Consider the following 144,179-nt stretch of genomic DNA (forward strand, 5'->3'; position numbering starts at 1 on the left):
TGGGAATCAAACCAGCAGCCCACAGCTGCCCCCGAGCCAGTGTTAGATGGGAAGTTAAATACCACACTCACATCTGTGCAGGAGACTAAATACGAAGCAGGTATCACTTAAGATAATAATAAGAAGAATAAGAAATTAAACTGACTCTGTTCAATAGTAAATCCACAGCTAAACCTTACAAAGTGGCACCTTATGTCTCCCTTATTTAATCTTCACAAACACTGACTTGTAAAATATGACAAGTGGATATTTAAAATTCTGTTTTTAATGAATATTTGACTCTTTAACATCAAGAAGAGAGAAAACAGCCAGTCATCAGTATGCAACTGAAAAAGCCACATGGTAATCAGTGAACGTGCTTTAGTATATTCCTAAAAAATGAATGCTCAACAAACCCAGCGTGTGCAGACACTACAAAATGTAAGATATTGAAAGACATCACTATCCTTTCAACAGCTGTTTACTGTGCTTTAGTCTGGGCCCCCACCTCCCAGCATCTCGTCCAGTGGCAGAGTCGATGTTTCATTTTAGATAAGAGACAATTATTGTACCACATCACTATCACTATCAGCAGAAATCTCAAACTGCACCACAGAATGCAATCTAGATACCATGTCCCTGTGCCCTTGGTGTTTAATGACATTTCTTTCTGTCCAGGAAAATAGAGGAAATCCATCAGAGTGAACGTTTGGAAATGTTTGACTGTTTTATTTCTTTTTGAACAGGGCCTAGGCTGGAAAATCGGGCCAGTGGTTGCTCAAGCAAAAACACTTCGACAGTACTAAAAGCTAATCCAAAAATTGTTGTTGTTATGACAACCAGACCTTTTCCCAAACTGGGTTTTGGGCACATTACCTGTTTCATATACACACATATAAGAGACAATGCAATGTGAAGGTGTAAACGGTTTGTGACTGAATTTATTTTCAGGGCACATTTCCTGTATTGTGCATATCTGCACCTCTAAACACAGTGGATATGAAACCAGCTCCCACACCATTATTATTCACAGAGGCCAAGTATGAAATTAGTTTCTTTTTTGACATCTTGACTGACAGCTCGACAAATGAGAAATCATTTACTGTGAACAGTGCAGTCGCCTGCTTTTGGCAGAGATGCCGTCTGTCTCGAATGGATGTGTGTGAGAGTGTGTGTGTGTGTGTGTGTGCCTGTGTGTTGAAATGGTTTTAAAAAACACATTTAATGTAAGTCAGAGGCATCAAAACCACAAAGCAGGTCTGTCAGCCTCAAAGACAACATTTCCAATGTGAAAAATGTTCACATGGTTATAGTTTTTTAATCTGTCAGTCGGGTGTGACAGTAGAAATAACTGACATTCAACTCAACATGAACATACAAACTTGTTATCCAATAAAAGATTTTACTTATTACAATAGTCTGAAATGCTGAGACACAGTGCAGCCATAGCATTGTTAGCCATCTGCCTATTTTTATACTCATACAATCTCTGTTATAGTCATAACACTTACCGATATCATAAGTAGTGAGCTTCATGCAGCCAACAGCTTAATATGTTGAAAGATAATGAAGCATGTGTTTAATTTCAACTTGCTACTGACATGTCATGTCAGGCTGAAACATTAAAGCTGCTATAACTCTGTCTTAAAATGAACTATCTCATGGTTGCCAGTGGATAAAAACATCGATCTTAGTATTGTGTGTAGATTTTCTGTACAAATTCAGATCACTTGTACAGATTTCTGTAGTAGCAGTCTGAGCATTTTATCATGTGTATATTCACATTCACCACAACTTTTAAACAAATATCCAGAAAATCTGCACTCTTTTTGTTTGCTTAAAAAACTTAAATTAATAAAATACCGTATTTGCAGATACATTGTATATCAACTAATGCATTAATTTATTTGAATGCATTTTTTACTCTAACCTTTACAAATTACTGACCACTTTGACATTAAGATGCATTTATAGTGTGATGCTGCCATCTACTGGCTGCAAATGTTTAAAGATGTTTCTGCTGTCTGATCGTTTCCTACTTGTCAGTAATTGGGTGTGTACAAAGCATTTCTCCAATCGGATCTGTAACCAACAGACGAATATGGAATTTAAAAAGCTAAAAGCAAAATAGCGTATTATTAGAGTAGCTAAGGATAACTATACCGTTTGGAATCAGAACTGAAGAGGTCATTTAAGTGAGGTATTACACCATGTGGCCATTTTTAGGATACACAAAGCGATTTTTCTCTTTTACAAATACCTTCTAATCAGGGAACAACAAGGCAAAAATTAAATATTCAACATGTTTCTTCTTTCAACAAAATCCTAACTATTTCTCATAGCTTTATGCACACTCTGTGTCACATACAACCATTGTCCATTCTGACACTTGCATGCCATCAGTGTCATATGAAGAATTTGGACAAGTAAGATAAAGGCACATATAGTATGGCTGGCATATTTAAAAATACATTTTCACATCATCTAGTTAGAACTAAAATAGAATGAGGAAATATAGTAAGTAAGGAAACCCATGGCCTGAATCATGATCGACTTGTCACTCAGTCCAAGAAAGGCTGCAGAGCCTATATACTGTCAAAACAAATACCGTTTTACATCTAATCTAACAATAGACCAGAGGCCACAAACCATTGTTTGCAGTTCTTAGAGGCTGTAGTGGTTCATCAAACCAGGTCAGAGTGCTATGCACCAACCAGGCAGCCTAACAGGACTGCCAACAAATAATTGTGCACAAATTATTAAACCTTACTACTCACTGCAAAACAAATAAAAACAGATGAATCTTGCATGTTATTTATTACTTTTTAGATTTACAAGTTATTTCCACATCTTTTAAAAAAGGCTAACAACTCTGGTGTTACAGGAATTAATACACAATTAATGCAAACAGATGCATTTGTTGCACAGTTCAGAAACCTTTCAAATGTGCAGCCTACTGAATTTGTATCCAACTGTGTCACATCCAGGTCCCTAAAGAGAAGCACAAAATGCTGTGATCTAAACTGCAATAGGACAAAAAGATTAATTGCACTGCCAGCTGCAATTTCAGCGTGAATAATTGTGTAATTGTATCTTTTGTGATGATGAATGTAGAGGGAAATGACAGCAGTAGAAAAAGTTTGCTGTATGTACTCTATGTACAAACACACATTCATTCTCTCACACCCAAACATAACACAAAACACACTCAACAACTCAACAATCAGGGAAATGGCAAACAGCCTCCGTATCACCCTTGAAAAAGAATTATTTAAGACAGACTTCAATCAACTGGAGACAGAGGTTGAAGATGAACAGGGAGGTAGATAGATACATGGGGGATAGACAGAACAGAAGTAGTGAGAGATCTTCCCTCTAGCTTATGATTCTCGTTTAAAAAAAAATGCTCCTTAAATCATAGAGGATCCAGATAATCTCATCTGTAATCTCAGTTAAAGTGCAGGAGTGGCGAGTGGCTCTGCCCTCTCCTGCCTCTCTGGGTTTTAGCTAGGTGCTGTCCTTAAAATGATGTTCAGGGCCCGCTCACTAAGTTCATTGTTTTGTTCTTGCTAATTGCTGCCGCAGCACTGGCTGCTGCGGCTCTGAGGAGCGGCTTCTTGTAGATCAACTCCTGTCCTGGTTCGTCCCCCTTGTCCAGCTCCACCCTGAGGATCGCTCTTCGGTAGTTTTTTTGCTACAGGCAAAAAAAAAATAGATACATGAAGAGTTTTATAACAATTGCCTGACTTAAGATTTCTGATGGGAGCAGGTGGGGTTCGTCACTCACCAATAGCCATGAAGATTTCACTGACATTCATCGCAGTCTTGGCTGAGGTCTCCATGAAGAGTAGGCTGTTGTCATCAGCGTATGATTGTGCCTCCTGAGGACACGTAGGTGAAAATATGAAACATTTATTATTATGATATAATCAATAGAGTTTAATAAATGTAGAACTTGTATTTCTGAAAGCACTGTGGTGTAAAACATTCCTCCATATTTATGTCTTTTCGTACCTGAAGGTCGACAGCTCTCTTGTTCGCGATGTCTGCTTTGTTTCCAGCTAGAGCGATCACGATGTTAGGGCTGGCTTGTCTCTGCAGCTCCTTCACCCAGTTCTTTGCTCGCACAAATGTATCCTAATCCAGCAGCAAACCTCATTAATATTGCTCCCAAACAGATAGTTCACATGAGAGCTATAGTTAACCTTACTGTGAAATTTTTATGTTTCAACATGTACAAAAATACATTTAGAGGCTGACAAGTATCTAACATGAAGATATGACTTCACTAACACCCAGAGATCTATTTTTAAACTACATATAGTCAATTTCCAAACGTAGAACATGAGTAAGTAAGAAAAAGCTAACACACCTTCATATGCATTCAACTATTATATTAATAAAAATATAAAAATTAAACTCTCTTACTAACAAGAGAGTCAACAGTGAACTAATATTCATAACAACAACGCTGTTGCTGCCGACTGATGAGGTTCTGTCAGTGAAACTTACTGCGTTGGTGATGTCATAGACCACAATGGCTGCCTGTGCTCCTCTGTAGTACATTGGAGCCAGGCTGTGGTAGCGTTCTTGACCTGCTGTGTCCCAGATCTCAAACTTCACAGTGGTCTCGTCCAGACAGACCGTCTGTGTGAGGAATGCAGCTGAAGAGAGCAGGAAAAGCCACATTAACATATATATATATATATATATATATATATATATATATATATATATATATATATATATATATATATATATATATATATATATATTGGTATCTCACTGCATTGTTAATTCATTTTAAATTGGAAGGTTTTGGCCATGAATCCCACAACCATGAAAAAGTTTTGAAATTAAGCAAATTAATAAAAATAAAAAAACTTAAATTTCTTATTCACAGAAGCATCCAGGCCCCTTGATATAATACTGCCTTTAGGTCTCTCCACAGATGTTCTATGTGGTGGTTTAAATCTGGGCTTTGACTTTGGCTGGGCCACTCACGAGTCAGAGACTTATCCAAGGCCCCTCTTGTCTGGTTCCTCTGATTGAACTGACTGAATTGATTCCAACTCTAGGATGAGTCCTCGTGGTTCTAGGCTTCTTCCATTTCATAATTATCGGGGTTTCTGTGCTCTAGGGAAAACCCAAAGCTTTAGAAATGGTTTTATACCATTGTGGCGATCTAGGCCCCATCACACAATGTTAAAATGAAGGTCTACAGAGAGTTCCTGTGACCTCATGGCTTGGCTTGAATGCCCATGTAGTTTGAAACTGACAGTCAATTTCTGTTACGTCCAGAAAAATTAAAACCAAGAGAATGCACCCAAGCTCATACTGTATAACTTCAATTTGAACGTCCACACTTGGGTTAAAGTGTCAGAAAAGCTAGGGGGACCTTTAAATTGACATAACATTTTTTACACCCTACTTATTTGATTTCAAAATGTAACATATACTGTATTTCTGTGCTCCTTCCGAGCTTGATGCAAAATAAAACCTCTAACATGGAAAATATTAGTGTCTGTCTTCTTTTAGCGAACTAGCAAACACAGTATAAACAACAATCAGGTATCAATATACTTCAATATACATTTCTCTCCTACCTCCAATGGTACTCTCCTGGAACTCATGAAACTGGCCTTTGACGAACCGCAGCACTAAGCTGGACTTGCCAACTGCTGACTCCCCCAGTAATACCAGTTTGAACTGGCAGATTTTGTTGGCTGCTGTGGCACCATTTGGCCTAATCGATCCTCCACCGCGCCCAGCCATTGACAGAGACTGTTATAGATGAAAATGCAAGTTAAAAGGGCGTAATGACAAGGGCTGAGTCGGGACCCACAGGCACTGACGGTGAGTGTGGTTGGAGATAAAACTTCTGGTTTGAAGAACCGGATTGGAGGGACCCAGTTTACCTTGAAAAACAGAAACATGATTACACATTATTACAATTGTATTAACATTTTTTTTAATTAATGTTATTATTCCATTTTTAAATTACACACAGACGAGGTATACTGTTGGTGCTTTTCTTTATCATTTCAGAACTGCTAAATTTGGATGTGGTTGGATAAAACAGTAAGTCTGAAGTATCTGTAGAAGTAATTAATTAAATATCTTAGATATTTTGCTTTCCATCAACTCATCCATTAATCACTGAATTGATGCAACCCTACAGTAGCGAAATGATAAGCTTGAGGTCATTTAAAACGTTTTTATTGTATGTTTTAACACCAGAGAGCACCTACAGGTAAATCTGTAAAATATAGGACAACACATGTCCTATACTTTACAGGAAAAACACCAATTTCAGTATCAACCTTAAAAATCCCACATTAGTCGGCATGTAGAAAATTTAGTTAAAATAATTGAGCGTTTGAAGAACAACTCCTCTGTACAATATTGTAAAAAACACAGGAATCACAGTACAGTGTTTAGTTAAAAGTTGATCATATTATAAATCTACTTTAACACGCAGCTTACTGTGTAGCTGTAAAGTATCATATATCGTGGCAAACATCATAATCTAATAAACAAACTCTTAATTTTTATGTTACTTTGCAGCACAAACACAACAGCAAGGCCCAAACAGACTGATATTGACTTAAATCAAACAACCGCACAGAACAAAAGTAATAGCTTAAAATACCTTCGAGGCTCAAGCTAACAGCAATGCTAGCATCGACTAACAAGAACGATTATTGAAAGGAAACAAATAACACGCTGGATTTCTTACCACTGAAAAAAAAAACAATCTCCACTCAACCCTGTGAAGTATGAGCTATATATGTGTTTTCCCTTTTAACTGCGTTGTCTCCTTTTCTTCCCAAAAAACACTTTCAGATTCAGAAAATGTTTTGCTTCCGCCTTGTGTAAGTAAACCACTTCCTCGATCCGTGTGTCATGTGATGCACGTCACAACCAATCAAATGAGCGAACAGTCATACGTCATATGAAGCCAGCGCACTACTGCTGCCTGTTAATGAGTTGGTAGAAACACATAGACACAAGTTTTTTTATTATTTGCCTAATAAATAACAAGTAGAGGAACCATTTCACATTCTTTACTCAAGTTAGGATATGAAGGATATGATCAACAATTTACTGAGACTACTAAAAAACTATTTGTTTAAGATAATATAGATTTTGTTACTCTTAACATAAATGTATAGCTCTAGTCTGGACTTCAGTCATTTCACTATCCTAACTGTTTTAGGGTTTTAAACTCTAATCACAATGGTGCGCACTGGTAGTCGATTGGTTACAGTGCATGAAGCTGAGGTCTTCTAGGACTATTTTTATTTTATCTAAGAAATTACTAAGAGCATAGGTTGTAAATTAAATACAGGGAAGGGTATGCACCAGAACTAAAATCACAAACACTGGATAAGTTCAGAGCAATGCAACTGTGTCATTACTGGTTTTATTCTTTCTCTGTTTAGTGTTAAAAAGTAAGAATTAAATGTCCCCCATCAAAAAACAAAACAAAAGAATGTTTTGCATGATATTCATTTATTTGTTGCACAGGTCAAACCCGCAGCTACGGCAGGATGAAATGCCTGGTTTATTCAAAATGGAGCAGTCCATGGATGACATGCAACCTCTGGAGTGGGTGGGCCCTGAGAACATGTGAAAGAAAAAAGTCAGAATAGATTCTGTGATCATACATGCTAATTTTTTTTTACTGAACAAAAGACTGAAATGCAAATACTTACTGGATCCAACATAAATAATGAGGTTCCCGCAAACATTAGCTGAACCCCTGCAAATCTCAGTGGGGGCTGAACATTGGCGATCGCCTCCACAGTAGCACTTCAGACCTTCACCTGTATGAAGAAAAGGCTAATGTAAATGATCATATTATCATATTATCTAAAAATACACACAGTATAATATTTTATAATGTCATACAGGTCCATCAAACAGTTGAAGAGCCCACAAATTCGTGGGCGACAGATTAAGATTAGGTCAAACAGACTTGGAGGTTTACTCACTCTGGCTCACAACCAGCAGCGCCAAAAGAGCAAGAATCACAACCTTCATGTTTTCACCAGGCCACGTCTCCACGCACCAGTGTCTGTATGAAATGAAGGTGGATAAGTGTCAGAAGATCGAACTCAATTATCGCTGGGAAACACTCTCATAAATCAGAAACTTAAACACATCTTACCTTCAAATTGTCCTTCTGCTGAGAGTTGGCACCTCAGGTGTGTGCAGTCAGGTTGGTGGACTTTTTATCTAGTTTTGTTGCACAATCAATGCACTTATAGTATAACATTAACTCCTACAAACACGCAAATACGTATCCTGGGAAAATATAGTATGGTTCACATGTGCAAATATTTATCATATAGATACCATCATTATCTATACCACTTATCCTGCTTATGTTCATGGGTGGAGGAGGCTGGAACCAATCCTAGCTGTTACCGGGTAAGAGGTAGATGTAACCAGTGTGCTGAAATAGCTAAATTGAATTACTGTGCTACTGCCTCACAAAAGTGGGAAATTCTCACGGTTGAAATGGAAAGATCAAACATTATCAATTCATTCACAATACATTACATCTTCATGGTAATGACTTATTTTTGCTTCTGTGTTAAATCTATGCTGTTAATCTATGCGATATGATTTAGTTTAAGGCTTTCAATACATTCTAAATTGACTAGCCATGTCTCAATACGGTTTAAACAGTTACTGTTCCCTCCACACCTCAACACCTCAAATCTTTATCTGGAAAAAAAAGAAAATAAATTCCATATGACAGTATGGTATGAATTTTCAGGAGAAGGAGTTTAGCTTTGGCTGCTGATAGAAAAAACAAAAACACATCAGCAAAAAAAAGGGGACTGGCACCGCTGCAGTTCCCCTGTTAATCACTATCATTGCTGAATACTGTTCCTTTAACTAAAATAAAAAAGGATCGGAAATGAAAAAACAAACTAACAAACACACATTAATGATAATAATAACCGTCTTCTTGTTTTCACTGTTCGCTGTCTCCACACACCAGTCGCTGAACAAAATAAATAAGGTGCATAAGTGTGAGAGAGTCAAACTCTTCAAATTTTTGAATCTTCAATCTTGAATACCTGGTAAATTGTCCTTCTGTCAGATTATTCCAAGTATGTGCTGCCTGGTGGGTGGCTTCCTTTTTATCCAAATATCCCAGATGAGCATGAACTCCAAAATTGTCTCACAGTTGAATCAAGGCCACACGTGGACACACAATATGACGCCTCTGACTGACCTGCGAGAGCAACACAAATATTTATTTTATTTCTAAAAAACAAGTGCATCTGGGGAGAAAGTGTTTGCTGTAAGAAAAAGTTGAAGTTAAACCACCAGACATAAAAGCTTAATGAATACAATAAGGAGAGACATGGTCCACAAATGGGTCTAATATCATGCATCATGTTGTTTTTTGTTTTGTTTTGTATTTTGTTTTGTTTTTTGAGAAGGGAAGAGGAAATGAGACGTACGTTATTTAATTTGAATGTTTTGTTGTTTCGTTAGAATGACACTATGAGTTACTTGTAATATTAACATTGACCAGTTTGCAAGAAATCAAATGACCCACAGAGATTAAAATCACTTACTGCCTCGTCCAGGGACACTTCAGACATGTGGCCAGGAGGAACCACAAGTTAAAAAACCAATCCTAGGACAGCATGGCTCGGCTCTCCCACCAGAGGCACAGTTGCCCTTTAATTGTGTAACCTTTATATTGAATTACAAGTGTGCTCTGTTTGTTCCTAGAGCACCACATTTCTCTCAACCAGTAATAGTCAACATAATGCTGGGCTTCGTATTGGTACTATGGCCAAACTTACACAAACGCAACCAGCTCCTCATCCTTTATAGCTTATTATTTTCATATCTGATAAAATCAATATGGTCAGTATTGCAACAAATTTTTTTCTTTATTATGACAACACAGAACACACTATAAAAAAGTACATGATTCATTAATTTCAAGATGTGCTGTATGATATCTATTTAAATGTTGCACAGATCCGTTCCGCAGCCATAGCATTTTGAAATGCCTCGATAGGTCATAGCTGCACAGTCCGATGAAGACATACAACGTGTGTAGTGGGATGGCTCTGGGGTAACATAGAAAGAAAACAGAACTGAGTTACTCTAATTTCAAATAAAGTTTTTCTTTATTGTTTTTTTTAGCACCAGTACACTGAAGGAGACACTTATACTTACTAGGTCCAGCGTAAATAATGATGCTCCCACAGATATTAGCTGAGTCAGGACAGGTCTCAATGTGGTTTAAACAGATATTATTTCCTCCACAGTAACACCTCAAACCTTCATCTGGAAAAAACAAATCAATTCCATAAGACAGTGTGAATCTCAGCAATAGTCAGCATTTATTTTCAGGAGAACGAGATTAGCTTTGGCTGCTGATAAAAAAAACAAAAACACATCAGCAGTAAATCAGAATCAGTGCTGAATACTTTTACTTTAACTAAAAAAAAAAACGATCGGAAATGAAAAAACAAACTAACAAACACACATTAATGATAATATTAACCCACTTTAATGATCCCCTTGGGCAAATGGTTGTTAGACAGCTGCCACACAGTAGATGACAGTGCTACTACAGGGTTTTGGTGTCTCGTCCAAGGACACTTCTACATGTAACCAGGAGGAACCTGGGCACTGCCACCCCCCAAAAAGGTCATTTACAGGTATAAAACTGCTGCAGAGCCCCAGACGTTGCATCGGACAGATGGGATTCAATTTTAACATACACTTGCAGGTTTACTTACTCTGGTTGACAACCAACAACACCAGAAGAGCCAGAATAACCGTCTTCATGTTTTCAGTGTTCGCTTTCTCCACACACCAATCTCTGAACAAAATAAATAAGGTGCATAAGTGTGAGAGAGTCAAACGCTTCAAATTTTTGAATCTTCAATCTTGAATACCTGGTAAATTGTCCTTCTGTCAGATGATGGTATTCCAAATATGTGCTGCCAGGTGGGTGGCTTCCTTTTTATCCAAATATCCCAGATGAGCATGAACTCCAAAATTGTCACACAGTTGAACCAAGGCCACACGTGGACACACAATATGACGCCTCTGACTGACCTGTGAGAGCAACACAAATATTTCTTTCATTTCTAAAAAACAAGTGCATCTGGGGAAAAAGTGTTTGCTGTAAGAAAAAGTTGAGTTAAAACCACCAGACATAAAAGCTAAATAATTAAAATAAGGGGGAACATGGTCCATTAATGGGTCTAATATCATGCATCATGCTGTTTTTTTGTTTGTTTGTTTGTTTGTTTGAGAAGAAAAGACGAAATGGGACGTAGGTTATGACATTTGGTTTTATTTTTTTGTTGTTTGTTGGAATGACACTATGAGCTACTTGTAATATTAACATTGACCAGTTTGCAAGAGATCAAAAGACCCACAGAATGTGTCCAAATTATTCTAACTAAGTCTTTTGACTTTATTTTTTATTTGTTTTTCCTGGTCTTAGCATCTTCCCAATTCTACTTGACAACTTTCTCTTTGTTATATGAATTGAATGATTTTTATACTTCATTTACTTCCTGTCCTATCGCAACGCTGCTTTGTTTATTTTATCGTTTACATTCACATTTGTTTTGGCAGCAAATCAACTTTTTTGATTCTGACACATATTCAGCACAAATTTGTTGCCAAACTACAATTTTCAACCTGACTAGTGAGCCCTCAGGCAATTATTTTCTCACATCTGAAAATCTCTTATTAGTTTTTATCAACACAAGTTGCTGTTAGGATAAAATCAAGAGGCATAAAATAAATTACACTGCTTGAGATGACCTTCCACTTTGTCAAGCTGAGGCACAACACTTTGATGCCATTTCAACATGGTACACTGACCTCCAAATGCACATGTTTTTTAGAAATAAACTAAATATTTGCATGTTCACAGGTCAGTCAGGGGCATTGTAAAGTGTGTCCCCATGTGGCCTTGCTACAAGTATGTGAGGAAAAATCCAGGTGACAGTATTAGAGTTCATGCTACACTGGAAAAACATCAATTGCACAACAGAAGTGTTGTAAATAGATAAATATAAATGTAATTTCCAATACTAGTGTTACTCTCTAGTGTTTCATTAAAATGTCTCCATTAGCTAGAAATTGCTTTGTTTAGTGTAAAAGACATTCATACACTGATGAAGTATAATTATAGGTAACTTCAGTGTTATTGTACAGATTGCAAAGCAAATAATGTAAAGTAAATTATATTTGTAATCTATATAAATATAAACTGCCTTGCTTTAAATATGCCTGTCTTGAATGCTTGTTTTAACATTTGTTTGTACCAGTTGAAAAACCATTAGGAAAAAACTTTAAATCTAACAAATGAAAAAGACAAAAGTTGCTACAGTTTGATGTTTATTATGACAACACAGTGTACACAACATGACAGTAGACCAATTATTGATCTGAAGATGTGCTGCATGATCTGCATGATGCTCATTTATCAGTTGCACAGATCAAATCCGCAGCTATGGCAAGATGAAATGCCTGGATAGTTCATACGCATGCAGTCTCTGGATGACACACAACCCCTGGAGAAGCTGGGCACTGAGATAATACAGAAAAAAGACAGAACAGATGATTAGACAGTGAAACTAATGATTCTATATAATTATGATTTGAGCTGTACAACACATTAAAAGACACAAATACACTTACTAGATCCAGCAGTAATAATGATGCTACCACAGGCGTCAGCTAATCGGGTACAGGTCTCAATGGGGCTGGAACATATTTTCTTGCCTCCACAGCGACATCTCAAACCTTCACCTGAAAAAAAAAATGCTGTTCAGTCATGGTGTAGGTAAATGATCTCTGCATTGTTACTGCCTTCATCTCTGTACCTGTTTAATACCTGCATTAAGTTACAGGTATTAAACAGCTGCACAGCCTCAGACGTTGTGGTGGACAGATATGATTTACATTTTGGGGACATTTTGGCAGGTTTACTCACTCTGGTTGACGACCAACAGCACCAAAAGAGCCAGAATCACAGTCTTCATGTCTTCACAGTGTCACGTCTCCACACACCAGTCTCTAAAGGAAATAAATAAGGTGCATAAGTGTGAGAAGATCTAACTCTTTAGTTAGGAACACTCTCAGAAATCAGAAATTAGACATATCTCACCTGGTAAATTGTCCTTCTGTTGAGTGTTGCTGCCTCAAGTGTGTCCTGTCAGGTTGGTGGACTCCTTTTTATCTGGCTTTGCTGCGCAATAGATGTTTTTCCACTGTGTCTTCAGAGTGTCATCACTACCTGTACAGATGTCATCTGGATTTTCCTCACACACACATGGATCAAGGATACACATTGTGATTCACCTGAGAAAACACAAACATTTCAGTTATTTGTCATAAACAGGTGACTCACTACTGATATCAACACTGTGCTCAGTTGCATTTAAACCTAGAGCTTGTTCCCTAACAAATAATAATTTGCACGAATATAGTATTTTTCTACCTGGTTGGAATACGAAGCATTTTTTTGACATGAAATTGTTTGATTGAATTGAATCAAAAAACAATGCAGCAGGTCCACTAGACCCATGAACAGTCTGAACAACAAAAATATGGACATCACACACAAGAGGGCGCCAAATCAACATATTGTAGACATGTCTGCCTCTAATTAAAGCTTCCTACACTGTCCCTCCAAAAAAACAAGACACCACCTGGATTTTACTAAGCAAATAGGTGAGAGCGTCCGGTTGTATATTTACTGCATGGACGATTATGTTTCAGCTGCCAACAAGTTATCTGACCCAAACTGATGCAGTGAGCAGCTTCTCATTTCTTAAACAACCATCTCTGAAGACACATCCTGTGTCAAGGTCACCTGGGTCAAGTCACCACACCCACAGGCCACTCGTTACGAGCAACTCAACTGTTTTTTCAACCAGCAAAACATCAAGAGACGCACCAGTTGTGAAATTCTGTGCCAACATCTGCACAACTAAGTGTGATCAGTGTGTCATCTTTTTATTTCGCACTGCTTTGATGATTGTATGTTTGTCCTGTTCTATCTGTCCTGGAAGAGGGATTCCTTCTCCGTTGCATCATAGTTTTTTCCCCATTTTGCTATCATTGCCATAACAAAACTATTTTAAACATATTTTATTTCAGCACAAAATTATTATCTGTTTAAACAAGCACAGCTTAGTTAAAAAGAGAAATCACCTTATTGTTCCATTGTTTCATTTATTATGACAACACAGTAAACACTACATGACAGTAGAACATTCATTCATCTGAAGATGTGCTGCAGGATCTGCATGATGTTCATTTATCAGTTGCACAGATCAAATCCACAGGGGCAGCATTTTGAATGTCTTCTATAGTTCAGACTGAAGCACTCCCGTGTGTTCAGAAAACCCCTGGTGACGTAGGACGTAGTGTGTCATCACTACCATTAAAGATGTCGTGGATTTTCCTCACACACGGCCACATCAAGGCCACAGCTGTGAAATTTCACAGTTGTGAAGTTCTTGGCCAATATCTGCACAACTCATTACATTACAATACTGCAATGTGTGACTGTGTGTGTGCGATCTCCACTGAGAACCATGTTGCTCTTGTTGAAGTTTTTCTCCCATTAAAGTTGATATCTTTGCCAGAACAAAACAGTTTTCAGCACGTTTTATTTCAGAACTTTATCTGTTTGAATACACATACAAATTTTTCAAGCGACACTTGTTTGTACCAGTTGAAAAAACTTTAAATCTAACAAATGAAAAACACAGTGTACACTACATGACAGTAGACCAATTATTGATCTGAAGATGTGCTGCATGATCTGCATGATGCTCATTTATCAGTTGCACAGATCAAATCCGCAGCTATGGCAAGATGAAATGCCTGGATAGTTCATACGCATACAGTCTCTGGATGACACACAACCCCTGGAGAAGCTGGGCACTGAGATAATACAGAAAAAAGACAGAACAGATGATTAGACAGTGAAACTAATGATTCTGCCTTTGTACAGGAAACATACATGTTGTTATAATTATGATTTGAGCTGTACAACACATTAAAAGACACAAATACACTTACTAGATCCAGCAGTAATAATGATGCTACCACAGGCGTCAGCTAAAGGGGTACAGGTCTCAATGGGGCTGGAACATATTTTCTTGCCTCCACAGCGACATCTCAAACCTTCACCTGAAAAAAAAATGCTGTTCAGTCATGGTGTAGGTAAATGATCTCTGCATTGTTACTGCCTTCATCTCTGTACCTGTTTAATACCTGCATTAAGTTACAGGTATTAAACAGCTGCACAGCCTCAGACGTTGTGGTGGACAGATATGATTTACATTTTGGGGACATTTTGGCAGGTTTACTCACTCTGGTTGACGACCAACAGCACCAAAAGAGCCAGAATCACAGTCTTCATGTCTTCACAGTGTCACGTCTCCACACACCAGTCTCTGAAGGAAATAAATAAGGTGCATAAGTGTGAGAAGATCTAACTCTTTAGTTAGGAACACTCTCAGAAATCAGAAATTAGACATATCTCACCTGGTAAATTGTCCTTCTGTTGAGTGTTGCTGCCTCAAGTGTGTCCTGTCAGGTTGGTGGACTCCTTTTTATCTGGCTTTGCTGCGCAATAGATGTTTTTCCACTGTGTCTTCAGAGTGTCATCATTACCTGTACAGATGTCATCTGGATTTTCCTCACACACACATGGATCAAGGCCACACATGGACACACAGTGTGACGCCTCTGATTCACCTGAGAAAACACAAACATTAGGTTATTTGTCATAAACACTCACTACTGATATCAGCACTGTGCTCAGTTGCATTTTACTGCTGTTTCTATATTTTCTACCTTCGAATACGAAGCATTTTTATAATGCTGCTTCTCATTCACCCATTTACACACTAATGGCAGAGCTGCCATACCGTCCCAAACAGTGCAGTTTATTTTATGTCTCCTCATTTTATTATAACTAAAGCAAATGATCTAAAGCTAATAAAAGATTTTAATATATGAAGAATATTTAGCTTGGAGGTTCTAGACACAATTCTCTGTAATAAACTAAAACATTACTTCAGTCCAACCTGTAAAGAGCCTCTTTCATTTTTCAGCGTTTCTTCGTTTCATGTATCACAAACAGCTCGTTCCAAATAAACAATCAACAAAGGGTTCAACTCGCGTGTGCTGCTCCTACAAACAGTCCAATGAACTATATATAGACATCTTCTGGAAATTTAAAAATGAAAATAAAAGGTTCATTTTTTCTTCCTTTCTTGGTTCAACAATGTCAGAACGATGAAGTGATATTAGATAAATTCATGGACCATTATATTGGACTCATTTCATTACATCCATTCCTGCAACTTTATTAAACCTTTAATATAAGTTTGTATGACATTGTATTTCTGGGTTATGTTTTTGCTGTTTAGGGTTAGGGTTACTAACTACTATGTACTTTTTCTCTCTCCATGCTAACTATTAAATGAAGGCTAAGATCTTAAAACAATTAGTTTCATAATCCTCGGTTTGAGGCCATAAGATGTCTAGTTTTAAGGGACTTTACCAAATTGAAAATAGTAAGAGACAGTTTGACTTTACAAATACTCGCCCTGTCTCTTTCTAGGTGTACACCTTTACCATTGCTAGACAACATTCTTCACCTTCTATTAGCTCAATTGGACTGTTTGAATATTAATAATAATATATGTCATTTCAATTCACGCACCTCTTATTAAAGTTGGTTAGTTGGTTCAACATAATTAATGACAGTGGCACCGACGTTGTTGTGTCACAGTTACTTAACAAAACCTGGAAAGTAGAGTCCTGTGTACCCTCCTATTCATTTTAACATTTTTAAAACACACTGTGGGTTTGCAGGTGAATTTGTTCTGGCTGACAACCTGCGAGACAGTTTTCACAGCGAGTGTCTCTCTCTGTAGGAAAAAGGTAAAAGGGTGAGAATGTCAGCCACTGCATTGTCCTAATTAAATGTCAGAGCACTTTTATAATCCACATATTCCAAAACATAAAAAAGTCTCCCTGATGAATTGTTTCACTACAGCACTACACTATAGCTTCTTCCTCCCATATTATCGAACAATTGTAACACGGTAAACCTGAGTTTGTCATTTTGGTTTTCCTCACAGAGTGACTTATGTCAGGACAATCCACTCTTACACCACTGACTTATAGAAGATGCACTGCATGGTTTTGCAGATTATTAAACCAATATATAGTAACATCATAAAAAGTATTGTTTTTAAATGGGTCCTACTGTAATAATGTGAATTCAAAATCAAATGAACATAACCACACCCAGCTTATTTCTTGTATAATTAAATGTTGCATAAGTCCATTATATTGCAAAAGATGTACTTAATGTGCTTGTTTTTTTGGCACAGTGCAGACAAACTGTGCTGTTGACACCAGAGACTCGTTGAAATGTATCCAGTATTGAAACTCAATGAACAACATTGACACAAGATTACTCACTGCTGCTTCTCTTGATGCAGATTAACCTGCTGCTAAATGTCCTGCTGACTTTCCCTCTTGACAAAAACTGTACAATCAGATTGAGCGCCACACCGAATGAGCCCAAATAAAAAAGGATAAGCCCGCCCTCACCAAACACTTGCTGAATTCAGTGCCACTAATGAGAGAAACAACAGCTGCAAATCCTCTTTTTTTCTAAGGACGCAGACTGGAGACTTTCCATGCTCAATTTGGCAGCAGCTCTAAAGGCATGGAGCAAACTCATGTTTTCAGTGCCATTAAGCTGCTGTGCTTTTATCACATAGGGACACATCCTAAAAACAACAGGCAGGTACAGCGTGCAGGCTGATGGGATGCATACTGGCAAATGTTCCTTTAAAAGTTGACGATTTTTGTTTGTTTTGCAACTGTGCAGTATTAAACTGAATGCCTAACCAGCCCCACTGTGGCATGCTTTGTTTTTAAAGTAAAAGCAAAGTGAAACTGTAGAGGACACATCCATCATTTTCTGTACACTTTATTTTGTCAGTCAAGGAGAAATCATTCAAAAACATTCAGAGCTCTGTATGAATGTCATGAATTAATGTCAAAGAAGCATTCGTCTTTTGCAAATTAACAGTATTCATTTTCAATAGGACCACAGTTTTAGCTTTTCCTAAATTAGTACATTTATTTATGTTTATTATATCCTAGATATATCCAAAGATTCTTGAGAAAGAAATGTATTTTTTGTGGAGAACTATTTGTACTATACAGTCATATATTTAATACTGCATTAAGAAAAAAACAGGAAGTGTAGTAAAATCTCCTGAGGGTTTAGGAGGCATTCATATTTTGAAAATAAATAACAGGATAGATATTTACTGGGATTTCTAGTCTTTTCAGCCAAATATGTACATTTTCTTAATTTGATTCATCAGCAGCCATTTGATGTTTTTAGATTTGGACTGTAGATCCTTGAGGAAGCTTTTATGAATAACAACTGAATCTATTCCACAGCTATATAATTAATGCACTGGTACGGAAAAACAGGAAATGTATTAAAATCTCCCAAACCATCAGTAGGACAGAATAAAGAGTCAATGTTCCCTGGAATTATAACAGAAATCATAAATGATGTACTGTGTACTGCTTAGTGGGGTTTGGATATTGTAGATTCAGATATTTATATCCAAAAATAAAAAAAACAAACAAACAAAGAAAATTACTCATCTGGGAAAAACTTCAGCTTAAAACAATAAACAATCTATATTGTGTGATGCACATACTCTATTCTCCACATGCAAGATCAAGCATGTTCTTCTGTATATTAAAACATCCAAATCTCACCTGTCCTATAAATAAAGTATGTGTGTCCAAAGTCAACTGGTTATCATGTAGAATGCTTACACATTGATTTGGAAACATTTTCCTTAGGAAAAAGAATTAAAAGCTTTACCATGCAAGGAGGTAACAGGTATTATTTATATATATATATATGTATATATATGTAAAATGCTCTAAGGACTTTGGAAAAAATATACAGCATATACTTGAATTCAATCATCTGGAGCTTTAAAAAAACACTTCAGTAAAGCCAAAATAATGCACAAATGATATGACTTTGCATAGAAATGGTGTAAATTTAATTGATGTGATGTTGAGGTCAGCGAGTCTGCCCCTGACACAGTTTAATCTGTGAGGTCTTGACACCACGACTGCTCTGTGCTTGCAGTGTGGAAACCATTGCTGGACCTTTGTGATGATGCGCTTTCACTGTCTCTGCTCTCCGTAGAGCTCCCAGTCCCCAGAAGGCACTCCATACTGGGGTGCTCTATGGCAGATGGGTGGCCCAGTGGGAGACTGTGCTCAAGAGCATCGGACCAAACGGTCTCTGCATCCAGGGCAGATCCAGGAGGAGGGCAGGTTAATGTAGGTGGAGAGGCAGAAACAGGGTGCATAGAGGGGTGTGGGTCCTCGATTTGTAAGATGGAGGTGTCCTGGATGAGGTTTTGAGATGTTGGGGCAGACATCAGAACACCAATGTCCTCATGTGAACTTTGTGATAAGTTGACATGAGACTCCGAAGGCAAGTAGAGTTGGGAGTAAGAGCTTGGTGACGGATCCAGCAGGTTGTCAGTGGACGTTCCTGTAGGGTCATTCAATAAAAGGCAAGAGTATTCATCACTATCACTGGGAAGAGATGGAGTGGTCCACAGATGTGCAGTCAGGCTCTCACAGCTATGACTGGAGTCTAATGTGGATGTAGAGTTTAGTGTGTGAGATGAACTGGCGTCAGCAGTTGGACCAGAAGACTGAGGTTGTTGGTGGCTTTCTGTTAGGGTTTCATCAATTGCATTATAGCTGCAGTGACCAGCAGGCGAGACACTTTGGTGACTGTGGCCTTCATGGCTCCCAGGAACATTAAGGAGATGGTAAGCTGGAGCTGGGTTGAATGGCATGCCAGTGTTGGGGCCTGTGGGAGAGCTGGACACTGTTTGCATGCTGTAAGGACAGGGAACTTTGAAGTGATGCAAAGACAAGTGGGCTTGGAGGAGGTGCATCATATGGTGCAGGCCCTTGCTAAGTTCAGATACTTCCTGGTTTAATGTGCCCATCTGTGTAGAGAGTGTACAGAGTTTAGTGATGACACTAAGAAGCATATTGTATCCTACCTTGCATTTTCTATTATTACACTGAACAAGCATTACAGAGGCAGTGGAAACAGCTGTAGAGAACAAACAACAGTTCTACTTAATTAATGCCCCAGCAGGGAGTGAGAAATTAATCAGGTTTAATCTTTAAGGTTTAATCTCAGACTCATGTGCAGATGTCATTTTCTAATGATGCCCCCCCCCCCCCCCAAAAAAAAGACAAACAAAAAATGTACATTATGATCCCCTCTGTGACTATGAACCAGCTTCTTATGCAGTGGCAAAATCCACAGTGATGCAAACCGAGGTGAATGACACAAAAAGGGAAGTAAGCAGACAGAAAACTGAGAACAAATGAGAGAGAAAGGGGCCAGAGAAGCGTCACAAGTAAAGCTGGTTAGAGCTGTGTTAAAAAAATTCTTCTCTTTACATCGCTGAGTCAGCATTTCTGATGATCCCCTGCACTGCAGAAGTGTCCTGCTGATTAATGAATTTCAACTTCATACAGCACCTACCTCGCCCCCATCTGGATGCTCTCGCAGCACCTGCTTTTGCTCTATTTACATTCAGATTAAGAGAGCAAGGACAGGCGGTAATACAAGGCAGAATTGAGTCTACTTGATCTCAGGGTACAGTATGATTCCCTCTGTAAATATACCACCAGATATTGGATGAAATGTGTTGATTTCATTGGTTTGCTCCAAAGACAGGCAGTGTTTCCTTATTGCAAACTCAATAAAGCTCCATGTGTTCTATGCTCAGTCTGTCTAAAATAGGAGTTATGAGCGCGATACCGAACAAATTTGATTTGGATCTGATTCTTTGGTCCAATCAATTGTAATTTGTGTTAGAAATTCAATCTTACCTTCTGGTTGAGCTGACTGATGCTCTGTCTGACATCCTCTGTCTCCAGCAGCAAAGCAGCATTAGTTTGTGCGGAGTCTGAAGAAATCAGGAGGAGGAAACTATATTAATAAAACAGAACTCAACACACTATGTTATTTATTTGTCAATATTAATATGAAATAAAAGTAATTCTCAAAATGACACACAATCTTTGACACCATCTCGTAAATGAAAGAAGAAAGAAAAGAAGAAAAAGATTCTGTGAGCTATTGCAGAACTAGATCTATCCTTATATCTATACTGTGTGTCTTTGTTTCTCAAGCTTTGTGGATAGAGTATTGACTACAGTAGGTGATGTAGCTCTGTTACAGTCAGAGGACGATCATTGTGAAGGCTTAAAATATGTCAAGCTTGACAGCAGACAGACCATGTTAGTAAAAAAGGAAAACTAAATGCAGTTAATCCTCCAGGAGGCACTGTTGGACAGCCAAACCAAAACATAAAAAAACTCTCGGAGCATCCTAAACCACAGTTTTTCAAAGCATTTTTAGAATGTAGCATTGCACAAGGACTGATTCTGTGCACTATTGTGAATCTACTGCCAAAGCCCTCATTAGACTGAAGTAAAGTAGTTAGTCTTGAACTAAACCAAGCCTGATAGTCATCCTAGGTATGGTAGGTAGTGATCATCAGTAGAAACTCAGGTGTGATGATCAGTACCCTGCTTTGACCTCATTTGTCCTTTAACATGTTCTCTGATTATGTGTACACTTTTCATTCCTCTCCGCTCTCATATTTCCTGAGAAGGAGTCAGGGCAGTGTTGCGGTATCCACTGTTTGACCCCTTGAGTTTACCTCTAGCCATCTGGCACCCAGGTGACCTTTCGCAGTTGGGGGTAATTTGGCTTACCTTGGGTGCTGCCTCCTGCACTGGCTGTAGGCCTGCTGTGTTCCACGTTGAAATGGAACGTGTGCCCATTGTCTTCGATGCCATCTACAACCCTGGTGGGAGGGGGTGAACAGCAGGGAAGCTGCAGTTAATGTAACAGTAGAGCTTTTTCAATTATCAGCAGAGGCTGTCGCGCAACACATGTGCCATGAGAGCTGCTGCTGGCAGAGGATCGTGTGGATTTGAACATGACGAGACAAACCCAGTCAGGATGGGGACACCTGAGCTCTGTGAACCAGCACTTACCCATATCTAGGACTTACTGGATGACTTAGGGATACATTATGAATACAGATGAATAACGTGATCTGGTAATGCAGTGATACCTGTTAAAATATGCAATACAAGCACACTTACACTATTTATATAACGTAGCTGATACAGGTTTCTGTAGCACGACTTTAGCTATCCATTACTGCAACACCTGATTTAGATCATCTCAGACATTCTTAGGCTATTGCAATTGGAGCACGTATACATGTATAGTAATAATGTGTACTACAACCTTCAGTGAGATGCTGACGGTAATAAGATCGACAGGTTAGATGTCAATCACGTTATAACAATTAATCTAGGAAACAAAACCAAGTTGTAACACTAACCCTAAAAAGACAGATAAGACCACAACAAACACACAGAAATATACAGAAAAATAGACCGAAAGGCCCAGAGAAGAGTTACTGAGGATGTGTGTGAACATAAAGGAAGGTAATGATAGTGTGAAGATTTGATTTGGTATCACTAACTGTCAAATATTGTGGTAAAGAAACTGGGAAATAAGTGAATTTAAAGAGTTTTTAAATTACCTGGGACTAAGATCTGGAGGCCCAAAGCAGGTGACAGTTGGGATAAGCAGCTTTGCCGGCTTTTGCTCTCCCCCTGACTCTCCCTGGGCTGAAGTTGAGGCTGTGACTGATGACGATGAACTATGCTCTTGTTTTTTTGGTTGAAGAGGGGACGAATTCCGCCCGTGGATGCCACGGCTGAGGTTTGGTGAACAGCAGCGTCGCAAGGCATTGAACTGCCGCAACTCATCACCGAGCAGGTTCCCAAGTGAGGTACGGCGAACAGGGTTCTTGAAGCTGGGCAAGAGTAGGTTGTGACGGAAGCGTGTAGCTGGCGAGTGATGGAAGGAGTCAGAGTTATCGCTCTTGGTCTCCACTATAGAGGGCCTGGTTTCCTACAACAGAGCATAAACATAATGAACAATGAACAAATCCTAAAAAGTTTCTGATTTGTGTTTTTCAAATACAATTCTTACAATTGCTGCCTGTGTGCTTGTGAGGAAAACAACTACTTTTACATTAAAATCAAATTAACACTGTAAAACACTATATTTTCCTATTAGGGGCATCATTGACCCAGTTAACAAACTAACTAAGGGCTTTCTCTATTCCAAATTAGTTTTAACCTTTAGGGGAAGTCCTTGCATAAAACACAGTTCTCACTAGAATTACAGTATGTCCCAGAAAAACAGGAGGGGGTTACCTTGAATAACCAGCCACGTGCCTGTTAAACCAGGAAATGAAATGCATGATATAAATCCGCTCACCACAATTGTATCATGGCCCTGTCTTCTGAAATTCAATCTAATTTAATTCAATTCAATTCCAGGCCTTGTGAGTTTATTATAAAGGAATAATGACACCTTCGAAGGAAGAAAACTGAATGAGCACCAAACTCACATGAGAGAGCCTGGGTGACCTTGAAAACCTGTTGAGCCCCTGCAGTGACAAAAAGAAAGCAACAGGAATTACAGAAGACACAGCTACAGGCAAAATGTGTTTTTTTTATTATTCAGGATTATATTGAACATTTCAAATTGTGTACTGTAAGCTAATACATTTTTGTTAGCTAACTGTTTTTTTCCAGTGGAACAGGTCCCCTTTTTGCTACTAATAAATGACCTTGGCCAATGATATATCCATCGCTACAAATGCTGAATCACATAATGATAACACATGATGCTCTCAGTTCTTAATTGTAGAGGAATACCAAAGATCGTTTGTCTTTCTGCTGCCATGTGCAAAAATTGCTAGTAATCTAACATAATCACCAGCTAGATGGCAAGTGAAACTGTGGTGGTGTGAAGCCTTCCCTTATGTGTGAAAACTGTGTTTCCAACAACATGGCTTAATGTGACAACACAAGTCACGGCCTGTCGTTCTCCTGGTCAAGTGCCAGTAATAGTCTTTGATGCAAGGAAGTCAATTCACTAAGGATACGCATTAAATTTAATCCTTCATTGAAGCACAAGACTCAATATAAAAATCCTCACTGCTGAACAGAAATTACAGCAAGATTAAAACTCTAGCTGTGGTGCCATGTGTTTCATGGTGGTGCAATGTGACAGGCAGAGCAGAAAGGAAAACCAACCCTGGAGCAACATGGAATGATTAACCAGCCAGTGGGGATCACTGTTGCCAATGATGTGATCTTAACTGAACATCAATATCAACTAATAGGGCACTGATACCATAACTGCCTTACTTATCAAAGTGTTTTTTGTTGGGGGCGGAGAGACTTTTTTCTGTCACTTACAGTCATTGTCTTGTGCCATCTCTGCCTTTTTAAAAGGCATCAGATGTTCTTTCAAAATTACATACAGAGACGTGTGTAGTGTAAAAGCTGACTGTCACACTGTGTAATTGGTCAATATTGTTAACTGAGGCATGAATGAGAAGTGTAATAGAGTAAACAAAGAACAGTATGTCAGGGGTTTGAACAATGTGCCACTTGTCTTTCTAATCCAAAATCAATTTTACTGCATTTGCTAAAGAAATTAAAAAAAAATCTACAAACACCAGTAAAATTCCACCCCAAATACAAATCGTCAAATTAGGGATGATTATAGCATAATGCGACTTGACCTCAAAAAACTAGTAACAAGTAAAATGTGTTACAAACATCTAAGAGCAGGTGTTAAAGTCTGAAAAAAAAAACCCTAATATAATAATAAACTGATTGATTTTATGCTTCCACAACTGTTAAAAAACGAGAGGCACAGACCATGGATAGCCAGTGAGTGTAAATTCATCCAATCAAATGTGTGAGTTCATCTGGACAGAGAGGTAGACATCTATTATCTACAGTATTTGGAATGACATTCATGGCGGTCTGAGGCTACGGTCACCTGGAACAGCAGTTGTAACATATTTTTTGTCATCTTCTCTTTGTACTCCTTCAGCAAACTCCCAGTTGGTATTTTTATCCCATCCAACATGTCAACAACAGTGCACTCATCTTGTCTCTAGCTGTCAAAAAAACCTGATGATTTTTCACTGCACACCAGTGGCTGGCTTTGCCAACTGTTGTTGTCATGTGAGGCTCAAAGGAGAGCAACATCCCCAATGATGACAACTTAACTCTTATAGTCCACCAAATTCTGACTTGGTGATAGCTCCATGGTGGAGTGGTGACCTTCCCTCTTGGCCTACGGCACCACATTCACCACCATATTACTCAAAACTCACCTCCCTTAAGAAATGAAATATGCCCCCCAGGTCTAACAAAATCATTCAACCTGACCTTCCAAAGTTGAGTTCAATCATTAACACAGATCAACATGATCAGTAGTTTGGAGTTGTGTTTCCTATAGTCCAGTGATCAACCTCTGTTGCTCTGTTTTTTGTTTTTTTCCTGGCGGAAATATCAAGTTCTTCAATTGCTAAATGATCCATTATGTATACCAGCTGGCCACTGAATATGTTTGTCATGTGGTGCTGGCAGGTAGTTGACACTGTGTATTTTGAGCATTTTCACTTGAAAGAGCTGTCTACTGTGGCTGAAAATGATGCTTTGTGAGAGAAATTCTTCCTCTGGCAAATCTAAAATTAAAACAACTGAAAACAGTCTAATTGACACAACTGTAATGAAAGTTTAAATTAAATAACAGAGTTGAATAAAAAACAACCAAACTAGTTTTCCATCTGGCAGTCTGTAATTTTCCTTTTTAGACTAGATAAAGTCTTCTCTTTTGGTTACCTTATACTATATTAGGCATTCCTACCATCTGGTTCTTTGGCATTATTTCTCTACAACTGGCTAACTGACTGGTACAGTCAGCATATAATATGATATAAAGTATCTCTTGAGTATAAAACACCCACAGTGGGAATATGAATGAGTCCAGTACCACTGTATACTGTATGGTTGCGTGTGTTTTGTATATGTGAGTGTGTGGGACCTCAGGGAGATAGCTAAGAATTAAATAAGAATTAAAGGCTGTAATAACTCTTCGTAATGTATGTATATGAAAACTATACCCCAAACAGACATCTTACCCTTACTTGTTAACATTTCTCCAATAATTAGCTTTTCTGCTGTACACTGTATGCAGAGATTATGTAAAGTAATTTATCTGTCATGTTGCATTGTGAAATCCTCAATTTTGTGTACTCTTCAAACATAACCACACTGTCTCCCCCCCTGATTAATACAGTTAGAGCTGTTTTGGCACACTCTGTGTGACAAAAAGGCTTCCGCTAATTAACATGGGCAGCACAGATGTCCTGTCCTGCACATCCCACACTAAATGATTAAAGAAAATACAAACAAAACAAAAAAACTAATGAGCAACAAGAGCTTCAAACAATGGTAAGACCTGTGGGAACCAAGAGGAATGTTTGAAACACGTACAAAATGCTTAATACTGACAATAAAGATGAGATTGGGAGAGTCCTTAGAGAGCATTGTCAGTTTTGTCAGTCACACATCACAGGCATCATGGCATTAATTTGTTTTTGATCATGCAGTTCAACAAGACGCCATGCAAAACAGCTGTTGAACTTTGTTGCACTGTTTTTTAATTAATTAAATAATTCAGTTTTGGGGGCTCAGAATGCATGTTTAATGCAAATTATATATTAATGCCTGAAAACATAACTATATATATGCTAGATGAGGAATCATCTTGCCTTATTGGATTCCTTCTTAAATAACAGTTAGAGGTAACAGGCATTACCCAGAGGAGGTCAGTGTCTGGGCGTAATGTAATATGGCTGTGCTTTGGGGTGCTAACAGTGAAGTGATACAGTTGCCTGACAGTAGCACCCACGCATGGTAATTGGTGTGACAATCAACTGCATATCAACAGCCCTTTGATCGCTGTGGCAGAACAAGTGTCACAGAGAGAGAAAAAGGCACCTCAGGGGGCACAAATGTGTCACTTGTGCTTTGATGTACCCTCTATTCTACTGTCAGATGGATGACAGAGGAGATGGTGAGATTGTAAAGTCTGTTGGATTACAGTTGACATCAACGAATGAATGCATTTTATGACACACCATTTTCACTAATATTCAACACAGATGAAATCCTGTTTAGAATGCAATGCAAGTCACTACCAGACACTATAATAATACAAGATTAAGTTGTTGGGTTATGGCTTGTAGCCATAAGGGACCTTAAATGACACATTTAATTAACACCTATTTCTTGTGTCTGAGCATGTGTTTACTACCTCGTCCTGGCTGCCCTCACACCGGTTGTAGGTATGATTGTTGTCTTCATTTTGGCTGCCCTCATGCTGGCTGTAGGTAAAGTTGTTGTTCTCAATCTGACTGCCCTCACGCAGATTGTAGGTGAGGTTGTTGTTGATGACAGAGGCATACACACTGCCGTATTCAGGGTAGAGTTCCAGCACCTCTCTCAGGCCATGCAGACTGATATACTGCAGGTCACAGTAGGTCAGGGCCTTCACATCAGCATTGGTCTTGATCACCTGGTCTGTTCCTGGCAGGTCGGAACCAATCAGGTCTCCTTTTCCTAAAATCAAAACAAAGAATATTAACTCCATTAGTTCCATTTTTATACTACATAAACATGATCCTAAAAACATCACTTGGCAATAGTACAAACCTAATATGGCCAGCACCATGCTGTCCTTCAGCACCTCCAGAGACCCAGAGCAGACATAATAGTTGGCTTGCAGTGCATCACCCTGACGAATCAGGTACTCTCCAGGGACACAGAAGGAGGTTTTTATATTAAGGGAAAGAGATCGCAGGCACCCACGACTGGCTCCATTAAAGACAGGCAGCTGGAGAATCTCTTTATGTAGATGCATGGCAATGTCGGCCCGCAGCTCATCAGGAAAGTCGTGTAGAAGCTGAGGATGTGTGACGCATGTAATGAGGAGTGACACTAATTATAGGATTGGACTGTGTTGCCAACATTTACCCTCTATCTGTAAATTATGTTCAGGTATTGTAAAAGATCACAAACAATTACAGTGGCCAACAGTAGTAAATAACTGTATAACAGATTTACGTGCTCAACTTATGAAAACGGAGCAGCCAGTACCTAAGCACTGCTTAACAACCACTGTGAAAGAAACGCCTACCTCGTTGGTGTCTATACCATTGTTGACCGACCATGTCGTCTGGTAGTACTCCAGCATGCGTTGTTTGAGCTGCTGGGGTAGACAGTGGACACGAGTGAACTCCTTCAGGTCCTTCATACGTGTGTGGTAGAAAGAACGGCGTGAGTACATACGCTGGATGATGGCTGTCACATTACCAAAGACCAAGCCATGCATCAGTGCTATGTAAGAAACAACAAAAAACAGGATTAAAACTAGTAAATAATAATATAAAGGCTGAATAATAGTATCTGCTCATCCATCCATTATCTTTATCACTTATCATGTCAAGGGCTGCAGGGGGCTTGAGCTGATCCCAAATTTCAATGAGCAAGACGCAAGGACCACCCTGGACAGATCTGGGCCACTTTATTGGATGAATTTACTCTGGGTGTCCAATTTTAGACAATTTTAGCTTATTACAATATGAATTGATTTGAATGAAACAAAGAAGATTCACTTCTTAAGTTGAATATTCGTTTTCACTCCTACTTTAAAATAAAAGATATAATTTTCTGACGATCACTATCTAATCGCCTACATTTTGTACAATTTATTAGCATATTGATTCACATAGTAATTTACAGTTTTGTTTATATCGCAATTCAATGACAAGAAGTCTAAATGATAAATAAACACAGTAATTATCTTTTGGCTTGTTGCACCAATAATTGCCAAATCAGCTAAAATAATCAGTTTAGTTGTATATAAAGATTGCTACAAGCTGTGTTTTAAAGGCCAGCCAAACCATCCAACCCACTTCCTTCTGATTTTCTTGGACTGGCATGCCAAACAGACGCATAGTTCTGTCATGATGCCAAAGGAAGAATGTACCCTGGTGTCAGACCTACCGCCAATGAGCATAGTGCAGATGGAGAAGATCTTCTCAGCATCAGTGTTGGCACAGACATTGCCAAAGCCCACACTGGTTAGACTGGTGAGGGTAAAGTAGAGGGCAGTGATGTAGGTACTGTGCAGTGTCGGGCCGCCTGACGTGCTGTTGATAAATGGTGTGTCCAGACGTTTGCCCAGCTCATGAAGCCAACCTTAAAAGAAGAGGTACAGTAGAGCATGAGGCAAAAACAATTGCCAAATGACAAGACAGGACAAAACAAGAACAATGGTCATGTTGTCTTTCTGTTTGTGTGTCTTCTTCTAAGTGGTATCAATAGGATGGTTTTATATGGTGTAGCTATTTAAAGGGAAACAAGTAGTGTGTTTAGGGCTGTGTCTGTCAAAAAGATAATGTCAGTAGTTTCAGGAAGCTGGCAGAATTGGTGTAAATTAGCAGAAATAACCCAACCTCCCTATGGACAAAGTATACGGCATTCACAGAATCACATCAATGACAATCATATACAGACAAATGCAACACGAGACACAGCAAGTCAACCAGATATTAAATTTTTCTTCACTCTACAGTACGTCACAGTATGTGTGTAATTGTTTGTAGGAATGAAAAAAAAATAGTTGGATCTGTTTTAGACAACTGTGTAAAAAAAGACACATTAGATACAGTAGATGATTTATAGAATATAAAAACATTGTCCGTTTCTGACTATTGGTCTCCATGTAGAACTATTTTCAAACAGAGACAGAAACAAGACATTATTATGTGGCTGCTACCAGTGATCTGTCATATCAGCTTTTGATCTGGTTTCACAGCCCTCATTAGAGTGCCACAGCATGGTGTCTGCCACTATCTCAACACTGAGCAGAGCTAGATACCACAATGAAGACGAAGCTCATGCCAAAATGTATTCTCTAGTATATATAGTATTAAACATTTTATTTTCTGACAGACGTCACAGTAAATCGGGAGCTTGCACTTCAACAAGGCCTCAATCTGACTCACCAATGTTCCAGATGTCCTTGGACTCCATGTCACTGCGCCCAATCATGTACCAGATACAGGCCATCCAGTGTGCCAGCAGGGCAAACACAGACATTAGTAAGGTTAGTACTATGGCAGTATACTGGGAGTAGCGGTCCAATTTCTGAAGCAGCCGCAGGAGGCGCAGCAGTCGTATTGTCTTAAGCAGGTGGACATAGGAGGTCTGTGGTGGAGAGAGGTAAAGAGTGGAATAGGGCAGGGTAAAGAGAAAAGAAAAAGAAGGGAGAAAGAAAGGAAGAGAGTGGGGTTGGAGAAAGACATGGTGTTTAGATTCTGGAAACATACTATAAACACTACACTATACAACACGCTATACTGCATACACACAGCTGAATGTAACATCTTGGGCAAGCTTAGTTTCCTTGCTCAAATAAATGTGCTTATCTTATACACTGTACATGTATCACCACCAACGAAGTATCACAGAATGGAGCCTGAAGCAAGAACAGTCCTGAAAATATGAACATACTTTGTTCCACACGCAACATACTCTAGGGGAAACTGGCATGTATTGTGATAAATCATCACTTTCCTGCTTATGTCAGCAATTATGACAACAGCACCCAAAGGAAAATTGTGTTGCTCCCAATTGTCTTCTGAGAAGTAAATCATGTTCTTATTATGACTTTACTAAGCATGAACTTTGTCTCCTAAACCTGCTTTAGGAGAAATACTAATAAACAGCTAAGATTAGACAAGATGAAGAACTATGGGGGATCTTACAGAGTACTCATGGTTTCTCTTGGATCATTGCTTTGCAATATAGAAAACAGTCAAAACTGACTGCTTTTAGGGGACAAAGTGTTTTAGGTGCTGATCTGCCAGGTGGATCAAAATCTTTATCAAGTACATGTCATGGAGATCTTTCCCACACACTTAACTATAGGAATATGAGGAGGAGCTGGGAATTAAACCACTGACCCTGTTATCAATTGAAAGTTATCTAAAAAAAAACTTTATAATTGGTTCTATTTTCATTCTCTCAACAGATGCATGTTTTGTCCCTATAAGAGAGAATCAGACACGATAAACAAGTTCTTCTCTGATTAGTTCATTCTGAGAGTAGACTGATTTCCAATCAAGCAGATCATAACCACATGAGCAATGTGTGTGCTTGTGTGTTTATATTGCCTGTTTTAGTTTGTGGTGCTCAGTAGCTAATATTAAATATAGGTCTCTCTTGCTCAAACATTTGTAATTAAACATCCTAATTTTAGAAAGAACTATCTATGTGTCAGACTCAACACTGAGAACGGTAAAAAAAAATGAAACTTAAGCGTAAGCCTAGATCTTAATTTGGATATTTGTGGTATCTCAAGATCTAAAAAATAAAAAATCCAAAGAATTTTCAGAGATTAGAATAGACTTATTTTCAGAACTATGAGGAACTGACCAACATGTTGGAATACAATGTCTAGTAGAACCAAGCTTGGCAAAGATATGTTTGTGTTTAGTATTTTCCTTTCCTCTTGGTAGTACTCACCACTGGAATCTCTAAGGCATACAGCAGGTCAAAGGGCATGATAGCCACCAGGTCCACAAAGAACCAGGTGGTGGTGTAATGAATACAAATGCTGCGTGCCTCATATACCACCTGGCCTGATTTGCTCACATAGGTTGTGCGGAAGTTCAGAATAATATCTGCAAATACACAGAGGTTAAATGTAATTTCATATTTTCCAGTGACTAAAGGACAGTATATTTATACTTATTGTATAATATATAATGTGTATAGTAATACCGGAAGAGGGACATTTTTAGTCTTTGACTAATAACATTTAACAAATCATATATTGTGATTATAAAAGGTTGGCTCAGATTTAATGCAAATGGTTCGCCTGTGCACCAATTATACACTCCATTATGCCTTTTATACACACTGAATAGGTCAATGCTGAAAATGTTAGTTTGCCAGATTTAGTTGTATCAATGTCAAATTAATAGAAATGTTAATAAAAACAAATATAAATTAAAACAAAAAAAAAAAACCTAAAGCTTAAACTAAGATCTATATATACTATGCAAGCTTGAACTAAGATCTATAGTGATCAGAAACCTTGCTAGATTATCTAAATCATAATATGGCAAGCATACAACAAGCAGACTGGTTTGTCAAGTTCTGAATAATTCAACATTTCAATATTCAATATTTTTAGAGATGATGGCTCATTACTCAGGAAGGCATGTCTTCCTTGGTTGCCTTTCTCCATCACTCACCTACAATAAAGAGCATTTCCACTACAACATCGCTGATGACAGTGAAGTGTCCAGTTGCAACAGTATGATCATACGGCATGAAGCTGACGCTGTAGGGCACGGTAACAGCCACATAGAAGGTGGCCAGTAGAATAAGCCAGTCCCACAGGGCTTTGGACGTACTGTAGTGAAGAAGAATGAAACGCGACTTCTCCACTGCAGTCACCTTGTACTCCGGCATAGAAGGCTTCTCAGCAATACTCTGTATGACAACAAGTAGAAAAAGTGTAGAAGTAAAAGGTAAAACCCTCCTTAAATATTTCTTTTGAAATGAACAGCAACAGCACATACACAGTCACGCACACAAAGACACAGAGGGAACGATTTGCCTGTTAGGAGTGAAAGTCCAATAATAACAGCCTCTCGAAGCTTTCAAGCTCAATTTGATAAATATTCAAAACACACAGGGACACTAGAAAGCTGCATAAATTAATGACTTAATAACCAGATGGTCACAAGGTGGAGTGCTGTGAAAATAAATGATAATCAGATGGACATTACAGTGCCAAGAATTTGCAGAAACAGACAACGTATGTGTCAAGACCCTCTCTTGTGCTCTGATTGCTGATGATTCAGTACTGGAGGCTATTCTTCATTTAGACAGTGATAAACCTTTTAAATGTCCATGCAGGAACAATTCAAAAGGACAGACATAATACTGTGGTCAGTGAGAGGAAAATTTATTACCAACATTGATCCCTTGTAATTTCATACATGGTTTAACCTTGACTTGACTTCATCCTTCATCCATTAGTGCTTTAATTCTCAGGTGATACAGTGCAATAACAGCTGTGCTACTATAGGGAAATAATAGGAACTAGGACATTGATGATAGACTGCTGGTATTTTAGAAAGCTATACTTGATTCCATTCATTCTACTCATTTCATTTTTATATAAATAAAAAAAAAAAAAACAATTGGGGAAAGTGTGAATTGCTATTGCTGATGAGGGGGGAACTCCATTCAACACATAATGAGACTGCAGTTCTCCTAATCGAGCCGTGCACTGTTTAGGAGACAGGAGGGGAAGATATTACCTCAGGTATTGGTGAGAGGGAAACAGAAAAGAGAGATATATGAGCAGTAATTCATCCAAGAACAATGTGGCCACTTAAACAGGTGAAACCAGGATCACTGAGGCTGGCTGATGACGTCTTCACCTGAGAGTTCATTGTATAGGCTCTGAAGTCACCTGGTTCAGTTAGAGGGAATGGAGAGTCTGTCTTTGAAAGTTACTCGGACAGAATTAGAAGAGAGTACATTTTCTTGTACTTCAAGAAGAGAGAAGAATGACACATTAAAATTGTTCAAATTGTTGTTCAAATTGGAATAACTGTAAATTTAATTTGTTTCCAGTGAAGCTGCTTTTTATTTTCTTTAAAAAATATTTTCATGATGTCCAGATGTTTGAAAGTGGAGAGTTAAAAAATAACAAAAAAATATGCTGACCACCAATTGCTGAGGCAATAACAGTTCAGGCAAGGTCAGCTAAAGCGGCACAGTTTTTTTTTTTTTTTTTTTTGCCTTACATCACAGAGGTCAGGACGCCCACGTGACCTTTATCACTCGAGGCGGTCAACTGAGCACATCCCGATGATTAGAAAAGTTAAACCCAGCACTGAGGGGACACTTGGGACTGCATGTCACAGAGCTACAGCTGGTCTTCGCACTTCATTAACTCATGCGCATAGCCCAAAGCTTCAACTACATCTCCCACCATGCTTTGGGGTTTGGTACTGATAAAAAGCCTTATGGGAAAGGAGATGCACATGGCTTAACTAACTATGTGACTCAGCATAACAACTGACTATTTGTGGAATTACAAGAAATCCTTTTTAACTGACTTTGAATGGCCCACCTCTTATTTTGCCATTTTAGATGAAAGACATGACAGCACAGGACAGTGGCACGAAATATTAGGACTAAATTTACTCTTTCATTGCCTTTTGACATGTGTATTAAAGTGAAAAGAGGCAGTAGTGACTTTTGCATTAGAAATGGAGCACCTTGAAATCCAATCTGAGCTACTTGTCAGTGTGCCTTGCATTGGTTACTGTAGCTGATGCTCTCAGGGGTTGACAGCATCATCGTCAGCAGAACAGACATAAATAACAACTCAGTTGTGTTTTTGTACAGCAACAGGAATTTTTCAGAGATAGAAAAATGCTGTAGCTCATCTACAAGTATGCAAGATATAGACTGACCAGTTGCTTCTCTGCTCATGTTTTATCACTGCACTCTTATTTAAAGATCTAGCTGTGTTTCTATTTGCTTTGCAGCATAAGAAATCCTCAAGAGCTCCTCACTTTGCTTCTGTGCCTGGCAGGCCGATGGACTGCAAATAGAGATCTATTCAGCATCTATGTGGCCGGCAGTGGTGTGGAGGCAGAGGACCACATTGTTAGCTAACAATACAGACAGAAAGACAAAGTGAAAGAAAGATGGAGGTGGCAACAGACATAGAAGAAAACAGAATGAGAAATATATAGTAATAGTTGGAGTGGGAGTATGGCAGTGGTGGGAAAAGTATTTTGATCCTTTAACGTTACTTACACAAGAAGAAATGTAAAAAATACACTACTAAGTATCAGAAGAACACATAATACAGAAAAATGGTGAGTCTGTTTTGTATTATAATTTGACTCATTACTGATACATGTGTAAACAACATTTTAATCTTATAGCTAACAGTTTTACTTCTTCATACTGTATATTACAGGTAATAGATATAGGTACAGACCTGATCTGTCATTGCTCTATGGTATTAACACAGTACAAGAACAGCACGTCTCCCTCAACCCTGTGTACACTGTTGCAGAAAATGTAAGTAACGTTATCTGAGTAAAGTACAATTACTTTAACACGGTGAGAGAAAGAAAAAGAAAGAAAGGAAGAGATGATTTGAAAATAGTAGAAAATGGGGGATAAAGAGTGATAGATAGACACTACCGGGAGAGACAGCGGGATCCAGAGGGATGAAGGCGAAATGAGATGAGGTTAGAGTGACAGATGGCGAGGGAGAGAAATGTGTTTAAAAAAAAAGAAGAGTGGTTAAAGACAAAAAACACAGTGGATACCAAAGGCACTGAAAGGAAGCAGATTAGAAACAGAGAGAGTGTAGATGTAAATAAAACGTTATAACGCTAATGTCTGATGCTAACGTTAGCGTTAATTTCCTAACTAGCATTGACAGTTGACGTGATTGCTGTCCAGCTAGGTTAAGTCAACGATTTGACGTGAAGAAACTCTAGAAAGTAACTTACATGAGACAGTGCTTTCACACGGACGTCCATTTGTCTGTTATTTTTCTTTTGTAGTGAGTTAAAGTTTGCCTTAATGTTAAGCTAACGTTAGCTAGGCTACTTTTGGCTAGGAGAGTTAAGCCGGCTAACTGGCAATGTAAACAATGTTGCTATGGTTACACGTGATTTAATATAAAGACCGCATTGACTTAATTATAACATAATGTTTTAGTTTGTTTTTAAAGTGAACAATTTTAATTCACCTTTTTTGTGCCCATTTTTGTTTAGTATATTAGCAGTATAAGTGCTTGAGTGTAAAGCTACTGTGTGTGTGTGGGTTAGGATAACAATATTATCATTAAACAAGTTGTGAATATTAGTTTCTAATTAATAATCACTGATCTGTATTATGCAGCGTGTTATGGATGGAAGGAGTTTCAAATACAAAATGCAGACACAATGCAGAGGCTAAGATGTGGGGGAAGCCCATGCATATAAACAAACAAACATTGGTGTTGCACGGCGTTATTGCTGTAAACCTCATTCTTATGCAAACAGCATGGTGTCTGTTTAATACCAGTGACAGGTCTGCAAGATAAAGGTTTTCCCCGAGTCATTGATAGAATCACACGACACAGCCCAGTGAGCTGTCCAAGACCCAGAGAAATAAACAATAGCTCGCAGGAATACATTCGATTTAAATTCTAGCCCTGTGGTGCTCAACCTTTTTGGTTTACGACCCCTTTCAAAAGAATAGTGTGTACAAGGGCCCTGGTGATGTTTCTTGTTAGCAGTTTTACCTTAGATTATCAGATGGGTTTCATATAAATAACGCTTTTAGCCCCAAAAAGGTTATGAAGTATTTCACAAAAGCAAAAACTAGATACAACTCAAAACATAAATACATTTGCTTTGTGTGCCTGTGTTTTCTTTTCTCCACCATTAATCATCTCACAACTCTGCAGATTTACTTGACCCTTTGGAAAGATCAGATCCCAAATGTACTGTAGGTTGGGAACTAATTATAAAACATGCTGATTGCCTTAATATGCAACATCCTCACAGGTTTATTTTGAATACATAGTGCTGGTAGAAATGAGCATTTGTAGTTGTACTATAGCATCAGTCCCTAAAATGTGGGATGACCTCTTTCCTACAATCTGTTTTATTGTAAAATTGTGAGCTAAGGCTTGTTGTTCCAAGTGTTTTGCTCCTTTTGAAGATGCTCTTGGCGCAGTCTACCTTGGAAAAAGGTCTCAATGGAAATGAAACACTTTAAAATGGTAATTCTCCCAGTGGCAGAGATAGAATGGGAGTGTGTGGGGGTTATGGAAACGTCTCATTTGCATCTGCAAAAATTTGTACGTCTGAAAAAGACAAACATTTTAACTTGCTCTGTCGAGTTTCATATTCCTACACATCTATTGTGAGAGAGAAAAAGCGAGAACGTGTTCGTGTGAAAATAGTCTCATGCTGATAGTTCTGGCATAACATTTGAAAGATAAATAGCATGCATCTAATTTAGAGTGTGTTGATGTTTTACCATATGCTTTCCTCACTATCCTCAGAGGGCAAGCCATCATTTACATTCTGTCCTGATGCATGTGTGAATGTTTTTGTGAAAGTGCACGTGCATGCGCTACTAAAACAGGTGTGCATGACTGCATGGTGACAGTGAATGCTGCCATCTGTAAGTAGGTGGGATTGTGAAACAGTGGAGCAGGAGGTTTGGCAGACAGGGAGGAGGTGTAGCACATTGATTCCCATGAAGGCACCTGCAAGTCGGGTCTGAAAGCAACAGTAGACCATTCATTTCTGGAGGTGTTAAGTCAGCTGCATGCAATTATTATTTTGTAACATAGTGTGCTTGTTTTAATATAAATAACTTATGGACAGCAGCAATTGTGTTTATTATTGATTAATGCACTGCTTTTTAAATAACATTTGGTCTATAAAATGTCATAAAACTGAAAAATGGAGTTTCCCACTGGAAGCTTTTCATGTTGTTCGATTTTTCTGTCAATTTTAGAATGATAAAAAATAAAACTGTGACACTGTTGAACTTCTGAATCATAGTGTGTTTGAATGATAAAATCTAAGTGAGCAAAAGGCAATTTTCATGTCAGGTGCTTGTCATGTTTTTTTGCACTGGATGTATTAGCACAGAAGGGAGGAAGGGAAGCACAAAACGCAGAGTCAGATAAGGACATACCATTAAAAGGGTAGAGTTACTTTGAAAAAACGTGATGGTAAATTTTTTTTGGATGAAGTTTTAGTGGTAAAAATATCCTTTTATTTTTATGCCCTTTGAAAGGTAAATTAAATGCTATAAAAACATCATTTTCAAATGATAATATCAGCATCCTGCATCAGCAACCACATGTCTCAAAGGTTTTAATTCACTCCTGGAACATTCTCAATTGCTTTTTTTGCCCCCTGGGATCAAATGCCACATAGTGAAGGACAGGTTTGAGTACAGACCCAGTTGGTAACTGAGCCTCTGCAGGGAAGGAGTGGGATTATGTCAAAATGGTGTTCTGCTAAAAAAAAAAAAAACGTTCCCATTTGTATCTGAGAGCAAAACAGGACCTAAAGGAGTGTAGCACGACGATTAATTCCCAGCAACTACCAGCACCTCAGTGACACTGGTATTGGTCCCTGTAAAGCAAAAGAAAACTACAACTTGCATGAAAAAAAATGCAACAGAAGCCAGATTAAAATCATTCAGTGGACTTAATATAACAAAGCCATTTGATTAATTTTCCACTGAGATAAGCCCACACTCTCAGAATCTGAGTCCCTCATACTGACTTCCTAAAACTCATCTTTTAGATATAAACGTTAATAATTCAAGCTCAAGAATGAGGGCGCCACTTGTCTGAGTAACTCCTGACTGTTTATTTTCTTAGAGGGTATGCCTGAGCACGCATTAAAATACTATCACGACCAATCAGCCAAACAGGAAGTGCGTGAGAAAATTACTCACATCGCCCAGGTTGACCTCTCCTTTGCCTCCCCTGGAGAACTGGTTGGTCAGCTGGTATAGCATGGTGCGTCCACGCTTCCTAGCCTCACTGAAGTGAGAGCTGCTCTTCCTCATGTGCCTCTTGTCATCTGAAACTGTCACACAGTAACTCAGATCAGTGCATTTCAAATAGATCACAAGGTTGTGTCACAAGAAATTTGACGGGAGGTGGAGAAAATGAATACTCTGTCATGTAATGCAAAATCTGAACTGTCAGGTTTTCAGACTTATAAATGTTCCCTTATAAATGGTAGGAGGGAAAAACACAATAGTACAAATATTAATTTGTACTAGATTTTCTTTGCGTTGCATTTTACCAAAATGTCAGTCCATTTCCCCCCCCGGCATAATGCTTTTTATTTGCAACAGACTGTGTCCAGGTTCCACTTGAAGACACACCTCTGCCCAAATCACACTCCCCATTGGAAAACATTGCCTGTGTTCAGTGAACGAATGCCAGCTCAAACAAACCTGCCGGCTAGAACGTGACAGTGATGAACAAGAGTGCATGGAGAAAATGAAAGCCGGGGCCAGAGGATGGTCCGCTCGTAAATCATGCTCAAAGTAAGCAAATAAAGGGTGTTTTTGTGAACACAACGTGAAGCCTACCCTCCTTCTTGCTGTTGTAGTAGCCTTTTCCGTAGGTGTCGGTGATGTCCTTGAATGAGAAGAGGAAGAGAACCATTTCGCCCTTCTCATTCTTGATGGGCACAATGTCTAGCAGGCACCAGAAGGCTGCACCTGGAACAAAATCAGATATGTTCATTTAGTACAGTACAGATTTTGCTCTGCTTGGGAGGGCATGCTGTGGGGGTTACCAGTCAGATTTCAGCAACACCTATCCTAGCTGCATCCCTGTAAATCAGTCTCCTTTAATGACTTCTGCACCGAGGATACTTATTAGGTATTGCACAGCCTTTCTAAAAATACACCACAAATTAGACATGTAATGTGTTCTGGAGGATTGTCCACAAAGAGATAGAGCAAGTATGGGGGCTGGTTATAGCAAGTGAGGCAAGGAAGCAGCACCGTAGATCCAAGACCTCACCATAACCCAGTAGGCTCATTAACAACACGGCGGAAACTGTACTCTGACACCAAACAGACTTTTTATATCTCCTATAGTGTCCCTAGTGATTGTGTGTGTGTGTATCTGAATGTGTGTGTGTGTGTGCTTCTGTGACATGTAACAAGGATGGAAAATACAGTGTGGTTGCCGGTGTTTTAGCACAAGGTTGTGGTTGTAAAAACAACATGAGCGAAGCTATTTGTGTGTGTTTCGAGCTTATGAGCAGCAGGCACAAGAGGACTGTGTATGTCTGTGTGAATATCTGCTGAATTCCTTCATCACTAAATATTAAATAAATGCGATTAAGAGTCTATTTTTACATTTTTATTGCTTCACTTTCACTTTCTTTGTTTTTTTTTCACATCTGCATTTAAATTAAAATAATTTTACGTATATTACAGACCGTTGTGTGTTTCCCCTCATTAGATGTAATGGCATCACCTTACTTTTACTAACTAACTGGAGAAATATAAGGAGATTAGAATAAAAAGATTTGTTCAACTGCAGTGCAGATTTAATGATCCATCAGTGTAATAAGTGGTTCACCCCAGAATCTGCAGTAGGTTTAGGTCTCTGTTGAAGAAACATAATCCTGTGTGCCAGTCAGAGAGGCTTAAACTGTGTTGCATGTTCTCCTTTTATGCCTGACATCTTATTTTCAGCCTGAGATTTTGTCAGAGGGATTAGCTAGAAGTCAAAAGGAATGAGTTAAATTTACACAGTCAATTGTAGAAAAAGTTGAGGTACTTTTTCCTGCATTAAGCACGTATGATTAGCTTTGGAAATGTATTAGAAAATGGGCTGACGCTTGTTATTTCGCCACTTTTCCTCCTTGTAGCACCTTTTGCACTTATGCTGAATGTCTCATCATGATGAATCAAGGGCTTATTCTTTAACAAACAGATTCTTGGTTTTATATTAATAATAATGAGCGCTGAAGAGAACCAAATCTACAAAACACCACGTATTGCACTGCTAAACTGCTGTCTTTAAAACTCTGCTCCTCTGTGAAGATTAAGTCAAGCAAAAGCTCTCATCTAAAAACAAATGAGCAAAATCTCACAACTTAAATGTCGTCTGAAAAATCCTGATCAAACCAGAACAATGTGATAAAAAAAGTACTTTTTCCAGTTAATAAGCAGGTTTGATCAAATGAACTAAAGATGACAGTTCTGTTAATTGCTCTATAACCCTGAAGTTAAATAAGTAAATCTACATGCTGACATCTACAGGCTGTGTATGAACACTCTCTTTTTCCTCTTTGCTATGCACCCACCGGTCTTCTTGTAGAAGTGGACCTCGGCCTGATACTCCTCTCTGCCCTCCAGTGCCTTCTCCATCTGCTGGGCCACATGCTCGCTGGTGTCTGCCCCGTACAGGAAACGGCAGGTGCAGTTCTTCTGCATCACCTCCGTTCTTGTGAAGCCTGTCAGTTCACAGAAACCATCTGAGCAGTAGACGATGGGGTAACCGCGGTGACCCTGGGCGTTACCCAACAGGAAATTACTGTCTGTGAGGGCGACATAAGAATGCAAAGAATCGCTGTGTCACTACTGTGTGCATCATGTTAAAGTCATTATAATATAGAATTATGTCTAAATGTAAGATTAAAGTGGAGAAACATTAACTGTGGTGGGCATATTTTAATCAATGAGAATCATACCATATGATGTAGACATGTGAGATTCACTCAGCACAACAACACACTGCCTCCTCATTATTTTCTTGACATGCTTTCAGCACCATGGACAGTTCTCCTGCAGCGGGCCTGTAGCCTTATGTCTGCAGGACTTGAACACTCGGTACCAGACCTCTGTTCTGAGATCTCATCGTCACCTAACTTACAAGCTGTCCTATTAAAATGAATCTTCTTATTGTCTTATTGTCTTATTGTCTTACTGTTTTGCTTGTTTAAAGTGAGGTTAACTAATTCAAATTTAAAGCACAATTACATTCCAGCTGCACTCACAGACTGTACATACATTTTGTTAACCTGTATTTTTAAAGTTGTTGATTAATAACACACTATACATTTTCTCTTCATTGTTTGAAGCATGTGACCTTGATGAAGTAAAGCAGGTTCTTGCTGCAGTGTGGCTTCTTTGTTAAACAAACAGTGTGGCTCTGCTTCTCCACTGTCTGCCAGAAGTACGAGTGGAAGGTGCTTTGAAAAACACCACATTATAAACAGCGCCTGTTTAGTTCTTGTCTTTAACATATCAAAACAGAATACACAGCAGTATGCTGAGTGGACAGAGGGACTCCCACTGACTGCCACTTTGTTATTTTTCAGTTTTGATAGATGAAACCACACTAAGCTGTCCAGAAAAAATAACAGCCTGCAGCTCAAAATATAACCAGATAATAAAACGTCTGAACTAAGCCTTTTTTTTTTTTTTTTTTTACTTTGGATTGCGTTATTGTCCTTCTACCTAATCTTTGTGCACTTTCAATTACAGCATTTATTATAGTGCATTGGCTGGGAGGCTACATGTTATTGTGACAAATACAACAAATTAACATTAATTGATGATTAGGTGTTAATTATCCTCCTCTAAACAGAAATAATAACATGCTATTTTATGAAATCATATTTTTCTGCCTATGTTTTGTATTAGGTTACATTAATAGTTTATATTTATGCATATTTGGTAAGCAATCCTGTGCAAAATCCGTATTGAGACATAAAATGTCACTCCACAGACTTTCTTCTGCCTAACTGAAGACATCAGAGTCCAGATTTTCTGACTGCCAAGCAGGGAGGTAGCGCATAGGCAGAAAGACAGTGCAGTTTGAATTCAACCGATTCCACAGTAAGTGAGCCTGAGAAAGAGGAGTATTAAGCAGCGGCTGTGCTTTTCCCACAATCTAGCACTTTAATTGGACAGACTGTACAGAAAGCAATCCATAGGGGATGACTTTTTTTGAGTGGTGACAACCTTTCTTGGGTGTGCAATGAGCAGCAAGTAAACTGTCACTGTGGAATTATGGAGAGAGACAGGCATTAGTCGGATCCATCAACAAGCAGAGGAGGTTTTATGCCTACGCTACAGTATGGCTTGCTACTATTTCTGTTCCCTAGATTTCAACTTGGAAAAACTATAATTTTTCTGTTCTATAGGCTCCTTCAGATCTTTACAGAAGGTTCATTCTTTGAAATGAGACTTTTTTGCATGTATAGGACAAGATGCTGTGACAGGCTATTTTTTTTTTTCACACCAGGGTGAACACAATGCAATGAAAATGAAAATGACACGACCTCTGCATTGTGTTCTATAAATTCCTAATACCCCCAAATCAGTGAGCCAGCAAGTGTTGGAAAGCAACTGCATTCATTTGTGGTTTATGTAATGTCTACCTAAGAATAGGTACATCTCTACTCAGCACACCTAAACTTGTTCTTTAAATAGGTCGCGGTCAGGTGTAGTAATAAATCACCTGAGGATGTATTAAAACAGATGAGTCATGTAGAAAAAAAAACTTTCATGTTGTGTTTGGAAATATGCAAACTGTGCTGCTTCATACTTTGGATTAAATTAGTCATTGGTATAATATGATTTACTTAAGCCACGCAGACGTAAAATCTCTATTCCATTAGAAAAACCTAAACTCCAGTTTGTAATCATTGGCTGTGTAATGGAAAACTGGTCCACTGTTTTTTGCATGATGCGGAGAACGTTTGTTCGAGTTTCAATGTTCGAAATGCAAAGATTTACTTCAAATTAGTTAAATCAAGAGGCAGATTTTAGCTTGAGTAAAGTGCATTTAAAGTAACATTTGAGGAAACGTGTTTAATTGCTTTCTTGCCGGGATTTAGATAAGAAGGTTGATGGTGCTGTCATGACTGCTTGTTGAATATGAAGCTGGAGCCAGAAACTGCTGCAGTAGCATAAGACTAGAAACACAGGGCGACAGCTGGACTGGGTGAGTCCAAAAGGTGCAAACAGCAAACCAGCACCTATAAATGTCCTTAATGAACACATTATATAATTTGTTTAATCCGTACAAAAGTGTAAAGTGTAAGTGTCAACAACCAGCTGCAGGATTCAGCTTTAAGCATCACATTGGTTTCAACCTTCTCATCCAACTTGTGGCAAAAAAAAAAACAAGTAAGTGCATTTTCTAAAACTATTTATTTAAGACACTGACGCTGTTTCAGAGCAGATAGTCTTATATCCTGGAGACCAGACTTTACTCAGATTGAAAAATCAGCACTCAAGGATTTAACTTCATTCAAATTGCGTACTTATTTCTCCTGTGGTAACTTTGTAAACAAGCAATTCAGCGCCCACATTTGACAGAAAGTCTGTGTATACGTGTGTGTGTATGTTTGTGTGTGTGTGTGTGTCAGAGAGAGAGAGAGAAAGAGAGAGATTGTGACAATGCCTCAATTCTTAGGCTGTAATCCTCTCGGGGATATTGCTTCGAGTGGCCGCTCTGCTGCACCAGCTTCCTTAATTACACATCTGTGCTGACTCACTACAACTGTAATCTAACATGATTGTGCTACATGCTACTGCTAACAAAAAGCAGCCTGCATCATGTCCATGTTGAACACATTCCCCCGATGTATAAAAGACAGATCAAGCCCGTGACGCTTGGCCTCTGTCTCAGGAGCTAATTACCATTGAGCAGCATGTAATTACTTACTGGAGCAGATGGGTGAGATCAAAAGGAGAAGTGGAGTTGCAGGGGAAAAGGTCACTGATGTGACAAAGAAGCTCAAGGAGTTATCATTTATTTTGATATAAATGATTAATAAGACTCTTTTGTCTGAAAGTATCTATGCTGTTGATGTAAATCTTGTAAATGGTGAAATGACAGCAGTTAGGTAGCACGGATGGTGCAAAGTGCTTTACAAAGCCTCACACCCACTCACACCTACATTCACACAGAGATGGAGGGGGAGCTGGCATGGAAGGTGCAGACCGGTACATCAGAGGTAGATTTCAGTGTTTTACTCAAGAAACACATATTTAGGAAGAGCCTGGGGATCAAACCACCCCTACTGCTATTGCTGTAAAATCTCAGTACCAAGTAAAGACTTGACAAAGCCAAATCGATGCCTAAATCCAACTTGTGACTTTCACCTGTAAACCTAAATACAAGAAGCTTCAAAGAACAATGGAGCTACACAGCAGCTTCAGGTATCCACTGGCTTCTACCTGCAGTGTTGTGGTCTTTGCAGCTGTCTATTAAGACCCTGTTTATCGGCTGTGTAACAATAAGCTCCACAAGGTTCCACCTGACAGTCCCCTCTGTCTCCCTTTTAGGTCTTTGGACGCCTTTAAACAGTGTTTAGGGGGAAAATAAATCCCGTTCTTATCTCAGCCTGCAGCTGCCCCCTTTGGTTACGCAGCCCCGCAAGAAGATCACTGCTGTCAATGAGGAAATGTCACCTGTGAAGGTGGCGGGGGAGGAGGGGATGGGTGTAAAGGATGCCTGGTGATGTGCCTTGACGCAAAATACCGCTGCTGAGTTGTCGTTGTACAGCTTGACCCTGATTTTTGATCCCTGAAGATTTTCTTCCACAATCACATAAAAACATATAACATGAAATCAGCATAAGGTGCACACACCCAGTTCATTTGGGGAACAGGAACACTGACATTGCCACAAGCCAAATACTGCTGTGCCAAAGGTTACATACTTGTGCCAAGCTGACATAACTTGTTCTGACATTTCGTTTATAGCATTGGACGTTTATATGCTACAGACTAGTAACTACCTCGGTCCAAGAACTTTTAAACTAAAATCACTTTATTAAAATTGCTTTCCGTTTTATATAAGTCATTATTGTTGAGAATGGTCCGGCCATTATTTTTAAACATGAACAACCCTCCGTCTGAGGAGGAAGCTGGAGAAATGACACTGAAACCCCATAATAGCATGAAAATATGAAATATGAAGCTGCATAATACATAATGACTTAGACAATGATTTTGTGCTTCACTCTATTATGTGTGGACTATAAATAGTTCTGCTTTGCACATACATAAAAATGTGGGCTTCTTTTTCCTAATGGAAGCTACCTGCGTACTTACATGGGCATGCAGGGAAACCAATGTAAGAAGATAATTATGTTTGCATAAATAATTGCCTGAAACCAACTGCAATTATTGAAAGCGTTGGACGTGTTGGAGAGACACATTAGATAAACATTTTTGGACGATGTTGGACTGTTTGGCTGCTCAGTCAGCAGTGGGATTTTCTTCTGTTTTGCTGATCTGAAGCAATTTCACTCACACTGACAGCCCAAACCATCTACTGTAAATTATTCTGAAGGTACGTGGCCAGCATCATGTTTTATATTTTTAAGACTATGTGGAATACAATAGATTTGTTATTGGTTTTATATTAAATTATATGTGAATACTGTTTTAATATCTATGCAGAAAGCTTATCATAATGAATTGATGATTGTTTATTCTTGTACTGGATCATGGACAGAAATCATCACAGTAGTCATAATGCCATTCTCAACATTCGAAGTGGACTAAAACTATTAACAGTTGTAATATAAAAGTTTCCAACTCTATTATAGAGTCGAATAGTTTTTAGGCAAAAAAACAAAAACAAAAACAAACCTTTAGCTGCAGCAGGATGAAGGCTGTTTGAGGTAGAACTGAACAAAGCAGCCACACAACCCACATCGCCACTTGTTATAAGAAACAAGAGACCAGCTGCATTCTGAAAGCCCTCGATCGCAAAGCGAGTTCAAGTGTTTTCTCTTTAGCGGGCCGTCTTTTCCTCAAAGACCTAAGTGTTCAAGCATCATCCCTGTCAAATGGCGGGACCCTGTCGCCCTGGCAACAGGAAGGAAGCTATTTTGAGCTGTGGGCACTTTGCCACACCTCTAGGAGCCACAGCTTTATGGTGGCTCGGAAGTGGCAAAACTGGCATGTGGCTGCAGAGACGAGTATCCTGCTGCAACCAGCACGTTTTAACCAGCCCGGTTAATTTTTTATATCAGTCTGTTGCTCAAATTGGACATTATTTGGTTACATCTTCACAAGGATGCATGTGAAATGCACAGACAGAAAGCAGATATAAAGTGATCAGTGTAACTGTTGTTCAGCAGTAGGCTCCCGCAGGATTTAAACAGCGCAACCTGGTAAAGAAGCCTAAACCCTACTGTAAACTTTTCAGATCTGACTATTAATGATGTTTAAGTATAACAACAGAAGAGAAAATGACAGATTAGGAAGGCATTATTTATGCATTTAAGGGCTGTTGAATAGTCATTATGAATACAGCCTGAAAGGAAAGTGTTTAGTCCCTCTTGCTCCCCTCCACTGAAAGGTCAGAGAAGAGGTTCAACCCGAAAGCCGCCCTCAAAGTGTCATGTTTACTTCAAGAACTCTTCAGCTGGGCAGATGCAACATAGCTTATCATGTCAGGACGCTACCAATTTGTACTTGAAACCACTGTCTGTGTTCAGATGTGAGAACAATTCTTGACAAGCAACGTGTCTTAAGCATATCCTACACATCCATAACACTGTAAAGCCACTTATTTCACTGTGTTTATGTCCTCAACTTAAACCTAAACCCAGTTCGTATTACCACTGAGAATAATTCTGAGAATTCACAAGCAAGCACAGACATCCCCAGAGTATTTGTATACAATTAGCCGCAACCTCCCCTGAAGTAGCACAAGGTACAAAACAATAGGCAAATGTCAGTGTTGCCTAATGGGTGTAGCGGCTGGTCTGGAGGTAACTGTGTGAAACAAATGTGAACATGATTTTCTGCTCATGTCTTTACTGTAAAAGTCCAAACAAACTTTTCTCTACATCCCAGTGTGACCAGATTCACATATTGCTTTATTCAGGCAGTGTTGAGCTGTTTATGGTTCACATACAGAGCACGAGAGAATGACTTGAGATCAAATGTGTCTTGGTTACATTCAAACTGAAGCAGACGACAAAAACACCAACACCTGCCATCATTTAATTGCCTAAAGACATAATTTTGTTTTTACATATATTTTGCCTTCATTAAATAGGAGACAGCAGAAATCTGAGAGGCAATGAAGGAAGAGACACGGCGTGAAACAAATGTGCCTATATGGACTCAAACCGGGGATGTAGAAATTACATACTCAGCAAATTGAACCTCCAAGTCACAGGGTGCCACCATTTGTTCTTGTTTTGGCAGAATAAGAATAAGAAGTGTGAAAAACTACTCATCCTCAGATTGCTTCCATTGTACTTACGGGTGCCATCGAAGCGTGTGGCGATGGTGTCCAGAAATGTGTTCTGGGGGGCCAGGAGGCCCTTCATCACTGGCATCTTGACCCAGACTGGGGATGGCCAGCAACAGTCTGGAGGTCACACCATCCCAGACGCACAGCTGGTGGTTTCCAGGGGCTCCCAGCAGGTGGAGAATACTGTGAGGATGACAGTCCAGAGCTGGTCACAGGGACGAACATCCACAGTAAAAGCAGCCACCCTTCTCCAGGTGCTGCCTCTCCCAAAGACGATAGCGGCAGCCTGGGAAGACTAAAATAGCTCACTCCAACAATGTAGAGATTTGGGTGTGGGCAGCTTAGATACAGACAAAATTTGGAGTAACAATCATCAACAGCTGCTCAGTCAGCAAAGAGAGATCAAGTCCAGGTGATGCTGAGTCTAATGAGCTTCAGATCAGTCAGCACAGCTGTTGCTTGCCTGTACTTTTTAACAGGAGAGTTCATTCCACCAGCAATGAAGAGAAAGTTCTCCTTTACTGTAGGTCGGTTCCACGGGAGACCCAGGAATCTACAAAACAAACAAAAAAGGAGAGAGCACGTGTGTCTACACCTCTTTCATCCCTCAGCTCAGCGATAAGTCAGGATGCTGTGGCTGAGTTGTTACATCTTCTTGGTGCCGTCTCCCCCCTCCTAGCTTCTCTCTCACTCTCGCTCCAGCTTTCGCTCCCTTTCAGCCAATGAGATGCAGGCACCGTCTGTGGGGACCTGTTTTCATCTCTGGTAGAGGTATAAAGAGAGAGAGAGAGAGAGAGGGAGGGAGAGAGGGAGGGACTGAAAGCGAGAAGGGAGAGGTGGGAGAAGGCGGGAGGGAGGGAGAATGTGTTTGGAGCAACTGACAGCACCATACACCCCATAGTACTACTACCAGCACATGGCTTTTGTATGTATATGTGCAAATAAAGGTCAATTCAGTTGTAAACTTTGTGCTACACTGATGTTTTGTCACAGATGAAGTTAAAACTCTGTAAAACTGTATTTTCATATCTGGTCATATATAAGTGAAGGGGCTACACGAGCTGTGAGCCCATAACCCTTAAATCACTTTCCTAGAGTAGTGTTGTTTCATCCAGGGACCTGGTCCCTGTTTCCCTCCCAGCCCTTACAGAGTCCTCATGAGAGAATTAAGGCTCTGGGATAAAAGCCGTTAAGAGCGGATTAAAAGGATAAGCCTGGAGATATTTTTCATGAGGACTTGATGCTAAACACACCCAAGTAACATTGTGTCTTAACTCACTTTGACCCAAGCAAACGGCACAGCTTGGCTGACGAGGGACATGCCCCCAGACAGAGACAGCGCCCAACAGAAACAATTGTTTATCTCCAATCGTATTTTGTGAAATTTTTATGAACAATAATCTTATTCGACTTCACAGTAATCAAGGAAAGATTATCCTACCATTAATTTATCACTGATATGAATTCAATGTTAATGACTGTAAAACTACATCAAGAAACCTGAGGATTTCTGAGGTGATGAGTGGACCAACATGGGTTTACACACAAATACACAATGTGTTAGATAAGAAACGTAGCATTTGTCCATTTTTACAACTGTGCAGCTTAGAAAATGGTGTAAAACCTGGCTGTTTACTTTAAAGTTGATTTGTATTAGAGGTTTTCTGCAGGAGTAAAGGTCTGGGCTTATTTTCCTGGATTGTGAAGCAGTTTCTTTTTTGTCACAGTGATTTATGTGAAGCTTGAGAATGAAACCAACAGTGGTGCTGAGGCTGCATAGATACAACAATATATATATATATATATATATATATATAATTTTATATCAACTCAACATTTAAATTAGTCCTGACCCAAATACTTACAGAGTAACCCATCTGGGACACAGTGGGTTTGAAACTGGAATGGTTTTGGTTTATATGTCTGTCAAACAGAGAATAAGTTAAATTGTCTTTATTTGCTACTTTTTGCAAAATGAATGTAGTAACAAAAAATTGATGAGAAAATAAAGAGAAATATACAAGTTTCTTGTGGGGGCGTTATAATATCAGAAAATGTTGAGCAGACTCTGCAGCTGTGTGGGCGTTTCCTCAAGCAATAAATGAAGTTTGTAATATTTGAAAAGAAAAAATAAGTTTAGTATTTACTGAAATTACTGACTGCAACTGTAGACCTCTAAAATGAGAATTAGCGAATGATAATAATGTAAAATAACGTTTTAAAGTGGAGAATCTGAAATTTCAGTGGCTAATTTAACAGAAATACAAACACAAAGGGAACGTTTTTTTGTTTGTTCCATATAAGCGGTGCTAGCATATGGTATAAGTGTTGATTCTCTTCATCATGGCAAGCAAAGTGGTTTAAAATGCACAATTAATGCATCTATCAGGCAGCACAGGTGAAAGGGAAAGTGAACCACAGTCTCACAGACTATAACTGGGTATTGGTCTCTCCCTCAGATCCTGTTCAAGCCCTGGCAGCCCTTCACTAGTATCTATTTTTAATGACCTCTCATTGTCCCTTCTTCTTGTAGTTCATCCATCTCTGCTTGTCACTTATGAAGGGGCTAATCCATTAAACATGCTCGATCTACTCTGCAGCCTAATATGACGGGGTGACGCACAGACAGCCAGGTGAAACATTATCCCAACTATACTTCCCATAGTTCGTAGTGTAGCTGTGTGAGGAGCATTTTTACCACTTTAAACCAGATCCCTAATCCTGACATAAACTGTAAGATAGATAAGCTCTACAGCTGGCATAATTCACTCAACACGCAACATCCTTTTCTCTCAATTAAACACACCCTCCTCCCTTAGCAAAATCCATTGAGAAATCAGGTCTGTCATTCTGACATCTCAGCTGTTTGCACTGAATAAACTCGTGAGTGAGCATTTTCACTGCTGCTTTGGTCGGAACACAGTGTGAAACCAAAATAAAGCCAGAACAGAGTCAAATCTCTGCTGAAATGGGACGTTACTAAAAATATTAGCCCACTTTGTGAACGGAGGGACCTGCAGGAGGGAAGCCTGACGTGCAACAACACACAGGAGTAAAAGACTTTCAGAGAGAGTTTGGTGGGATGCTGCACATTATTATTCATTTTAAATAACATGATAAAAATGTACATAAACACCCACTACTTTGCATTTCTACTTAAGTAACCTGTTGTTCAAACTGTAGTTTTGTGTTTGGCTGACTTCAACTTATAAAAAATTATGTCAAGATTGCTGAGAAACAAACTGAAAAATGATATCAATGACTGGTGCATCTTGTATCCTGGGGCAGCAGAAAAGAGAGTTATTGTGCTGTTTATGTGTTAGATGTAAAACCAGCTCCCTCTAGTGGTTCTTGATGAGGCCCCAGGACTGGGTGGGCAGGTGTATCTGATGAAAACCCGTCAAAATCTCATTGTCTTAATATTGTTATTTAAAAAGAGCTTAATTAACACTAATGGAAACAAACAGAATGTGATTGTAACAAAATAGATAAGAAAAATATGTTTAGTGCTATAAACTACATGCTTACCTTTATACTGTACAGCACGTACTCTCTGTGAGGTAATGAGGTAAAAGAAGTAATGTCAGTGAACCTAGATTTCTCTGATGATTTCATTTATAATGGTTTAAGATGCTTTTTTCTGTTGCACTGCAGCTCCGCTCCATGATTTAGGCAAACGAGAACACTTATTTTTAGATGTAAGTCTTGCCAAATGTTGCTTTAATCTTCATGGGCCCTTATGGCCCAATGAGAGCGTGGTGATGCCACAACATTCAATAACACCAGATGGCATCAACTGAGACATCCGAGATCATATTTTATATACATGTAGCAATGTAAATGTTTTACAAGCTTGAGCAAGAGACTGAGGAATATTTCTAATGCTATTTAGAAGCCTGATTAGGACCTAGAACAAACTACATGGTAACAGTAACAATAACAGCACTTGGGTTTTAATAGAATTATAAATATGGCTGTAAAAATAAACAAGTGAATTAAACAGTTTTAACAGTCAAAAATCAGAGACACAGTTCATCAACTCATTTATGAAGAGTCAGTGGAAACATGCAAACATTTTAGTCAGAATCACAAACACTCCCCTTGACAGGAGGTTTCAGGAAATCGTTTTTCCCAATAAGAAGTGAGCGTATTCTTTCCTGTGCAGCACTCTGTGCATTTTGAAGGTGTTGGGCGAGGTGTTGCTAAAGGCCATCATCTGCTTACGAAGCTCCCTGAACGTACCCTCTGCCACCAGCTGCACCCTCATTGGGCCGATGCTGCCTTTGATACGAAAAGACTTGTAGACAGCTGAGTCCTGCTGAAGACAGATGTCCAACTTGCAGACAGAGGAACGAGAAAGGACATTAAAAAGTGATTTCATACTAAAACACAAACATGGTAAATTTTTGCTGCTTACTGGGATTGTCTTACTTTGTATCGCTGCTCCTCTGTGAGGTTCCTCACACCTTTCAGCTCTAGAAACACCTGGTAATGGGGGTCTGAGCCACCTATTGAGTCTCCTACAACACCACAGTAAGACTCTTTACAAATTACAAAGCAAACTGAACCAGACAACCCAAATTGTTATATGAATGAGTGGCTTAATGCAGACATCTTACCCATGACGCCACTCTCAGCACAGCAGTAATCAACCAGCTGAGCTGCTGGCCACTGGGCAACAGCTTTCTTTAGAGACCCAAGGAACAGCGCTTCAGACACCTTCTCCCCTCGAACGTTCAACATCTGTCCTCGTCTGACAAGAGACATAAGCAGGGAGAAAATGAGAGAATAATAAAACAAGTAAAAATACATTATAAGATAATATTCTTGCATGTATCTGTACACTGTGCAATACTGTACCTGTATTGAAACTCAACAACAGGACACTGATTATGGAATCCGACTACCTTCACAATATCTCCAATACGATATCTGTAAAACAGTGAAAACCAGAGTCACTTTGGCAACTATCCGACACATCTAATGTTCAACAGTTTAATACAGTCATAATGTGAAATTGTTATTGCATATCAAATTGACTGACAGAGACCAATATATCTGCAGTCAAGTGAAACCAATGACACAAACTAATTATTATTAATTTTGTTCTTTCAACTTTATGTAGCCTGAACTTTGACAGGACACTTGATTGACTATCACACTTTGAATCTGACAGATCAACCTCATATCAAAGCACTTCAACTATAGTGTATACATAAGTAGTATAGTATACATAATATTATGTTCAACTAAATAAAAAGCAGACCTGAAGAGTCCCGAAGCATTTGTGATGACAAGCTCATAGTTTTGTCCCTCCTTCACCTCCTCCATCAGCAGAGTGTGAGGCGATGACTCCTCCAGGCTGCTCTCCGGAAGGAACTCACAGAACATGGAGCGAGGACACAATAGATAGCGTCTGTTTGCGTCCTGAGGCCACAGGTTCACTCCTATTAGACCTGCAGAGGCCAATAGCACAATTAGACCAAACACTGACCATGTTTACATTACACAGATTAAGTCATACTTTATTTTCTGTTTTCCATGATTGAAAAACTGAAAACTGGTCCTGCAGCATCTAATTACTTACATTGGGCTTGTTAGAACAAGTAATACTATAGGTGACTTTACAAAGGATTCATGATAAATAGATATTTTCAACTACACTGCTACCAAAACAGTCCCCCCCCGTCATTCAGATAAGGTTGGTACCTTCGGTGGCAGCGTAGAAGGGAGAGTAGAAAGGCACTCCTTGACAGTAGTTCTCTCTCAGCATTTCCCCGTAGATCTGATTCGAGCCTGAGTCCACTGCCAGCACCAGGTGTAGGTGTGGCCACAGGCGCTTTGCAATTCCATAGAAGCCGTCCTGGAAGTGTGCCCGGAGCTGAGCAGCTCTCTCTGGATCCGGCTTCATCAGAGCTTCTAGCCTGGCCCTCAGTTTGGGCTCCAGAACGAGAGCGCTGCTGACCTTCCCTTGTTCAATGTCATCCACAAGCTCCTGCCAGCGATCCTAGGAGACAGAGAGGAGATCGGACGGAAATTACTTTTCTAATCCTTAGTTCATTAAACAAATTAACAGAGCATTTCATTTAATCAGTGGGGGTGTGACACCCAAGAACTTTTACACAAAATTATCTGAAAAACAATCTCAATGGACCTCCATGCTTGCATAAAACAGATAGCAGTATAAGACTTTTATACAGAGTTTGACATTTGTGTCTAAAATATAAAACTCATTTCTGGAGATCAAGAAGAGATCATTTTGGTTTTAAGAAAAGAAACATTTCATTTTCTAAAATAAGTAAGTAAGTCAAGATGTTTGCATAGAGCTTTTGCAAACTAAAGAAACAGTCTCTACAATAAAACTGTGAACATACTTGCAGGGCAACAAAAGCATAGAAGACTGTGGAGGCAAAGTTGGACTCCAGTGTTCCCACAGTGGGATCTTTCAGAGCAAACAGGAGATGCAGGTAGAGAGTGTCTTTCTCACTGGAAACCTTAAGAAACAGATGACAGCACAGTTCAGTCATGAATTATTTATGTTCTGTGTTACAGTCAAAAGAAAACCATAAAAACAGTATTCAGAAACTAAAGACTTAGTATTAAGAGAAAATTACAACTGTGAGTCATTCATCATATGACAAAGAGGTGACACCCATACTCGAACCTCAAAAGCAGGTGCTGGAGTTGTGTACAGGTTGAGCATGTGGCGGGAGGAGGCCGGTGTGGAGGAGTTAGGTCCAATGGGAATGCCAGCCTCAGACTGGCGAAAAGTCGGCGTGTAGAAGAACTTAGTTGTGCGCTGGAGGCTGTCAGTTGCAGGCAGCGCCTTCCACATGGCATCCAAACAGACAGCCACTCCCTAGTGAAAACACAGGATTGAATACTATTATCAAGGTACTACTCATTTTTCATATACACGACAACCCTCAACTTCAAGCTTCACCTGCAGGAAGAACTCATTGTTGGTGTCCTTGGTGCTCAGCAGCATGGAACTGGGTCCTGATGTCCCAGAAGTCATGGCAAGAATCAGCGGCTTCTCAGCAATGAGCACCTTCTCCTGCCCTGAGGCGATGCGCATGATGAGCTCCCGGTAGTGCTCATATGTGGTGATGGGGTGACGCGTCCGGAAGCCATCAGTGTCTGAAACAACATCAGTTTAACTGTGGTCAGAAGTCAAGTTTACGCACAAAGCGTTTCATAGTTGTTTAGTGTTCCTCCTCAAAAACAGCCACTCTCCTTTCTATGTGCAGGTTTTAGGCTAAAATAGCACTAAACTACAGTTGTCCTTCGTCTGATTTCTTCTTACCGTGTATTGAACTGAAGTCATACTGTTTTCCGTAACATGTGTTTGCGTTTTTACGCAGGCGCTTGAGCAGCGTCTCCTCCTGGACTTCCTTCACGTTGAGCGTGTCGGCTTCAAGTTTCTGTCTCTGCCTTCTGCCCAGCCAGCCCACAGCCTTCACAGCCACATAGTGACTGAGTAGACTGCTAAAAGTCCGGGTTTCCCCTTTTTTCTTCGAGCTAATGTCTCTCCATATAAGTACCGTCCCGGCGAGAAAGCAGACACCGAGGGCAGCGGGCAGCGGAGGCGGCATGGCTGTGGAGGAGAGCCCGGTGTTACACAACAAACACAAGCTAATGAGCAGGTGGGGGCGCTGTTTGACAACAATAAAGCTACATCCGTTACCAGTTTCATGTACGATCATCCCAGCCAGTTGAACTCTACTGACTCTACATTTACAGAGACGTTTTCCCTCATTTGACACATCACGTCCATCACGATCCACTCACCACGATTTTGTCCCACGATGGCGACAACAAGTGATAAAACCGCAAAACAAAGCGGCGCAGCAACACGAAACCAAGAGAACGCCATCTGGGGCAAACTGTGCAACCTGTCGTTTAAGTGTTTACATTACGTTTTGGCTAAATGTATGTAAAGGTTTATCTTATCAAACAGAGAGCGTGAACTTTTGCTTTCGCAGCTGTTTGCTTCCGTGTTTGGGTCACAGCCTGTCGCTGATTGGCTGAGTGGACGATGACGTATACACGTACGCGTCTTCATTCTTCTCTTTTACATTTTAACCTCACGCCTCTAAAATGTTATTAAGCATAAACTATTGAACTTTTAAAGTTAAATGTATTTATTTACACTGCCCGTTCATAAAAGTTACCACCTGGATTTAACTAAGCAAATAGGTAAGAGCCTCCCATTGGATAATTACTGCATGGATGATTATGTTTCAGCTGTCAACAAGTTATTTAACCCAAACTGATGCAGTGAGCAGCTTCTCATTTCTTAAACAACCATGTCTGAAGACACATCCTGTGCTCGTGGAAAAGAAGTTAATCTGTGTACGAAGGGTCAAATTACTAGCATGAATTAAACAAAGGAGACTGATGAAACTACTAAAAGTGGGTTTAGAAAAGCCAAATGAAAGAAGGTCATTTTGTCTGATGAGTCCAGATTTACCCTGTTCCAGAGTGATGAGAGCATCAGAAGAGGGGCAGGTGAAGTGATGCACCCATCATGCCTAGTGTCTACTGTACAAGCCCGTGGGGGCAGTGCTATGATCTGGGGTTGCTGCAGTTGGTCAGGTGTAAGTTCAGCAACGTTATGTGTCCAAAGAACGAAGTCAGCTGACTACCTGAATATACTTAATGACAAGGTCATCAACAGTTTTTTCTTCCGTGATGTCACGAACATATTCCAAGATGCTAATGTCAGGATTCATCAGACTCACATTGTAAAAGAGTGGATCAGGGAGCATGATGCATCATTTTCACACATGGATTGGCCACCACAGAGTCCAAACTTTAACCCCATTGAGAATCTTTGGGATGTGGAAGACTTTGCACAACGCAACTAATTAATGCAATGGATGGGAATAAATGTGACATTGCAGAAGTTTATCGGAACAATGTCACGGTGAATGTGTGCCACAATCAAAGCTAAAGGCGGTCTAATAAAATACTAGAGTGTGTGACTTAAAGTGAGAAAAAAAGATCTGACATATGTAAGTTAATTGCTTTTTTAATATTAATGATGATTTATCTTTGTGTTCACAGAATATTGTTTAAATGGACTCACAAGCAATACTAACAATAAGAGTAAGTAAATCTGTTTACACGATACATTTGGACTACTATGAATTATTTGGCAAATTTAAGGAAAGTTAAATTTAGTCCTTTGAAGGACAATATTAGCATCAGGGTGGTGATGGGGGGCCTCGTCTGGAGCTGCAGAACATGTAATGAGTTCATTTTGCCTCCGGCTGTACTCTAGTCCACAGAAAGCCCTTCATCAGCTCTGGTCCTCAGAACCTGCACAAGATCAGAGAAAACACTGACACCTTTGATGGAGTCTGTGCTGGAAATCATCAGTGAGAGAGATCTGCAGTTTGCTCACCTGTTTCATTTCCATGGTCACAGCTGATCAGAAAAGAGGACATCAAATTATGTGGTGCACATGAAGTGCAAAGCACGTGAGCTTATTGTAGATACGTCTTTATGTGTTTCCACTAACCTGCCCAGTCAGAGGAGGTTAACACCAAGTGTCCGTTCACAGATGCACCACGGAGCAGCTCAGCCAGCCAGGGAACTTCAGCTGGGTTGTCAACAAAAGTCTCCTCTGGTTCATCCACACACAACTCAAGCTCTGGAATAGTAAACACACAGATGTTTAATGTGTCATACCGTAGGTTTATAAAATGATCTTATGTGAGTTGTGAAATAACTGACCGTGGAGATCTGCCACATCAGGGAACATATTTTGTCTTCTTAGCTGACCTATCGCATCTTCCTCCTCATCCTCTTCTTCCTCTTTGGACCAGGCTAGGCTTGTTTCCACTGCAGCGCTGCAGTCAGACATGGAGGATGTGAGGCTGCTGCTTTGAAGTCTCTGTCTCAAGTTTGCTGTGTCACAGATGTAGGCCTCTTTGTGGCACTGACTAGCTGCAGAGAGATGATGATACTGTAAGCCGCTGGTTTAAAGGCACAACATTATTAAAGTTTGCTTGTTTTAAGTGATTGCAAGGGGCAGTATCTCTGTGGAACTATAACCACAATGTTAGATCTTGATTTCATGATGGTACTAGATACTAAAAAGAAACGTTATGTTGTTTTATTAAAAGTACTACAAATTATTTTTTTTAGACTGCTCTAACTTACATTTTCAAGTGACAACCTTTTGGGATTTGAATATAAAAGCTATTCTCTTCCTTGTAGCAGAGTATGACCCTACTGACCCTGCATGTCTTCCAGCTGTTGGATGTAGTTCACTGCATCCCTGGTGTCGATGTGGAGCCGGTGACTGTCCCTGAGATGCTTCAGGACATGTTTGGAGTGGAAAGCTGAATGAGTGTAATACACCAGCTTGGGGACACACAGGGAGCCCACTGCAGTGACTTCAAACCTGCTTCCCTGGAGAGCAAGAGAAATGTTAAGGATAAGGAAAAGGAACGCAGATGAAGAGTTTTGAGCATTGTGTAAGTGTCAGCCTTTAAGTTCAGCTGTGCATGGTGTCATTAAAACTAACCTGGAAAGTCAAGCGGTCGACATCAGACCAGGAAAAATCAAACAATAGACACAGTTTCCCTTCCACCTCCTGGAGAAAGATCCAGTCAGGGCACATTTTAATATGTGCAAGTTCAGGAGCAACTTGATTTAAAAAAGTTCCTGAATGTTAAGTTACACCTCCAAGAATGAAGACCCACCTGATTAATACAGACTCCTTTCAATGTCACACCAAAAAGGATAGAACTTTTCCTCCCTTTTCTCTCCTGCACATAAAATAATGTACAGTAATTAAAATATAAAGGTTTGTGAAACAGATGTAACAGGAAGAATTATTCAGTTTAATGAATTAAGAGCCATAACAGGATCAAACAGGTAATAAATCAGATCATATTCTTGTCAGTTGTGACCTGTCTCATCCTGTAGAAGGTGACTGGTCCATCCTGCAGGCTGCTGGTCTCTTTTATGAACTGTAGGACGGCTTGGCTACGGGTTGCACCTCTCAGCTCGCCATGCAAGACTGGACAGTGCTGGAGCAGATAGTCCCGTCCACGGCGCTTTATCAGCTAAAAATCACAAGCAGGTTACTTAAATGCACAAATAGAAACGAGCTTAGCACTAATGGTACCACACTTTTTACCCAAGAGGGGAAATAATCTTCGGGTAGAAAGTAATGCCTGTGTTTTCTCTCCAGTCTTTCCTCTTCATCACTCCCCTCTCTCTGCTCCAAATCTCCGACTTCAGCTTGGAGTGCAAAAGCTGCCAGCTGGAAGTACAGGGCTTCCTGGTGGTGGCTCTGTGAACGCAGCACCTTCTGCCTGAGCTCAGTGTAGTAGAGCTGCTGCACTTTGCTGCTCCTGAAACCAGCAAAGAAGACACCTAATCACACAAGTTTTATCATAATAATCAGACTGAGAGGCTTAGACACAATCATTTACACAGCGGCACGTGCAGAGGGCGCAACATTCTTGGTTTCCATATGTGCAGAAAGATAGACGAATATTTTTCAGGAATATATGCTGATGGGAGAGCAGCTTACAATATTAGCTGCCCACTCTCTGCATAGTACTGGATTCTCAGAAATACAATGAAAGGTACCTGAAAAAAAGAGAGAAGAAATTCAGAAATATAAATGACTGCAGCAAAAAACTGAAATAAACAATGCAATTTGTTTCTGCTGTGAGCAAATTCTACACTACAAAAACATCAGATCAAACAACTCACTGATGCGGTTCCTCTGCTCCACCTTTTGCCAAAGTACTTGCTCAGTTTTTGATCCAAATCGAGGAAGAGGTATTCATTATCTAAACAAAACAGTTTATAAATCCAATTAACCAAAATGAAACCAGTGTCATTTAACTTCATGGGCATGTAAGAGAACGAGACATCATTCTCTTTTCGTTATGTTCTTGTTCATGAACAGCACCCTCCCTAGAGTCCAGCATGCCACAATAAATGAAGTAAAAACACGTCCTGAACTCCCACACAGACACTCACTGACCTCTGAGAACAGCCAGACCAAACACTTGAAGCTCGCTGACACCAAGTTGCTTCAACACACTGTTCAGCACCTCCTGGCCACAGGCTTTCACCTGAAAGACACAAAGTAATAGAGCTGCATGACATATTCAGTCCATCCTATGACATATGGTCTTTGTTATTTAAAGGGCAACTTCACAGATTTCTTGTTTGGGGAATATGTATTTGAATGTAATAAACTCCTCTCAGTAATTCAGTTGATCATTCTATATATTTTATCTGCACTTTCCACTGTACATTTCAACTCTTTCATCATTTTATGAATTAGTAATATTTCAGAAAGCTTTTAAACTATGCTAAAATTCTAAATTTAAATAACACTGAAAGTTTCTTAACATTTAAGATAATGAAATCTCACAATAGTCCTATCGGTGACAATACACTGAATATTTTGTATAATTCTTTTAAAAACTATATTGATTAAACCACAATCACTGGTGATTGTATCATTAGATTGTGCTATTAAAAAGTAATTTACACTATGTTTTTTCCCAAAGGGATTTAGAATAAGACAAATAAGTACATTAAAAACAATAAAACAACATTAAAATCCACTTACGGTGACAGTGCAGTCCAGATGCTGCTTGTTGGGTAGAAGGATGCACACTTGTCTTCTCTGTTTCATCTTCACGGCCACATTAGCTTCTGGACGTCTCAGCCCTGCATATATATTCTCCTCCTGTCCCTACTAGGTTTAACAAAACAAGGCAGCTTTCCGCCTCACTTAATGACTTCTGATGACTCCTGTAGTTAGTTTATTTTATTTCTTAGCTGTGTTAAACATCTGGCTCGCCCCCACATAGAAATGAATGAGGTATTTATAACTAATTATCACTCAATATATTCAAGTCTAGTTTTACAAATTCAGATCTATACCCAAATATTTTTTAAAGGTGAAGCTGAAAATCCAGGCGACAGGACAGAATACATCATCTGTAATGTTAAAGATGGTCATCTGAGGATGAGATATCAAAACATTTACCCCTTTATACCCTCCAAACAAAGACAAGACAAGAGACCATTGTTAATCTATCATTAATTTATTTAAAAACAACATTTATTAATGCCAGTTGTGCTTTGCTCTAAGAGCAAGAACCAAAACAGTGACTTTTTAGTAGCTGGTGAGTCTCCTTATAGTAACCACAAGTTCGCTGTTCAGTTTCTTTTTTTTTTTTCTCTTTTTCTTTTTGAAGTTACAATCTACAGTTTAAGATTCCCACACATGATAATCTTTAACATGCACAAAAAACAAAAACAAACTCAGAGAACACTACAGTGCATTAAAATGGCACCTGCTTCCCAAGTACAGGCTTGTTTTTTTTTTTTTTTATTCTACAAAGTTGTAGTGGGATGTTGTTACCGCAGCTTCAATAGCGATGAGTCTCAACAACCCCCACGTGCAGTTCATAAAAAGTGTATCATATCTGTACCGACTCCAAAGTATTTTACAATATTACATTGACCTTTTGAGAAACAGATGAAATACATTCAGGAGGTAACCAATTTTATCTTACATCAACAACTATCTTGCTTTTGAGCATAACCCACGCGCAAATACAATTTTCAGGCTAAGTAGAGTTCACATTGAAGCGTCGATGACTAAAGGCGACCAGAGGAAACATGCAGTACAGTACATTTAGTGGTTTTATCTTGGCGGATGGGTCCCTCAGAGCGAGGACATACAATGATCAAGGGCTCAGAAATGCTTTAAATGTCAAGATGCTCTAACCGAGCACCATGGACAAACTGTTTTGCGCACTAATTATATTGCCCATTGAGATAACATACTTTTCTGTTCTTCAACATGCTGTAGGGTGTCATTCACTAATCACACCGTTTTCACATTATCAGTCTGGGTCAGAACAGGGTTGGCAATCCATCCGACAATGACGCCGATTCAAACCTCTCTGTCTCACCCTTCCAAACACACACCTTCATCTTTTTCCCAGCATCATGTGCATCTACACACCAACATTACGCTGGATGTCGAAACTTTATGCTGGATTCAGGTTTCACTACCATTTTTGAATTTCAGTCTCTTTTTTTTTTGCATTATCTTATCTTTACTTAGTTTTTGTTCCCAAACTGTCTGACACGATTTTTCTGACACATGCTTTCTAAAATTAAAACGGAAAATACCAACTATGTACAGGCGGTTGGTTTGTTTAAAGTACAGTGGTGCTAAAAGACTAAAGTAAATACATTAATATTGTAACAGAATAAGAGTAAACTGACCGTTAAGGATGACTGTATTATTTGTGTTCTGAACCTTAACTCAGAGTTCTGTATTTAAAGTAAACAAGTTTCTTCAAGAGTTTCTTGACAGTACAGAGACACTATTTTCCTCTCACAAGTAGCCAACATTTAAAGAGTGGACCTTTAATTCACAATGGACAGAGTCCAGCTCAAATCGCTCTCAGAAGTGATGATATAAAGGCTTTTATACACTGTGTTCAGAGTACAAAAAGGTGGTAATTCTAAATGTCTGCTTTCCCTGAAAGGCATGACCAGCGAGCTTCTGAAAAGCATCTGAATGCAACTGGATGTGATGACTAGTACTAGGTATTTTAGGTGTTAAGCTATTGAACATTCAATGGAAAGTGAAGAGGTGTTACGTAAACACAAAGATCAACCTCATAACCCATGATGAAAAGTGTAACTGAATGCACTTAGATATTTGTGGTTTGAATGCACTTAACTGTTGACGTTTGGGATTTTAGGCTTCACCACATTTTATATTTCTCAAGTAGATATTTTTAAATGTCTGTTCCTTTTTAGATTAGAGAGTTTAAACCTGTAATTGTGCAGAATAATGTACCTTAAATGTTTGTATGGAGGATTAGATTTATACAGATATTCTTGCAAATGAAAAATTGGTTGTGTGCACATTTTGCATCTCCCATGAGTCAGTAAACATTTCTATCTAATGTTGCTATATTCTTACTTTTGATCACACCAGACTGGATATATTTAACTACACTACAAATGAGAGAACTTGTTCTTGTGGCCTATGTATGTACATGTTCAAAATTTCATCTACTACATGTTGACATAGTTTCTACTATGATGTGCACTGAAGAAAATTCAGCTGTTTTCAAATGAGCAAAACGACTTAGCATAAAAATATATTTTCTATTTTTATGTTATGCATGTTGTTATGCATATTCTTCTAGTTCACATAGATGAAATGCAGCTTAATATGTTCAGATTACTGGAAATTATTTACTAATTTTAACAGCCTACTTGAGTATATTTTAAAGTTTAAAACTGTCTCTTGGCTTCACTGGCAAAGTTCACGAAGAGAGGACAATTCCTAGAGGTACGTCATCAAAGTAACAATAGATGTGTTTTATCAGCTGGACAGTTCTAAAACGGATAGTCGTAGATCGAACAAAAAGGGAAGACTGGCTTCAAGTCTCTTCCAACTAACAGCTAAGAGTTAGCGACTTTTACGTGAAGGCACTTCCTGGTAAAGCTTTCCACAGAGTAGCACCTGGGAGTATTTAGAAGTAACCAGTAGAAGCCCTTTATTGGAAGGAGCCTGGGCTCTGACTTGGGCTGAAAGATGTCTTGGTCACAGCAGTGCGAAACCTAAGATGTACTGCAGGAGTTTGTTCCGATTGGCCTGAGGTAGAAAGGTACCGCTCAGCTCCAGAGTGGTCACCTTGTTCTCTCTTCTCTCCTTTAGGACCTACAGACAAATCACAAAACAGGAAGAACTTAACTTTAGCTAATGAACACTAGACACCATCCAAAGTCTACTTTATTAACACTTTATTTCAATAAAGACCAACTAAGTACATCTTAAATAGGTGTTAATACACTTATATTTATATACTCAGATATTATACCATTTGAATTTACCACACACTCTTACCCCGAGTTCTTTGAATGTCCTCACTGTGTTCTTAACCAGGTAATGTGTGGCACTTTCACCTGAAAAAGGAAAAAAGATAAGTGCTTAGATCAGTTTATTACCATTTTTTGAAAGGACTACTTACTGTGGACTTGACTAAGCTACTGAATTAGTTCCAGTCACTCTTGTGATTTCATAATAATTCTTTTTCAATGTATACTGAATTTTGCTTCAGTGTGTGGGGAATTATTGCAGTATTACCATAAGCAGCCACTCCTCTCTCTGTGCGAGTGAGCAAGTATCTGAAGAGCCCCTGTGTGTAGTCGGACTCGGCCATGGGCTGGCTCAGACTGTGGATGAAGATCGCAGCCCCGCTATACGCCTCCAGTACTGGGCTGAGCAGTTGCTGTAGAAAGACGAAGAACTCCTGGTGTTCTGTGGAAACGCTCACCTGATCAACAAAAATACCGACAGAGAAAGTCAGAACTGGATGGATTTAAATTAAAAAAAACTTGTCATTCAGTATTACTAAACAAGACCTTTAGGTAGCGATCTCTCTGCTCCTCTCCAAAGTCACTGTCCTCGTCTTCCTCATCGCTTCTCCAGGAAAGGGGCTCGGGGAACTTTTTGGGCCAAGGTTCCTCTGTAGGGCTAGGACTCAGTTCTTCCTGATCCTCCTGACAAACAAACACATAAATTGAACCATTTGGATTGTGGAAAGTCCCACCATATATTGCACTGATGCAATTATTATAGTTAACAGCACTGTCCATGTTGTGCACTATGAGTCCACTTCCAGCATTAGTAACAATAATTTGTTTTTATAGTAAGGTCTGTATCTGGTAACTGACCTCTGCTACATAGAGAACTCCATACTGGATCAGCCGGGTCACTGCATCATGAAAAACTTGGTAAATAGTCTGACAGGGCTGTGGGTCAGAGACAGACAGAGAGGGAGAGTGTAAGAACAACTTTGGATTTGATCTAGAACAATCTGTGCCTTTTACATTTAACTTTAGACACCGAAAGGTAGCAAACTGAGACAAAAATTTCTTTTTTATCCAAGGGCATACAGTTAAAGACTGTGGGGACAAAGGGTGGGACTTACAGGTGCCACTGCCACCTCATTGATAAGGAAGTGGGAGAGCCCAGCAGCCTTGCGGATGAGTCTTTCCTGACTGAGCAGGAGGGTACTGGGAGCCCCAGATTGGTGATCAGAATCGGATTCCACAACCATCTCTCGCTGCAGGGACAGGATGCTGCAGGCTGGCGACAAATGATCAAAGAAATTTAGTGGAGGAAAAACTGTGATGTCACTGAATTCTCCAGTCTACAACTGGAGAATTCAGTGACAGTTTTCCTTAATGATACAATATTATTATATGCAGCTAGATGACAGGACACAAGAACTAAAGACTTGACGGCTCAACGTACCAATGATTGCATCAGAAATGAACACATGGAAAAGGCCATTGCTGTAAAAGTTGAGCTCAAAAAGTGCCGGTACAGTCTGGCTGGGTGCAATTGTGAATTCTCCATTGCGATTTGCACTGCCGGTCACATTGACGCAGTTTCCTAGGAGGTGTAGGGCGCGCATGACCACGTCCTCCGAGTTCCCTGAAAAGCCAAGGTCAAAGTCCCGTGACAGGATCTCCTCTTTCATGTTGAAAAAGTCCTCCACCAGCTTGGACAGCACCACCCCCTGGAACAAAGCGGTTTTAATAAAACAAAATAAAAGACATGAATCCAGAAATTGACTCCAAAACCGACTCCATAAACTAATCAAAGCCAATCAAAAGCTAGTCTGGGCTTGTATTATTATCTGCAGCACTGGCCATTTCTTAAGGACAGAAAGACGGTTTCAGTAACTGTTTTCCACCCACTTGCATCAGTGTGCCTGCAGAGGGCAGAGGCCGCTAATGTACAGAGGTGGTGAGAGAGGATGCACGGAGAGCAATATCTCTGACAGAGAGAAACACCACTACTATGCAGTACTATATGACATTACAGTCACCTTGGTGTGATAGAGGGAGCATGTTGGGCAAAATGGAAAACCAACTAGAAATATTTTCAGAAAAAGTTGAGGAGGTGTAAGATTTTTGCAACAGAAGGAGGAAACAGAAAAAAAGGGAGGATGTAGTGACAGATCAGCAGGAGAGGAGGTAGACCTACCTGTCTGTGTCTGTACAGCAGCAGACAGGCTACAATGTGAGTAGACATGATGGCTGATGATTTATTAGCCGCTGCAGGGAAAGATACAAAGGAGATATCATGAGCAACACACAACATACTGTACAGATAACACTATCAAAACCTGTCTGCTATTCACAATCTTAACTATTTTTGGAATGTAATGCCACAGTAGAAGACAGATGGACTATAATATGATAACATGCTCTGTTGGATCTCCAAAAACAAGGGACACAAACAAGACTTAACTTATGACTAACAAATATTTTACATATTTTGTACATTTTATTTATTTGGCTCAAAATAACTCAGTCAGAATGTGCAGCACAGCAGGTGTTTATGTAAAACTAGAAATGAGTGCTTTAAAAATATCTAAAATAGTTGATTCTATTGGTAACATGTTAGACAGACTGTGTGTGTGTGTGTGTCTGACAACAAAGGTTACTATTGGTCATCTTAAGCACTGTTAGAGATGTAAAACATTTGTGAGCACTGGCTCTGCATTCCTTCCCTCCCCTGCTTCTCTATCCTCCCCTAAATCCTATTGGCTGAAAACAACATGCCATCCAGCTGGAGGCTTTGTTATTGGCTGAGGGTTAAAGCAAAAATAGTGCTAGCATAGGAGAACGTGGGTGAATAAGCTGGGGGGAACCGGTTTCTGTAGTGCTACCCTAGGGCAAAACACCCTGAGAGATCTGAATTTGACTGATGCTGTGCTGTGTTGGATTTCAGTTAATTGAAGAGGTATGATAGATAGTATTTCATGAGAGCTGCCTTTGCTCCAGTGAGCAGGTGCACCTTTAACACAGGATGAATGGAGACCCCTGTGCATAGAGAAGATAAAAGAGGAATACTAGAGAGAGAGAAATGGCTAAATAGTTCCAAACCACATTTAGCTGAACACAGTATTACATTCAAGTGAGAACAAAAAGAGATGGGTTTGTAATGTTCGTGGCTGCTGTCGTGTATTCGGTTTGATTGCAAATTTTACATTTTAAGGCTTAACAAACAGATCTTGTTGGTGTTACAGTTGGGGTGTAGAAATAAACTTGGATTGTGAAGTTCTTACTGAAGAGGACATGCTTGGCGAGGTTGTTGATAAGTTGTCGTCTGGAAATGTCATCGGGCAGCTCTCTGTTCATCTGTTCCTCCTCCGGTTCCTCAAACAGCTGAGCGTCAGGCCTGGAAGAAGTAAATATATATAATTAAATATAATTAGTTCACATTTACCATTTGTTCCAACTCAAGCACTAAGTCACCAAACAACCAACATAAACACCATGGCGAACCATCAAAAACCAGCAACACAGGTTTTGTTATTTAAATGATCAGTGAATGAATCAGTACTACTATAAATGCAGCAAGACACCAATCATGAAATGATATTTGCAGCATGTGTCCAATTTCAGTGGGCATTGCTGTGATGAGTTACGAACATGTGAGTCTAAATGAGGTGGGACAGAACTTATAATTATGAAGGGGCAGTGCTGAACTGAAGCTAACCCAGCTGCTGTGCTCAGATGTCAGAAAAAAGACTGTGAAGTAGTAGGAGGCAGATGAGGGTCCATAATATTACAGGTGGGACTGAGGGACATGACCGATGTTTATAGAAAGGAGAGTGTGTGTGCGTTTGTCCTTACTGTGCAGAAATGATGGTGGGCATCAAGGTGTGCTCCAGGGACACTGGTGGTGGGATATGACGGCTCCTCTGGGTGTCCAGGTACTCCTACAGTGAAAATTAACAGTTAGTTACAAATACAAAGTAAGAGTTTCTAATGACATGACAATAAAATATAACATGACAATTGTTTGAGTCACACTATAATGACTTAATAACTACACTAATTAATCCCCCGACAATATGTGATAGCCGTCCTTCTTTTATATAAAATCTGTAGTGGATCTGCAATCAGTCACCTTTAGGGAGAAGGGCTGGTTGAAGTCGACTCTCACACAACCATAGTTCTTCCTCATCATCCTGAACACTCCACATGCTATTCCCCACCAACTCTCATTCTTCTTGGGTTTTCCCTGGATGGTTTGAGAAGTTCAGAAAGTTATAAATGACTACACAGTTAAAGCAGACCATCAGCAGAAAAGCCTTTGTTCCCTCATTTCACCCTTCAGTCACATCTTTATAAGCCAACTAATTTTCTGTTGTATTGTTCTTTTAATTTTCATTTTGAAAGCAAAAGCACTCATCCAAGCACTTACCAGCTGCTCACTATTGTAGTTGCCCTCAATAATGCGATCATAGGAGATGCCAACTGGCACAACCAGTACATCTGAGATGGAACCATTGCACATTGTATCTACCACGATTGACAGCATGCCGGCGCGTGGTACAGAAGGTTTACCGCTTCGGGAGCGTGTACCCTCCAGGTATATCTCCAAAAACTGCTGCTGAATCAACATCTCCTCTGTGTACTGAAAGAACATTGATACAACAGAAATGGTAAGAATAGGGGAAAAAAGTGGATGATATTAGAGGAGAGACTAATGTAAAAGCAATAATAGTTTCTGTGAAAGTGTTATTTTCTGCAAAATCTTTGACATCTTAAAGGACAACGTTGATTTTATTACAAGGAGGACAGGAAAGTTGTGCAGCTGCTGTATAAAGCAAGTTAAAAATGAATGATGGTCACCAACAGCTTGACCCTCAAACATACTGTGGAGAACAGGGCACATGCCGAAGCGAGGCAAACATGTTGTGTATTGGTATCTCGACGAACAGGACACAATATGTACACAGCTGTCTCTAGCCATGAGGCTTTTGAGAAACCCTGTCCTGGAATAGACTCTAAACTGTGGCATTTAGAAAAAAGCTGTGACGAGGACAGACATCAAGCTTTCAGAGTCAGAACAGCTTGTGGCTTTTTAAAATACTAGCACATCTTCCTGTGGAAAAGTTCAGATAATTACATTTCTGTGAGAGGCACTAGCGTGCCAGATTAAAATCTTATCTCCATCCAAATTAAAATGCTGCTAAATCCACTTTCCACAGCAGCAGCAGCAGCAGCAGCTACAGCAGTGAAACGTGTGCAGTGAGCTGTAATGTAAAATACTGGTTGTACAATGAGAAAGAAAATGTTGGTCACAATTCTGTCAGCTGCCTGTGTCTTTAGCTGATAACTCTTATCTTAGAGGGACAATATGTAGGCTGTGTTGCTTTCATTATTCTCAACTGTCTTACACAGCCTGCCAACATACTATTTAACAGCAATTCATACTTCTGATAGACTGCCACAAGTTAGTAAATACAGTATACTAGTAAATACTAGTAAATACTAGTAAATACTAGTAGGCAACTATTTTAGTTGCAACCATAGTTAAGAGTCTACAGAATAGCTTACAATGACAAACATTCACATTAGTTCCCCTCAGGTTTTCTTAATAGCAGCAGTTTATTAAGTCTCATTATGAAAATAGTAAAACTAAATAAAATGTTCTAGTTTTAGCAGCATCACTAATTTCTAGTGCAGTCTATTGAGCAGCATTTGCACCTGAAATGTCGTTGTATTGTCACTGCTTTAAAAATGTACAACATTAAAAAACATTTCTAGACAGTAGAAATGGATAAAAATAGCTCAAACCCTGGCCTGACCCAGACTTCTATAGCAAAAGGAGTCCCTGCTGTGACCATCTGTACTTACAAATGGAAATTTTCACCACCAGCCCACACTTCTATACACCATGTGACACCGTATGAGTACAGTATAATAGGATTAATGGTACTGCACTCAAGGGTGTTAGAAGTTAGAAATAGTAACTATTCAAGCTCCCTTTAGAGTTGAATTGACCGCACATGACTTGCATCAATGTTGGCTGGTACAGAGAAGAACTAACTTTATAGCAGATATTACAGGATTGTAGTAGTAATTTTACTTCTTTAGAAGATAAAATGCTAGGGTGACAGCTAAATATAAATCTTAAAGTTACTGCAGGCCAACAAAATAAAACTAGAAACACAGAAGCTGGGCTAACATTACATATTTCAAAAGCTTTGAACACGCTCCTTCCATCATTCAGGAATGAAAAGAGTGGGTATGAAAGCATAAAGACAACCTGCAGTTACATAATGATATGTTACAGGGGGAAATGTGACAGTATGTTAGACCAGCCTGTCTGTAGACTTACTGCATGCAGGAGAGATCTGTACAAAATGTCTTTCTTCCCAGTCGCAGTCTCCTCCATTTTTCGCCGTATGAAGAATCCTCCCAGTTTACGGATGAGAGTGCTGAAAAAAAAAAAGTTTTATCAAGTACTTTCAACTCTAAACTTTCTACACTGAAGCAGCAGCTCTTATTTTGAGTTATCTGCACTAACACACATATCGTCTGTCAACGCCATTTTCAGTATTGTGCAGCATTACATACCAATAATAAAAATTAAGGTGATAAAAGAGTGAGAATGTGCCATGATTTGAATTCTCATTCTCCTGACTTTATGATTTCTACTAATTTACTAATGTTAGTGCTGATCTTAAATATATATATGCTCTACACTACAACCACAGCTTAAAACGCTTCAGTTCTGGGGAGCGATCATATACAGTAGTTCATCTTTATTACATATACCATGTATATGAAGTAGTTTTGCATTTTACAGCTGAGTTTAATGTTTATTACAGAGAAACTACTGCACGTGTTTTGTAATTTATCCTACCTTATTCAAGGTGCAGTTATTATAGTTTAAAATAAAGATTGTTCAAAATGACGCCTTTGTAGCATATATCAGAACTCATGTGCAGCAGAAGCTGAAGTATTAGGATGTCAAATTGTATTTGAGGCAGGTTAAGCTATAACAGGTTCTGAACCTATTTGCATTCCCTCAATTTAAAACCAGTGCTTTGTCTGCATTGTCATTCCTCTCTGATGTGTTTCAAGGTAATCCTCTTTCTTCAGGTATCAAATAGATCTTTTAGTTTATTGGAGTATACTCAGACATTATAGATCAAACCTGACATGACACATGGTTTTTACCTGAGTACAGGGATGCTTAGGTTGTTCCCAGCGGCGATGTGCGGGGCTTTGATATTGTGACAAAACAGGATTAAGGTGATGAGCAGGTAGTCAATGTGGGATTTGTGAACAGGAAGGAAAACCATGGGCACATTTTGCTGTAAAGACAAAAATAAATTATTTGAAAACAACATAGTTCTCACTGCAGATAAAACAGACAAGGACAAGCAATGCACTTAGCAAAGCACAGTAGTTACTGTAGGACCTGGTTACAGCACTAGGCAATGCCTCTTGCAGTTTAACAAGAGAGAGTTGAGTATGTTTTTAAAAAAACAAAGCCACAAAAAAAAAAAAAAAGAATCTGCACAGCTTTCTGTGCTTATGGTGGAACTATGCTGAAAAGCAAATTATTTTCTTTATTATTATTATTTCTCTCTGGATTAGTTAGCTAATGGTGTCCGTACAGCAAGTGAAGCTCTACAATTTAAAAATAAATCATACTATTAGTTGAACAGTTTTACTACAGAGCACAATATTTCACAACTTGTTAACGATTAATCCATTGTTGACATTGCTGACAACTGAATAAGGAAATTCAAAAGGCTCTGTTATTCTTTGTCATTTTATTGTGACAGTTAAATCAATATCTTACAGACCTCTGTAGCAGCTTTCTTGACCATTTCCAGCTGGCCCTTGTGGATCTGTATGCTCCAGAAGAAGCCATTAAAGAGCCTTAAGAGGACCCATCCTGTCAGCCTAACAAAGAACAAAATACATACAGTATACACATATTGGGGGTACTTATCTACAGTAAAATACATGTCTCCAGTATATTCTTTGTGTTTGTTCTTCTAAGCAGTGCTTGATACAAGTGTTTTAATGGCTGGTGCTGATCTTTAGCGAGCAGGAGGTTGTTTTGTTTTTTTGTTAAATGTACTAATGACAAATGAGACACAAATATACTGAGCTTACATGAGCATTTAATGGATTATGAAAATACTTTAATTATTTAAATTGGAACCACAGATGACCTGCACTCTGTACTGTCCCTGAACATCCCACTAGTGCTGCTGCTATGAGGAATAGTCACTCATGCTACACTGTACAACCATGGGTATACACCTGTATGTGGTAGGCCTGCTTACAATGAGAAGAGGGGAACTGCTTTTAAATATGGGAGACTTTCAGAGCTTCCCTGAGATGTGGAATGTTTGCTATTCTGGGAAATTGTGCTTGTTTACCAGTTGTTAGGCTTTTTACACAACTTATTAGCCAGGTAATAACACCATAATCAATGGGTGTTTGTTTGTTTTGGGTTACATGTACCTGATGAAGGCTGGTGAAATGTTGGCCACCATCTCCTGGAGGAAGGCCCGGGCTTTTCGCTTCACTTTATTCACAGCTTTTTGCTCCTGGCCGGGCTGGATAACTGCAGTGTCAAAATCTGTGGCTACATTCACAATTGCAGTCTTCACACTGCAATACACAAAAGCAGAGCATATGAGTATGCATCTTCATGCCTTCAAACACGAGTTTTCCAAAAACTGATGTGCTTTATTTCTGGTTTCCTTTTGTACACTTTACCCACAACTGTAATTTATTCAGTGTTTTCACTTGATGTAAAGCTTATGATGCTTAATGGGATTAAACGTATTCCTACAAATGTTTCATGCGACGTTGACTCCTACCTGCTGTTGTTGAGCACATTGTCCACTATGTTTCTGGTGAACATGTCCTTGTTAACATCTCTCTCCATGACAAACAGCACATAGCTAAGCCTGCGTGCCAACCAGCCCCGTTGTCTGTACACAAACACACACACCAATTACTACAAAAGAACAGATACGTAAAGAACAGCTAACGTTCTTAAATATAGCAAGTGTAAACTTTTACTGATACATGCAGTTGAATACATTTTGTAGAATATTTAGTTTAATATCTGTGAACACAACTTTTCAAAAGTTCCTCAAATGCACAAAATAAAAAGTATAATTTTAGCAGCTAGAGAAATTACACCATGTGGTGTGTGGTACCACATTTCCTGGCAATTGAACACTTGGAATTAGAGAGATATCCATTAGACACAGTTTTCTCAACACAATCTGTTTTGATTAGTGTTAACTAAAAACATCCATGTCAAGGTCAGTTTTGTTCCACAATACCAACTCATCCATATTGAGTTTAGCCCACTTAAATAAAGCAAGCTGTCTAGATTTACACCAAGCTCTTGTTTATAATATTTCAGGCTGAGGTATTAAGGTGTCTTAGTTTTGCCTGCTAAAGTCAGTCACTGGATGCATGTGCCAGGTGTCCACTAGCAAACACTTTAAATTATTCATCTCTCCGCCTCTCCACTGTTTCACCTATCTGCCACTCTTGACTTAAAGTCATTTATTATACACAGGTTGTCAGGAAGGCCAACACCTGCCTGTAACTTATTGATTGTACTGAACAGGAAGACTTTCAGCGCTTGCTCTTGTTGCAACGGGTTAATTTAAGGGTTATAAGACACCAAAGCAAATGTGAAAGTGCACAAGCTTGACATGTAGTTTCATAAGTTCAATATGTTCCTCTTGTCTTGCCAATGGGCTGCTTGGTGAAAATACATTGGAAGGGAAGTGGTATTATAACTAGTAGGTTCTGCTTTGTTTACCTAGTGTGGGTCTCATTGATGTAGATGAGGTTGCGCAATCCCAGAGATGGAATACTGGGGTTGAACAGCTTCTCCTGCAAAAATAATAATAAAAATCATTATATACAAGAAGAAAGACATTTCAGACGTCAACCTACTTGTAGTTTTTATTTCTTTGCCTTTGACAAGTACTTGGTTCATTCCACTGCTTAACAACCCTGTGCATTCTTGTGATGATACACAAAGTCAAACTGGTTCTGATTCTGCTTTGCTTTACTGTTTCTTGTACAGTAATTCTTTTGCTGAAATTGTGTTCACAGAGTTGTCACATTCAAATGCACTAGTCTTTTTTTTGTCCAGGAAACAGATGACACTCTAACTTTAGGTGGTGCTTCACATATTGCTTTCAAATAAATGTGTGAATTGTGGCATCTTTTAGAGTCTGATTGCATAAATATAAAGAAGTCAACCAAACTGCTGCAAAGCTCGCAAACAGTGGAGATGATCTTGTTGCTCCTTATCAGCTTTGAATTGGAATAATGATATGTTAAAAAGAGGATAGTGTCCTGCTATCACTTAACTATGCAAATGAACTCATTATAGAGTTAATTAGTAGTGGCGTAACATTACCCAGCTCTGTGGTGTACAAGAGTGACAGCAGCGGCCTACAAAGGGCCGCTTTCTGTTCAGCAGGCCCTCCTTCCAAGTGCTGGCAACACTGCGCAGGACTGAGGGGCTGGTGCTGCGGTCCTTGACACACAACCACACAAAAATCAATTGGGGTGAAGATGTAACACATAAATAACAACATGAAACACATGAATAGGCAAGATTAATAACACCAGTTCTTTAAGGATTAATTGTTGATGTGGGTCTGTGGCTTACAGAGTCATCAGTGGGATGTTTCCAGTGGTTACACCACTGCTCTCCATTGTTGACTTGCAGCAACAAGCCATCTGACAGCTCCATGTTCTCAGCTGTCTTTTGCTGTCCCTCCAGATCACACACCACTAGCTGGCAAGCTGGCAAGACACAGAAAAAAAATTAAATTATATATTTTAAAACAGTCATCACTCCAGACCATCTGTACCACATGCACGTTACAAAGAAATTTGTCCTCTGCATTTAACCCATCCCCGTAGAGGGACAGCCACAAACAGCGCCCGGGAAGCTAGAGTGGAGTGTCTTGCTCAAGGACACACCTGGTACAAGAGACAGAACCAGAAACGCACCCCACACTGATGCTCTACCCATTGAGCTACCAGGCCACCATTTTCTATTCTCTATTCACTTAAGCGTATATTTTACTTGTTTAAGTTGTACTTTTGCTAGTGAGCATACCATAAAGCCCGTGTTCACAAGTGGCCAAAGACTTCCTCATTTTAAGAGGCACTCAAGGTTAGTCAGACATCAAATAAAAACTTCACTTCCTTATGTGTTGATCAGAAATATTCCCCCATCTTTAAATAATCTTGAAACCTAAAACAGTTGTTGCCGTTGTTCATAATCGGTTTCAAATGATAGATACCCTTCTTCAATTGTGCAAACATTTTTACAGTTTACCTTTAAGTATGCAACACTTAATCCAACGAGACTAAAGGTCACTCCAGTTGTGTAAGTCTATGATCGATCTTGTGAAGCCTCAACCACTTTCCAAAGGTAACTGGAATGAGTCACTATTTTATTCAATGTAGCTCTGTAAATATTTGTTACAGGTTAGTAACTGGCAAACATAATTATCGTTACAGTAAAAAATGCAAATGAGACAATGCATCATATCAGACATTGTACCTAAGTGTTACACACCAACTCAATTGTTCAATTGATTGTGGATTGTAAAAGATTACAGTACCAGTAGTGTTTACACTACTTGAGTCAGGGCTAGGGTCATTTTGAATGTTGAGTCAGAAGTGTGATAAAGGATGAGGAGATATGTTCAATGTTTCATAGAGAAAACATGTATTGTATATTTAGAATAAATTATAGTCTTTGTGAAATTACACTTGTTGTCACTTGATTGTGTTTGATTAAAACACTAAAATAATATTTCAGGTCAATATGTCATCTGAAAATAAAAATAAATATTACACATGCCCTTTGGTATGTTGGTTATTGTCTTGCTAAACCTTTTTTACACTGAAAATGTGCGGCATCTGGGCCACAAATTCACACAAAGACAATAAAACTCTCTCTGTTAAAGAAAAAACAACAACAAGAAAAAAAACATCATTCAGCTATTAATAAACAGCTTAACTCAAGTGTTGTTCACCAGAGTGTTTTTGACACTTCACTAGTTCAAGCAATTTCAAATATATTCTGCATATATTCTTGTGTTTCATTCAAGCATATTCAGGTTTCACAAAGCCATGCTAAGTCAACCTGACTTAGCATGGCAAAGGTTGTTTAAGCTGTTTAGAGCAATGTGTAGCACTGGAAAGACAATTAATTTAAAAGTAATTGCAACATTCATAGTTTTGAGAAGTTTGCATCATAAAGTTATTATTTTTTTAAATACTGATGATGAAATGTGAATGGTTATATTTAACACTGATACGTGGTACTTCTCATTATTTTGGAAATAGGTTAGCGAGTCATTTCATGAATGAATGCTCTCATAGCAAACATAGTATGGGTGTCACTTATGTGACAGTTTTGCTCCATCTTTCTGTAAATAATACGTATGGGAGATGCAGGCCTCTTGGCAAAAATGCTCCTGTTTAATTTGTTTCCAACAGTGGATGAATGCACTCTGACACTGACGTGTTGAGGTGGTAGTAGGTGATCCGCACACTGATGAGGGAAAGTGGGTGTTGAAATGGGTCAGTGACAGAGAGCACTCCACTTGATGGCGTGACTTTGTCGCAAACAAAACAGAAAAAGTTGAAGAATGAGGAGTGGTGGGGCTTAGGTAACAGGTGAGGGCAGCCGCAACAAAACATTAAAAGACAGGCAAACAAGTTTGCTTTCTAATATTATAGTCAGGTGCAAATATGAACAATCAAACAATCATTAATCTGATGAAGACCTATGTAAAAACACAGTTCCTCTGAGAAAACTGTATTAGAAATGTATCTGAAGCCAATATCCAGCTTCCACTTTCCAAATTAGTCACATTTAAAAGCAAAACATGTTTTATTGTTCATATGGACACACGTTTGAAAACGGTGAACCTATTCTGTGAGGCCAAATAATGAGGCCGTACTTTGTTGTCTTCTGATAGTTCAAAATACAATATATGATTGTGAAACCAATCTTATTATTTAGGTCATTGTTAATCAGTGTGTAGGTCTAATCTAGGAATCTGTGTCAGCAACGCAAACCTAGATGGTCTCAATTAAGAGACTCAATTAGAGATTAACAGTACTAGGGGACACAGCTGTCATATTTCATCTCTCTTTAAGATGCCATTAAAAGGTGTGTGCATATGACTGGGTTAAACCGTCTCACACGCCTCGAACTGTCTGCAACAAGCAGGTCAAACAGGAGAGGTCTCTCTGTGACAGATGGGATGTGCGGATAACGTGAGCCGTGCAGACAACAATGGCACAAACCGTGCAGCTTGTGGGTCCAGCATGACTAGCCTACAAGCCAGCTCCGTTTTTGTTGCAATAAAACCGGCATCTTCTCCTCACGAATGGCTCCAGTGGCTGCACGTTTAGGTTCGTGTTGGATGATTAAACCCCGTCTGATCCGTTTCTGCCACCGTCTCTCTGACACACACTGCATGGCATGCTACCGAGCCACATGCAGCAGCTCTGACGTTTGGGTTCACGACACTCCCGAGAATGGGGCCAGTGTGTCCTGACGGTAAATACGCAAATGAACATGCGGTTACCGCTGCATTAACCTGACTCCTGAGCGGACATGGAAAGTCAAGGTGACATGTAACGTTACAGTACTGTTAGGGGTCCTCTTTAGCTCAATGTCAACGTAAAGTTAACCGGCTAACGTCAAATTATACCTTTAAAATCCACCCTGGCGTGATGTAACGTTTACCAGTCACTAATGTATGAATGGTGCCGAGACAATAAGTGTGGATGAATTTATTCTGACTAGAAATGTGCCAATAGAAAGCGATGCATCAGCTACAGTTAACTAAGCAGTAGCTTTGCAGTTAGCTTCGTTAGCTAGCTCGCTACGAACCATATCTCACTCACCTTGACTAATGTGTTACTCTGATTCATATCTCAAACACACACTCGTCGATGAAACCGCATCCAGTCGTAGACTATTTCAGTGGCCCTGGGTCTCCTCACACTCGCCCGCCTCTCCTCAGTAGACCGGACGGCTCCGACTGACCGGACCGCTGCTGTTTTGATACAGCGACGAGCGATGGCCCGGCGGTGCAGTTCACCCCGCAGCCGGGAGAGGGCGGCTCTGTGCCGGCGTACATCCAGGATCTGGACACGCGTCCATAATAAGAAATAAGAAATAAGAAATAAAACAACGGGGACGCTGTGACCATTCATTCTGTGAGTGCGACCACGGGAGTAATGAGATAAAAATAAAGATGCTACTTTTGTTCCAATCAATCTACAGCATCTCAAGATGTGTGCTTTTATTTTGAAAGCATGTTTTCAGTTGTGTAAAATGCTGCAGTACAATTTAGATGTATTCCTACTTAATTTCACTACTTACATTTTCTATTACTCCATACTACTTCACTATATTTCAGAGGCAAATTTTGTGCTTTTACTCCACCACACACATCACTTGGGATAGTTAACATTGGGAATACAGTACTTGTAAGTACTTGCTACTTTTACTTCAGTAAACTGTGTTTGAGGTATTTCTTCCACCACTGCTAGTTTTGGGAGAATAAAAAACATCTCGAATATAATCAACAAGTTGATAAAATACCGAAATAAGTATATAGGCAATTAAATAAAACATACATATTTTTGGTACGGAATTCAATTACAAACCTACATATTAGCCTACAATACATTACAGCGTGCATTCATGTTTAAAGGTATTAGAGACAGAATATAGAAACACAGACAAACCAAATAAGAAGCACATTTTACTGGGAGACCTGTTGTTCATGAACAGATCCAGCAAATATAGGAGTTTCAGCTGATGATTTTGGACTTAATTATCAAATACATCTACTTTAATTACGCATATGTAATCTGATTATTTAGCAGATTATAACAGACACTGTCCTATGCAACAAATGCAACAAATGCAATTAACACACAGCAACTTTAAAACACTAGGGACCTTGTAACACGGGTGCAGCGCGTCCTCCAGTGGGCTCAGTGTGACGACACATCTCAGTGGAACATACCACTGTCCTATAATGGGGGGTTGATTAACGTATTTAGCTTGACTTTTAATACATTTAAATACGTAGCTGCAGTCTGATCTCTTCTTCTTCCATTTGGATTTTGATGCTAACTGCTACTATTCAATCAATGGCTATATTTAGGCATACCTTTGTCATACTGTGTTAATTGAGTCACCCATGACGACATGTATATTGGTAGGGTCTCCGGCTTTCTTTTTCCTTCGTTTTTATCAGGCTAGCGGCAGCCATGAGGTAAGCTACAGCGCTTGAGCTATAATTTCATTTTTCCCCGAGAAAACATGATGTGTTGATGCTGACCTTGCTGCTGACGACACAAACATAATTACAGTGTTATTCGACGTAGGCCAAAGCCGCCTGTTTGTTCCAGAGAATGTGTAATTTAAACCTATGACAGCCAGCTAGCCATGCTAAGCTAACGAGGACATGTCACAACATATTCCTGCAACATGTCGTTAGCAGCAAATCAGCTGGCAGCAGAGTGTGTTTCTCTAGTGTTAGTCCAACAAGCTCACCTAGAGGTCAGATAACGTCCATTAAATAATATAAACGTTATAACGCAGAAGAGTTGTTTTGGAAAGGTAAAGTTTTTATTTATTTTTGGGGTTTCATTGGTCACTACTCAGACCTGCTAGCTAAAAGGTTTGTGTTGGTCAGGTACTTGAATTGTATGCTATTTTAAGATAAACTTAATGCCAGACTTAAATTTGTCAGTCTCTCCTAATTAGTCAGAAAAGTAAAACGTACTGGACATCTGTGAATCACTGTCAGGAGTTTGCCACCTGATATGAAACCAGGATGAATGTATAACTAAGCTACACTTACAAGTGGTGTCTCACTAATTGTTGCACCTTTCAATTAAGCTAGTGACGTTGGTTCTTGATATTTATGGTAGGGGTATACCTTCAATTACAAATTCTGAGAATGCAATTGTAATTTATATTGATTTTATATTCTAACGTGTAGTCCAGCTTTTGAGAAGTGTCAAGATCACTTGGCTTTTATTTTGGTGGCACTAATAAAGCAAATCGGGGATTTTTATTTTTTTATTCAATTATAATTTCTGTCAAATACTTAGATTTCAGTGTCTTGAGGCGTGGGTGGGTGTTTGCGTGCATGCTTTACTGTAATTATTGCAGATCTTGCAGAATGACTGTTATGTTTTTTGTTTTTTTTCATGTAGCATGCTCAGGCTCCAGAAGCGCTTGGCGTCCAGCGTCTTGCGCTGTGGCAAGAAGAAGGTGTGGCTTGACCCCAACGAAACCAATGAGATTGCCAATGCAAACTCCCGTGAGTTATTTATGTGCATTGGATAGTGTGAGCTCTGTAGATGCATGACATGGGCCCAATAAACTAGCCCATCATTGAATTAATTGAGGTATTTGTGCCACAGGTCAGCAGATCCGTAAACTGGTGAAGGATGGTTTGATAATCCGAAAACCTGTGACGGTTCACTCCCGCGCTCGCTGCCGCAAGAACACACTGGCACGACGCAAGGGACGTCACATGGGTTATGGTGGGTAAATAATTCAGAACTGATCTCCTCTTTCTCTCAACATTTGTTTAAAACACATTATTTGAGAGATTTGGACATTCATAATTATTAGTATTAGATAACAGATAAAATGCCTATAAGTTGACAGCATGTAGTTTTGCATAACTTTTTTTTTTTTTTCTCCTTCTAGGTAAGAGAAAGGGTACAGCTAATGCTCGTATGCCAGAGAAGTTGTCATGGATGCGGCGCATGAGAATCCTGCGTCGTCTCCTTCGACGCTACAGGGAGTCCAAGAAAATTGACAGGCACATGTAAGTGTAAATCTAGACAGTTATTGCTGGTGAATAAATAAGTGTAGTTTTAAATAAGGCCAATCTCAATACATTTTCTGTTTCCTCCAGGTACCACAGTCTCTACTTAAGGGCCAAGGGTAATGTCTTCAAAAACAAACGCATCCTGATGGAGCACATTCACAAACTGAAGGCAGATAAGGCTCGCAAGAAGCTTTTGGCGTAAGTTCTTTCATATTGTGATGTTTTGGTTTTAAAACTATCAAGAAATTCAAGAATAAATGCTGCATCTAAATAACTCATTAAACTTCTGTTCTCCTGTGGTTCATAAAATTAATTATCTTCACCTTCCTTCATTTAGTGACCAGGCAGAAGCTCGCCGCTCAAAGACAAAGGAGGCCCGTAAGCGCAGAGAAGAGCGTCTCTTGGCCAAGAAAGAAGAAATCATCAAGAACTTGTCAAAGGAGGAGGAAACTGCAAAGAAATGAATCTAAACAAATTTGCTTTCATTCATTTGTTGTGACTCTTTTGTTGTTAATAAATTGGATAAAAGAGACTGTCATTGTTTGGTTACTGACTACCTGATGTTGTAATTTTAGGCATTGTGTAAAAACCAAAAAAAAAAAAAAAAAAAACACGTGGTGCACTAGAGGACCAGTTGTGGTTGTTCTGTAGAGTAGTGCATTTCATCTCAGAGAAATAACTTTTAATAGATGTCACTTCTGCCTTAACTGAACAAAATTAGTTTGCAGAGAGTTATTTTTATTTATTTTTTAAAGAACCTGACTGTGAGATTCTCTGTTTCAGAGATACTGGTATGGTCGTCATGTTCATAGGGCTCTGAAAATACTGTCCACAGCCCAACAGGTGGCAGCAAATCACCAGCCCCAAACTGTGCCATAACAGATTAATCATTTTAGTTCTTTTAGTGATTTTAAGAATTGATCTAATAATCTGTTTTACCATTCGTACCATGGTATTATTTAGTCTCAAGAATATTCATTTTTCACATTTAAGTTCTAAAATTACACCAGCAGAATCAAAGATAGGCAGTTGAAGTAAATGCAACACAATAGTGATTAAACAAGGTAGAATTGCCTCATTCATTATCTCACTATAACATACAGTGACATTCCTAAATTATTTGATTGTGACTATTGACCATTGTCCAGCATCAAACCTTTTCTTGATGTTTAGCCTGATCTATATTAAACCTTTATATTTTACTCAAACGTTCAAGCAACAGTTTTACCACTCTGTGGAAATGCATATTTTATAAACTAAGTTAAAAAACATCCATAAATATAATGGTTGCTGCCTTACTGAGCCACGGAGTTTTGATACAACACGTATTTATTTTGGACCTGCACTTTCTATCCATCAAAAACATATTTAATTCAATATCTATGTTTCAAAGACGGGCACAAGCCAAGTTGGAGCCTCTTGTGCTCTCTATTAAAGCTGTTGTTATATTTAGGTGTAAGCAGTGTTGATGCCTCTGTACATAGCCTTATTTTTTAAAGAATTATCTATCAATATTTAATAAATGCACTATTGTACAGGATGTTCTTCTAGTAACAAAACTATACAGTACTTGTCACTAAAGCAACAGATGTCATTCAGATTTTGCTAAATCTTTAAATTTAAATGATCGAACAAGCTCTGTCACCGTTCTGCATTTGCAGCACCTGCTGTTTGCTGTTTATGTACACAGTATTACAGAATGCGCCTCACTCACCTACTCAACTGCATGTGCAGATATTGTCCATATGTTTTCTCTCTTTATTTATTTATTTACTGCCTTTACAACAAGTGCAGTTTTTCCTCTGTTTGCATGTTTTGGTTATGCGGCTACATGACTTATAAATGTATTCATTAAAGTGGGTGAGCAATGACTAGGCCTGGTATCAGTCACTTTGCAGCAATTGCAGTTGATACTGGTGCAAAATCTCACAGAGTTGAAGAACACACAAACTTTTCAGTGTGGACTGATTCGCTTCTTGTTTGCAGCAAACTGTCCTATGGTGGTATGAAGATGCATCCAACCAATTACATTAAACTGCCCAATAATTATTTAAAAAATGGTTTTGACCATTATTATTTTTTCTGATTTACATTTTCTGAAGGTAAGTAACAAAGCCAAAGCAGCCTAAACAGCTGCATCACGCTGATGTTATTCCAGTCATACACATTTCTTCTTCTTTCAAGCCCCCTGGAGAAGGTGTGACTGCAGATGGATGCATTGCTAAATGGTGCAGAGAGGATGATTTGTTTGTGCCTTCGTGTCTGCTTGAATGGGATATTGATTCAAAATGCTAATGAGTTATATGACTAACCAGGAATCTAGAAACACACAATTCATATGACGTTTTGTACTTTTGGACTAAGAGAGAGTTGAACCTCCTTTAGTTTTCTTCCGCAACTTGCCCTCGAGAGCTGACTTGCCTTACATTGGCAGATGTCTTTGCATTTTAACTCCGGGCAGTAGTACAGTAGCTGGTGTCTGTGGATCACCTATCATCATGCATAAACAATAGGATACTCAGGCTTTGGAGGCTGACATTGAAGAGCTCTTATATTTAAAATTTGGGTTTCAAAGGCCTTGAGGATCTGAAACAAAGGCTCACACAGCATAATGCATCTGCTTACCTCATCCTGATTTAATTTTGATTCACATTAGCTTCACACACTATGTTTTCCTTAAAATGCAATTTACATGTATGCAGTTATGACTGAATGGATCTACAGCTTATATATATATTTATAAAGACCAAGCCATCCATATGCATAAATGTTGTATCTGCAGAAGGATCTCACAGGAATTACAGAGGGAAAACAGGCTCTGTGCAATGAGGCTATTTTGTAGCTCGGTTAATGTATTTCTTCATTACCAGGAGGCACTCCTATTTCCTGGAGCGTGAGCCTTAATGGGATTAGATAAGCAGAGGAATATGAGCTGGAATGAAGCAGAGCACTTTATTACAGTTGGCCTTCAACCTATAGGCAAAACAAATGGAGCACCGTCAAGAGTTCAGGAGGTCTATAATAACAACTGAGATGAGAAGATGAAAGTATTTAAATGTCAATTATTTTTAAATATTAAAGCTTTTTTGAAAATCTAAAATGTGACTGTGTTTTTTTGTTTGTCACATATATACACATATTACCTAATTGCAGCAGTTTGGAGATGGAGAGATCAGCAAACCATCAGAAATCATGAGGATGAATTATGAGGTTTGTCTCTTTCAGACTGAAACAGGGATTAAAAGCAAGTACTGAGTGATACAGATCACACATCAATTAGACATGCACAGCGGCCAGATCTTATGTCTAGATAGAAGCCTCAGCACTTCTGAAAACCAGGTTTCTATTGTGCTTTTAGACTTTCACACTATTCCTCACTCTTCAGTATACTGCTCGGTACGAATCAAAAGCCAAGAAAACCATGATGGACATTGGCTAAACCGCAGTAGAACTTGAGTAATGATTGTGGCTAAAGGGCTTGTGATCATTTTTATCCATTCAACTTCTATGATCTCGCCAAAGTAAGTTGCTAAAGTAGCAACTTATTCAAAGCAAAGAGTGACCATATAGTTAGTTTTTTGTTAGTTTATCATGGGGAAAATTACATTTCCCTAAAAAAAAGCATTGCATGACTTTGCTGCGCAGCCCTCCATTCCCTGTCCATGCGGAGTGGTGTCATTTCTCATTTAATGAGAATTGAATTTAAAACCTAAAACTGTTAAAGTGGTAATCACGGCTGTCAGTTATGATTTGTAAAGTACTGCCACAGCTCACAGTAAAGGCTTAACAGCAAACCAAACAAAATGAATCAATATGTCTTCTAGGCACTGCAAGATACAGCAGCAAGCTAAATGCTTCATTTAATAATAAATGAGACATCTATGCTCGTTCATCAATAACTGATTAAAATGTTAAATAAATCTGTTATCGGCAGCACCGTGATTCATTTTCTCACTTTATGCACGTGTGTGAAATGCAAATTTAAGCAATGTATTCAGTGTTTGACTAAAAAGCACAGAGGGAATTAACCTGTTTGTATCATCACTCAACCCAACAAAAAAATGACAGTTAATAATGATAATCTGCATGACACATACAGGACTTGCTACAGCTGCATTTGTATTCACTTTGCCAGAAACTGGTAACTGTGAAAAGAGAGCACATCAAATTCAAACATCGTAATGCCAGACACAAGAGAAAAGCTGACATCCACAAGCCTAAAACGTCAAAATCACTTTTGAGCTAATTTTGACTTATGCAAATGGGCTGTGAAAGCGTTCCTCACATGTAAACACAAGTTTCTGCTTTAACCATGTCAATCACATGTGTTTAACGAAATGCTGAGGAGCTGGAAGGCCAGATGGATTCCCTCATTAAAGGAAAAAAAAAAAAATCAAGCAAGCAAAACAACTTGATTCAGTGACAGCCATCTGGACGACATTAGTAATTTCTTAAGTTCTCGATTTATTAGAGAACACGTCGGGTAGTGAGGGTGAGCTGCACCACGTTTTAATCACACTCAACAAAAACAAAAAGGGAAGCTGGGACAATGGTCAGGGATAACAGTCAACAATACGGTTGCAGTTTAGTGAAGGATGTTTGGGATATATTCGGCAGGAATTGAAAAGTCATCCAGCATGGTGAGTTATGAGTGTTTCCAGCTGTAAATCTAGTCACACACTGTTAGTTGTATGGGCAATTTGTACTTCCACTTTGTGCAGTGCAGACAATTTCCTCCGTGTGTCCCAGTATTTCACGCTGTCTTTATCTTTCTGCTCTGTGCTCTCACTGTCTTTTTATTTCTCCTTCCTGTCCTTCTCTCTCTCAATAGCTTGCACTTTCCTTTGTAAAAAAAAAGAATACCAGGCAAGGAAACACTTAAATCTTGCCCTGTGTTGCTGATGCTGGCTGAACATTCTGTCTTCTTCATCTATCTATTTGTCGTAGCAGAGATGTTGACTCGGGTGCAGGGAGGAAAAAAAAAAAAGGTAGTTTCAGCTGATAGCAAGCAAAACAGAGCATCTTCAATTCTCTTCTAATCCGTGCGCCTTGAAGGCAGAAAGTCTGTGACTCACTTTCAATTCAGCAGAATAGTTTTGTCTATCCTTTTTTATATGGGACACAACATTTTAAATGGCCTTTTGTTGGCCTGGGACTAAATTGAGGACTGATTGAATTAAGCCTATTGTACGATAAACAACAGACAGATGTGTCTGCTTATATACAGTGTGTTTATATATTTATATACAAGCAGAGAAAAGTGCTGAGGCAGAGTAGATGAAAAATTTATACGTTCAAATCCCCAAATGCACTGTGATATGAGCCATGGGAAGAGGACGCAAAGAAAACCTGTCTCATGGATTTTGAGTCCTTTTCTTAGCGACTTAATGGATTTTTAAGTACGCTTTCAAGATTTCAGAGCATGTTGGATTTGGAAATCGTTCAAAAGGGCAGGGAGGGCCGGGGCGGGGATGTGAGGCATCAAGAGGACCTGCGGCAACACACTCCCATTATGAAATGTATGCCTTAGAGGCATAAACTAAAAACTGGGATTGTTTGCAGAAAGGTTAATGTGATCCATAGTTACATTTACGTGTTTTAAAGTTTTGCAGTCATCTAAGTTAAAGTCACCAAGCAACAAACGAGAATCAAAACCTCTAATGAAAATACTAATCATGAGAGGACAAAGTATGATTATATAGTGACACATAGGGAAGAAGTTGGGGCATTTAGTCAAGACAAGCGTGATGTTTTACATGTGTAGGATGTTATACCAAATAAATGTTTAATTACTGTGAAAATCTATTGTTTAGAAATAAAAAAACAAGGTAAGGCTAAGTGAAGTTAGAGTTCTTTAGTTCTTTAATTTGTTTTACAATATGAAGCAACTACATTAAAAAAAAACAGCTCTCGTTTCTCTGCATTAACTCGAACACTGACCTTCTTTAAACCTTTTTTATCAGGGCACAGCAAAAGCAACTAAGGGAACCACACATAGATAAAAAAAAAAAAAAACTCCTCTCCCGCAGCACCACATCCCTGTGACCTTGTCCGTTAATTTTGCTGCTTGACCTCCCTTGACTTGATTTGTGCAGCTGAATGAAGAGGCCAACAAAACCTGGGCTACCGCATGGCTGAAAGGTTAAAAATAAACAGAAAGGAGATGGAAAAAAAAACACATAAGTGGTCATCGCTGATGAAAGGGTGCGTCAGGTGAAGTGAAGTCGGATTCTGAAGTGTTGCATCAGTGAAGTGGCAGTTTGGAGTCAAAGCACTGAGAGCAGGTGTGGAGGTGTGGTAGATCTGCAAGACTTAGTGTTGTGTTGAGGTGTCATGGGCTTTATTCAGAGAAACATCTGAGGTAACCAATGAAACAGCCATCTGGCGTACAGACAATTTTCTTGTGTAGAAATGAATCTCAGATCATTAGGATGATATACAGAGAAAGTAATACTTTATCTGCAATTGATTTAAATAAAATTATTATTTAATGAAATTAAAACTTCTGCATTCAAAACTAAAATCACTAGTTGTGTTTATTTTGAGGTGCTCAGTCAGTTCAAGGTTATGAGCTGATGATTACTATGATTGAGCAGTAATTTATAAAATAATCCAAGCAGTGGTGGAAAACAACTTCAAAAGGGACACTAGAAGATGATAAAGTAGCTCTTCAACCAAAGATTTAAAGGGCTATTTAGTAAATTGGGATCAGTAAGTAGTTATTTTCTGGGACTGAATCTAAATTATAAAAACAAACATTGTCCTAAATATTCCTCTTATTGCTCTAATAATTACAGTAATGATGTAAATAGTACAGGAAGCAGTCAGTTTTGTTTGTTGGATAATATGGCACACATTTAGATTTCCAGTGTCACATGACTTCTTATTGTATCTAAAAATATTTATGCACAATTTAAAACGCTTTCTTTTCATGAAGCTAATCCATCCCCACAAATAAACCTCTTATATTCTCTTTTTATTTTGCTTAACAATGTACAGTAAATCACCCAGGCCCTCCCCTTGTAAACGCATACTAAGCAGTATGTGATGATTTCTACCAGTGTACCAACATGCTTCAAAGACAGCTTTCACGTATCAACCACTGGGCCTATTTTCTCTGTCCTGTTCAACCTCTAAGATCAATACGGAGACACACGCTGACTTTTCAGTGTTCACACTTGAATTCTGTGTACCGTCTTTTGCTTCTGGACGGTGCCATGCGGTGCTCATTTCTGTCACTGAGAGTGTTTCTGAGCAGCATCCTGAAAAAGCAGAGATAGCTTCAGCAGCAGGAGATGAGACTATGCATTAAACATGTTTTCTCTGTGTATCTCCTTTATTTTTAATGGTCCAGTCGGGCATGGGCCTGGGAGAATGTAAACATTACTGGAAGTTGGGGACGTTGAAGAAGAAGGGTAACATCAACATTTTTTTAAAATCCAAAATCCATGTGTAGGCAGCAGAGGGGATAGCTGGAGCTTTAAGTGCTAATACTACTTACTATATTTGAAGGAGTCAACTAAATGGAGCCTGATCATATAAATGTCAGTAAGACATCTGGGTCTGCGATAAACCTTGCAACTGAGAGCAGGTAAATCTATCCAACCCACCTGTAGGTGCATCCACATGCTGCGATATATCCTTTCAAATACACAATAAGTGATTGTTTTTATGTGAGTTTTGTAAGGTACCCCACCCCCCTTTTTGTCAGCCAAGCACCAGAGAGCTTTATTTTAGCCTGACACTGCTCTTCTCTGCCTTTGCCTGCCCATACTCTATAATCAAGTGCTATTTCGAGCAAGGAATTTGCATTGTTGCTGAATTCCTGCAGCCGACGAACAACCTAATGTTGTGATCATCACCCCCGCTGCGAGTCTGTCCAGCAGCTGCGGCTCAGCCTCAAAAGATGCAAAGAAATGAGTGTGAACATTATAAGACACCACGGGTGTGTAACAAATTACACATTTTATGATCCATTTAATTTCATTTTGCAAGCATGATATATAACGGGGCCAGTCTCTTTGATACTCCTGGTTGACTTTGTAGCCCCAAACTAAGCACTTCAGTGTTTTGCCAAGGCGTTGATAGATGTAGCGTGAAATAAGAGTGAAAATGATTTGCTGAGGGAGAGGCAGTTACTCAGCCATCCATTCTCCGATTATGCTGTTTGAGCCTCAGAAAGAAAATTTCACTTCCCCTGCTTATTGTCATGAAAGCGAGAGCATAATTTCAGTGCTACTAATAAGTGGAGAGGGCGACACCATCTCGATCACCAAAGTCAGCAATTTTATATAATGTATGAGCAGCTTGATGTACTGCCAGTTGCACACATTTCTGTTTCTCTCTCAACAGAGACAAAAATCACATTTGATCCAATTTGATAACAGAACTGGGTCATGATTTGAGAAATGTTCCTCACACCACAGCAGGGACATGCACAACACACATAGAGAGACACACAACACTCTCTTTGCCAGCTTAGTCTATGGCTTGCCAGCAGCTCCTCCAATGCCAATTAATTTTATTGGGAGCTAATCACGTTATTTATGGTCATTAAGATGAACCGGTCTTCTCTGGCTCTGCACTGTCAACTCAAATGAAAGATCTCAGAGAGCTAGATTGCCGTGACCATAAAGGGAAACATTTCATGTTTGGATTCAACAGCTAATGAATTTAGGTGTGGAACTGCACTTTAAATATGAGGTTAAAGTGCAGACTCGGCACTTTAAGCTAAAAGTGCTAAAAGCTATAAATATGTGTGTTTAGTGCATGGCAAGGCAAGCGAATGTGTGAAAAGTGGGAGGATTAAAAAGCCATGCCAGTCTGCTATAAGGTGGTGAACATGATAAAAATGATACCTGATAAACATCTGCCTTCCTCACAGAGGAATGCAGCATGACTAAAGATTATTTTTTAGTATTTTAGTATTGTGCACATCACATGGTATTATGACCATAATCTGGTTTTGGCATTTGTCACTTACTCACTGTGGCATGCACTGTGAAGTCACTGTTTAATCAGCATGTTGAGCACTAGTGAAGCCAGACAGTGGCCTCAAATACTGTATCTGACCCAGTCACGGTCAGTGTCTGATCAGTGCCAATAAAGAGATGGCCACTAAGTCGACAGAGCACTGAAGTAGAAGGTCTAGTAGAGTGATCCTTTACATGAGTATTTTCCATTTTCCATTTTTCTAATAGAAATGTAACACAATTTAAAAAAATGTCAGTAATGCTTTAAGCTTAAGCTACTGCTGGTATCTCCTAATCTTTAACTTTTAAAATGAACAATCCTTATAAGAATATTTACTAATCAAGACTGTTTCACAAACCCTTATTAATTTTGGAAAAAAAAACAAGACACACAAATTGAATAATTCATCAAATAAAACAGGCCACACTCTGACTGTTTATCTGACTTTATTGAGAGTTATGAGTACAACAGGGCAGCCGGCCATGCAGACAACAAGCCTGGTGGTAGTGTGCATTAGGGTGAGAATGGGAATTCACCTGGTTAATACTGATCCTGAGCCAATATAGGTTCTAGTCAGTGAAGGTAATGTTTAGGATTAGAATGATGCAGACTGATCCAAGACGGACACTGTCAAAGCTGATATACTCCCAGGAGTCCAAATTCAAATCTTGCCAAAAGCACAATATTGTACTGACATGTGTGGCTACACTTGAAATACAAAATAAAGTGAGTGACTAGAACTGTTGTGCATAGTATTTGAAAAGATTTGTGCTGACAGTGCTTGAAGTTAGTTGAGCTAAGATATGCATAAGTTGGCAAGAGGGATAATAAACAATGATCTCCAGTAATTTATAACTGTGAAGTTAATGCCCTTGGTTGGTTCTTGTATAGCTGCAAACCTTCTGATCAGAGCGCTATTCAGAGCCAGTATATACAATATCTTTATAAGACTATTTACATACTGTCATATTTTTATTTACAGTTATTGCTGCAACAAAGGCAGTTTGTCGCTGCCTTATGGGATATAGTGACAGAGCAATAAATCATATGGTATGAGGTGATTTAGCCTTTTATCACCTTCAATTATACAACAATAACAGTCCTTTTGAGTTACTTAAAGTAATCATGTGTGCTGGGATAAACATTAGCCATTCATCAAAAATTTTTTGACATGTTTTGCATCATCTTCTTAAAAACTGAAGGTTTGACAGCCTTTACCCTTCATGATAAATAACACTGAGTTAGGTTTTTATCCATCATCATGTAATTACAGTGTTTCTTTGTGTTGCTTTACCCTGAATGAAAAGCAAGCGCATCAGGAAGTCAAGACAGCACATCATCTCCACGTTGTCATACATAACCAGATATGACAGTGAATATTACAGGCGATTACATAGAGATAAACAACGCTGAGAATACAATGACATGAAGCAGATTCTAGTGGCTGGTTTTAGAGTTACATGAAACAGAGTGAACGATAAAATATGTGTGTGTTAGTGTGTGTAGAGAGTCTGCGATTGAAGGGCATACTGAGGAAGAAGCTCCCCGAGGTGCACGCAAAGCATTTGTCACATCTGAGCTGTGAAGAGCAAAACTGTACTGCAATCTAATCACTGGGGAGCAGTCTGAATTACAGAAACCCCAGTGTGCCTGTGTGTGTGTGTGTGTGTGTGTGTGTGTGTGTGTGTGTGTGTGTGTTATGACTTTTATTTGACCATAATGTAACACATGACTTTGTTAAACATTTTTACGTAATGTAATACCTGAATCATTTTCCAGTCAGAGCAGGAGTGACATATAACAGTATGCACATCATGAGTCCAGATGACAGCAGACACATGCACATTGTGAGATGCAGCCTGCACATACACAACCGGATCATCATGGTTTACACCTTCAGTTGAATCTACTAAATCAACACCTTAACACAATCTCTCATCTTGTATTTTCTGTGCACGTACAACGAAGTGAAGACAGTTTGCTCACAAAGTCCCACAAGCTTGGACACACCTTGACAGTGTAATAAAACAGGCCTCCCTCCAGCCAATGGAAATGGCTAGTGAGGTATCCACACTTCCTGCACATGTTTTCTATGATGCTACATTTCTGTTGTGTGTTCAAAACCACACTAAGTCAGGTTGTGCTACAGAAAAAAGTAGCTCTAAAGAACTCTAAAGAAGTCCCCCTCCTTTAACCTTTAAAGTCTTTCGCAGTAAAAAGCAAAGTTGTGGTTTGTCGTCCACTAAAGCTGCGAATTCACTGCCGCTTTTGAAAAGGGTGGAGGAGGTGCATGGTTTGCGGTCAGTGAGGTGTTGGGCAAACACACCTGAGAATTCCTCCATATCAGCGAACGTCTTTCTTACACTGACGGTCAGAGAAGTATCGTCCCATCATATTTCTAATAGAGACTTCACAGGAACTAAACCTCTCTTCTTCCCGCTGCTCAGCCGGAGGAAACCGTCAATCTCCTCATTCTTCCCCACACAGATCTGCAAATGGGGAGTCAGCGGAGAAGGCAGGAAGGGAGGGGAGAGAGAAATATGGTGCAGGAGGAGGGGGTAGTGACATTCAGTAATGTGAGAGTTTGCGGACTGAGGCTAAAAGTGAGCTGCATTGGATGCCACAACAAGCAGTCCTCTGTAATTTCAGCAGTTTCCTGCATGAATTTGCATACATTGTTTTTAATATTCAGTGTGTGTGTGTGTGTGTGTGTGTGTGTGTGTGTAGAGAGAAAAAGAGGGGAAAATCATTTTTATTTTATGCATGTTCACCTGGGCGTCTTTCACAGTCATCTGGCCTTTGTCTCGGTTGCCATGGAAACCAGTGGTGACCTTCCACACCCGCTCGCCGGGGCGGACCCGCTGCACGAAGTTGGCTGGGAAAAATCCCACCTTTTCCCTGCTTTTCCCCTGGTAAACACACACAAACACAGATACACAAAGCGATATAAATAGATACGAGAGACTAGAATGGGGGAAAAGATGCTTTCAACTAACTGCTGACCTCTGATGAAACCATAATTTGCCAATCCCTGGCAGTGCTTGGCTGAGCATACGCAATTAGATTCTTTGTTTTTTCATTTTTGTTTACTTGACCAGTTGCCTGAATATGCATCACATTTATATCACTCTAACAACATTGAATTTGAATGAACCATTACATGAAAATGCAAATACTGATGGTTTTGTTCCCTATGTGGGAATACAACACTCTTCTTAACCCTTGCCTCAATACTCTCCTAAAACACAGAAACATAAAAGGCACACACAGACTAAATAGATGTAATTCGGCACTATACCATCTGTTACACACACACAGACGTGTATTGTATGAGTTTTTTTTATAGGTTCTAAAGTCTATCTCGTCTTAGGATATAGAAGAAAATGCAACTTCATTTCCATTTCATTTCACGTCCCATGTGTAAAATGTTTAATGACCATAGAAGTGAACTTGATTAATGTGAGGAACGTCTCCATTTGTAATTTTCAAGGTTGAAATTCACCAGTAGTCCCTGCAAAGCAACAGTACTACTGTTTGTATATGTATAGATGTAAAACTGCTAATTTTTTCTATACATTTACATGCATTATGTATAAAACGTTTTCACATCCAGTCACATCACAAAGTTGTTTTGTTGCCTCAGTACAAGCCTTTCAACTGTATAAACTGTTGTTGTCTTTGTTTGCTGTTTTGTTTCCTTGAGTCACTGAGAAAACTACACAAGCCAAGTTTTAACTCAGGGGACTGCTAAAGGCAAGAAAAACTGTAAATCTCACAAAGTGTTCAGTTTCAGCACATTTTAAATGAGCCTTTAACTTTTTAATCCATTATTCAGTATATCCTGGTTCCTTTCCTGATGTTTTGTTTATGTAAAGACCTCTCTGTCCTTTGCCAGGTGAAAGTGACGATCTTCAGCTGCCTTATTAAATGCTGACTGCAATCTGTCTCCTTCCTCCTTTCCTCTTCATGCTAACTAGCTCTGCTTACACCCACACCTGCTGTCCTTCAAGCGCATACATCAACCAGCTTCTTAGCCGTATTGTCTCTGAGCAGCCCTGATTTAAATTGAAGAACTTCTGTCTGATGCCATATTCACTCAGACCTTGACCTTTCTCATTCATTTGAATGATGGAGTGAGGTGTAGGTAAACTTCTACTGCAATGAAACACGGTGTAATTTGCCACCCTGGTTAATTATTTTGTAGCATGAACTGGTGTATTTCTGCTGGTACAGTTATACCAATAACAGTAATGATTTTACTAACAATAACCTAACTAAGTAATAACTATGGACAAGCCCAAGTGAAGAGATGTGGGTGGGACTGTAGTATCCATTCAAAGGCAATCCAAAGATTTGCACTAATAATATTTTATCACTAGTTGAAAGATATAAAAAATAAGAAATTAGGGTAATGCCGATAGAGAGTGCATCTGAATAGCCCACCTTCCACCAGTCCTCATTGGAGTCATCTGTGACTTGGACTCTGTCACCAGGCCTGGAGGTAAAACAGAGAGTCAAGCAAAGTGAGATACAGATTGAGTTGTCTGTGTCTTAATAAGAAGCTAATGCCAAAAGACTGTTAAGACAGCTTAAGGACAAAAACCAGAAACAACAAGCAGCTTATTATGGAGCTTTATGTACAGTATCCAGGCTGCTTCCAGTCTATATGCTCAGCTAATGTACGTAGTTGCTGCCTCTATATTTAAATGCATTTTCCTTACACACATGACAGTTGTGTTGGAATTATTTCTTCCTTTTCTGAAGGGACTAGTTCGCTCTCTCCATGTGCCTCATGTCTTCTTGCACAGACATATCCTCCAGATTACTGGTGGGTGTCATACTACACTCAGCAGTTTCCTGCACCTACTAGCATACAAAGACTCTTTTTTTTTTTTTTATTCTTCCTGTCACATACTCGCAGCTGTTTGTCCTTCCCGGCCTCCCAGCATGCTCCCTCCTCTCAACCCAAGCCCCGCAAACCCCTACGATCATCCTGCTGAGGAGGCAGATGGTCTGTGAGTGTCAGTAAAATTTTGACCAGGTACATACTTCCTCCTCTCTCACCTTTTTATTCTCATACACACACACACACAGAATAAAAATAAATCAGACTGACTGTAGCTCCAAGTCGTCCTTCTCCTGAGGCAGGAACTTGTAGAGGGCTACGTAGGTGTGGATGGAGTGAACCTCTACTCGTTTGGGAGTCTGATGACGAAGACAACAGAGATTTAAAGATAATATATTCATCTTGACTTGAAGTGGGTTGACAGAGTACGGTTTAACTATGAAATATAAGCTGAAGGAAAAGAGAAATGCTGACTACACACCTTCAGACTGACTCTGTCTTCTGAATCAGCCTTCTCGCTTTCAGGAGGGGTAAGCACTGGAGAGACAGGGAGAGAGGGAAATGAGAAAGACAATATGTTTGAGACAAAGGAAGGTCATGTGTAAAACGAGAAAAGCGGGAAAGACAATATGTTTGAGTGAAAGGAGGATCACGTGTAAAACCGAGACATGGAGAAAGGGGAAGAGAAAAAGAGTCATACAGAGAGAGAGGTCTCGTCACTTTGTGGAAGACAGAAGCCAAGGTCGTATCTCATCTTATCTTATTTACATAATAATAATAATAATAATAATAATAATAATAATAATAATAATAATAATAATAATAATAATAATAATAATAATAATAATAAGTCTGCTGTGTTTCTTTAGCACAAACATGTCACACTGTGGAAAAAATCCCAGTATATGTAGTTCAGACACCTTAGAAATAAGATGTATCACTTTAAAATAAAGGTTTTTTAGAAATGTAATCACTATTTCTTTCCTCAATACTGGGACTTGCTTAAGGTTAGCTGAGATGATACCACGTTCAAATGGTAATTAGCCCAACTGTGTTCAAAAGCCCACTAATTAACATCTTTTTTTGTTTACTCAGAGTTAAAGCCTGATTTTAGTAAATGCTGTAAACAAGATAAATTTACTTCACTGTCTTTTTCCATGTAAATAATAATAGTACATAACTCTCCCTTAAGAGTTGTCTACAAAATTCTGGGAAAGTGTAATCACAACTGAAACAGGATGAAGCAGATTCAGGCCAAAAATAAACTACAACTGACCATCACAAACAGTCACAGAGATTTCCAAGGATAAAAAGGTACCAGCTTTTCTTTTAAGGCTTGTCAACATTCATCATGAAAGCTGCCAATGATCATTTCAAAACAGAAAGGGAAAAGATTTCACTTACTTCCCGGGATGTTTTCCTCTTCTGCTATTGGCTGGTTTTCCAATTTATCTTGTGGCTTTTCTGCCTGTGATTAAGAAAATGTTGCAGCCAACAAAGTCAACAATATTCTTTATTTAATGCTATGAATCTCCTTCAATGACTGCTGCTCTCTAGTATTTCACGTGTATGTGTGATTTTATACCTCGTGACAGGGTGACTCTGTAATACTGCTGAAGCTGGAGCGACTCATCTGAGCCAGAGACGTCCCGTAGCGAAGAGCCTCGTACACGGGGTCAACAATGCTGTTATCTGCCTCTGCACAACACGAGGCAAGGTGGATCAGAGTCACATACAGTTGTTTCAGAAACTATTCAAATCACCAGCATGCAGCAATTACAGCTCTGAGTCTTCCTCTGTCTTTGGTTCTGTTCTGTTCTGTTCACGTGGGTCTAAATACTTTCTGAAGACACCATTTTAGCTGACACTACACTGTGACCTGTCAGACAACAAAGACTGCAGGGCACAGACACAGCGATTAGTCATTCTGAGTTTTCAGTTGCTGGTGCTGTGATAAATCAGCTGGCGTTTCCATCACTCACCCTGAGCAGCAGGAGCCTCTGTGACCACACCCAGCGGATCGATGGTAAGCAAAGGAGAGCTGAAATTTCTCTTGAAAGCTCCTGTCTGACAGACGAGGAAACAGCAAAGCAAGGAGAGGCGAAGGAGAAACATTACTCGAGGCAGGAAAAAGACAGAGAGACAGATGTAATCAGTGTGTAAGACACTATGACAATCAGCATGCCCTATACTGTGTGCTTAAAACAATACATCCAGTGGTAAATATAAAAAACTTAGTGTACTGAAATCATTTTAACACATCTGTTTATTTTGCCAGTTTGGCTGCCTTCATTAATTATTCAGATATTCTGAAAACACCAGGATTTAACCGTTAACTGTGTGAGCTGTTCTGAAAAGCTCTGCAGTTTATGCTTTGAGATCACTCCGTTGCCTGTTCGCCGTCAGCAGCATTATCTGAGCTGCTCATAATCTTTTAATATTCAACCATGAAATTATAAAGAACACAAACTCACGAAAAAAATAATATTCAGTCAACGTAGAATAATGAGATATACCAACAGTGATACATGTAGTGTTCATTTTTCCATCTTGATAGCTGCATTATTTCATAGACTTTATTTCATAGACTTTATATTAATAGCAATAATTCATTCAACATTAGTTTAAACACTGAATTTTTCAGGAACACTGCTGTTTGTCTAATAGAGTGTGACTCAACTTTTTCTTATCTGCCTCCATGCAAATTCACCAACATAGTGTATGTACTAAGGCACCACAAACATTTGCCTCTGTCAAACTGTAAATGATCACCCAGTGAAGATCTTGTACTGTACACGCTTTGATATTTGATTGCGTTTCTTTATTTAGCAAGAGGAAATATGTTTAGCTACAGTACATGACTCATCAGCCTAACGTAACATTACAAAGTCCTGTTTTTGACAGAGCAGCTGTAATGAATTTATGTGTTCTGCAAATAGAAACAGTTTATAAGTATTATTTTTTTTTATCTGAGCTTTATTTGATCTCTTTTCATCCGTTTTAAAATAAGCGATATATGCTGAAAATAACTTGTCAGATATGTCAAATGTTGGAGTTGTTTCACATCTTCCTGTGGCACATTCAGTGGTTCAGCTACCTTCAAATAGTCCACACGCATGCATTGTGTCGCGATGCATCCAACCCGGGATCACTGATAAATAATTCACCCACTGGCTGTCAATGATCCGCGTCAACGATTTAAGGAAATATTTCACTTTGGTGCAACATTTCAGATTTTGAGATTTTAGTATGCTTATTGTTAACAGTGTCTGTGTCAAAGTGAAGAAATAGATTTCTGTAACGGAAATAAATCAGAATGACTGCCACGACAATATGACACATGCCGTAAGTATAGACCTTCTGAAAAGTACAGAAGTCATCCAAAAGTGAAACACTGCTTTGAGGTGCTGAGGGAGTCAGACAGCTGCTTTCAGGACTGGCAGACAAAATTTGCCTAGAATCCTATTTTTCTTTATCTCCTTTCTCACAGAACAGAAATTTCACTACTACACTGAAATGCTATATAAAACATGACCATTTGACTTTGTCAGCACTGTTATATTTTTAGCTAATGACGCACTTATATCTTTTATACATTAAAAATACGACATCCGTGACAACATTTAATTTATTAGCAAAATAGTGTTTAAGAATTTACTGTCAATGAACAGAGCAACAGCTGGACGTAGGGAAATGTGCCCACACACGCGGATAAATGATTTCCTCAACATCACAAACCTTGACTCTTCCCTTTCACATCAAATAGCCAAACACTACCTTGATGACAGCATATCATTAGCAGTAACTGTGCAGCATGACTGGACCGTCTTAGACTTCCTGAAGTTTATAAGAGCAGACAAGCTGAAATTTCACACTGTGCTTCACTGAGATCCACAGAAAGCACGACTGGACTGTGAACACCTACTCAATCACACTAAAAAGTTCAGTAATGAAGCAATTATTTTGTGCAGTGCTCAGCAACTATTTTTTAATCTAACCTGATACAACTTTACATTTAATTAACATTGATTAAAAAGAGGTTCTCATGATTCCCAAGTCATTTAATCCAGCATGCAAGTAAAGGTAAGTATGGAAAGACAGGTGACCTCTATTTACACTGACTTGGTAGCTTTTGCACTGGATCCAACAAAAACACAGAGTTACAAATAACTAAGGTACATGTTTCTACTGTATTGCTGCACTCACCAGTCTTTAGTCCTGTGTGAGAGTGTGACTTGTGTTTCTACTTGGAAAATCCAATTTTCTCCACCAATCAAATAGACTAGAGTTTAAATATGACAATGTCCAGCTATGTCTACAATAACATGAGATCTTATGGATTAAATCAGCTCTACAGTTCACTGTTCTACATTTCCTTTCCATAAAACATCACAAAAAGATATTTGCACACATAAGCCTTTGTTGATGCATGTTGGTTAAGAGACAGTAAACCCCAGCCTTTAGGTTACATAGATAAATAAGAAATAACCTCAAACTCCATCTGGTTTCTGTAAAATGCCCGATCCTCGCCTTGAGGAGTGTGCAGTGATTGAAAAGGACACTGCTGAAGGCTTGGCGAGAGCCTCCCATGTCACATCCTCGCTGGATTGTGTGTCCCTCAAACACACTGAATTTCACACCGAATTAGGCAGACCAGCTGGTACAGGGAGATATTGATTTTCCAACAGAGTCGAGAGGGTAGGAAGGAAATGTAGCACCCAGACGAGAGAGGAAGAGAGGAGGGCGCAATGTGAGAAGAGCAGCACATACGGGCAAAAGGACAAAAAGGCTGAGTGAAAAAATGTTGGGACCTGGTCACTGAAACTTTATCAGTGTCATCCTCCTCTGCTGTTTGTTCCTCTTATGGAACGGGAGACAATTTTACTGAATTTCATATTATTAATAAACATAAAATCAACCTTAGTAGTTGACCAGTGACTAAACATTTCCCATCACCAGACAGCAATAGGACGAAATAGGTGAAATAATAATACTGCAAGTCAGTCTAAAGTGTTCTCACCTTGCCATTGCAGGGCTGTTGTGAGAGCTCTGATGAGCACCAGAGGTGGGCCGCCAGCTTACAGGCTTTACAACGCAGTCCCTGCTTTGAGTTCCCTGCACAGAGAAAACAATTCACTTTATTGCAGTTTTATTTTTTATTATTGTTATTCACAAGCCACAAGTAACTTATTCATCAACATGGCTGCATAACTTCCATGAGTGCAGGTATCTGGCACAGCTGACCTACCCTGGATCATGTGTTTGCATTGCTGGCAGCAGGTGGGCCTACGGAAGACGTGCTCCTGGAAACAGTGGGTCTTGACCGGCTGCACCGGCAGGGCCTGAGACTTTGGCTGGTTGGTTTTAAAGGTGATGGAGAGTGAAGGACTGATAGCAGGTGAGTGTGATGACAACGAAGGGTTGGGGCTGATAGAGGGAGTCAGGGAGGGAGAGCGCTGATACGCCAGGGGGGACTCGGTGAAGGGAGGAGGCGATGGGAGAGGTGGTGGAGTTGTTATGAGGGCTGATGGAGGGCGCGTTTCACCGTTACTGCGTTGGAAAAAGTTGTCCACACTCTTGCTGCGCATGACTGATTTGAAGGACAGGGAGCGCTTCAGCCGCTGAAGCTGAAAGAAAGAACAGTTTGTTTGTGCTCTTAGTAGTTTAAAAGACACTTTTAAATAAGACATTCATTTAAAGTCACAAAGAAAAGCGTCCACCTCGAGGGGGTGCACAGTGTGCAGTCTGTTAAAGTACAGTCTAACGCTACCCTCTGGCTGTCCTTGCCCTGTCCAGGCGGACTTTTGATCTTCCATCTTCAGATTGCCATCCCTTGGGAGTCCACACAAGTCAATACCCCTTAAAATTCACATTTGATTAGTTTTATTGAGCGGCCGGCACCTTTGCATTTGATGCAGTCAGTGATGCACAGCAAATACTGTTTATCTGTGCCTGACTCTATTTCCCATGTGTTTGCCATCCAGTGCTCTTGGTCACAATAAAGGAGAACGGGAACAATTACAGAGATTTAGGAGTGATGGGACCCAATATAAGAAAACATTAACTACTGTGGACTCATTTATAAAGCAAAGGACACGTTGGGGTTATATTTCAAACTTCCTCTGCAAGAAAAAGCAACATAACGTAAAACTGTGTAACGTCATACCGTATCATTGTTTTTTAAGTACTTTTATATGTGATGATGTCTGCACCTGTGCACTTTAAAAGCCACTGCCTGTCTAAACTCCATCACAGTAAAAATCAATCAATACCATTGACCAAGTTCCACTTTTTCTTCCTTAAGCTACGGATTCACAGATGACAATTAGTTTGAGTGATGAAAACAGTCCTCTCTGTTGACCCATTAGTGAGTGCCTTTTGTAAATGTTTTCTACTGGGAGCTGAGTCCATGCTTTCCTTAATGGCCTTTTCTTGGCTCGACTGGTGGCCCATTCAGTAATGGATGTTCCTTTCTATTAGATTTTCAACTTGTCTGACTTTGTTAAGCTTCTGTGTGGTGAAGGCCTGTTTTCGCTCCAGTTTCAAGGGGAGAGAACAAGTTCTTCAGGCACCGATAGTAAAGGCTAAATACGCCTCCCTGAGCTTTTACAAAGACTAAAGAAACAAAATAGGATTTAACTTACCGTAATGGGAAAATAATAGCATGCTTAATAAAAAATGTATTTAGTTCTTTCATGTGTAGTACAACAATCATGACTACACCACTAGTACTGTATGCTGACATTAGCATCATCAATTCCTGGTAAAATCTCTATGGTCTACTGGATTACAACAATAAATAATAATAATAAAAGCAATTTTAGCAAGATGTGAATGAGTAGTATAAATATACAGTTCATTAGTGGGCATAGATAATGAGCAGTTGCCATGTGCACACATTTCCATTTAATATGCATTATTTAGTTTTGACTTCGGCACTATGAAAGAAATAGAACAGAAAGAAGTGGTTTAGGACTGTTCCCAAACTGGCAACTGCTCTGAACTGGATCACATTTTATCATTAGTCCAAGCTAAAGCATGTGGATCCCTGTTTGGCTTATAAACAATTCATTCTCCCAGTCTGTTGCAGAGAATCCTGACTGGCCTGCACACAGCCCTGACCTCAACCCCATCCAACACCTGTGTGATCTATCTATACAACCATGACTGCAATCAAGGTTTTATTGCCCAACCTCAGTGCTGGACATCGCCAATGCCCTTGGAGCTGATTGGGAGCAAATCTCTGTAGACAGGATCAGCCAGACAGCCATGGTAGAATGAAAGGAAGGAGACCTCAACCGTACCACACACCCGCTAAGAAAACCAAATATGCACAGTCAAATGGTGACAAGACCAAACTACCTCTCCTAACAGAAAACCTATTACTAACTATCGATTGTGTCAACACCCCATTTACAACAAACTTGGTGTCAGTCACATGGACATGAACATTGCAAAGACAACAAACATTTTTGCTTCATTTGTCAAGTCATCGCTGATGTATCTGATGTGTAATGCTCACAAAATAATGGGAATTATATTTAAAAAGAGTGTTTAGATAGAAAAGTATGAATTGCGATGGTGACCGGGATCTGTGTTGAGTACTGCAATTCACCTGTAAGTTTAAGAAGGGATGTTTCTTGTTAACGTGTAAATGCTCGGCAGTTACAGGTTGTCGAGCTAAGTGCTTTAAGTGTATTGCCTTCAAAGACAGAAAGACTGTTAGTGCAAACGAGGGAGGAAAGAAGAAAAGAGAGGCATAAGCAAAGAGGACAGGGGTGGAGAAGTGGGCACAGTGGTAGGTCAGCAGAGAGCAGATATTTATTACGACAGCTATCTGGGCCTCCAGAGTCCTTAAAGTGTCAAAAGCTCTGGGTAAATTAACTAAATAGGATGATTCTAAGGTCATTTAATGCTAGTCCTCCACTGACGTGCATAAATACAGATCCAGTGTGCAGCAGTGCTGCAGCTACAGGGAAACACAGCAGTAAAAACGGTCACTTCCAGGCAGGTTTGGTGGGTTTATTCAGTGTGGTAAAACTGACAGGGCCTATAATGGCTTTTAGAGGCTTTATAGGCTTTAACCAAGCATAATATGTGGTCCAGTCTTTTTTTTTTTTTTATATATATATATAGATCATCAGTGGACATAAAACATAAATCAGACACATTCATGCAGCAGCCTGAGTCTGTGAGAGCTGCAGAACATGACATTGCACACTCAACATTATCTTCCATTATTTATACATCTTTGTGTGTGTCTTTGTATATGCGTATTAGCGTGGCCATGTTTTTTTCCAGATCACGTGACACTCTCTCCTGAAAATGGAACAGAAATCAAAAGGAGAATACTAACGAATGCAAATGTCTGTATTCCTCTGTAGCACTCTTGTGCCTCTGTGCGGTTTTGAAAAGTCTATTTATGGATCACAGAACTGGAGACCCATCACACGCTGAACTACTGACAGCAATTAGCTCGTCACAGAGCGAGTAGTGTAGCGTAGTACAAGACACTGTGGTCTGAGGGAGAAAATAAAGCAAAGAATAAAAGGAAAGAATGAGGGCTGTGAAAGAAAGGGAGGAAAAAGTAGGTAAAACAGAATGAAAAAGAGGATAAGAAAAGATATAGGCTGAAAATACTTGACCACCCTTTCTTTGAAAGCCTAACAATACACCTGGGCCTTTCTATGACCACGGAGACAGACAGTGGGGAGACAGAGCAGACATGTTCTTCAGCTCTTTGAAAACTGAGCACAGATATATCTGTTGAACGTTTGTGTAAATAATGCCTGGATAAATTAATGATTAGAAATTCTTGTGTGATGCAGATGCAACCTGTTTTTCTACACTCGGCGAGGCAGCTGACGATAAAATCAAATCTCCCTGCTAATGGTTCAACACGTGATCACATCTTGAAGTTTAATTGTTCAGTCCACCTCAGCTGGACTCTACTTAGGGATTATTATCAGCCCTGAGGAAACATAATTTAACTAAGGCTCAACATAACGTCTTAATTCTCTGGATCAGTCCCTAAACATAGAATCACAAAGATGATTTATTCAGACTTTATTCATGGCCTTGTTGGACTGTGAAGGAATCAGTCCGGGGTTAGCTCGGTGCACATACATTAAAAACAAAGCCAAGTCATAAAAATCTACTTATTACATCAGCTTTATAAGCTTAGGTAGGAAAAGAAATGCTTCCTTAAGCCCGTGTATGGCACAAGCAGCATCCTCGAACAGTGCCAAACAGTGTTATGCACAGTCATTACACAGCAGAATAATATGTGCTGGAAGCTATGACAGCCCATTGGTTGATGAAACATGCATATCTCAGATATATGGGGTTAAAATATAATTGGATGGCTATAAGTGAATACTCACTTTGTATTAATTAAACATCAATTTCTCTCTCTTTCTCGGGACATCTCTACACATAGCTGCTCATAATATTCTAAATACCTACTGACCACACTGAAACCTGATTGAGTTTGGCACTCTTTTTGCTGTGACCTGAGCCTTGAATTAAAGGTGACCTCATTAGGCATTGCTCCAGCTGGATCTTATTAGGCAGAAGAGCTCGAACTAAAATGACCTTTTGTGCGAACAGAAAGTTGTAATGCTGCACTGCACAAGCTGCGTTGCTGGTCATCGGCCTTTGAACAAACAGACAACTTCCTCTGAGAGAACGCCACTAATTACAGTCGTGTTAATGATGCAACTAGGCAAGAAATACAAATACTAAAAAATATATTCCAATGCAAGTAACTTTAATGGGTTTGAGATTCATCTGATGTTCTAAAGACATTCACCGTCATATTCCAGGTTCTGAAATGCCTGGTAGTTGTTTGTTATGTTGTTTTTCTAAGATATATCATCCTCTTGCTAGCGAAGACTCCAGCTCACAGGCTGCTTGTCTGAGTATGCAGCAAAAGGAGCTTGCTTTGTAAAATCCAGACATTTAAAAGGCTTAACTGCACAAGGAGCTTTTGCAGTTAGCATTAGGTTCTACAATGGCTCTGCGACAGCAGCTCTTTGATGGTCTAACAATGAAGAAATAACAGAAATTGGGGTTGCTCATAAAAAGTTGGTTAGCTTGGAATATATTTAATTAAATTTAAATCACTTTATTTGTCCCCAAGGAGCATAAGGCATGAAAGTAGCTAAAAATAAAACCAATAAAATAAAAAGACATACCATAACCACAATCAATAAACAGATATAAACACAAAATAGACAAAAAAAACATATTTAAATAATGCATTATATGTATCAGATTACATTTAACACAGACACTGAATAGACATATTTTGTCCTTCAGAAAAAACAAGACAGTACTTTATAAGTCTATCACAGGTAAGTCAAATATCAGACGAGAGAAACGATGTGCAGACTCAAGGGCAAGATCACTACTTTTGTACTGAACAAATAATGTTCATTCCTTACTTTTAAATATGTCTCTAATATCTTTGTCTCAGAGAAAGGACAAAATCTTCTTGAAAAGGAAGCAAAGTCATATTTTTTACCTTTAATAACTGAATATTATTTCAATAACAGTAACTTATTAGCAACAGTATAAATGTTTCAGCAACACAAACTTAGTTAATGTTATTGTCATGCAGTTTTCAAGTCACAGCTGATCTAAACTATCATAAAACATTGCACTGTTCCACCAACAGCTTTGCATTTAGAGAAAAAATAACTTCAGGAGTTCACAGTCTAAAGCAGCAACCTAAGGTCAGTGCTAAACAAAGGACTAAACAAAGTCCATACTTATTCCCAGCAGGCTCTGTTTTTACCCCGACACTGTACATGGGACATGCTGGATCAGCAGCATCTATAAAACTCAATCAACAAGTTCAATGACTTTAGCATTAATCAAAAATAACACTGGGTCAACATAGGATACATGAGGACAAGAGTGGTACCATAAGGAACAAAAAGTTGATTTAGCTGCATACATACTTTCATGGAAAAGACAGTGATGGTGTCCTGTTCTTGGTGTATTTTCTATCATAGTAAAAATACATCTCCCAGTTATTCTCATTGTGTCTGTCTCTTTCTAATCCTTCATCTGCTTTCCGTGCAGACTGTACTTTGATTCAAAGGTCAACAGGAAGTCAATCATTTTGGCAGGTGAACTGCAAACATATCATGGTCTGTCACAAGCTGTGTGATTGAGTGATATTTCCTCCTGCTAACAGCGATCCAGAAGACACAAGCACACAGAATATGTTTTGTTCAGAAATGTCACTCTATAATAATACGAATGACACAGACACGGTTGTGTCAGAAAAGCTCAGCAACTTTAAGAATTTGACTTCTCTAATGATGCAGGAACTTAACTCATCCCATCCTCTCAGAAGTAAATGGATATTAAAGGTAAAGCATCCTTTAATATCCATGTACTTCTCTTTCAAGCACTCAGACAACATTTAAGATGTATGTAAGATGCGAAGAATGAATGAGGAGATGGATAAATAGAGAGAAAGATAAGGCGAGGTGAAGTGAAGTGCAGGTGGAAATAGACCGACCGACAGTTTTAAGTTTCAGATTAAAATTAGACACAATCAATAGAACAGAGAAAGGAAATACGTACTCTGAATGAGGAGAGTTCATACTGAAGCAGTTAGTGGGAAAGGAAGGTTTTGGGATGTGAGTGTGAAGGACAAAATCTGAGAGCAACCCTTTGCAATCATTTTACCTCACAAGAAGTCTTCAATCTTTTGTGAATATGAAACTTTATTTAGCTCATCTCCTCACGCAACGTGATAATCAGTTTCCCCACATCCAGTCTATATGCTAAACTAAGCTAAGCTTCATATTAAGCTTTATAAAATTATTAATCCTGTAGCAAGCGAGAAAGAAAATAAGCATATTTTGAAAATGTGTGATGAATACTGTAACCATTGCTATGACTTTCCAAACTTTTAACATAACATTAAATGTAAGACACATATATTCTCTAAGTGGTTTGAGAGAAATAACTTTTTTTGAGCTATCACCTTATTCGTAGGTGGCAGAGGTGGAATAACTATTCGTTTTGTGCCACAGTCTCTATTAGAGGCTCTCTAGGAAGCTGGTGGGCCCACTTAGCGCTGTAATAAATACTCTGAGAGCCGAGGGATGGCGGGGGGACAGAGAGCGAGAGATGAAGGACAGCTGATGAAGAGATGAGATGGACTGCAGAGAGGTGGTAAAAGGAGCTGAGGAGTAGAAAGACCTGGCAGCTGTAAATGGAAAATAAGGACTGAACACAAATGAGGAGACAGAAAGAAAGGAAGTGAAGCTCTAGATATACCCTTGAGCAGACTGTAACACAGATTTAATTTTTCCCTCCACTTTTCCATATAATTCTTCTTCTTTGGGACGTGAAGTGGTCGCGGCTGCCAACAGAGGCTTGCCAAATGCAGAACTGCACGGCTGACGCAGCTTGGAGGACTGTTTTCTTCCTAGCTCTGTTTTGTCTGGACAGCCATTCGTGTGAATTATGACCTAGCCCCCTAGCAAGACACAGCAAACATCTGCTAGCTGATTGGCTCATAAATTCATGCAGCACCTCACCGCCTACCATCCACTGTGTTGTCTGCAGTCAAACAGAAACAACAAGAGGCCGGTCCTGCCAGGTTTAGTCCAAGACCCTGTAGCAAACAGACGTCTACTATAAGGTGGTGTCCTGCAGCACATAAGGTTGTAATGGACGCTCATTTAAAATGTTAAAAGTAAGTGGGATGCAGCATATTTAGGCTAAGTCAGTAAGCCGTACCTTTTATAAAGCAAAAATGAAGATTGAAGTGATAATGAAGAACTATCACACGTGGTTTACCGACAAAGCCAGCGACTGCTCCGGGTCCAAAGAACTCGAGAGCTTCATAATAAACCTTAATATAGACCCTGCTTCATTCTCTGATCTTAGGTATCCATCTTGGAGGATGCCAAAATCCGGTTTGACATTCAAAAATCTATGTTTATTAAGTCTAACTGAGGTTGGAAACCTCTTATGTGAGGGTCTGGCCAAGAAGGAAGCATATAAAGTTGCAAACAAACACTTGTGAGACTAAATGATGGCTAAGAACAGAATAAATAATCTCAGTCATAATAGTATTGATTCATATATATATAAATCCCCTCTGCAGCAAATATACAGCTTCCAATCTGTGGGATTATTTGACAGTATATATGCAGGTCTTGTGTTTGTGATCTGACATAGTAAATATCAACTCATAAAACAACATGTCTCATATTCCCAAATGAATGCGTTCAATTGAATTACCTTTGCCACAAATTGGATATCACATACTATTATATTATATATTCAGAGTACGTGGGGGGAAAGGACGGGTTTGTGGAGCCCCAGCAGCTCATTTATACTCCCAGTCCCATGGCAGGTCATGCCTTCACCATATTTACCATCCTGTGTGTTGTGATGGTTCCAGCAGTTTTGTGAGAGTGTTGAAAATCCACCAGGCTCAAAACGCCTCTGCTGGAATGATGTGACACTACTCTACAGTACATACACTACAAAATAGTATGGACCTCCTTTAAATGTCCCATGGCATGCTAGTATTTTGTAATGTCTCTGCCTCTCCTATTCTCCATCGCTGATGTGATAGCTTCAATGAGAAAGTGAGAGTTACCTGCGGTTTTTTCTTGAATTACGCATTCACCACACACGCCGCAGAAAACGCACAGACACGCACCCTCAGGTAATCTTTGCCCTCTACCTTCGAGGTCAGGGTAGTTACATCAATTAAATCAGCTTAGACTTGTTATGCAAGACCTGCAGCCACCACTGAATTAGCCTCGCAGGACAGACACACAACTTAGTTAATTTCAAAACTCCCACTAAAAAACTGCTTGAATTTGCGCACAGAGCGGATGATTAAAGGACACATACAAGTTTAATTTATTTGACTGGATTTTTCACAAATGTCTTATTTGTGGCCTCAGTTTGGGTAACGCTCTTGTTCAGTTCAACTGATTGTGCATTTTTTCCTTTTATGATGAAATGGTGCCATATTTGCACAGGTGTGATGTTACCTTTGATTCAGGTTGGCTGGGCACGGTAGCCTGTGGTCGGTGAAGGTCCCTGTTTTGTGGCTCATTCTCTTTGTCGCTGATTTCCGTCATCTCAGATCACAAAATGCTCCTTCAGCAGCACAAATGAACGAAACTGTCAAGTCCACGGTGACAGAGAAATAAAGAAACTGGCCCGAGCGCACACAGGGGTTATAACATCGCCACAGTCACAGTCATTCAAAGAGGTAGAGCTATTTACAACTCTCAAGTCATCTTTCCTCGGCAGCATCCATTAGACAATTAAGTATGATGAGCTATTCCGTCTTGTTTTCGGGTTTGACCCGCTGAATTGGCGCAGAAAACACAAACTACATGTGTCTGATGGAGAAAAGAAAAATCCCGTTGCCACACTCAGTCGGCTTGTCCACCTCTCTCCGGTGCCTCGCTGCTCTCCTCTTCCACCGGCCAGCTTTCCTCCACACTCACTCACACACACTTTGATTTCGCCGTGACAAGGTGCACGGCTCCTCCTGATTGGTTCCCACTTGTGAGACTACGCCAAAATAAACGGTGGAGCGCGTCGGGATTGGCTGAGATGCGGTGACGCAAGGACGCTCGGGGGTGGTACAAGTTGCAGGTGGAACCACTGAGAGCAGACAACTTATGAAACTTTAGAAATGCAGCTTTGTTTTAACTTTTGAAATTCTGTACACATATTAAAAGGCTCATTATGTACAGTCCTAAGTGTTAAATCTAATGATGGCAATGGAGCCAACAGATGTGAGGGTCCAGAGGAAAAACAAACATCTAGTGCTCACTGGCATATGTCTCCACTGGATGGACGAACACTGTCTTCCTACAGTCCCTCATGTAGTGTTATGATGATGATGAAGTGCTGAAGTTCTTCATATTGGTTGAGATCTGACAGATGATTTTATTTAGTTGCCAAACTGCATTTGTTGCACTTGAACTCCAGTGGCCACCGATGCACCATAGAAGTGAACTGAAAACAAAAGTCCATTGTCCATCCAGATTTTTTGTGGTTTTTCTTTGGCTAATTTATCATTAGTAGGTAAACAAGCACACAGTGAAACAAAGAAAGCTTGACTCACTCTTGCTCTGGTAAACAGACCATGGCAGGTGCATGCACTTCAATTCAATTCACTTCATTTGTATAGCACCAAATCACAACAGAAGTCATCCCCAGGCACTTTACAGTGTTTAGGGTTTAACTGTATAAAGAATTAGATAGAAAACCAACCAACCCCTTCTTGAGCAAGCACTAGGCGACAGCGGAGAGGAAAAACTCTGTTTAGAGGAAGAAACGTCCAGCAGAACAGGGCTCAGGGTGGGCGGCCATCTGCCTCGACCAGTTGGGGGGAGTGGAAAGAGAAGAGTGAAAAGAACAACAGACAACAATAATAAAATAAAAAACAACAAGCAGCAACTACATTGGAATAGAGTAGATGGTACAGAGTCACCAGAGCCATCTCTACTTATAAGCTTTATAAAAAAGGAAAGTTTTAAGCCCAGTCTTAATTTAGAGAGAGTGTCTGCCTCATGAACCTGAAATGGGAACTGGTTCCATTTCCTATAACTCTTCACCTGCATAAACACGAGATTTGCTGAATTCTTACAAATCAAATAACTAGTGAAAGAAAATACAGCTGTTCCAAAAAAATCAGCTTATAAAGATAAGTATATAAAAGTAATAAAAAAGAAAATAAAAGTATAGTGTGAAACATTACGAGCAGCACTGTGACTGTGCTGCAGGCAACTAGACAGAGAAACAGTTCACAGAGACCAGCAGCCAAGCACGGGTGGCTGATTCAGCACCAAGGACAGCTCCCTGTCTGACTAACTCGGGGAATGTGTGTCAAAAATCATCGGACGTTGCTGCAAGCAAAACTGTCCTTTCCCACTCACCAAATGATGTTTATTCCTCTTATCAAGTGAGCTCAGTTGTTATATTAATAGCATGTGAACAGCATGTAGTGAACCCCGGCACTCTGAGCTACATATAGAATCAAAACACCTCAGAACAAAGGAATGGCATCTGTCTATGGATGAATTGTTACAAATAGAAAGTGAGCATATACACAGAACGCTGTGTCCTAGTTTTATAGTGACAGTTGTCTAAAACAATCATGGCTGGCCTTGAGCAGCTTGAAAGTGCACTGAACCCCCGTCCCCTGTCATTCTCCATCACTTAAACAATATTGTGTTGAGGTGCAGTAGGTAATTATGCAAATGTAATATCATATTGTTTTAGCAAACATTCATGAGAATGGTGAAAAGGGCTTCTCTATGTTTCTTCATGCTAAAGTGCTACAATTGGTTTGGTTTCTGTTTGTTTGTCACAGATCATTGTGCATTTATTATGTGCGTCTCTCATCAGTCAGACACATGCCACTCAGAGGTTTAATTATTTCCTCAGTTTTTATTTGATCTCCATGCCCACATGGCCACTGGTGAGTAAATTATGCAAGTTTCATAACAGCTGCCCATTGAATAACATCCAAAAAACAGCATCAATCTTTTACAACGAAACACATTCATGACACACAACAGAAAAAAAAGTCATTTGTATGCTTTGCTCGCATGTCAGACCTCTAGCTGGTACCGTATGCATTTTGCAGCATCATCTTTTATTAACTGCTCAGGGGAAGTTTTTTCGCCATCCATCCACTCACCAGCTGAGTGTGTGTGTGTGTGTGTGTGTTCTTTTTAACCACCCATACAGAAGGAGACACACACAGCTCAAGCATAGGCACAGTGTACATTTGACATTACATTTAACCCTGTTTAAACACAATAATAGGTTTCAATTAGGAGACAAACTGTAGTCTTTTTATTTTCCCTGTAGCTCTGGATCTCTTACTGCTTTTCCACGTCATAGATAATATAAGTTTTGACATTCTTTGCAAACAATTTATCAAATAAAAACGTGAATTTATTTGAGGGAATGTGTCCTTATTCTGTATATTTGTAAAAAGGAGCTGCAAGGAGCAAGTCATGGAGATTAGGGTCCCGTCTCTGAAAGGTCCACGACACATTAGCATTACCCCATTCTTTATGTGTTCCCCTCTGTCTACCATCTTCTCTTTTCTAATTTCAAATCCAGCACTCCACACACCTTTTGTTCACTCGTTATCACTCTTCGTCTATGTCCAGTGGAAATGAAACTGTCCTGCAGCAGGCAGTCTGTTGAGGAAGCCGACGTCAGCGCTTTTCTCGACGCAGGGTGGCCAGAGAGGTTTGTTTTTGCTTTGAGGTGGTTTGTACGCGCTGCTTGGGTTGTGGTTTATCTGGAGTCTGACAAGGTCCCATGTGGTGCTGTTTGGCCACAATTCAGAAAAGATACCTTTACACAGTAATAATATTAATAATAAAGGACGAGGTGGTTACAGTGACTGATTGTGTGAAGTGAAACCCATTCTGTGACTGCTTATGAAGATCACTCTTTCTGCCACTATCTATAATTATGATTTGTAACATATCATGACAAAATATAATATAAAACAAAACAGTATGTTGTGGATCTCTGCAGGATAAACCATTGTTCGTCATCTTATGCTCTAACAATCCAATGAAAATGGAGCGTTGGCTTTAATTAGAACACAATTCTGGGAAATGACCTTGCTAATGCAAATGATATCTCTCCATTATTGTATCCCCAACTTCAAAAGGAAGTGCAGGAAAATAAATGAAGTATGCATGCATCTCACCCAAGGCTCGCCGATCTTCCCTACATGAGGCCAATAGATTTTTATTAAGCAAAATGAATCCACTGAATTCACCTGAGTAATATAAAGCTGTAATAAATGCATCAGTCAGCTGCTGACCTCGTCGTCTGGCCTCGGATTGCCAGATTTAATTGCAGCTAATTAGGGCAGCAGGTTTTAACATGTGGAACAAGAAAGATGACATTTCTGGTTCTGCTTCATCTGTGTTTTAGCCTTTTAAAAAACTGTCCATCCTAAATCGGCAGAGAACTCCAAAGCAAAAGTACTTCAACTCAGTTTGGTGAATTGTGATTTTAACGACTATTTAAGCTGATTCGTTCACTGCTGGGCATGTGCCACACACCCGCTCACAGCGTGACTCAGATTGTGACTGTAATCCTGAGTTGGCCGTGACAACTGATTTTCAAGATCTTGTGGAGTGTGCACTGGTCTGTGTGAAATCAGGCAGGTCACCGAGGACAAAGCAACACGTGTTTAAAGGTCTGTGACAGTGTGCACAGCTAAGAAAACAGAAGATAAGCGACGTGTTTTGTACAAATTGCATTTTGATGGAGCGTGGTAACAAAACAAGCTTCGAATCATTGAGCCTCGCTTAAAGCTGTGTTATTTAAAAGTTCCTTTTCTATTTAAATGAGAGAGCTTAATTTAAACTCTTTGATGTAATGAACATCCACAGATCGTTGCTGTATCTGGGTCAGACATTAACCTACTAATTCCTGATAGGAGACAAACCTCTTTCATGATATAACAAGCAAATGCTTGCTCATGTGTGAAACAGCCTTGTTTTTTATTTATCACTTTGAAGAGTTTTTCACCGTAAGCCCGCTCCATGTGGAATATGTGGCCCACTTTTTTTTGTCGTGTATGTGTATTTGGGATATGTTTTTATTTTATTTAGATGATAATTCACGTGTTTCTCTGTTTTAATGACAGGAAAAGAAAAATGTACACTGTCGCTATCTATAGTGACGACATGACAACTGAGTTTCAGCTGATGTTAGAAACTTTCCACAGGGTTAGTTATAAATTATAAAATGTGCAAAGGTGTGAGCTATCACAAAAAGAACCGAGCAAGCAAGACGTTCAGCGTGTCAGGAGACTAATAAGTGAGGAGAGAAAAGTGATGTCTATGTAGGTATCTGAACGTGAGATAAATCAAAGTTAAATCTAATGTGTGTTGTGTGACGATGACGAAGCAAACACTGAGGCGCAAAGACACACACACACATGCAGAGAAGAGAGTCCAGACTTATCCTCATTATACCAAAATAAAATGAACAAACGAGGAATTATATTGTCTGACGTTAACCTGATTATATGGAAATGACCTCATTATAGTAAGGAAACATATTACGTGCTGCATCACGAGCTAAATAGGCTAACATGGATCCTCACATGCTCAGTGACCAGTCCAAGATAATGAATATAATGCAGTTAGCCAAGGGAAAGCGTGGTCAGTGTGCTGTACTGTACAATGCACTGTTTGTATCAGGACAGAGTCAGGTAATGTGTCAGGGTGAGCTATGACAAGACTACAGGAACGACTCATTTTTACTTTGTCCTTCTGTGTCCGTTACATTTCATATATTCAACCTCATTTAATGAAGTAGATTCTTTGTTGTTTTTCTTGCTACACAAATGATGCAGCTATATTTAGCTCCAGAGGCAGAGCGACTGTGCCAAGTGGTGTCAGCTCTCAGACTAGTCAAGTCGTCTGACAACGTGTGTGCGAGCCTGAACATATGGTTGTTTGTCTTCGTTTCGCTGAATGCCGCGAGCTGAATTGAAAACCACTACATGCCACTATATGCACATGCTGGTGTTTTTCTCTGGTCTGCAATCCAGTCCAGGCTTTATCCTTTTATGCTTGGCAGGATAACAGCTTCACGGCTTTAAGGGTTTAGGCTCAGGATTTCATTCAAGGCTAGGAAATAAATTATGAAATGATGTGTTTGCACAGTTCATACCTACAGTAGGTGAACATAAGCATTTGCATTTTCATTAGAGTCATCTTTATCCCTTAGATGGTTAATCATTTACAGCCTGAAGAGATCTTTAGTCGACAGCCACAAAAACATTCTCACATTTTTCTCGTCTTCACATGAACTGCACATGTAATATACAAGAATCATGATTTGTGCAATGTGAGCAGCTTGATGATATGAAGTGAGCATGACATGAGAAACCATTTGTAGCACTCATTCAAATTCAGAGAAGCTTCAAGCCTTCCTTTGCACGTCTCGACTTTCTCAGACGTAATCTGTAATATTTAGATAGTTCACGCTGTAACAGGTGTCAGATTCGTTTTGTCACTGTCACATTTCCACCTTAATCTATTTTTGAATATAGTGTTTTTCTATGTTGATACTTTTAATTCAGTCCTCTCAACAAGTATGGCACAGGTGTAGTGGGAACTAATTAACACTGCAATCTTAAGATATATATAAAAAAATCACTGTGTCCCTTTCAGGATAATGTCCGGTCAGTGACTACTTAAAGAAGATTATGAGATAATAACATGCCTTTAAACACACATTTATGGGTCTGTTTTATCGTAACAGTAGGACATTTTAAAGGTAATACACAAAATACAAATAAAGACCCAAGTCTTTAAATCCTGCATGTCCCTACTGTAATATGACTACAGCAGCAGTGACTTTGCAAGAGAGAGGTGAAAAGTAAGAGGCATAGGCAGAAAGATAGCGCAGGTGGCCAGAATGACATTGAGGTTTGTGTTTAACATGGCAAAAAGGGGTTGACACAGCCATTCACTGACTCACACCCCAGCCCCACCCCTGGGATTACAGGCACAATAGACTCACATTTCGTTATTAATGAGCGCTGCAGATAATCTTACAGACACATCATTGTGCCGAAACACAGCAGCTGACTGCAGATACAAGTGGAGGACACAGGCCAAATGAGCCCCTCTAGCACCCACACTGCAGACTTTCAGTTTAATGTACTGCCCACAATTCCTTCAGGTGTAGATAGAACATGCAACAGATGGAAACACCTCTTTTCTGCAGCTGAGGGAAAACTGTACTGTAAATGTCTTGTGACTTGACCTGACCTGCAAAATTACAATGAAACAACTGTAATGTAGACTCAGAAGAAGTTAAAATAAAGCATGCCATGATTGTGCTATTGTTTTACCTTTCAAACAAGAACGATTAAAAGCTGTAGCATCAGAATGAAAATGAATTTCTGATGAACTTCTCAGGGGATTTGAACTCAGAGTTCCCAAATCAATTCACAACTTTCATGTTCAAGTTGCAGGAATATGTAAATGAAAAAGTGTGTTTTGTACCTAAATACAATTTCATGACAGAGTGACACCATTGTATTTTATTGTTGATGACCAAACTATGTTTTGTGATTGTTTCATTAAATGAAATATTAAATCAGTTTGCTCAGACCGTAACCCTCTAGTAAAGCCTGATAAACTGTACACTGCCTTCCCGTCGTACTGTAAGCGGTGCCTGTTTTCCAGAGCACATAAGCTGGAGTCTGTGCGTGGTTCTTTTGCTATAATAATCTTAGTTAAGGATGCAGCACTCTCAGGCTGAAAATACATCTTCACTCTCTTCTCCTCCCTCCTTCCTTTGCTTTTATTCTTACTTCCTCTTCTTTTCACCCCACCTCTCTTCCGCCCCTCTTTTGCCTCCCAAAGCTGACTGCGTGCAGCTATAAAGCTTAACTAACTGGCAAATGACTGCCCCCCTCTTGCTTGCTTATCTACAGGATAAGCAGGGAGGTTATTTCCATGCTATACAGCTCATCAAACTGCAGCCCTTATGGAGCTGAAGGAAGATGGGAAATTGCTGAAGTCAACTCAGTGTCTGCATCTTTTGTGTCTCACATGCCTGAAATGCAATATATCTATACAGCCCAGTGACTTAATGTTTGGAAAGTGGTTGGATTGTAACATGGAAATCGAGTGAAACAGATGAGCATGGTACCTTAAAAATAGCCAGCTTATAGGGATGTTTAACTCTCCATCCATGAAGGCAGATACGTGGTTCAAAACAAACCTATGGGGCAAAATTGGACCTGCCAATAGCGAGAAAGAGGAGAGTCGAAGATGTAGCTGAGACAGCAGGAGAAGAAAAGAAACCACGAGAGAGCAAGTGAGAGGAGAAGGAGTGGGATTAAAATAAACACAATGAAAAATGATAACCCTTGGACCACTGAGGCTGGTTTTAATGTCAACCAGCAGGTTTAAAAAGGGCAACACTCAGCAAAGCAGCTATATGAGGCTGTACGTGGTGTGATTATATAAAAAATAACGGGACTTCTTAACAGCTGATCAGACGTCAGTAACATCACAAACGCCTGCAGTTAGTCTCAGGCTCGTGCTCGCAAAATGATGAAAAGGATAAGAAAAGAAAAAGAAATAATATATTCCGAGCAGTAAGACTGAGTGTGAAGGAGCCAGAGAGTTTGAGTGGCAGGATCGACAGAGAAATTAACTTTACTGTAGGAAAGAGCAGACCAGCAGTTTGAAACGGTTGACAGGGAATAGTGAGTCTGCAGAGCGACAGAAGGGAGAAACAAGGAGAGCAGTTTGCAGTCTCTGGCTCTCTTCTTTTGCTCTGGCGTTAGACATTGATCGGAAAGACGTGGCAGAAAGTAGTAGACTGATTGTAGTGACAGGTGTATCTGAGCGTGTGCAGAAGAGGAAAAGAAAGCTTAAGGAAGTGTAAGTGTATAAGAACGCAGAACGTAGATGTGTTGTCCATTTGTTCAAATGAAACATCCACACATTATTAAATAATGAAAGGAGCCTCGGTGGCTAAAGGCTACTTCCTGCTATGATTCTAATGCACAGTAATCTGATGTGGCTGAATGAAGCTGACAAGTCTGAACCCTTGTGAATTATTGATTCACTTTGGAATTTCGATTTTACTGCAAGTTGCATCCTTCACATGTACCATTTTCTACTTGGGTTGCAGGAGTTGTAGTAGTTTTTGTTGCCTTGACCCGGAACATAATGTGCAATACATTTCTTTTGAAGGCATAACCCGTGCACGAATAATAAAAAATCCATCTGTTATATTTACCACAGCACTGTTACAAGGACAGATCAGAGCAGTGATGACATTCAAGCAATCTCCTGCGTTATATTTATTTAGCCATATGTCACTTTTCTGCATTCATCTTCAGGTTGAGTTACTAGAAATGCAGTACAAATGTTAGATGGCCTCCCTCTGGGGCCCTTCAAATAGGCCCTTGGGGACACTGACAGGAATGGGAAGCCAACCAAAAGCAGCTGCCCTAAGCAAAGTGCTGCCTATTAAAGTGCACACGATGATGGACAATTGTGCCATTTGAGCTGAGTGTCACGTTTCCTTAACCGCCTCCATAGCACGAGATGGTTTTAATAATAAAGACACTCTATTCATTTGTGTTAGCTAGGCAGTTTAGTAAGTTTAGTGGGGGCCTCTGGGAAAAAACAGCCCAGTCGGCAAAGCTAGAGAAAAATAAGGCAAAGGGGCAGAAGATCGCCTGACTGGGAGCTCTGGAGCCATGTTTGGTTTCATATGTCGACACCTGTGGGTTGTGTTAAGGTAATAATGTCCCTATTCTAGTCTGCACAGCCATAGGTTATTGATTTCCAGATACTTTTTAAATATCACACTTCATAGACTACCTATACATGATAGTTAAATTTGCTTAATATTTTTAAACTGGTAATCTGACGTAATCTAGTTGCTGTTTGATCAGAGCACATTTGAACTATTATCCTCTGAAGTCTGTTAAATGTCCCGTGTTGCTTTGAAGACTTGCATATCAAAGTGTGTGTAGTCAGACCTCTTCAGCAGCTGTCAAACGCTGCTAATTGGTATTCAACCTGATAGGAATAATTGTAGCGGTGCTACGGCTGGGATTTTGTCTTTTTCAAGAATAATTCACTTTAATTTTATTGATACCATTACCTGTAACAGTTCCATTTAATTACTTGTATACGTTTATCTATTTGCTTCTGTTCCGTCCTTTTAGTTGCATCACAATTTCACAAATCTTCTATAATAACAGTGAATTAAGGTGTGAAATTTCATTTAACCTCCACGTATTACCTCTGGGAGTGTGTAGTTCATTACAAAGCACCATGTAAATTTACCAGCAGCGACTGAGCAGTCTGACACACTGCTGCCATCTAGTGTAGCTTTGTAACTCCATGCATTCAACAAGTGATACGATCAAACCTGATGACAATTATGGCTACAGATTATTACTGTTATTTTAGATCACCATGGCTAAACAGAGTAGAGAAATAAGACAGACTTTTTTTTCCCATAAATGAAATATTTATTTCAAGCTCCCAACATTTCTACAGTTAAAAAATTACCAGCATGTTTTCCTTCCTTTGTCGTCATTAATATCATCAGCATCTGTTGCCGTTTTTTTTTTTTTAAACCTACACTAATTTACACATCAACAGTTTAAAATGTATCAAAATCTAAAAATTTCCAGTTTTATCTGAAAAACAAGGCAACTGAACACTGTACCCTTCTTGCATGAGAATACTTGTTCTTTAACAAACGTCATACTTATTTTGACAGCATACAGCGTAGTGGCATTCTGGTTTGGTTTTAATGACTACATATGAACAGCGGCACATATATTACATGTGAAAAGAACATGAAATAAGTAAATGTTACTAACAGTAAAGACCATCTGATATCACCGGAAAGACAAAAATAATATTGTTTTCCAAAAATATACTGAAACAACTTTTAAAACAACGACCTTAATGAAGCTTAAGGAAGTTGGTATTCTGAGGTGGATGAAGATGACAGTGCAGATACTAAAATAGTAAAATATGACATTACCAATAACAGGCAAATGGTCATTCAGAGCCACAATCGTCTGTATTTAGTTCCAATTTTTGGCTGAAGTTAAATAAATAGGAGATTAAATTTGTATGTTAAAAGGCATGGGTTAAAACGTGGGAACAAAAGTCAAAGATTCTTTCTAAATAAAACTAAAGATTGCCAGTGAGGGCTGAGTCCATGAGGTCGTCATCTTCATTTCTCATGTACATTGGACTGGGGCGGGCTGGACGCTCAGAACTCAGCATTGATAACGAGGACTCTGAAGCTGAGATGGGCGACCGGGACCAACTATCTGCTTTTATTGGATGCGAGGATGACCCCATAGACAGCGATGATTTCTTTTTCTCTTTGTCCCTGTCCCGTTCTCTGTCTCTGTCCCGTTCTCGCTCCCTATCTTTCTGTTTCTTCTTCTCCTTCTTGTGTTTCTTGTGCTTCTCTCCTGAACTAAGGGGAATGGAACTCATGTAGTCCTGGGGGGGAAGGGGACGCATTGTCTGGTTGTCGTCTGAACTGGGGCTGTTCTGATGGGACTTTTCAGCCACCGAGCTGCTGCCCGACTCACTCTCGCTGTCGTGGTTGAGTGGAGTGTATCCTGGTGATCGGCTGTGGCTCGGAGAGGAGCGGTCATGCTTGGGTGTAGAGCCACTGAAGAGTGGCGATGCTTTGAGGCTAGAAATTTGGGGACGCATAGAGTCGCCAGATCCTTCCCCTGCTTTCTGAAGGGTCACTTTGGCCTTAATACTTGGTGACCCACCATCAGGTTTGCTAATGATAATTTTGGCCAGGCCAGTCGTTCCCACTCCCCCTGTTTTTGGGTCCATCAGCTTCTTATCCCCACTGTTCACACCTGGCACTTTGGCTTTTGCCTCTTTATCAGGCTTTTCCCGCTTGTACTCTCCACTTTGGGAGGATGAGGAATGCTTGGAAGGACCCATGTTTGAAGGTCCACTACTGGGAACATTTCCAGGACCCCCACCAGGAGCAGTTCCTGAAGCAGTGCCGCCTACTGGTGGCCCTACCTCACATCCATCCTCTCCAACTCCACCTACACTCTTCAGTTTGTCTATGACTGCTGTTAGAGATGGTTTCTTGTTTCGACTGGGAGACTTTCCTTTGGCATTGGGATTATTTGCATTGTTCTGACCAGCCCCTCCACCACTTCCACCTCCACCTCCACCTCCTCCCCCTCCTCCACCCCCACCTCCTCCTGTCCCTCCTCCCCCTCCACTTCCACTTCCCCCTGCACTACTTCCATATTGAGACTGGGAGACTCCTGAGAAGTTCATTGAACCAGAAGATGAGGAGGAACTGGAGGATGATGAGGATGATGTGGAACCAGAGGAAGAGCTCCCTCCCATTGGCTTCTGTGAGCTCATGCCACCACCAGAAGAAGACTTGGACCCTCCCGAACTGCTTCCTCCTGAACCCATTGGTGATTTAGCCTTGGAAGAAGGAGGTGTTCCTGGAACCTGGGACTGCTGCATTTTCATAGGGGAGGACAATTTGTCACCAGAGCTACTGGAACGGGAGTGAGAAGGTGAGATGTTGGGCTTCATGTTGGGATTCATAAGAGACCCAGGAGGTTTGCCCCCTTGGGGCTTTATTTTATTACCACTTCCAATTCCACCTCCACTACCCCCTGGTCCAGACAGCCCATGTTTGGTGATTGGGGAAGATCCTGGTTTACCAACACCCATTCCTTGGGAGGATCCTTTAGACTGGGATGAACCACTTCCACCACCTACTCCTGAACTCCCTGGCTTGGAGCTGTTACCTTGTGTCATTGAGCCTTCCTTAGACTTCTTCCCAGAGGAAGATGAGTGAGAGTGATGGCTTTTACTGCTGCTGGTCCCCCCAGCTCCTCCTGTGCTGCTTGTGGCTGAGCTACTAGATGTGTAACCACTATGGGATGAAGTTTTCCCCCCAGTTATGGTACCTTTTGGGATCTGAATTGTAATTTTGGGAATTGGAGGTGTAGCGCCACCTGGAGGTGTTTGTGAGCGTCCTGAACTACCAGGAGACTTGGAACCTCCCCCACTTATGCTTCCCCCAGAGCCTGACCCACCACTTGGAGGCGTATATGGTCGCCCCCCTGAGCTGTGAGAGGGGGACTTCCCATCCTGGTCCATCTTTTTGCGTTTGGGAGGCTTATCTTTAGACTTGCCCTCACTTGATGGAGTCCTGCTACGTTTGACTTGTTTGCCCTCTGTTGAACTGCTCCCCATTCCAATGCCAGAATTGCTTCCTCCACTACCACTATTCTCATCCTTTGTTCGCATCAGTCCCTGTTGGTGTTTAACTTTGGGTTCTGCACTTTTAAAGTCACCACATGCTCCAAGTCCCATCATGAGGGGGCTCTGGGAGCCTCCTCCATGTGTGTCTCCCAAATCTGGAGCTTGCCCCAGAAGTGGTTTACCACCACCACTGCCACCAAAAACTAATCCCATATCAAATGGATCCTTAAGTGAGGGCTCTGGGGTGCTCTGTCCATGTGGAGTGGGATTCTGAGGTGTTCCTGATGGGGTATTCTGCTGGCTGCCAAAACCCTTGACCAGATCCATGTCTCCATCTGCACTGGGAGAACTGTCATCAAAGTAATGCGGGGGGAAGCCATGGCCTGACGTCAGAAGGTCAGGGTTGAAGTCAGCAGCATCAGGGAAGAAGTTGGTGGAAGAGGAATCGCTGGTGGGAGTGGCAGCAGTTGCAGTTGCCTCAGCAATCAGATCAGCAGCATCTGGAAAAGGATTCTCATTGCTGTTGGTATTAAAAATGTCTGCAGAGTCAAACACTGCACTGCCCTGACCTGAACTGGAGGAATCTCGGATGGGAGTACCTAAGGGCCCTCCATCCTCCCCACTGCTGCCCAGGGGGTGCTGCCCATGACTGCTGCCACTGCCTTTACCTGTCTGCTCAGGCAAATCTGACAAGATTTCTGTGATATCAGGCCCGATGCTATCAGAGCTAGAGAGGCGGACCATGCGCGGCGGTCCAGTACCTGGTGGTTGCTGTTGCTGAGCCTGGACATGAGGCTGTGAATAAGGCATGCTGGGACCAGAGGGTGGAGTTCCACACTGGCTAGGTGCCGGAGTGATGCTATGGGGTGTGTCCAAGCCATCACCAGTTAGGTTAACATCAAAGATTGAATTTTGAGAAGCATCTACATCCATAGAAAGGAGCTCACGGTGGAAATCATCTTCATGAGAGACTGGGTGGTGCTGGTGGTGCGGTGGCATGGAAGATTGAGGTTTCATGCCTAAGGCACCTCCAGCAGTTCCAGGCATAACGCCTTTTTCTGTCACCCTTGGACGTTTCTTCTTCCCCTTTGTGCCACCTCCAGGACAGGTTCCAGCAATGCCCTCTGTGCGTGGGGAACCAGATTGAGAATTCTGCCTCTCTAATGGACTAGAGCCGTACAGCGCAGCAAAATCTTGTGTGGGATTGTCTTTCAACAAGTTCATCAACATGGGATGATTCTTAGTGTTGCTTGCAGGAGAGGATGTTGGTGGTGGAGTTTGGTGGGGTGCTGGTGCATTTTGAGAGCTGGGACTCGAACCCACACTTCCAGTTATCTGTAACAGACTTGTGAGTATGGGATTCTGGGTGACTTTGCTGTAATCATCTGAATGACCTTGACCTTGTTGTTGTTGCTGCAACTGTTGCTGGCTAGCTGCCCCTCCTTGGGTTAGACACTCTGATCCTTGGGGTTGCCTCTCTGTTCGAGAAATGCCAAACAAAGAGGTACTTGGACCTGTGAAATTTGGTCCCCCAGGGGGTCCTCCTCCAGTTGGTGTGTTGCCTCCTGGCAGCCCAGACAGTCCTATAGGGTTTGTTCCATCGCCTGCTGCTATGTTGTAAGTTGGACTACCAGAGGGTGGCAGGTTATTCTTCACCATGATCTCGACTGTCTGTGCAATCAGTGAGAGGGCTGGAGTGTCTGCCTGAATGGTCTCTGCCTTCCTCCGAATAGCCCGCATGGTTACAGGGATGGACATGCATCTATAAGAAGATGTAAACAATTGCCCACATTAATGCTGGAAAACATAATGCACATTATATATTTGTATATATGTATTCTAGTAGCTGAACGATTAAAGAATCAGCCAGGTAATTTGGTCAAGCTTTGACATTTCCAATGAACTGGCATCAGCCAGTTCATTAGAACTGGCTGCGTTCATGCCACAAATAAAATGTCTGCAGACTTATCAGCATGCTGGGAGAAATTCATGTACACTGAAAATTACAGTGTACGAATGTGCAAAATTATTTTTAGTGCATCAGTGCGAGTGGCTAACTGGGATGCATATTTTTAGCACCGGGACAGAGCAGTGAGTGAGACTGGCAAAACTGGAATTAGTTATAATGTTCATACTGCAGCTTCTCCCCTGTGTCTGTCTGTTGGTAGAGATCAGCTCCTCCACACAGATCAGACAGCCTGCAGAGGAGTGTTAATCGCTTTTAAGCCCAAGTCATTATGCTTGACATGTAACTGTACATGTGATAAAAGAACAAAAAAATACCACTATAAATAAATAACATAAAATAATTTAGCACAATATGGGTTAAACAAGCCCAACCACTCAAAAAAATAAACATCCAATGTCTCCTAAAAATCCCTGGAGTCTCCCACAAGTTTTAGCAGACTGAAGTACATTTTTATTATCATTCCTTATAGCAAAGCTGATGAGTCCTTCATGGATAGTTCAGTGTGTAGATCATTTGTGTTTCCAAGTTTTGTTTAACTGAAATACTTGATATTACTGAGACATTCATAACTTTCATAACTAATTAAATGTGATGCAAAAAGAAAACAACCTCAGCATTAATATCATTATTATTTATTGGCCATCTGCCTCCCTACTCTCTAAAGATTGGCATCAGCCACTGAAAAAACATACTCGGCGACCACCAGTGCATTAACAAGGAATTCAACTCACCTCTGGACTACTTTGGTGATGAATTCATCAGTGCAGATCAGAGCATCCGATAGTCCTTTATATAGCTTGCAGGATACCTGTCTGGAGTCAATCACCTCCATCACCACTAGAAGTTAGACAAAAACAATTCACATTAACAACAGGTTAAGTGATTCTATAATTTTGTGATTTCAATAAAACTCAAAGTATTGTCAACGTATGCAAGATTACTGAGATTTTGTAAATGTGACGGCTTACCACAGACTAATGATTCATTGACTGGATGCTGAAAAGAGACGCTGAAACTTGAGTCAGTAAGAGGACAAACTTCAAACTGAAGCAGGCCTGCAGTGTCTGAGGGGAAAAAACAACATGTCAAATGTAATTTAACATATCAACCAAAAAAACAACATGAATACGTAGTGAATTGACCAAATACACTAAATCAGAAGTTACAGTCACCTTCTTTGATGGAAGTTCGTCTCACACAGCTACCAATCAGGGTGTTATAAGCTGCCTGGTGACGGATGATATCCAATAAGAGTGGAACTTGTGCTGGATGGCGGAATGGGATTTTGGACACCAGTGCTCCCTGTAGAGAGCGACCATCTTGCACCGGGGCATCTCCATTCAGGAAGTAACAGTGCTGTTGATCTGGTAACAACTATAAGAGAATAAATAAAAATCTAGTTACATGTTGAAATGTTCATGTTAGCTGAATAGAGTATAACAAAATGATTCAGTGTGTATGGCTGTACTGTGTTTATCTGCTCACAGAATAGAAGTGCATGTTGTGTGAAGGTGGTGATGTGGAGCTGCCTTCCTCCAGAAGCTGGAGTTGGCTCTGGACGATTAACTGGTAGAGTGGTGAAAGGCTGGGGGACGCCTCAAATACTGGAATTGCTGTGACAATATTGAAAAAAGTTGTAAGTCCAACTTGATTAAAATCATTTATTAGAGTCCTTTAAGTACAGAGTTACGACTTAATACAGTATTCATGAGGTAAACTCACAAGTAGCGGTGATCATCCTCTGAATAAAGGACAGTGAGAAAGGCATAGGGCGGTTCATCTTGAGGAAAAAACAAGCTGGCAGATCCACGCAGTTGGAGTTAGTCACAGTGGAAAATGAAGGTGTCCTGAAATACACAGAAAATTATCATCAGCTGTCTCTTTCAGTCCTTTATTTCTACATAGTGGCAGTTTTCATAATCAATTGAGGGAGTTTCAGTGCAGGATTTTATAAGTTTCCTGACAAAATGAGCTACACTTTCTTACCCCTTGTTGTCCACTGGGTGGGATCCAGTGATGAGTGGTGCAATTGGGAGCTTGTAGATGGCAGAGGTTCCCTCAATCGTCACAGAGACACTGACACCCAGAGAGCGTGGCACTGCAAAAATCCAATATCGCATTTAGAGCGACAGGTGACATAAGTCACGAGGACAATTACAATGCTAATATGAAATGCACAGATCATATGGTTAGTGTAGTGTGCAGTGTTGTTCATCTTTTATGTGAACAAATGTCGCCCATGTCCTCCAAAAATATACCATTGTTGTCTGAAAGGTTGAGCTGTGAGCCTGTTCCCTCCTCAAATATGTCATAAGGGGACACGTAACACTGAAGAGAAACAAGATGGCCACCACTCCTGGCTGTTAGCAGACCCACACTGCCATGTAGAATGGTCTCCACTGTATTCGCATTGGTTGCTAACCTAGAAAACAAACACAACCAAATGTTACTGAATTACAAAAAAACACACTCAATTCAGCTTTTTCACTTCTAATTTGTAATTTATACCACATGTTACATACATATTTTATGATGCATTTTCCGTTAGGTTTGAAACACACTCCTGAGCCTATTATTTGACAGTAAAATGTGAAATAGTTTGTGTGACATGCAAGCTTTTAAAGAATTTAAAGCTGGCCTGGATCTGAAATCCCAAGCTCCACAGACTGTACACATCATTTATTGCACTGGCAAAGAGCAGCTCTGAGCATCAGTCTTGTAATATTTATTTTAGTTGGGATTGATTAAAAAGACATATTGCTAATTTTTATGCAGCTTGTTTGAAACTCATCAAAGGCAGATATGTCTGAATAAAACTGTGAGAAACACTGACATAAAATAACGAAACGTATAGCTCTAACAACTAGATGAAAACAAAAGCAATCTTACATATACCCTGTCTAAAAAGGTCCGAACTGAATCTTAGGGTCTCATTTAGAAAACTGACCAAAATTTACTGCAAACTTTATTAAACAATATACCACAGCTCCCCAGCAGTGGATAAACTAGTGGCCCCAAAACACCAAAGAATATGACCTAACAAAAAGACATATTTTTAACTTACCTAAACATGTGCATCATCTTGGTGAGATCAAGCTCCAAAGACTGCAGTGCTATATACATCTTGGTTTTCAGTTTACTGTGAGACATAAATCAAGTGAGACAATTATCTAAAAGTAATTAAAACAATCCTCTAGCTTTAGCCAGATATTCTCATAACTTACAAGTGTACTTACTTATCCCCAGGGAGCTTGTATAAGTCGACCAGTCCTTTCAGATGTTTGGAAAACTCTTCAAAGTTCTTCTCCCTGGTGAAAGAAACAACTTTAAGACAAATGCAAATAGGTACTGCTGGTGTTGATACAGAAAAAAACAAAGCTGTAGCTACCTGCTTATGGAAGTGTGTGGTTCCAACTTACCTCAGATGTTGAATCAGCTCAGGACAGCTCTGTGACCGGAAGGCAAGAGAAGAATGATTTATTAAACTTTTAAGGTCTACATTAATGTAAACAGATAATCAATTTAAAGACATGAGATAGTTTTGTTCTCTTAGAGAACCATTCAAATAAATTCTTAACAACTACAGAATTTATGATTAACAATGACCACAACTCTTTTTTAACTCAGCTCTATGAGCCTTATGAAGGTTAGATTAAACTGACTGTAGGATTTTCTCCCTGATGAGCCACTTTGACATCCACTAGGTCGCCATTGGGGTCCAGCTGCACCTCCACATAAAACATATCTGATGTGATGTAGCACTCTGTCCCTGATGGGCTGAGGTGAGAGCCAAGCCTACAGGGACAAAAAACCAAACATAAAAGAGAAATTACATTAAGATTTCTGCGAGTGCTGGTTTAACACCTGCTCAGTAACCTGTTTCACTCTATTTAAAGATTTTAGTATATCAAGCAAGTGACTGTATTTGCTGAATTAGTCCACAAGAGATAACAAGGTAGAAAGTCCAAATAATAACAACAATCTTTCATTCTCTAAGTCTAAGTTCCTCTATATTAAATTTCCAAGATGACCATGTTGAGAGAAATCTGATAAGAGGATGAGAAAACATGATCAAACTCACATGTTTTGTCGAGCAATGGATTCTAGACGATCTGTCATTGAGGACAGCGATGAGACTAGAAAAAAAGGCAGAAGAGAAACTTTAAACAACTTTAAAAATCATATAAAGTTCAAACGTAGCATGCTGCACTCAATTAAATTTTATTTGTATAGCACCAAATCACAACAGAGGTCTCAAGGGACTTTACAGTGTAACTCAACAGACCTTCCTAAAACACTATTTTGGTAACTCTGGCCTTTCCCTAACTTAAATACAGTTATGTCTTTGTCTAATGGTGGAAAATAAGTCACTTTAACGGCAAAAGTCGCACTGCTCTCCTTATGCTTTCTGTTCTATGAGGTGACAGCCTCACCTTTCAGTGCTCTCTGCAGGGTCTCCAGGCACGTGAGCAGGAGCTGGTGACCTGCAGAATTCATTGCACCACGTTTTTCCTGGGAAACAGTTCAAGGAAAAACAGTGAAATAACAAAATAGTTTAGAACAAATAAGTGTTAATAAGTGCACTGGCTTAGTCAGCACAACAGGTTGGACATTTAAATGATTAAACTGTAGTTACACAGGCTTAGGAGAGATGATTTTACAGGAAAAACGTATTTAGAAAATAAGTAATTAATTGCTATAAATGTATAGAATTTGAAAACAGGTTCATAGTATGTCTCTTTTGTGGGTAGCAAGGCTGGCACTGCTGGGTCACTATATGCATTACATGTGTCCTCGTGGCATATTTCTAAGTCTTAAGAATTTGCTAGTTCAAATGTAATTGCTTAGCTAAAGATGCACAAAACTAATTAATCATTTTCAAGACAATAACAAAACCATTTTCCTTTTCTTTTTTTTGTGACCTAAATTTAGCGACTACAACTATGTTCCTACTTTCTCCTAGTTCAATCCAACTGAACTTTAACATGAGAGATAATGGCTCATACTATCACTCTAGTGAGAAAGTTTGGGGATGTCCTCTTGCTCATCAAGTACAGTTTATTGCATTTTGTGATGTAAGGAAATTACTAGTTATTTTTAGCAACTTGTTCTTGCCTTGTTTGTTCTGGTCTGATGGGCATCCAGCCTGTTGTAATTTGTTTAGTTAGTTAAAGCACAACCAGGAGCAGTGACAACTAATCACCAGGCCCATTATCTCTGTAAGAGAATGATGTCTCAGTCTCACCATCGCCTGACGCACAACCTTGCAAGTCTCCTGCCATGGTCGTGAAGCATTGTGTTTGGCATGGAGCCTCTCCAGCAGAGCAGCCATGCGGCTTTGTTTCTCTGCTTCTAAAAGAAGAAAAAAGAAAGAAAAAAAAAGGTTAAAAATTAAGTAACAAAAAAGGTTTTTAACATTATACAAGAATTAGAAGTTGTCTGATTATTGGAATGATTATGATCATGTTAATACATTTAGCTAGAGTCAAAGTACTGACTACCATTTTATTAGGTACACCGGGTTACAATTTAATCAACCATGTAATCATATTCTCATATTTTATGTTTTAAGGTCTGCTGTTTGTGATCTCAATAAATTCTAAATAAATACCTCTCTGTATAGTGCAGTGCCAAAAGTGCAAAATGATTACTGAAGTTGAAACAGCACCACTTTACAACATTGCATTCTTCATAAAGGGAGACTTTATGGTAGGACTCAATTAGGCAAAATAAAAGCCAAACACTTCTCTAAGTACTCCAAAGTGTATTTCACATTAGCTTTCTGTAAATTCTGATTAATCTGGACATCAATATGATTTGTGACTAGGCCTCAAAAAACACTTGGAAATACTTTGTTTTATGTCCATTGTTCGCTCATAAGTTCTTAAAACGTTCCTAGAAAAACACACATCTTAGCACCAATGACAAGAAAATTGTTGAGACTGTTAGTGCTTAGTTTGCTCACTCATTTTCACAAAAACATGCACTATTAAGCCCCTTAAATTACACTTATTGTATGTTACATTTTAAATGTACAACATATACAATCTGGTGTCTTCTGAATGACAGTCTAAAGGCTTGTGCTAGATTCAGCAATACCTATAAATGTACCCACTGATCACTTTGTTTATCTGCAACAGGGTTTGGGTTTTAACACAGTTTTGCTTATGAACCAGGAACTTCATATATCCAAACTACATTGTTCTTTGCATACACATTAGTAGGAAATTAAGAAGCAATTTATGATTTATAGTGTCGCAAAGACGTAAATCATTAAAATCGCATCATATGCAAATAACTAGAAAATTCGCATCCCGATCACCACTGTCAGTCAATGTTTTGTTAGCACAAGCTTAATCTGTCATAATGAGCTACTACAGTTTTATAACTTTACAGTTCATATTTGGTCGGTAGGACAGCTTTTAGGAAACAATAAAACTACTAATCATAATTAGGCAAAACATGGAGGTGCCAATGTAAAGATTTTAACAAGAACGTTAAGTTAGTTCGTGTTTGCAGGAGTGTAAGGATAACAAATTGCTAAGAATTAGCTAGCTCATAACAAGGAGCTCGCTAAGCTAGCCAGCTGCTACAAGCTAACTAAAACAACAGCCTGTCCAGTGCTTTTCAGCCTGTTTGTATGTGTCAACGCTGAAAGTTGAAATGACTCACACAGCTGCAAAACAAAACCAAACTAGTTAGCATGTCAACCTGACACAAAAGTAATAACGTTACACAGTCGGCTAAGTTAGCCGTTAGCCGCATTTAGCCTGTGTCGCCTTGTGCTGCAGCACAGATCATAATAATAGTAGAAATCAGTGAGACAAACAAAGTCGTAACACTGGTCGTGTTCGTACCTGTCACCTCTTCAGTTTTAGCCCGATCCCCATGAGTCTGATTCCCTGCTTGCTGAACCGAGAGAGAAAGTTCTCTCGCAGGGCTAGCGCTCTGCATAGAAACACCAGGCCCCGCCGCCATTGTCCCCCGCTCCCTTCTTGGTGTCCCCGGTTCAGTTTCCCCGCTTCACCATCAACAGTTCCGCCTGATCTGCACAGAAAAACCACAAACTATCTGACTTTAGTCCATCTTACATATAGTTTACTTCACAAATTTAGCTTTAGAATAATTGTAGTCTTATGCAGTTCGTGTAACGTTAACTTTTTATAGATATGCTTTAAAATGAGATAAAAAGTCTTTTTCATTTTTTCCATTATTGCACAATTGTTACTTAGAATTTAGAAATAAATCTAAGGACACACGTCCTTTTTTTTATTTATTCATTTAAAACCTAAAAACAAGTCTGATAGCTTAAAAAAAGACAATCATCTGTAGAAGACTGCAGGTGGCGTTAGATCGCCTCAAATAAATGATTCATGATTTGCCAAGAGCAACAAACAGCCAAAAACCCAGAGAAGGTTGAAATGATGTTAATCGACTTCAAAAACAGAACATGCAGTAGCCTACCGACCTTATTAATATTTTTATACTTTTATACTATAAGTAGTATAATTTATAGGTTCTGCACCCAGATGTGTAAAGCAGTCACATGATGTGATAGGCCTAATTAAAAAGTACATAAAAAAGATTTTAACAGCAAAAGCAGTCATGCATTTGCACGGGATACCACACATGAACATACACACACCTGAGCCTATTGTACAGCTGAGCCTGTGGCAATGAGTGCTCTCTAGGGAGGATTTTCCCACCAACCATTATGACCTGCCTAGGAGAGGGAGCAGGGGTGTGTGCATGAATAAGTGCATTTGTGCATATGCAAAAAGATATTTGTGAACATGGGTTTAAAAAGCGCACACACACACACACACACACACACACACACACGCAGGAGATAGCTATAGACAGCAGTAGAGATGGAGAGGGACCAGATTGGCATCGTCTGAGACAGTAGACAGACCCACAGATAGACATGAGAAAAGAGGGGAGGTGCTGCTATGTAATTGATGTGCCCACCAGGAGCTTTAGCTGGCTGCCTGGCATGGAAGAGGAGGTGGGCACCGCTGCCAAGACAGCAGTAGGAGAAAGGAAAGGGAGGCACGGGCCTTGGGGAGCACAGTAGTGTGCTGAAACCATGCCCATCAATCAGAGGCTACTTCACCTTGCCATGCCAAGCGGGACCCCCCTCTGTGCCGAGGGAAGGGGTGGCACAGGGAGTGAGGCTGGCACCGTTGCTAAACCTTCTCTAATCCTCCTGGTGGGTGTATCAGTGCCATGTCTGAATGGCAGTAGAGTGGGCAGAGCCAGACATGGCAAAAAGAAAAGAAAGTTCAGCCCCTGTGCTGAAAGAGGTGTCACTGCAGGTGGCTGACATCATGATGTTGAAATGTTCGTATTATTTCAGATAATGACTAAAGGGCCCACACATTCTTAGTACTCTCTCATTTATAGCTTTGTTAAACACTTCTTTATGTGAGAAATGTAGACCACTTAATTATGTAGGATATATTGTTTGTAATTCCGTGATTAAGCTGCTTAAACTTTGATTGTTTTATAATGAAAAGATATTCTTGCAACAGCATTTTTTACCACATTGACTGTCACGAAGTAGTGTAAATCCCTGATGCCACAACACAAGGGACCCAGTTAGACTGCATGAAGCATCAAATTCATATTTAATTCTCATTAAAAAAATCCTCCAATCTTCTCTATATATTTTGTAATGGTCAAATTAATACACACACATTTGAAAATATATTAATCTGCATACACACATGCATCCGTATACACACCTGTTTTTAAAGATCTACATACGGTCTCTCTAACACTGTAACTTGGATGGTGTAATGCTGCATATCTGCCTACATACAGAACCCACGTATACATCAGACAAACAAATCTAATATTATTAATGATTTATTCTTACTTTTGAAAATGTTATGGTATTGAAGCAGATGAATGTGCAACATAAACACATGTATTTGATTTCCTCTACACGTTTCCAATTGGATTTCCACACAGGGGATGGAGCTGTGTGAACAGCTTGGCAACCTTATTGAGTGCTTTGAAGTTTACTACCCTCCTTTTTTCACCGTGTCTCGTGTGAACTCACATTTTACCTGCTCTGAGTAAAGATAGCCCAGTTGATGCATACACACCTCCTGCACAATTCATGGCTATGAGGCAAATTAACGAGACAATGCAAAGCAAACCACAGATTTGCACTGTGGTTTTTGCAAGCATTTTCATTAAGCTGAGTCTTCTACAAATGTGCCAAACAAAATGAACCAACTGAGCTTTTTGCTTTTCACCTATCGTACAAGTTTGAGATCACTGAGCCTGAAGGCTGGAAGCAGTCCAGAAAACAGTGAAGCATTATCAGGATACAGTTTCTGCTTCTTTGGCACTGAGTGCCTTGAAGTGCAAGGGCAGCTGGGAAGACTAGCTGGGAGGGTGGTAGAGGGAGGGAAGAGCAAGAGACAGAGGGAGAGGGAGAGAGAAAGGAGGGGTCGGCCCTATAGGACCATTTGTGATGAGGCTCATTTGCACAACGGCACTTAATTGGCTACAACAATTAATTAATGTGTTGGAAAGTTGGCACAAAAAGTTCATTTAAGAGGGTTTTAATAAGCAATTAGGGAGAAGTAACCAGCGAGGTAGAAGCATGCACAAAAAAAGATGTGAAAAACTCTGAAAGTATCAACTCCAGCTAGGACTTTTTGGAAATAATGTGCCATATCTGGAAACCATGATGTGGTTTGCTATTACGGGTAGATACTGCGCATCCCATTGTGAGTACTGATGAATTTAAAATACATTATTTTTACCCCATACTTTTACAACCCCAACTGTTCATGGCACCCACTTTCCAAAAACAGCATTGTCTCCTCTCCCCTTCATTCTCCCTCCCACTGTCTGCCTCTCTCTCTCTTTCTCACTCTGTGTATGAAATATCGCATGACTAATGAGTGGAGCAGGTTGAAATCCTGGGGAAGATGTCCTTGGAAGACGAATGCATTTTCAGCAGAATAATTAACTTAATTAACAAATTCACATGCATATTCATCAGCCTATTAATGTCTCCTCTGCGCGGCTTGATGAGCAGTGGGGTAATAACCATCTCATTTGCATAGCCTGTTCACACGACACCCTGTTTAAAGACAAAATAAGGGAAGGAAGAGCGCAGGAGGAAGAGGGAAGAGAGAAATTAGAAAAGGAGACAACAAATAGAAAACAAGGGAGAGGCACAGCGGGGTAACACACAGAGGTGAGGAAGTGACGTGGGCTGATTGGAAAGATGCAAACGGTTTATCTGACGGATGGGTGACATGAGTAGGGACGGCAAACATGAGCCCCAACAGATTGACTCGGTCTCCCTCTTTCTCTTTCTCATCCCTCCAGTCAACCTTGTAAGCCATCTTCCCCCTCCTGCTGTTCCATCATCACCATTTCCTTGCATCCATGCCACAATATTCTTCTCTCAAAGCTAAAATAAGTGGGGGTTTTTTTATACGTGTGGTTTAATGGCCCTCTTAGCCATATATCCATTTCAGAGCACGATAATATCAGCCATCAGATGTTTATCTTGGTAAATTGTTCTTGTTGTCTTCTTGTTCCGTGTGCCCTCTCCATGTTTGTCTCCCTCTCTGTCTGTCTCGTTCTCTCCTTCCTACAGTCTCTCAGGGGGAATCTTCTTGGCATTGCTCCACTCCTTTCTTCTCCACTGCCAGGCTGCTGCTGCCGTCTCTACTCTGTTACCACTGTCTGCAAACAACCTGGTGCTCCTAGCAACGCCACCTCTCTCACATACACTCCACATGGCGGTCCGAATGGCGTGTGTGTGTACTAAACACACACACACACGCACACACACAGAGCTCGTGTTTACTGTGGGTTTATTGCCACTCTTATATTGGTGTATGTTTTATCTTAAATCCTGGATCTACAACATGTAAGCCTAATGTTTATTCTGCCACTTCAAAAGAAAACAAAAAGAAAATGGCAAATGCTGTTACTACTTCTGTCTGTTCTCAAGAGCCGACTCTTAATAGATCACATAGTTTGAAGTCAGTATTATAGGTTTTAAAAATATTCCTCATCAACTAATCAGCAGCATTTAAATTTCAATCTATAACTATGGGTTGTAGGTTGCTTTATGCATGGAGGTGCATGCACCTGAAATGGTTTCTCATGTAGACTAACATGGATGACCGACGGTCAGCAGGTTTTTACTACACACAGGAGAAATTAACCCTAAACTGTAGGTGACGCGCCACAAAATCTACTTCAAATATGTATTTGTCAAACAACCGCTGCCGAATGTGGCTGAAGACTTGGACACGACGCGTTGTTTCTTCCATCAAATTCTTTTGGGGGGGCTTTCGATTTGTTCTTGTCGGCCAAGTCATGATCAGATGCTTCCTCGGAGGCATGTAATACTCTGGCAGCTTTTTTTCTCTTCTGTCCTCGGCATTCATTTGAAAATGCAAAAAATGTGCAAGAACAAACTGAGAAAGTGACCAGTCTTATTAGCAATTGTTTTGATACAAGTTTCGTTCTTCTGTCTGAAGTGGGTAAAGTCTCCCCGATGAGACGTTACAATCTTGTGTTGCGTGAAGGGCAGAGCTGTCCCCTATTTGCTGACTGAATAAAATATGATAACATCACTCTATTGACAATGAGGGGCTTGAATAAAATTGTACAACTGAGCAACATTTCATACAAAGATTGCAGCTGCAGTGCAAATTTGTTCAGTTTAATTTCACTGTTCTCAGTGTTCTGCAGTATACTGTAGTATTCTATAGTATATTAGTATATATTGTATTAATATAACACATATTGTGTATACATAAGCGATGTGTTTCAAGGTAAGCTACAAAGTGACAATCTGAAGCTTCTGAATGAGTTTAATTTGAATGTTTATTTATGTGTCCAACTGCAATGGTTGACTTTGAGTTAACAGGTAATGGTTTCCAAGTGGCCTTTTTTAGTTCTTGCTCAATGGGATTGGTGCAGAAAAAGAGAACTATACTCACATACTAAAACATGAAGTGTTTACAGTCTCTCACTCTTGTCAGGTCAGCTTGAGCTCAGGCTGTTGGGTAGCAGTCGTGAGTGGAAGAGGTAGGAAAGGCGATTGAGATACAGAGCATTAGCTGGTGTCAGGAGGAAATTAAAGGCCAGATCGCTTTCTTAATCAGAGCACAAGCGCTGCGTTAAGAAGGAATTAGGTCGACAGCTGCTGTGTCGCTGCTTACCTTGCTCTCGCTCTCTCCCTTCCTAATAAACACACATGTTCTTCACACACTCTCATTGTAATTCTCCTTTTTGTTTCATTCTTTTACCCTCTTGCTCTAAACTTTTTTTCTTTATTGTTAGTCGTTTTTAGCCATTCCCCTGGGTTGTCACTTTTTGTTTCCCTACTAGCACTATCTCTTGGGCTCTCTTTGCATATCCAGTTCCCTCCACCTCCCCCCCTCCCACACACCCGAGAGCTGAGTTTTGGCTGCTTGTCAGCACTGGGCACACACTCACAACACACTCTCACAAGCGAAAACTTAACGAAAATAAAATATTCTACAAAATGTGTTGATAAAAATATGGAGAAAAAGAAAAGACAAAAGAAGAGAAGAGAAAAGTGATGCATGATGGATGGAGATAGTTTTTGGTTTGGTTCCAGGAGGCTCAGTAATACCCCTGTGGCTGATGGATGAGCTGTCATCATTTAGCTCTTCCATGTACACCTGAGATGAATGGACAAACAGCAGTGGCCACTTCAATGTCTATCCATCTTCTTCTGTTTAGATACATTTTGCTTTCTGTAGTTGTTCCTAGCACTCATCAGAAATGATTTTTTGAAGACTAGCACCATTATTTTTAGACCAAAGTTGCCAGTAGCCAATTTTTTTTGCCAGTATTAACTGTATTTTTAATTTGATAATTTAATGCCAAAACGTGGCAATAATTCCAGTGTTTCCCAAGATTTGTATTATGCTGGAATGATTAAAACTAACTCTAAATCACCATGGGAAACCTGCTAACGTTCTAATTATACAAAGGGTGGCAGTTGGCTAACCAAAAAAAAAAAAAAGTAGACCTCATGTGCAGAATCAGTATGAAGTTATCAGGGTAGAGGAACCTCCACTCTACAGCATGTGGGTACTATGAACAATATCTGATAAAAGCCCATACTGGCCCACGGCCAATCAACATGTCCGTCACAAATTTATGCTGAAACGTGCATATGTGACACTTCTAGTCCATATTTCCAGCTCCCACATGTCTTTTCACATACAGAAACAGGGAAGCTTGGTCACTAAGGTCAGGAGTCACTCCACTTTTTAATTTGGCAAATGCAGCGTATCAATTTTAATTTGTTGCTTTAATCAGTTGAATCAACTGGAATGACCCTGAACCTGATTGCCAGCGTCTTTTCGGAGACTTCAGATTTTCTGGCATATTGCGCAGATCATAACCAGACTGTATAGATATCACAACCGAGCGACAGGACTCATTATTCGGGCATGTATTCCCAGTGTTTTTTTTTTTTTTTACTTTCCAGTCATACTGTGATGAATTAGTTGTGCGGTGTCTAATTTTAGAAAAAAAAAAAAGAATACTTTATTTTGCACCTTGTTTTAAACATGAAAAGAATATGTTTTGTGTCAGCATATGCACAGATAACCAGAAATACTATGAACTGCCTTTATGAAGTCATTAAGTGCATCTAGTCCATATTAACTCACCTTTCTGTAGCAACGACACACTTTGGAGTGAAACTCCTGTGTATCCTCTCTGAGGGAAAAGGTTTAAAAAACATTTAATTAGGTGTTGGCATGGCTTCACTTTTAGCCTGGAGGTATTGGAGGAGATTTTACAGACTTCATCCCTATTAGTGCCTCGCAGATTAAACATTCATGAGAGCAATCAGCAGACCCTATGTGTTCTCTCTCACTATACAACTTCATCTGTAGCTTGTGTGCAGCGCCACATTCGTGTAGCATGATGTTCTCGACTGGTGCACTTAATTGTTGCATTATACTGTCGCTTTATCGTGCGGATGCTGTGGTGAATTGTGTGTCTGTCAGACATAATGTAGTACATTCAGATGTAATCCACTATAGGTGCGCCTGAAACTGATTAATGTGCACGTGAATTTTAAAATCGTCCTCTTTGGTGGTGCTTTGGAGTCAGCCTAGAGAGGTGTCGTATGGTTAGGATGGTGCAGCAAGGCGGTGGAGGTTTGGGGAAGTAGGGTGGGCTGGTGTTGGGGGGATGGAGTGGGTGGGTGGGGGGGGGGCAACAGATGGTACGCCACGCTGCGAGGGACGTCGGCTGCCACGGGTGGGGAGGGAGGTGGAGTGGGGGCAGATAAATGGGGATGGGAGGGGGGACTTTTCCCCAAAGTGCCAGCAGGGATGACGAGGAGGGGGACTAGCATGTGAGTGTGTTTGCATGTTTGTATGAGCGTGCCTGCGTGTGCATGTGTGGAAGGAAGAGCCACACTCAGACTTTAGTTTCTCATCCAGTGAGGTGAGAAGCCTTTGCCTCAGTGTTTCATGCCCACTCCGTCTGTCTATCTGTGGAGAAGAGAGTGATGACTCCCCACGCGCCAGTACACAGCTAGTTCACAGGCATCAGGACTGTATGAAGATGATGTTGAAATTACTCATAACCCAGTTGTTGTGATTAACTACAAATTGTGATCTTCACGTCAGACGCCATAAATCAGCCTCGAGCAAAACGGCCATATGTGAGGGGAATTTAATAGCTCTCGTTTGATTTTTGTGCTTCTTTGTCCAAAGTTGTATTTCATGCACTGAAAGCTGCTGAGCCAGTGGCAGCGAAACTGAAACTTATCTTCGCTATCCTGCATCGCTCCCCATCATCACTCCCCACCGTCCGTGCCTCTCTCCTCTTCCACAACACCTATGCGTGCACAGACGGCACACATGCTCACACACATGCACACACCAACCCCCAATTACAGTGGCTGCCTGTAAACACACCAGCTTCAGTGGTATATATGGTGCTGCCTATTGAACAGATGTTGTGGAATTTAAGATGCAAAAGCACCCCTCCACCACCCCCCTATCCAACACACACAAACCCTCACTGTCTCCCTCCCCCCCAGCTGGCCCTGCCATGAACGTGCCATGTGGCGCTCCATTCCCCCTGGCACTCTGACTCTGGCTGTGCCAACTCTGCTGCGTCTGGCCTCCGCCAACTGGAAAAACCAAGAAAACAGCAGACTCAAACTGGACTGTTTCTTTGTGTGTCTGGAGCTGTGTGTGTCTGTCTGTCTGTGTGTACCTGCAGAAGTACAAGACAAGTGCAAAACTTGAGCTGTCAGTTATTGCAACAGCTATTTATGTAGAACTGAGGAGAAAAGAACCTGACGTTATATTTTCCAGCGTAAAAATGTGCTGTACAGTTAAGCAGAAGATGAGAAAACGTGCGTGTGTGTGTGTGTGCATTTGTGAGTTGTCGTACCTTTTGTATGCCTGTGCAGGTGTACGTGTAGGCAGCGTGCACGGCATGTCACGGTGTCCGTACAAGCTGGTTATGAATCCACTTGGGAATGGTGGTGGAATTCCTGTTACCATGGAGACGTTCAAGCTCATCTGTAATAAAATTTCAACTTGAGAGAGATTAATTCAGGGGAAAGTGTTGATTTATTCATCCTGGTGGATACAGATGCACTTCCTCATTCGCTCTGATGTTGACTGTGATGGCTGCCCATTTGCTGACTGGTTTTTCATTTTTCAAGCCGTGTCGCTGATGAGATGTGGCTGCGGCAACTGCTGCTGTGCTTTTCTATCTTCATCACAGGATAAGTTACAGGAGAAGTCTGGTGACGTTTCCTATTTCTGCCAAAAAACCCAATGAAAATATAAAACCAACGACAAAATGAGCCTAATAATACTATTTCTTGTGTAGTCTGACGTTGCTTTGTTGTCCATTATCAATCAATATTATTAATATACACCACAAACTAGTGACATTAAAATAATATTTTTTTGTACATTTGGTCCTGGTTCTCAGAATAAAATTGTTCTTTCAAAGTAAAAGCATATATTTTTGTTATGTTCGCTAGTTATGTTCTTGAATTTAAAAAACGTTTGCTGATAATATGTGTCCAAATTAACCTCATGGTATCCATCCTGGATGCACCAATGATGTATTAATGTGTTCGTATGCACAATCATGCGTTCAATACCAATCATGTGTCTCTGTCTGACCCTCAAATTTCCCTTTAATTCAATGGATTTCCCCCATGTGGTGATGGGAAGTCAGAGCACCTCTCTTCATTCCTCTCCTGTTAATCTCTTTTAATCTGAGGAACCAGACATGGACTGCTATGTCAATAACTCAGTTCAAGGCTACCACAGGGACACACACTCTATTCTGTTTACTTCTTCTGGGCACCCACGGAGTAGTCAATAGAGATGAGTAGGCAAAGCAAAAAATAAAGGAAGATGGAGAGAGGTCGAGCACAAGGTGGAGAGTAAAAGAAGAAGAGAGAGTGGAGAAAGTGGGCACGGAGTCATTGGCAGTGGAAGTATGAGGAAGGCAGTGACATGTAGGTTTGACTTCATATAAAGCAGTAATTATGTTATTAAAATCAACAGTACCAACTAATTATCAAGACACTATTGCCATGTTAGTCATTTGCTACTTTACATAACATGTCGCAGCTTGAATTATCAGGCTTTGGCAAACTCATAATCAGGGTAAAAGTGATTATTAGCAGCAATTATCTCACAATGCCCTACATCTCTAAGCAGGATTATGTACTCAAAATGATAATTTGTTTCACATAGAGGTAAAACAACCAACACTTGTCTAGTCAGAGAGCGCTTGTACTGTTTCTGAGAAGATGAAGCTGAACATTGGGTATACACATGGTGACATATTTACAGTTACGGTGATTTTATGACATTTAAATAATAATCAGCTCTATTTTTCCTTAATGATGCGAATATATATATATTTATTCTTTACTGTTATCTAGCACACACAGATATGATAAATATCTATGTGTTCTATGTGTTCGATGTCTTTGAATTCAGTGCAGAACTGGGAGATACAGAATATGAGTTAATAAATGAGTCTTTGAATACAAGTGTCTCCCTCTCACACTCGAAGTGAACAAACAGTATAGACTTTATATTAGTTAAGTAGATAACTAAATGTTTTACTAACATATTTTTCTGTCTTAGTTTTTGCACGTACTACAGTCTTTGTGGTGGATAATTTAGTAATGAGGATTTTAAAAATGTACAATTTAAGGCTGAAGCTGCTGAGCAATAATAATTAACTTCTTATAAATAACTTAAATAAATCACAGTTTAATGCCACTTAAGAAGAAACTAAAAAAACCCAGCTTAGTGTAACTGTAAAAAGCTGACAAGTAAATACATAAAAATAATTGCTAGTATATAATAATAAGTATATAATTGTAAATGTGATTTTAAAAACAGTATTTGATACCTCTATGTCAAATTATGCTATCATAAATTTTAAATAACATACATGATGTCATGCAGTAACTCATTTTACAGTAAAATAAGCAAAAGAAATGAAGACAATATGAACTCTGCAAACAAATGTTTTATATGCACACCAAGCACATGGACAAATGGAGGTCAGACCCACACAAAGTTGAAACCTGTGGGTGGCTGCTAAGTCAAGGCCAGCCACCAAAGACATGTGTGTGTGTGCGTGTGTGTGTGTGTGTGTCTTCACATGTGAGGGGACACTGTGTTAGTCTCTGTATGTGTGAGAGAGTTTTTAAATTCAGTGACAGCTGTTCATTAGTCCATTACAACCCCACACTGCTGATTCCTCAATGCAGCACACAGCAGCAGAATGGCACACGAGACGTAGCTGCAGAAAAACATTTTTATTTTGTTAGTCTTCATTCTGGAGATTTCTGTTTTCTTTATACATATATATTTAGAATACAAGTATATGTTTTATTATGTAATGTGGTTTGGAAACCACTACATGATTACATCATGTAGATGTGCTGATGCATCAAGGTGAGATCCAGTGCATTTTTGTTTGGGCTTCTCCAGGTGCTGCCCTTTGTTTCTATACTCAGCCTTAATCGGCAGCTGTGACTGAGCCATCCTTCCTCTGTGACTTCAGGACAAACTGTTGCTGGTCACTTACAAATGCATCACTTCTTATGACCATCGGTTTCCAAGAAGGATTGTTTAGTTTCAGCTCAGCACATTGCACAGTGCTAATAGCGGCCTTATCAGTACTAAAAGGCTGAGTTTCTGCTCAAGGTCATGTAAAGGTCAGCGTCTTCTGTCGTGGAGTATGTGCTGTGCAGTGTGAACATCTGGGGGCTGTCTGTCCTGTGTGAGTTGGACTTTGTGGAAACATATGGACGGTGGCCAGCATGGGTTTCCAGCATTTCACTGAGCTTTAAATGAAATCTACACACCTGGCAGATTCATGTCTTACCTTACTATGCTCAGGTCTGTGGTAGTTGCACTTACACTGCTTGATGTATGGAAAGGTTCTAGTAAGTACTGCTGAAGTCGATATACTGTAGGAATTTCTTGGAATTGGTTGAACAGAAAAAATGTGTATTAAGGTAAATACGGTAAATAAGACTGTGCTTAGTGAGAGTAAACAATTATTGCAGGCTGATGCAACAGAGAAATGAATGAAAGAAACACAACTCAGAGACAACTGAGCGCTTGTTTCCTGTCTTCATTTCTCATGCGTCTTAAATCTCAGTGGAAAACAACTCCATTAAGAGACACTGAACTTGTTTTTGCCTCATTTTGCTCTGCACATGAAAATAATTGTGGAAATTTCTATATTCCTCCTCATTTGGAAGACTACTTTTATTTTTACATGTAGAGAATTGTTCTTATTTCTAACATTTAGACATTTAAAATCTTAAAACCTTTTTTTTTTTGAAGATTGTATCTAGTAGTAATTTTGCAAGTCACATGATAAAAGTAGCGGATGTTTGATTTCAAATGAAATTATCATTTGGTTTTTTAGTGTGTTGTGTGCCATCCCTTTATTATGACATTTTATTAAGGCAAAACTGTAGAAGCTAGGGATCTCTGATGCAATTTGATGCATTCTAAGAGAATTTTTATTCATTCACTTTCACAGATGTTCTCAGCTGGGAGGAGATTTGAAGCTGTCCATATGTCACACGTACACCTTGGCAGTGAGCCTGGAAATCTACTGCACATAATAAATCTAACAAATACAGTATAAGGCAACTGTTTCATACTGTTTCATCAGAAAAAGCACCGCACTGCCACACAGAGACATTCAAAAATCTTACTTTCCCACTGATCCAAGTTGTCGCTGACCTCTGATTTTACGTGATTAATAAGTTAAAACCAGCTCTCCAACTTTTTTTCCTTAACCTCTGACTTGACCTGCACTGGCATGTGGTGAAAACTAAAAAACAACCCCATGCTTGAAACAACAAAGCAAACATTTCTTGGATTGACATGTGTCTTCGCTGATGATCAGTCTATGAAGCGGGAGAGTAAGTTACAGGGGGCGGGAACTGCTCTGTGTTTCTTGGGTGAACCAACTGCAAGAGATGCCTCTTTGTGTGTCTCGAGAGTTTGTGTGTGTGTGTGTGTGTGTGTGTGTGCATGTGGGTGACAAGCAATGGAGGAGCTAGGCGAGGGTGTGATGTACTTAAAGAAGTTGAACGTGTTAGATAGAAGTGACCATGTGCCATTAGTGAGAAAAACTGCAGAGAAGAAAATGAAGAGAAGAGAAAGGTGAGGAAAAAAGTGATATGCTGGGAGGGGAGAGTGAAATAAGTGATGAGTGTGCGATTAAAGAGAAATTGGGACTTGAGTGCAAGTCTGTGTGTGGGATGAAGCGGAGACAGTGAAGATGGGGAAAAAGGGCAGCGAGAGGAGGGGAACAAAAAGAGGCAAACATGCCAGAGAAGGAGAGGAGACAGAGGGAACGAGAGGAGAGAGGAGAAAGGAGCAGAGAAGCGAGGGCAATGAGCTGGATTGAATACCATCTGACAGGTCCAGCTGGGAGTTTGCCCACCCTGCAGCACCGCAAAACCCCTCAATATGGAGGCCAATTACTGCTGCCCGCGTGACCGTGGCATGGCAGCATCAGAGATGCAAGCCTCCTCCTCTATGCCTCTCCTTTCCCTTTTCCTCTACCCCCCCCCCCTCCTCCTCATCTCCTCACACTCCCCCCAAAAAATAAATAAAAAAACACTCTCACCATCTGTGCAGAGTGACAACAACCTCTATACCCCACTATGCACAACACAGACTGTACACTGCACACACACACACACACGGAGCAAACACACACTTCAAACATGACAAATCCTCACTCATGGGCTCTGTGTGCTTTTATACTCAACAGCAAGTCTGTGAGTGGTTTGTCCTTTTTTATTTTTTTCGATTTGGTGTGTTTAAATGTGAGCGTGTGTGTGTGTGTGAGTGTGTGCTGACCAAATAGCACAGTGAAGTCTTACACTTTCACACTGTCTGCGTGTTTTCTCCCTTGTAACACACAAAGACACTCAGGCAAAAGCATTCGGGGAGTACGAAATTACACACACACACACACACACACACACACACACACACACACACACACACACAGATGCATACATTCACACAGCACTACCATTGTTCCAGAGATGCAGTGGAATTTCGCCGTATGCCAGCTTCATCTCTTTTCAGAGAGTTGGGCGTGGTGCTGAGGCTGGCAGGGTGGCAATGGTGGGAGGGTGCAGGGTGGGTGAGCGTGCTGCAGTGGCACCCAA

At 39.8% G+C, this 144,179-nt stretch overlaps 8 protein-coding genes across 11 annotated transcripts; 1 reads left to right on the top strand and 7 right to left on the bottom strand.

Annotated features, from left to right (window-relative positions):
• Nucleotides 1-2,777: 2,777 nt before the first annotated feature.
• On the bottom strand, nt 2,778-6,881 carry LOC113156713 (ras-related protein Rab-5C-like). Its single transcript, XM_026351969.1, has 6 exons — nt 6,719-6,881; nt 5,586-5,897; nt 4,492-4,643; nt 3,994-4,116; nt 3,767-3,860; nt 2,778-3,673 (listed from the first exon to the last, which is right to left on the bottom strand). The coding sequence occupies exons 2-6, from the start codon at nt 5,752-5,754 to the stop codon at nt 3,549-3,551; spliced, it is 663 nt and encodes a 220-aa protein (XP_026207754.1). The 5' UTR covers nt 5,755-5,897; nt 6,719-6,881; the 3' UTR covers nt 2,778-3,548.
• Nucleotides 6,882-19,109: 12,228 nt separating this feature from the next.
• LOC113156365 (potassium voltage-gated channel subfamily H member 4-like) lies at nt 19,110-48,074 on the bottom strand. 3 transcript variants are annotated; one of them, XM_026351464.1, is made up of 16 exons: nt 47,999-48,074; nt 41,058-41,291; nt 39,322-39,453; nt 38,674-38,807; nt 32,406-32,646; nt 31,672-31,829; nt 30,150-30,351; nt 29,146-29,340; nt 28,277-28,476; nt 27,793-28,042; nt 27,395-27,699; nt 23,619-23,657; nt 22,740-23,113; nt 21,895-21,986; nt 21,004-21,080; nt 19,110-20,102 (listed from the first exon to the last, which is right to left on the bottom strand). In XM_026351464.1, the coding sequence occupies exons 1-16, from the start codon at nt 48,072-48,074 to the stop codon at nt 19,176-19,178; spliced, it is 3,636 nt and encodes a 1,211-aa protein (XP_026207249.1). In that variant the 3' UTR covers nt 19,110-19,175. The 3 variants fall into 3 exon arrangements, with proteins under 3 accessions (XP_026207249.1, XP_026207247.1, XP_026207248.1); XM_026351462.1 differs by lacking the exons at nt 38,674-38,807; nt 39,322-39,453; nt 41,058-41,291; nt 47,999-48,074 and adding exons at nt 34,752-34,850; nt 35,709-35,814; XM_026351463.1 differs by lacking the exons at nt 38,674-38,807; nt 39,322-39,453; nt 41,058-41,291; nt 47,999-48,074 and adding an exon at nt 35,709-35,834.
• Nucleotides 48,075-51,920: 3,846 nt separating this feature from the next.
• Nucleotides 51,921-55,989, bottom strand: ghdc (GH3 domain containing). Of its 2 annotated transcripts, none has more exons than XM_026350581.1 (11): nt 55,781-55,989; nt 55,296-55,586; nt 54,933-55,129; nt 54,654-54,848; nt 54,364-54,483; nt 53,699-53,996; nt 53,256-53,445; nt 52,850-52,921; nt 52,609-52,742; nt 52,421-52,509; nt 51,921-52,325 (listed from the first exon to the last, which is right to left on the bottom strand). In XM_026350581.1, exons 1-11 carry the CDS (start codon nt 55,863-55,865, stop codon nt 52,104-52,106), a joined length of 1,893 nt encoding a protein of 630 aa, XP_026206366.1. In that variant the 5' UTR covers nt 55,866-55,989; the 3' UTR covers nt 51,921-52,103. The 2 variants fall into 2 exon arrangements, with proteins under 2 accessions (XP_026206366.1, XP_026206367.1); XM_026350582.1 differs by lacking the exon at nt 55,781-55,989 and adding an exon at nt 55,677-55,769.
• A 1,092-nt stretch (nt 55,990-57,081) lies between these two features.
• Nucleotides 57,082-61,981, bottom strand: LOC113156634 (FERM domain-containing protein 6-like). Its single transcript, XM_026351873.1, has 14 exons — nt 61,976-61,981; nt 60,603-60,728; nt 60,006-60,096; nt 59,729-59,808; nt 59,544-59,602; nt 59,145-59,361; nt 58,915-59,070; nt 58,705-58,770; nt 58,527-58,595; nt 58,237-58,411; nt 57,731-57,943; nt 57,516-57,647; nt 57,399-57,421; nt 57,082-57,313 (listed from the first exon to the last, which is right to left on the bottom strand). The coding sequence occupies exons 1-14, from the start codon at nt 61,979-61,981 to the stop codon at nt 57,272-57,274; spliced, it is 1,455 nt and encodes a 484-aa protein (XP_026207658.1). The 3' UTR covers nt 57,082-57,271.
• On the bottom strand, nt 61,198-78,037 carry gpam (glycerol-3-phosphate acyltransferase, mitochondrial). The gene is made up of 21 exons (XM_026351574.1): nt 77,840-78,037; nt 74,568-74,704; nt 74,313-74,432; nt 73,704-73,777; nt 72,739-72,852; nt 72,377-72,526; nt 71,707-71,806; nt 71,072-71,208; nt 70,227-70,326; nt 68,304-68,516; nt 68,007-68,120; nt 67,730-67,815; nt 67,159-67,271; nt 66,072-66,142; nt 65,334-65,601; nt 65,008-65,165; nt 64,751-64,828; nt 64,439-64,576; nt 64,161-64,350; nt 63,921-63,979; nt 61,198-63,734 (listed from the first exon to the last, which is right to left on the bottom strand). Exons 2-21 carry the CDS (start codon nt 74,649-74,651, stop codon nt 63,618-63,620), a joined length of 2,484 nt encoding a protein of 827 aa, XP_026207359.1. The 5' UTR covers nt 74,652-74,704; nt 77,840-78,037; the 3' UTR covers nt 61,198-63,617.
• Nucleotides 78,038-79,136: 1,099 nt separating this feature from the next.
• LOC113155878 (60S ribosomal protein L19-like) lies at nt 79,137-81,329 on the top strand. Its single transcript, XM_026350599.1, has 6 exons — nt 79,137-79,224; nt 80,174-80,280; nt 80,384-80,506; nt 80,676-80,796; nt 80,887-80,997; nt 81,137-81,329. Exons 1-6 carry the CDS (start codon nt 79,220-79,222, stop codon nt 81,261-81,263), a joined length of 594 nt encoding a protein of 197 aa, XP_026206384.1. The 5' UTR covers nt 79,137-79,219; the 3' UTR covers nt 81,264-81,329.
• A 10,111-nt stretch (nt 81,330-91,440) lies between these two features.
• LOC113156453 (SH3 and cysteine-rich domain-containing protein 2-like) lies at nt 91,441-109,092 on the bottom strand. The gene is made up of 11 exons (XM_026351612.1): nt 108,658-109,092; nt 99,867-100,245; nt 99,639-99,733; nt 96,601-96,685; nt 96,204-96,316; nt 96,023-96,086; nt 95,100-95,155; nt 94,889-94,977; nt 94,216-94,267; nt 92,544-92,681; nt 91,441-92,261 (listed from the first exon to the last, which is right to left on the bottom strand). The coding sequence occupies exons 1-11, from the start codon at nt 108,745-108,747 to the stop codon at nt 92,163-92,165; spliced, it is 1,260 nt and encodes a 419-aa protein (XP_026207397.1). The 5' UTR covers nt 108,748-109,092; the 3' UTR covers nt 91,441-92,162.
• Nucleotides 109,093-118,786: 9,694 nt separating this feature from the next.
• Nucleotides 118,787-130,415, bottom strand: med1 (mediator complex subunit 1). The gene is made up of 16 exons (XM_026351407.1): nt 130,282-130,415; nt 128,670-128,776; nt 127,858-127,936; nt 127,506-127,560; nt 127,087-127,219; nt 126,844-126,872; nt 126,661-126,732; nt 126,489-126,563; nt 125,683-125,846; nt 125,411-125,522; nt 125,147-125,271; nt 124,910-125,037; nt 124,597-124,798; nt 124,393-124,488; nt 124,156-124,261; nt 118,787-123,217 (listed from the first exon to the last, which is right to left on the bottom strand). Exons 1-16 carry the CDS (start codon nt 130,400-130,402, stop codon nt 119,371-119,373), a joined length of 5,451 nt encoding a protein of 1,816 aa, XP_026207192.1. The 5' UTR covers nt 130,403-130,415; the 3' UTR covers nt 118,787-119,370.
• Nucleotides 130,416-144,179: the final 13,764 nt, after the last annotated feature.

This window comes from Anabas testudineus, chromosome 19 (genome assembly GCF_900324465.2).
Source record: "Anabas testudineus chromosome 19, fAnaTes1.2, whole genome shotgun sequence".
Classification (NCBI taxonomy): Eukaryota; Metazoa; Chordata; class Actinopteri; order Anabantiformes; family Anabantidae; genus Anabas; species Anabas testudineus.

Bases quoted from the DNA above. Each gene is read 5' to 3' on its own strand.
- LOC113155878 (XM_026350599.1), top strand. The intron at 80,797-80,886 runs GTAAGTGTAAAT...TGTTTCCTCCAG, and splicing joins AAGAAAATTGACAGGCACAT to GTACCACAGTCTCTACTTAA. The intron at 80,998-81,136 runs GTAAGTTCTTTC...TCCTTCATTTAG, and splicing joins GCTCGCAAGAAGCTTTTGGC to TGACCAGGCAGAAGCTCGCC.
- ghdc (XM_026350581.1), bottom strand. From the start codon at position 55,865: ATGGCGTTCTCTTGGTTTCGTGTTGCTGCGCCGCTTTGTTTTGCGGTT. The intron at 54,849-54,932 runs GTGAAGCTTGAA...TGTTTTCACTAG, and splicing joins ACAATGAGTTCTTCCTGCAG to GGAGTGGCTGTCTGTTTGGA. The intron at 52,743-52,849 runs GTACAGTATTGC...GTCTCTTGTCAG, and splicing joins GTTGTTGAGTTTCAATACAG to ACGAGGACAGATGTTGAACG.
- gpam (XM_026351574.1), bottom strand. From the start codon at position 74,651: ATGGAGCTGTCAGATGGCTTGTTGCTGCAAGTCAACAATGGAGAGCAG. The intron at 68,517-70,226 runs GTAAGTCTACAG...ATGTTCTTTCAG, and splicing joins ACAGATCTCTCCTGCATGCA to TACACAGAGGAGATGTTGAT. The intron at 64,829-65,007 runs GTAAGTCCCACC...TCTGACCCACAG, and splicing joins ATGAGGTGGCAGTGGCACCT to CCCTGTCAGACTATTTACCA.
- LOC113156365 (XM_026351464.1), bottom strand. From the start codon at position 48,074: ATGCCAGTGATGAAGGGCCTCCTGGCCCCCCAGAACACATTTCTGGAC. The intron at 23,114-23,618 runs GTGAGTTTGGTG...GCTCTGTTGTAG, and splicing joins GGTCACCCAGGCTCTCTCAT to GAAACCAGGCCCTCTATAGT. The intron at 21,987-22,739 runs GTAATTTAAAAA...CCCTCCCACCAG, and splicing joins CCTCCAGATCTTAGTCCCAG to GGTTGTAGATGGCATCGAAG.
- med1 (XM_026351407.1), bottom strand. From the start codon at position 130,402: ATGGCGGCGGGGCCTGGTGTTTCTATGCAGAGCGCTAGCCCTGCGAGA. The intron at 127,561-127,857 runs GTGAGGCTGTCA...CTTTTTTTCTAG, and splicing joins CCTGCAGAGAGCACTGAAAG to TCTCATCGCTGTCCTCAATG. The intron at 123,218-124,155 runs GTGAGTTGAATT...ATCTTCTTATAG, and splicing joins ATCACCAAAGTAGTCCAGAG to ATGCATGTCCATCCCTGTAA.
- LOC113156453 (XM_026351612.1), bottom strand. From the start codon at position 108,747: ATGACGGAAATCAGCGACAAAGAGAATGAGCCACAAAACAGGGACCTT. The intron at 94,268-94,888 runs GTCAGTCTGATT...TTTTACCTCCAG, and splicing joins AAGGACGACTTGGAGCTACA to GCCTGGTGACAGAGTCCAAG. The intron at 92,682-94,215 runs GTGGGCTATTCA...TGTGTTTACCAG, and splicing joins CCAATGAGGACTGGTGGAAG to GGGAAAAGCAGGGAAAAGGT.
- LOC113156713 (XM_026351969.1), bottom strand. From the start codon at position 5,754: ATGGCTGGGCGCGGTGGAGGATCGATTAGGCCAAATGGTGCCACAGCA. The intron at 4,117-4,491 runs GTAAGTTTCACT...CTGCTGGATTAG, and splicing joins TCTATGACATCACCAACGCA to GATACATTTGTGCGAGCAAA. The intron at 3,861-3,993 runs GTACGAAAAGAC...ACGTGTCCTCAG, and splicing joins AGAGAGCTGTCGACCTTCAG to GAGGCACAATCATACGCTGA.
- LOC113156634 (XM_026351873.1), bottom strand. The intron at 60,097-60,602 runs GTAAGTGGATTT...TGTGTCTTTCAG, and splicing joins ATCTGGACTGCACTGTCACC to GTGAAAGCCTGTGGCCAGGA. The intron at 59,362-59,543 runs GTAAGCTGCTCT...TGCTGGTTTCAG, and splicing joins GAGAGTGGGCAGCTAATATT to GAGCAGCAAAGTGCAGCAGC.